We start from the raw sequence: 125928 nt of genomic DNA, 5'->3' as shown, positions 1-125928 counted from the left end.
AAGGTTTGTTATAGAATATCAAAATATGTTTTGCTGTAAGGTATTATTTACTGTAATATTTACTGTACGGCTTCTTGCTCAATCATTTCTTCTCAGCTCACCATCATCTTCCATGTCTTAGCCTAAGCCATTTGTAGCTTCTATTTAGCTGAAGGCTTGTGTGTACTGCCTTAAGAACTTCTCTCAAGAGAACAGTGGCCCGCTGCCAACGTTACATATTGCTGAACACAGGGGACTGGGACTGTGAAAATGGGAGACATGCAGTTTTTCTGTTGAAAGTTATTGAACTATTAGACTGGACTCTTAAAGCATCACTTATGGGTGTCCATACACGTGTGGTGGTCACTTCCTCTGCCATTCTGATGTTTTGGTTTGTTTTGGCTGATTTGGGACATGTACTAGTGTGTTTCCCCAGCCAATGACAGCGCGTAAACTGGTTTAGGAATGGATACAAGTCAGCAATTGGACATGATTCAAACTTGTTTAATGACGGACGTGGAGGTAGTGGCAAAGAAGAGAAAATAATGAAAGTGAGGTGAAATGCAGCTCATTCCAAAACGAAGGTGAACCTTGTCTTGTCTCTTGTTTGACAGATCAGGTGCCAAACAACGGTGGTTAGCTTGTGCTAGCATGTGGTAGCTTAAAGTTTAGGTACAAGCACTAAACGTACAGTACACACTCTGTATTGCAGTGACTGTGCGCTTCTGGAGGTGATGAGCCCAAGAGGAGGGCTCCAGTTTGAATGTCGTGTTTACAAGCTGCAACACACAATGATAAGCTTCCAAATTTTCTAATCCATAAGTAGCATAAATTTAGTTAAATCTTCACATCAACACCATAACTATTGATGAAATATAACAACTTGTGTCGAAGTTAGCCAGAAAACCAGCTAATGTTCACATTTATAGCTCCCATATGTCTGAAAAGTTGAATCTGCCAGGGCAGTATTTGCATTTGTATTTGTTTGTATTTGCATTAAAGAATGGTCTGCCAAAGACTTCTGCATTTTTGTCAGCACACTTCACAGCAAAAGAGACACAGCAGGAAAGTGGCGAGCCAAAGGGATTTTTGACGGAAACATTCTTGCCCCCCTGCTCCCTCGACATTCGCAAGTCATAAACATGATGAAGATTTACTGCTGATGCTGCTGATGGATATATTTAAAGCCATCAGTCTTTCACTGCTAAGTTAGTGAAATCTCTTCCTTAGGGTACAGTTGAGTGCAATGATAGCTGTATCTCATAATTTATCTGGCTGGAGTTGACAATGTGATAATTGATATGAAACCAAGCAGAGAGACGAGAGCTCATTTGTTTCGTCACACATTTTTCTTCTGTTTTAACTTGTGTACTACCTGTCAGACCTCAGGGTCTTCTCTAGGTTGGAATACAGATCTAAGGCTGCATGCTTTCAACCACGATATCAACATTACTTCTTTCATTAAATCACAGTTATAGATGATCATTCATTCACTTGGCTTAGGCCAAAAAAGAGCATTAAAATTACTCTTTAAAAATACTTTTACCTATTTAATGTTCATGTTTAGCATTAATAACGTAAATCAACCCTGCACTCAAAACAACACTTTAATCACAATTATTTAATTGTCTAATAACTGCTTTGGAAACAAATCAGCATTAGTGTTGTTAATGCTGGATTTTGGGTTGACATTTTCTGAACCTTAAAATATGAAAGTCCCTTCAATCGTATAATAAAATACTTACTCATTAATCATTTTGACATGTTAGCTAAGACAAAATACATCAACCATTTAAAGGTGCATTGCCTTACATGAGAAAATGAAAATTATGAAAAAAAAGTCATAATTATTTCTGAACAATGAGTTCCATTATCTCGTTCATAAAGCAAAAAACAGAGTAGATCTTTATTTCCTCGTGTGAATTCTGTATACTTGAATATTTAAGCAAATATTTCCATGTCACACAAAATATATCTTTAGTTCAAATAAGCAATTGAAATGTCTTTGTTCTTGACAGTTGGTGGAGAAGGCTGATGAAATGTAAAATGTCTATTTGGTATTGTAGTTCTGCTATGCATCATTTCATGTAGCATGTTCGCCATTGTTGAGATCACTGGTATAATTGAAATGATATGCTGAAGTTACCTTAAAACAATGATTCTCCTGATTCTCTGGTTTATTTACAATAGATGGGCTATATAAATCAAGTACCCCTTGTCCACTCCTTGTCGTCTTGCAGATTTCACTTAATGAAAATTAAGATGTGAAGTTCAGGCCTTGTTGTCAATTCTTAACTGGGAGCAGTGGTTTCTACTTGGTACGAGTTAACTGTTGACAGAATTATCATTTGATATTTCTCTGGTTCAATGTTTGATTCAAATAAAATGAAATGTATGCATTATTTAATTTGAAAGGTCCTGGTTGGCTGATTCTGTTACATTTTGGACAGAGCCTATGTTATGTGTTTCTATCGTTTCCAGTCTGTATGCTATAAATGTTTATACAATCATCAATTGTCCCAAACTTTAGCCTCGTCCTTATATTTCTAATTCAGTCTGATATTTTCCATGTAAAGTAGAAACAAGTTCTGCTCAAATGTAAAACAATCACAGTAATAAAAAGTTAATATATGAAAATACTTGTCCTGAGCAAGTCATGATATTGCATATGGACTACTGTTCCGTAATGTGCAAAAATCTGATGGTGTGTGTGTGATGAGTAGGCACTTAAACGTGCAAGCATAAGCATGTAGGGAGTGTGCTAACTGAGCAGGACTCATGTCTTTGGTGGGTGCTTGTAAGAAACACAAACCCTTTGCTGCTGGGTGAGGGTGTCTGTGTGGAAGAGGGTGCAGACTGTGACTCATACAACATATGAGACACCTGCATCGTCCAGCCTGTCACATGTCACTGAACCACACCCATCTAACTCCGCTTCTGACGTAAATCCTGCAAATGAGTCCTGCCTGTCAAACCCTGCAGACACAGAGAGACCTTTGAGCCTAACAGGGCTTTTAAGAGCCTTTAACGGCTGCAGTGGTGATGCCTGCATTTCCATTGATTAATTCATCGATTTCCCCACTCGTGTGTTGAACTTAATGAGCACAGCGTTTTTTTCGTGGCAGAATTTTTTTCTCCTCATGTGTGTTGATAGCATGTGGTTCCATTTAATGCAGACCCATAAAGCAACGAGCAGGAAGTATTAAAACCATGTGAGGCTGGCTGTGCTGCTCTGCAAAAGACCCACTTCTCAATCCAGCATGTGTAGTCAAAGCCTGAAACAGGGACACACACACACACACGAGCACGCACACATTCTCACACACACCAACACACAGTATTTACCTGTTCAAACAATTACAAGTGTCTGTCCTCCATATTAGAATAATAAATACTGACTGAGTGGTCCTGCAGAACTGTACCGAGTTAATGCTTCTCTTTCAGCCCTGTGCGTCTCATTAGAATAAACAGAGGGCATTTGCTTGTTTGTGGAAAGTTCAACAGATGAATGAGTTCAGCCATTAACTTTTTTTTTTGTGGTTTGTTTAACAAGTCAAGCCGTTTAATAAACTCAGTACAGTGATGCATTATTCTAAAATGTATCAGTATAAAGAGACGCGCAAATAAAACCATCCTTTAAAAGACATGTTGCTAGTGCAACAGGTTAGACGAGCACTTATTACTCATTCATGTTGCTGTCAGGATCAAATAGAAATGATGCAAATGTCCTTCTCAACATCGCAAAACAGTTTGGTATTTGTACAACTTTTCTAACAAAACAATGTTTTGTTGTTTTGCCACATTTGTTCATTAAAAAAACAACTTACCCTCTTCTAACTCAAAAAAGGTTAAATCTAAACAACATAATTTACTGGTCAAATGTTGGAAATGTAGAAGTTCAGCTTTTGGCCTTTTCCCTTTTCTACTTCAACCCTATTTTAAAGTAAATACGTAGACCTGGTTTAGGCCATAGCTGGGAAAGATAAACGATAAAAGATTTTAAATCTGTAGACACAATAAACCTCACTCATGTGCTTCTCTAAGGATGGGAGATAAATGATTATTTGAACTACTGTTTGACTCAGCTCTGGGGCTTGATATAATTTATTTATGACACCTAAGAGTGTGGAGTGCTCTAAGCAAGATTCCCTCCATGATAAACAGTCATAAAAAGCACAGGATTCAGTTTCACAAACACAAATAGCTGACTATTCATAGCACTAATGAGAGCAGCTAGAGACACCAGCAGGCATTGAAATGCACCGTCGCCCCTTGCAGAGTTATGGCATGACTCAAGGTGTAAACCATGGCTTGGTTAAGGGTTGGAGGTGCAAAGAAATCCTTTTGGAAATTCTCTTTTCCCCTTTATTTTTCTGTATTTGTGTCTGCTCTTGTAATTTTAATTGCTTCAACAGTGAGGATCGCCCTTCTTTTCCTGCTTCTGTTCTCTCTCTGCCATGCTCTCTTTCCTCAAACAAACCCACTCCTCATCTAAACTGCTGTCTATATTTGATCATGATTAAGATTCTTTCCTCAAGCACATTTATAAATCACATTACTCGTCCTTGTGTCTGCTTTTATAAACAGCATTATGCCCTCACATAACCTCATCATGTGAACCATGCTGCACATTGGATTATGAAAGTGTCCGGTCTCTCCCTTGTGGTCAAAAGCAATTTTCTAAGTGAGACATTAACTCGCCATTACCCCCCACCAACCACAACCAAGGGGGGGAGTAATTTTGCAGTGTACTGATTGATTGGTCTGTTTATTTTTTCGTTTGGCCTGACATGAATTTTAGACTTCAACCTTCAAATTCCTTGCAGATGGCCAGCCAGTACTTTGAAGCCCCTCTGTAATTAACCTTTGGAGGAGAATAACAAACTGGTACACGGGGCACTGTGGTCCGGCTCCACTGCTTTGATGTGGCTCCTGTGTTTGCTCTGCTGTTCTTTGGATGGGAGGTGAGCTCTGCTGACATGTTCGGGGCCGCTGAGGGGCACGTCTCGCCCAGAGGACTGTACCCGTTGCAACTCTGCGAGCAGGGAACGAACTGTTATCGCCTTTATGAAACACTGGCCTACAGAAGAGCTTGGCCGTCAGCCACAGTTTAAGAAGTACATATCATACCATGCAGTTCACTCCCCCATTGCCTCAAATGAACCAGTGAAGATGATTTTGTTCTTAAGTTTGGATGACTTGATAATGTTTGAGTGCCTATTGCCTACCTGTAAAAAAATCTTTTCCCTCCTCTGCCTGTGATTGTCTTTGATTATTTACTAAGCATTAGCAATTGCTGCAGCTACATAAAAATACTTAATTACATGAGCCCTAGTGTTATTGTACTTATAATGTACCAAATGCACTTAGATTATTTACATCAGTCGAAATTGTGCCCCAGACGTGTTTCTAAAAAAAAAAAAAAAAAGACGAAAAAGTATAGTTTATTATGTTTCTGTTCAACTCAAAGTAACTTCATTTGTATGTTAGCTCGAGTTGTCTTTTTCTAAGGGTTGTATGTTAGCTATATTTTTTGTTAGAGATTTGAATATTAGCTGATTGTTTCTGAGTTATCATTCTCTGTTAGCAAACTGTGTCTATCCCAGTAATAAGCTTTTTAGTCTTGGAGCTATCTTTGTTTTGAAATTAACTTCCTTTCAAAGCTTTGTCTTCCAAATCAGTTATCTAAGATCAGAAAATGTTCACACACTGAGGGAGTGAATCATTATGACGCACGACCAAAGCGCTTTTTTGTTCTGGCTCAGAATGAACAGTTGGATTTTCAAGCATGACCTTGGTGCTTACTCTATAGCCTACACATCAAAACCTGGGTCATATAACAAAAAAAAGGTCGGGCATGCGTCGAGTTGGCTGTCGTTAAGGTATATCTGAAACATTTTGGCCGATCATACACACACAAACTGCATATTATGACTATAAAATCGCCCCTTTGGAAAACTCCCTCCATGGAGAAGGTTTTCAGAAACTGTTTAAGTTTTTTATGTGTAGATGGTGAAAACTGAGTTTTGGGCCAAAAGCATCTCACTGTGCACAGGTCTCTCCTCTGTTTGTCATGATTTTGCAATGCTGTCACTTTTGCTTACCTGACTTGAGTGCAAATACAGACATAACCAAGCTAGTGCTGGTGTTAACATTGTTAACTGCACCTTTTACATGCTTACACATACTTGACAAAGTTGCTCTTCCACTATGTTGACCAGTAGACATCTGAATGGACAACTTTGTGAATTAAATGGTCATTGAAGAGGAATGGCGAGAAAATATTTGCATGTCAAAGACATCGTTTTTTGACTTGGTATGCTCATGACAGCCATAACAGTGAGATATGTTTTTTTCCTCCTGGCTAAGCACAAAGTACATCTCTGTACTTGAGTGAAAACTCCAGAAGGCAGCCATGTTTGTCTCCATCAAGCAGTTGGGCCTGGAGGCTATTTTTGCTCGGTCCTCCTCAAACTGTGGTGCCTTTTAATTGGCTTAGGCTTCAGTGGGAGTTCAGTAATCAACAGAGCGTGTTGAACACATTTCTGTTTCTCTGCTCATTAGACCTGTAGAGCAGCTTTTCCACTTGGCAGGCTGGATGGTATAGAAAGGCAGGCACCTTATATGTGATCTTTATCATTCCTATATAAAGCGCCATTCACCGTCTGTGCTGCTGTGGCATGAGGCCAGTCATCTGTGTTCCCTCTAAAAATATGTTACAAATTTGTGAGGAGTTAATGCCAAGCAGACCAATGATATCTGGCTTCACATTTTCCCCCTCTGTACTGTAAGCCTCTTGCAAAACTCTGTTAAGTTCAGTAATATGTGAGTATGTTGGAGCTATTTACAAAATGCTGGTGTGTCATCACGTTTAAATTTCCTGTTGATTTGTTTCCCACTACTTTTTTGGTAAATTCCTTGTGCTTTTACTTCAAGACTTTGCTCTGAGGTTGAGGGTGAAATCCAAATATTAAACATGTTGTTTTCTTCCCCAGTTTTCGAGAAAAACAATGCAACAGTGATAGTGTAATTGAGACCAATACCTTGTATATAATAGGTGGGACATTTGTTCACCCACTTCCTAAGATCCTATCTGCCAGTGGCCTAATTTCTCACCCACAGTGCAGCAGTAGGCTTTTTTCCTTTAACGTCTCCATGTACATTTTAACAGGCCCGAGGAACAATGTTGGCCTTGTGAAGGCTTCCCTTGCGTTTTCTGTTGAGGACGTGGCATTTGGAAAGAAACAGATTCCTTTGAGTACTTCACAATAGCGATGGGTTTTTTGTGTCAAAATGTTGGCAAAGTGGGCTCTAGTTCAGTTTTAAGAAGAAAAAAAACACTCCAATGAAAATTTACTTGTAGATTGACGTGTGTGTACTTGGCTGCCAAAGTCCCTTGCGTGTGCATATGTTGTGTCTGTGCTGTGAAGGTTTCCACTGGCCTGGAGTGTCGGTGGTAGGTTGGAGGCGGTGTGGAGCAGTGCAGCGCCTCTAAGCTGTGGACAGATCGGTGCTCCGTCCTATCCGCTGTGTATAGCTGACATTCTGGCTCAATGGGCCGTGTCAACACCTCGACACTCTATCTACACAGGACAGCATGCTCTCTCTCTTTCTCTCTGTGCCTTTCATTACACCTAGTTATCTTCAAATTTCAGAAACCCTGCACTGTAATAAATAATTATGTACATGTCATGTACATTTAACTTAATATATCTGATAAAATGTATTCAAAATAACTGTGTCCTTGCGGCAATTATTTAAGTAACTTTCAAACAAAAATGTTTGAGATAGAATCTGATTATTTTGTTTGCATTAAATATAGTATTTTGGTTTATGTAGTTCTAAATTAAGAGCATTTTTAATGAATCCAACTCAATAGAATTAGCCAGTTTTTATTTGATGAGCAATTCCTGTTATTTTGCACCTATTTTCTGCTTTTGAATTCAGCAGCATCTGGTCAAAAGACATAAAGAAATTGCGGATGATTTAACTCAACAATTTGATTTGGTTGACAAAAGTAAGGACAGTTATTAATGTTCATGAGAACTTGTTGGTGTATTCTACACGTAATATTTACAGTCTATGATGCTACATTACAAAACGAAATTAGCAAGCAACGTAATCCAGAGAAACAAAGACACAGTAGCGGCAGAAAAGTAAATTATGCATGTTATGGTAATGTAGGCTATAGTGTGATAGTATTGCTCCAAAATATCAGAAAGATATCACGAGTATTTGCTACACATCAACGAGACCTGCTTCATCAACGTGTATAGGATTTTCAAACTACAAATTAGACTCATATAGGGGTTTGGAGGAGAGCAGAGACTTCAGAATAGTGGAGGCGTTGCCAGGTGTTGTTTGTTGTGGTTTAGTGGTGGTGCTCAAGGGGGCGACAGCTACAGAATTTAAATGTATGCTTTTAAGTGCAATCACATCAGCTCACTTTGACTTGCTGCGGAAAAAATATTAGGGGTTTGAAGGAGAAACTCCAGATGTGGCCCTTTGCGTTTACACATTCAGCTTCTCTGGCAAATATAAATTTTTCATGAGTTTTTCTGCAAATGTGAAAGCCCTGTATCATGCAACTGCACTGTTAAAACAAGTAAAGTAAAAATTTCTCTGTCTCCTGTTTTTGCACAACAATCAGCAGTTGTGCCTCTCTGTATCAGTCCGGTGTATAACACCAAGAAAGCAGAAGACAGTCCCCTGAAACTATCCTTCATGATACTGTATGTATTAAAACTCTTGTTTTGCCATTATCAATTCTTCTCTCTTGCCGGCCTGGGTTGAGTAGAGCAGAGAAATTCTCAGCTTTTTTTTCATGAAATGTGTTAAAGGGTGGCAGATTGACACCAAAATGACAACTTTTTGTCTTGTATATTGACATCGTAGAGACTTCCCAGGGAAGACTCGAATTCGTGAAAATATCACACGGTCAGTGTCAATCATATTGGGAACAAAGACGGTGGTTATAGGTAACTAGTGGGATATACATTGTGAATTAGAAATTAGAGTGTGGTCACTACGGTCCAAATTCAAAGCCGATCCAGAGGCTCTAAGATTGGAGGGCCCGGACTCTCGAATTAGTTGAGAGCCTAGAAGCTTGGCCTTCACTCCTTGATCGGTCATCCCCTTTCCTGCCCCTGCCCCCATCCCCCCTCCGCCTCCTCCACCCTCTGCCCTCAGTTCTCTACCCTCCTTCATCCCTCTGCCCCCTCTGCCCTCCATCCCCATCACTACTCTCCCTCACCCCTCTGCCCCCTCTGCCCCCCATCCCCCCCCCCCCCCTTCATCCTGCCACAGTCTGCCCCTACAGGACCTGGCATCACCCCCCTCCTCCTCCACCCCCCGCGTGCTCCACTAATTCACGCACCCTAAAAACTCTGCACAGCCGTTTATTGTATTGTATTGACTATGCTATTTGCACTATTGCACACTACCTCACTTTAACTTCGTATTTTTAATCTGCACTCTGTTTATATTGTTAATACTGTAATTTATCTACCTCATAGTAATTTGCTATTTGCACTATTGCACACTACCTCACTTTAACTTCGTATTTTAATCTGCACTCTGTCTATATTGTTAATACTGTAATTTATCTACCTCATAGTAATTTTGCTATTTGCACTATTGCACACTACCTCACTTTAACTTCGTATTTTAATCTGCACTCTGTTTATATTGTTAATACTGTAATTTATCTACCTCATAGTAATTTATCCACATTCTACCTCAAAGCGAAACACTCACAAGTGCCTTGTCTGTCGATTGTCTGTTGTTCGTTATTTGTTGTCCAAATGTCTTTAGTTAAGTTATTTGTTGTACAGTATTGCTAGTTTTTTTTAGTGCTCTTTTATGCACTGCAGGTTTGCACTGGGGGGGGGGGGGGGGGGGGGGGGGGGGGGGGGGGGGGGGGGGGGGGGATGCAATTTCATCTGTGCTGTATGTTTAACATGTGGCATATTTGACAAATAAAGAACCTTGAACCTTGAACCTAATGAATCATCAAACCTATTGGAGAGATGTTATTTGGACTGGATTGATTCACAGGTGTATGATCTGTTTGAAATTCACATAAATTAATTATGGCAGAAAAAGTGATCTAAACGTGGAAGGATGGAAAGCATTATAAATATAAAAAATTATAAATGATTTGGGCTTTTAGACATAGATAAAATGAAGTACTGATCAATTAAAAATGCATGACGCAGAGTACAGTGGTACCAACAACTTTAACCACAATAGTGCACTTTTTTTCATCCATTACCATTTAGCTCTTAACAGAAGGCAGCGTAAAATCCTGTAGTTTCTTTTCAAGGTTAAGTTTGCATTCAACTCATTCGCCAAAGAATTGGTCACTCGTCACTTTAAAATAAAAATGTGTCTTTATAGATAAATTAATAAGGACAACATGGTGAGTTTTAGATGAGTGTTACCGCATGCAAATATCGAAATAACATGCATTACTGTTGGTACTTTTATTTTCAGAGCCGAGTAATGGATGAGTGAGATCTGATGGAGAGATTCAGAGAGAGGAAGTGCCCTTTAGCGTGCTCTTTTTTTAACTCACCAGGGGTTCACGGAGGCTCCTGTGTGGCTACCCACATTCGGTTACCTACAAGAATCTCATGTGTGCAAGCTTACATCAGGGGCCACAGGCTGCAGGAGCATGGCTCTTATGTTGTGACAGTGTGTGTCACTCTTACTGGAAGCTGAATCACAGAGGTACAGTTTTGGAGAGCATGCAGTAAAGCATTTGTGAAGGCTACTAAATTGAGCATTGAGTTACTGTCAGATTTCTTTTCTCTGATTATCGGTGGGTCGGGTATAATTGGTGTGTCAAATGAAGTGCAGGTTTAATGAAACATGCTCACTGATGGGATACCATTGAAATGGCAAGTATTTTTTTTATAATTTATGCATTCATGATTTAATCCCTTAAATATACAGCTGGTGAAAATAGAGTTCACTTAAATTATTATAAACTGCTGAGAAGCTTGTGAATTTTCCTCAAGGCAAATAGCTTCTTATTTTTTATTAAATATTTTTCTTATGCTGAAAATGTTGTATTAATTTGAATCTGAAAAAGAAACGTTGTTGTTATCACAAACACATAAACTTTTGTGTGTCCCTTGTATTTATACACTATTATCAAATTTAGATTTACCCAACCTCCTCTTACCTTTAGCAATGGCTCTAAAAAAAAAAAATATATAACAATACCTGTACAAATGGAAAACTTTTTCTAAAACAGCCTATATTGAGTCATTATTTTCTTAAATACTTTTTTGGGGGGTTAACCCTAACTTACTTGGTAGTATTGTTCTTAGTTCAATTGAGTTACAAGTTGCAATAAATGTAAATCAAATCTTACATTTACTCCATTGCACCATTGATACTTGTTTTGTTTTATATTTAACATTTTTTAAATTGTATTTTATATATTGGTAATTGCTTCTTATATTTTATTGTATAAGTTCCCTTGATAACTGTTTTTGCACCAGTACATCAAGAAAAATCCCTGTATGTGTAAATGTACTTGGAAATAAAAAAATATTCTCAACAACCTCTTAATTGTCTGATCCTAAATTCGGTTAATATAACGCCATCATATGAAAGTATGTTTTTAACAATATGAACAATAATAAAACAAAGACAACTGATTATGGTGGTATGGATTATAAAGCATCATTACTATGATCATTCTCATTAGCCCTACTCAAACTGCCATTTAAGAAACGATACGCCAGGTGACCTCACACATTCACTGTGAATGTCACCGTGGGAAATGGGAAACGAAACGCTTCCACAACGCTGTGATGCAATGTGAATTTACAAACCAGGAAAACAATATTATGCCATTGCAGAACCAAAATGAATGTACAAAGAAATAAAGATGGTGAAGCTTCGTTAAAGTGCTGATGTGAGATTGCATGTGTGAATGTGGTTAAAGACTGTCTTTAAATCTCCTTTGCTGTCTGATAATACCTAGCGGGATTTGGCTCCCAGGTCTGCTAGTGATTTCATATGAATAAAGGAAATAAAGATGGCTAAAAGTCTGTCAATATGACCCAAGTTTTAATGACAATAATGAGGTTTAGAAAGGGGAATGATCAGAGCTTCTAATGGGAATATCTAAGGCCCTCTGACTCTGAGGCCTCCATTTTGGCAGTTTGAAGGCAGTGCAGGTGGTCCAAGCATGTCTCAGGTTCTGAGCTGCTTATGTCCTCTGACAGGGTCAGCAAACACCCTCTGCCCACACATAAATACCAGTCAACCATCCCACAGCCCATAATGACCATCAATCTCCTCATCTTAGGCATCGACACCCAGGAAAACCATCCACCTATCAGCTTCCCCTCTGTCTTCAGTGCCACCTTATCCCTCTATTTAATCCTTTTTGTTTGTCATCTTCTGCAGACACCCTCACTACTTCATTGCAATCATTCCTTTCTCACACACACTGCTTCTCTACTTTACCGCTGCATGTATAACAGGAATCCACGGCTAGGCTACAATGAAACTCAATCCTCTGTGTGGGAGTGGAAGAAGGAGCTGCATGCTTAAGGGAGGTCATACAGGTTTATGGGAGGTCACACTGAAGCCCACCTAACAATCCAGCCCCAGCCCTGATCAAACAGATGGTGAGGTGCTTTGATCATGCGCCCTTAGGTGCTTGCCACATCCTATGTCCTCCAACAAGTTCTGAAGTTATGTAAGTATCTCAAACGGGAGTCCAGGTCCTGGTACAGCACAACAGCTCTGCCCTCCACCCTGACCTCCTGTCCTCACTAAGTCTTGTGACTACAGGGCACGGGGGATGGTGATGGGTATCTGAGCCATGCCTGGAAGGTGACTCCTGGAGCCAGTGTTGGGTTTCAAACTGAGCCTACAAAGTGAGAAGCAGGGGCCATGTACCATCGCTGTCAGGGGATATACAGGGGGATTAGGTAGTAGACATAGAGTCATCGAAAGAGGAGAGAAATAGAAGGAAAGCAGAACAAAACCTGTAATCAAGAAGAGTAAAGAGAAAACAAATATTAGAAAATAACAACAAAGGGAGTATGTGGTCAATATTCTACAGGTGAGGCTGAGAAGGATTTACTCTATTGTTCTACTGGGGGACTTCAACGCTCACGTGGGCAACAACAGTGAGACTTGGAGGGGGGTGATTAGGAGGAACGGCCTCCCTGATCTGAACCATCTGTTATTGGACTTCTGTGTCAGTCAGTTTGTCCATAGAGAACACCATGTTTGAGCACAGGGATGTCCATAAGTGTACGTGGCACCAGGACACCCTAGGCCGGAGGTCGATGATAGACTTTGTGGTCGAGTCTCAGACACTCGGGTGAAGAGAAGGAGTAAGCTGTCAACTGATTACCACCTGGTGGTGAGTTGGATGCGCTGGCAGGGGAGGAAGTCCCTCATACTCGGCAGGCCCAAACATGTAGAGAGGGTCTGCTGGGAACATCTGGCAGAACATTCTGTTAACGAGGTCTTCAACTTCCACATCTGGGCGAGCTTCTCACAGATCCCTGGGGAGGCTGGGGACATTGAGTCCGAGTGGACCATGTTCTCCACCACCATTGTCAAAGCAGCTTCTCTGAGCTGTGGTTGCAGGCCTGTCGTGGTGGCAATCCCCAAACCCGGTGGTGGACACCGGAAGTAAGGGAGGCCTTCAAGCTCCTATCTGGCATTGCTAGTGCATAGGACTCCTGAGGTAGCTGACAGGTACCAGCAGGCCAGCTGTTCCGCAGCCCGGGCTGTTGTGGAGGCAAAAACTCGGGCCTAAGAGGAGTTCAGGGAGGCCATCGAGGAAGACTTTCGGACGGCCTCGAGGAAATTCTGGCAAACCGTCTGTCTCCTCAGGAGGGGGAAGCATTGCTTTACCAATACTGTTTACAGGAGGTGGGGAGCTACTAACCTCAACGAGGGATGTAGTCGGGTGGTGGAAGGGATACTTTGAGGATCTCCTCAATCCACCGTCGCGTCTTTCACTGAGGAAGCAGAGGTTGAGTTCTCAGAGGTAGACTCCTCCATCACCCAATCCGAAGTCACCGACATGGTTGGCAAGCTCCTCGGTTGCAGGGCATCGGGGGTGGGTGAGATTCGCGCTGAGTATCTTAATTCTCTGGATGTGTAGGGGATGTCGTGGTTGACACGTCTCTGTAACATCTTGTGGAGGTCGGAGAAAGGGCCTCTGGACTGGCAGACCAGGGTGGTGTATATGTGGTCCGGGGCCCTTTGCTAAGGGCAGTCCGGTCCCTGTATGACTGGAGCAGGAGTCTGGTTCGCATTGCCGGCAGTAAGTCGGACCTGTTCTCGGTGCACGTTGGCCTCCAGCAGGGCTGCCTTTTGTCACCAGTTGTGTTCATAACTTTTATGCACAGAATTTCTAGGTGCAGCCAGGGGCCAGAGGGGGTCCGGTTCGGGATCACAGGATCTTGTGTCTGCTTTTTGCGGATGATGTGGTTTTGTTGGCTCCATCGAACCTGGACCTCCAGCGCACACTGGGGCGGTTCACTGCCGAGTGTGAGGCGGCCGGGATGAGGATCAGCACCTCTAAATCTGAGGCCATGGTTCTCAACCGGAAAAAGGTGGCTTGCCCTCTCCGGGTCGGTGGGGAGTCCTTGCCCCAGGTGGAGGAGTTCAAGTATCTTGGGATTTTGTTCACAAGCGGGGGAAAGATGGAGCGTGAGATTGACAGACGGATCAGTGCAGCATCCAAAGTCATGCGGCTGCTATATCAGTCCGTCGCTGTGAAGAAGGAGCTTAGCTGAAAGGTGAGGCTCTCGATTTACCAGTCAATCTTTGTTCCTACATTTACTAAGGATGTGAAAAAAAGACGTGTGTTAAAACGCAGCTCAGGTAGAGCTAAGGAGGTGAAAACAGCCTTACAGTCATGAGCTTTGGGTCATGACCGAAAGAACAAGATCCCGGATACAAGCAGCCGAAATGGGCTTCCTCCGTAGGGTGGCTGGGCGCACCCTTAGAGATAAGGTGAGGAGCTCGGTCACCAGGGAGGAGCTCGGAGTAGAGCCGCTGCTCCTTCACATTGAGAGGAGTCAGTTGAGGTGGTTCGGGCATCTGTTCTGGACGCCTCCCTTGGGAGGTGTTCTGGGCATGTCCCTCGGTGAGGGGGCCTCGGGGTAGACCCAGGACACGCTCGAGAGTCTATGTCTCTCGGCTGGCTTGGGAACGCCTCGGCGTCCCACTGGAAGAGCTGGAGGAAGTCTCTGGGGTGAAGGAAGTCTTGGCGTCTCTGCTTAGATTGCTGCCCCTGGCCCCGAAGAAGCGGCAGAAAATAGATGGATGGATGGATGGATGGATGGATGGGTCACAACACTTCATCAAACATATAATTCCTGTTCAAGCTACGTTTGATGAGCAGCACCAACTGAACGTGACAGTCAGTTTATGAATCCAATTCAACAGAATAAATAAATTCATTAGTAATAAAGCTACTTAGTTTAAACTTAGTAGATTATACATTATTTAAAAACATCTGAACCATATCACAGTATGGCTATTTTTATCTGTACGTATGCTGCTTACTGTCTGGCCGGCGAGCTCTTCCATTTGAGGGTCGACAAGCCCCAGTGCATTTTGGGGGAGTTTATATGACCAGTGTGTTCCCATATCATACATTAAAAACAAGGTCAATCAAATCTGGGCATTCCTCACACACAGACTATTTCATACTATGATTTCAGAACATAATAAATACTCATGTGATATCATATTTAGTTTGAATAGTTTTGCAAACACCTCACACCTGCCTCTTTTCCAAATATGGTAACTTATTTAAAAAAAAACAAAAAAAAAAACAACCACAATGCAAAACTTGAGGTCTCAAAAAATGGATGTTGACGAATCAATGCTTCAAGTCAGATTGTCTTCTTTCATTTGCCAAGAACTATGAAAACACAAAAGTATTCAATAACATGCTCGTACATGAAATGAACGCAAGGATGCACGCACGCACGCACGCACGCGCGCACACACACACACACACACACACACACACACACACACACACACACATATTAGTGTAAAATATCAATCTGAATATTATGTTAATGATCCTAAGACTGTTATGTTGCCCTGCCCAAATATTTGGACAAACTGCTTTTCAAGTTGACTACATTCCTCTTGAAACTCTCCTGCCAATGAAACCCTTTGATTGAGTAGAATATTAAATGAGAGAGAAACGACAGCTTCATAAACACCCCTGCGGCCGCTGCAATGCATGCCGGGCAAGAATATGTTTCACCAGAGAGCTTTAGTTCTGACCACAACTGACGGTCCACAGACCCCAACACTGAGGGAACGCTTCATTTTTGGGATTATGATGGTTTCTGGCACTAAATCCGGAGATTTTATATATTTGATTTGATTTTTTATATTATGTTTGGTTCATAACTTGTTATTAAATATTGGCTCTGAGCAAACACTCTGACCACAGGCTCGGATTAGGCGCCTGCAGGGACAATAAAGTTAATGATTAGCACCTTTATCATAAGCCAATACAATATCCCACTAATTTAGAATAAAGTCATTGCACCATGAAGTACTTGGTAGTCTTTCATTTATATTCATTGGAACACAGAAGAAGACTGATGTTTCATGATTTATTGTTCACCCAGATGCACAGCTGTCAGATCTGCTCTGTTTTCACAACAGATAATAAGAGATAATAGATTTAAGTCCCAACAGGTTGATGCAAACACATGAGGTGAATCCACTCCCACTCCAGGCAGGAATGATAGGAATGCACTCCTCACCCACATCCTCGATTGTCATCTTGGGAAGCTGGCGGAGGAGCAAAGTTTTTATGGAAGGAAGACTTATGTAAGTGCCATCTGAGAGATTGGTCCATAATTAAAAACACTTTTTAAACCTCTGTTGTTGTGTAACTTTGAAGTGCAATTTGTGTTCTGGTAAGTATTATCCGTTAATTTTACAGACTATGTTTATCGGTCCAGGAAAGTGCTGTAAGTTATGTAAATATGAAATAAATAAGACTGGAAAAAAGTCCTTTCAGCTAACTGGACATGCTTACCATCTGATTTTAGCGTGTTAGCTTAAATTTGTAACTGTGGGTTCAGAATTCTTACACATGTATGTAAGTAAAACTGAAAATATATCACTTTTAGAAATCCTTCAATCCTACAAATCATTAAGTCTTCATCTGCATTGCAGCAATTTAATGTCTTAAATCTATGGACCTTCTCTTTTTGCTCCAGATAGTACTTTTTATTACGTCATTTACATAAAGTAAAATTAATCCATCATGAGCACAGGACTACACAGTGGTAAAGGAAAACTGACTTTAAGAGGTAAAAACCTCAAGCAGAACCAGACTCATGTTGAAGAGCCATCTGCCGAAACTGCTCACAACAAAACTGAAAATGATAGTATACTTTCATTTGGTGCTTATGTTATGCTCTGTTTTTCTCATATTTGCCTAAACCAATAAAGACAGTTCAGCACAACTCTGAACTCCAGATGATTTTTTTGATCAGCATCAATTAGACGATTATCTGTCAAGGCTTTTACTGTCTTTAATATTGCCAAATGCACGGGGGTGCCAAATGTTATGATACTTGATCTCGTAGTTGTTGAGAGGTTATATTAAAATCACAACTACAAGAAAACAAGACTTCAAGATTTGACAATTTAGCCTCTAAAGACCATGAATTTATAACAATCACAATTTTTAATATTTAAGTCCTTACCAAAGTGCCAAAAACTTAGAGGGAAAAACAGAGCAATGTTGCCACACAGGGAGCTAGGACGCTAGTCTGGCAAGTACAGTAAATAACTGATGCTCCACACCCTCACCTGTGGCCCAGAATGACAAACAAGTTATAATGGATATACGTACTGTATGTGCTAGAGTCTGCATGCATCATTCACATGCTGCACACTCTGTTTCACTGTTGTGTATGTCATTTGAATGTATTTTTGAACTCTACAGAAATAAATCCCGGCTTCAAAGTAAATTATGTGCAGACGCAGAACATTCTGCTCTAATATGTCTCGACAGCAGACGGCAGAAGATGTATTGGTCACATGCAGCATTCATAAAAGAGACAGAGACATGATAGCATGATACAGCAGTGTTGTGGTGTTGATGACAGATTATACGACAAGGCTACATCTCTGTCTCTCAGACAGAGGCATTTCTGGATTGTCCTATCACGCTCCTCCCCAAGCTCCCCGAGCTCCCCCTATACGTTTGTTGCTGGGCCACAAACTTGCAACAATTGGAGCCAGATCAAGTGGGCTAAACTTAACTCCCACGCTACATGAATTTTGGACATTAATCACCACACCCCTCCCTGTCAGTGCCGCCTTCCTCTTGAACACATGCGTCTGTGCCTGCAGCTTAACTAAACTGTAGCAGGCTATAATTGACTAGAAGGCGAAATGATAAGGTAACAAGCTAGTTAAATGTACAACACAAACAAAATACTGAGAGGGTGTTCATCTAAATATATCCGGGAACTGGACCAACTATAGCGCCAGTGGGACCATCCAAAAATACATGGTATTGTTATGGGAGGAGGCAGTAGGCTGGGTGTCTGGGTGGGTTTGGATATAGTATGTGTCTTTTTTTACCTAACAACCCGACTGTTGCCTGGAGAAAACCTGAGGCTTAAAGAGATGATATGCTTGATAACATTTCTACATCTTTTTGAATACGTGAAACAAAGTTGAATTACATTTATCTGTTTCCCAGTGTTTTTTTGTGTAAGAGGTTAAAGGTGAGAGGGGGAGTAAAAGTGTTTACATTTCCCAGACTTCTTATCAACACTGGCAGCTGAGAGGGTAACCTAATCTCACCTTGACCTTGAACCCGGGAGGGCGAGTCCTGCGTAAAATAGCTCCCACCCAACATACAAATGCACACACACCCTTCACACACATCACCTCCCACTAAGCAGATTTTGCACATTTTTTGCAAAGATGTCTTATCTTTAGTTTTCACTTCCCAAAAACTTGCAGAAAAGAATCTGACATTAACTTTTTTGTTTTTTTCAAATGGAAAATCCTGTCAGATCTGTATTTTTATTCAATTTACATACAACTTACAACATTAGAACTACTGACTTGATTTCTGGGCTGATCAGTATTCAAAACTGTTTGCACTAATGGATCTAATTTGTTTTGGAAATTGATTCAATTTATTTTGCGTAAAAAGATTGCTCTTGTGGAAATACTATCATCTAGATGTGCCACTCCTTGTAGCTGAATGACCTGATTAAAGGGAGTTTGTCTGACTGACTTTACTACATGTAATCTATCTCTGTTTAGATTCATGGACAGATCATTTTTCATGCTGGAAATGTTGTGTCTAACATTTCTGGCAGCAGCAACAGCAGCAGCATGATTGCAATTTGTTTAAAGAATAATGAAGAAGAATGGAAGAGTATCATCAATAGTCCAAATTCACTGAGAGAAAAAGACTGAATGTAAATGAGAAACTGAACCTTTAATAAATGATTCACTGTTACTGCCTTTCATATTATTACATACTTACATTGTACACAAATATGCTCAGAATCACACAGGCTGACTAGATTTGCAATTCAGAAAAGTTTTATATCTTCATTAAAGGGGCAGAAAAAAGTGATTGTTTTTCACATCTGCCTTTAACAGTTTTACTTTCAGACTTGCACAAATGGTCTGTCATCAGAGTTTTACTTGGACTAATGTTAAGATATATTGCACAAGCTGGTGGGCGGTAAGAAATCAAGTGCTGCTGACAGTCATGTAGTCAACCAAGACTTACTGCTTTTCTGGGAATCTGAGCCCTTTATTAAATTGGAGGGGGGAAAGCTACTGTGCGTCTAGAGAAGAAGTTCTCAAATTTCTTCATCAACACCAGATCATCCGGTCTGACCGTGAGAGCGGACGTCCGGTGGGCCGGTCAGGTCCTGGTCAACCAGAGGCTCTATTACTTATCTTCCACCACAGAGCAAAAGCGGTGTTACCTGAGGGCTTCTATTATGTTTTAGTTTTATAGAGGGAGAGAACGAAATGGTAGTACATTACAGAGTGAGATTGAGAAAGCAGCAGCTGTGCAAACATGGAGTCCAGCAGGTCTGCTGCAGATAGGGAGCAAGCGTTAAAAGGCCTGCGGACCAGGAAGAGAGACCTTTTCTACTCCATGCAATCTGGAAACCTCCAGGTATATCATGTTATTTCATATAGTTGAAGCTTCCTGTGAATAGGACAGTGGATCAAATCCACTGACCTTTATGGAGGTTGTTAAAGGAAAAAGAAAAATCATTGATTCATTATGGATGTTCCCTTGGGTGAAGGACTGGAACTTTACAAAAAAAAAAAAAATCCTTTCCCTTGATGTTTCCACATTTGAAAGAAAAGAGTATGTTAAAACTGAGATGCATTGTTTGGAAAGTATTGCCATCAAAACCATTATTTTCCTGTATTGCAGCACGATCTCAGGTTGCTGTTTTCAGCTGATGCACGATGAGTTTTCTGGCTTTTTTTGCACATAAAATTTAAACATTTTTCAATTTACAGCTCAAAACATGGAATCACAGCGCTCATCAATGTCACTTTTAGACTAATCAGCCAATCAAATCAAGTAAGGAGGCTTCACCTCCACTTTCTATGATATATTTCCCCCCCACACACACTTGTTTAGGAGCAAATCAATGACAGGAGCTCTACGTTTGCTTGAACCCCACTTTTTTCTTTTGATCAACAGATGTGCATACAGTCCCACTCCATAGTGTGCTCAGGCATTATATGAGGTGTCTGTGTGACCGGCGTGTAGGTAGATGATCTTGAAAAAACATGTTGCTTAAAACATTTGAAACAATGATTTTATTTGACCACCTGACACTTTTTTTGAACCTGTGAAACAGGTATGGAAAAAAAGATATATAGGAACTTAGAAAAATTATACCAAAAAACAAACAAATATCTTTTCATCTGTTTTAAAGTTGTCAACATACTGTAGAAAGAAACAGACCAAAGTGGTAAACATTCAGGAGGTAGAATAAACCTATAAGCCTATTACCATTCATCATGTACAAGTCTGCCGTCAGCAAATTGTCATGTTCTACAAACTCACAGTAAACTTTGATATGAGAGAGGTATGAGGAAGTTAAACTAATAATCCAGACTAAAATCACCACAGCTGCACTAGCTAAACTAAGGAGAACAACTGTGAGCGATACAATCTTAGCATGAATGCACACATTTAGACATCTAAAATCACTTTCCATAATAAGTAGATCACATATGTGACTACCCCGGTGAGAAGTAAAACCATTTTTTTATTACTGAAAACCCAGAGTTAAGCCAGAGTTTCCTCTATAGCTAGTTTAGGCCCCAGGTGCAGTAAAACATAAGCAGGAAAAAATCAAAAAGGCCTAACACCAGCATCTTTTCCTCCTGCTGATTGCATGAGAAACTGTGACAACCACAGTGCACATTCTTCCTTTAATAATTTCCATGCATTTTGCAGGGAATGAGAAAATTGCTGTCATAAGTGGTACACAGACATATGGTGTTTCCTCCATGGTAAAGTACACACAAAGGAAACCCCACCCTCTCCTTTGTTTACCCTACGTTTCCTGCACCCAAACAAACAGCAAGTTGGTCTTAATCAAAACATTGTGTAAGTGCAAATGATTTTTGAATGCAGCCTGCTTGTCTAACTTGAGGAGCAATCCCATTTGAAATATGTGACAGAGAGTAATGTATAGCATCTCCGTGCCCTCTAATTCCTCTGCCCACACAAACTTTTCTCTTTCTCTGCTGCCTATTTTCTCTCTCTGCCTCTCATCTGTGCAGCCTCTCATTTCCCCCGCGGCCATTAATTAGCGCTCGCTTATCGGAAACAGATGACTTTTAATAAATAAGGTTCATGTTTTGAATTGCTTTAATACTTCCATTCCCGGTCCTGAGTAACAACATGAAAGCATTTCTCTGCCAGTTCAACCCAACGGCCAAATATTCACAGAGGTTTGAGAGTGGCAGGACAGCTGGAACGAGAGCTCAAACACACACACACACATACAAAAAAAACACACACAGGTTCTGAGTTATCCTTCTGGCCACCACAGCTCACCATGTTTTTCCCAGGCGCAGTCAATGTTTTGATGGGCAGGCATGGCCGAGATTCATTTACTATAATCACTGCCTCTATCTAGAGCACTTCCTCATAACCATTTCAGCACTAAAGATTAAGCCGGGCAGTATCTTACCTTAGTCCTGCTTTCCCCTGGAGTCGACTGCTTCCAGACATTTTGTGGTTACATCTCAAGTTCTCCACTTCAGGGAGATTTCCCTGATTACTGTCACAGTGCTCGGTGGGCAAAAATGGCTGAGATTAACCCTCCTCATACAGAGTGCCAGGCCTGTACTGCCAGATTCTTGTGTTCTTCCATCTTTTTACATCTACAGGATTTGTCATGCATGCACTGCAGCTCTAATCTTCTTTAAACAAGTCTCTCCCAATGTCACACTGTGTGTCCGCTCACTTTCTTTTAGTTTCATTTAACTGGACTTGTGTGGCCTCCCAAGATTTCTTTTCCTCCCGCTCTTGGCAACTTCAGAGTCACAAGCGTGAAACTCTGTGTAACATCTGAGTTGGACGTCAGCCCGATCACTGCTGAAGGATTAATGTGCATGGATGTTCCTTTCAGTGAGTAACAAAGGCAAACAAACACACACTAGTTCTTGTAAGCTGCTGACCTCCCAACCACTTTTTTTATGCACCTCATAAATCCATGTGGTCATTCTTCCTTAACCACCTTATTTCAAATATATGTTACAGCAACTTCGGAGTCATTACTCCATTTATTTTATTTGTATTCCACTTAATTTTAGCAGTTCAAATTGCTTTAATGATGTCCAACTCTCTTTTTGGCTGCTCACAGCATAACTAATCCTGGTATGGCTGGCGTTCTGCTTCTGCACTGTGTCGCTTTCTCTACTTCTGCATTTTTTCAAGAAGAAAAATGGCTTTCATTAAAGCGGAGAGAAACAGAGCACTGGGGGAACTTGGTCCTCTGAGTTTTCTTGACTGCACTTTGTGAGCAACAAAACCAACTGGAAACTGGTTTTATTCTCCAAATGAGGCGTACGCTTAATATGGGTACTTTTTCTTGTGTCACAGTGGCCACCGTTGGCTTCATGCATTTGGCATTCTATGACACCACAAACCATTGGATTCGATTTTTACTAGATAAGCCGTTGACATTTGACAGTTTACAAAGGACTATAGGAGATGTTCTGTTTCTTTGCTTCTTTGTTCTGTGTGAAACAATAATCTGTCCACTGGAAAGAGTTTCCATGCGTTTTAAGTGACATAGAGAGCAAAAATATTTAAGCCTTTAAGGTTGACCATCTACCAACCAGATTCTGATTCTGAAATGTATCTCTATGTAGACTGCTTTTTATACTGCTATGCCTACAAGTAGAAAGGAGGCAAGAAACTACAACCCTTATTGTTTATCTTAACCTAGAACTGCTTAAAAACACACATTCATGCAGTTCTCTGGATCAAGAGATGCAGATATATGTGTGTATCACCACTCTGATAAGATTCTACAGAGATGAAGAAGTGTTAAGATTATGACAAAAGAAAAGAGAAAATGAAGCCTCCCTCTCTTACCTGTAAAGGGGTCATTTATTGACATTGTCTGGCCATTGGTTCACCATTGCTGGTAATTATGACACACATCCATGTGTTTACAAAGTGTGTGTATTATGAAGTAAGGTGGCCTCAGTCAGAGGTTTGCAATTGTCATCAAAGCCATTGTTGGTGATTTTCCATGGTTTACTGTGTATGCCTTAATTTTGAGTGCACAGGTCCTTCCAGTTTTAAATTAGATTTTTAGGAACCAGAACTTATTTACTTATCTCTGTAATGTACACAGAGAAACTCCCTTTTTATTACATTGATCAGTAACAATATAATAAAACAATAAAATATGTAGTGATGGCAAACAGAAACACTATCATTAACATTAATGTGTTTATCAACACAAAACTTCTGAAAACTCTCAATAATTGTAGGGGTTAGCTGCTGAGTTTATCCAGAAATGTTTAGAACAGCCCCTTTAGTGAAAGTGTGAAGGTATAACAGAATATATTAAGGAAACAAGCAGGCAGGCAGGAGTCATGACATTTTTATCACGCAACCAGTAACTGTACATAGTGAAAGTGCTCTACTCTTTTCTGATTGTAAATTGTTTACCACTCTTTGATGACAGCGTGAGTCTCTTGTAGTAAGTTGGATACTTATATATGTGAGCAGGCATCTCAGGAAGATTTCTGAAGCAGCCTGTCCTGAATTTTCTTTTGAAGAAATGTTCAAGAGTGCGTCTTTAGTGACTTTATTACCAATCCTTAAGAATTCCCTTTTACTGAGGCACTGGACTAAGTATATGCAACAATGCTGTGTTTTGCAGAATCATAATTCTGTTAATTAATGTGAGAAATCAATGTTAGGTGGGGTAAGTTATTGAAGTCTTCAATACTTCAATAGAAATAATACTATAAGGCAAAAATGGTGCTGTTTTATTCACGTCAGAGAGCAGCCTTGCCTCAGTGATGTTACTGCAGGCTGTACAAAATGCATCTTAGATTTTAGAAGTGGACAAAGGACAATAAAATGGCATGTAATTGTATATGTTCACCATATACTTTATGTTGGTGGGAGCTGGCAGCTCCTTAATGCTTTCTCCATAACTTTAACAAGTATTTTTTAACTCGCCTCTGTGTGGATAGGCCACATTCCTGCAGCGTCATGCTCCCTGCTGCTGCACAGGAGAGCAATTTTAACTGCGCTGCATAGCATTGAACAAAAGTGAACACTCACTTTCTGTTGTTAACTTTCCTTTTTATTGCCCTGAAGTAGTCAGAAGACTCTTCATATAGCACCTTTCTCTTCTGAGAAGAGAAAAGTGCTATATGAAGGATTTTTATAGTCTGTCTGCTAACCAGGTTATAGATAATGTGCAAGAATTCTGGGCTTAACTGTAAGAATTGGTGCTGAGAATCCTTTGAAATGAATCATGGACATGAAAAAAACCATCCCTACTCTACCTAACAAGATAATTATGATGAGATGCACAGGGCACAGATGGAGGGACGGGTGTAGTTCTGCACCAATCACCATCCCAGGCCAACCCTCTCCTCACCCTCCTAGTCAAAGTAGTGCTTATTGGCAGCCCCACACCCTACACTAAACAAATATACAACCCAGTCTGGTGCTGTTTAGCTTCCTCTCCTGCAGCCTCCACAGGCTGAGATGCCCTTGACTTTGTCTTTTGTGCTAATTCTCAGAGGTTAGGAGAATAAACACCGCACTGATGGTTCTGAACTCAGGAGAGGCCACGCTTCCTGTCTGCACAAGCTTCTCTGTTGGAGAAAGAACAGAGGACTGACAGGAAAGAAGGTCAGGGAGACAGAGAGAAAAGGTAGATGAGGCAAAAAAAAATAGGCAGTAGTATAGAATATGTTGTTGAATACGTGAAAAGGCACAAATGGGGAAAGATAGTACAGAGGAGAATAATGCAGTGTATTTCTGTAAGTTGTTTGACTTTGGTATTGGAGACTGAACATTCTGGGCAAGTTTCTGTGAACAAACTTGATCTTTTCTTCTTTTTCAGTCTACTTCCTACAAATGCTTTCATGTTTGCTGTACTGCATTTATATAGGCCAAACAACATAAACAGATCTGGCTGCTGATACATTCTCATATGAGCTGTTTGTTTTTTAGAGTTCAAAACTTAATCATATTTTTCCAGAAATTATTAAATTAATTTCCACCAAGTGGCAATCTAGCTAAAAAGAGTAAGCACTGTAGTGCCTTAAGGTGCAGTTCCTTGAGTGGCCACTTGAGGCCTTCCTATTGGGCTTTATTTTAAAATGCTTAACTTTACTGCTGAACATTGTTTATTCATGAAAGAGTATTAGGGCCCCATTATGGAGACTTTTTTTTTAGATTCCACAATAAAAGTTAGAAATTTATGAGAATAGACTCCTTATTTTATGACAATAAAGTCGTAAGAGAAGAAAGTCGTAATTTTATGAGAACAGTGTTGTTATTTATATCAGTAGAGCAGCAGCCGTCTGTTCGAAAATGGGGAACATGGAGCATCTTGTGAAGTTATACTTTAGTAAAACATTAATTAAAGTGTGACAACCATTGCATGGGTGTCAGGATTGTTGGCTCTTAGCTGCAGGGTGTAGTAATTAGAAGTAGGTAAAAAAATTTATGTTGAAGATGAAGATGTGGTCGACCACTTACATATCTTTCTCTCAGTATTTCTGACAGTAAATCAGTTATATGACTAATACAGATGCATCTTTAGTGAGCTTTGATACACGTCTTTTTCTGTGTGACTTTGTTCACGTGATGAGAATGTGAAATTTTACTTTATTCCGATAAAGAGATATAAATGTCAATAAATAGATACGTTTTCTGCACCCTACGTATTTAAGATGATTTTTTATCTATTGATATTTCAGGTTAAAAGACAAACAGGACACCAGCTTTTTGGGGGATAAATGATGAAATTGCATTGACGATTTTTTGAGTTTGAAAAGGAGCTCAACATTTGACGGTTGCCTCTATCACTTCCTTTTTCTTTTTGTCTGTCTTCAAGACATCTGGCTGCAAGCGTCTTTGGATTCCACCAATACCACAATGTGGGGGGAAACCCCACAGCTGAAAAAAGCAGCCTCAGCATTTTGAATGTTGGCCAGCTCATATTGAGTCCAACAAGCTTTCAGTCAACTCACTGCACTTTTTGAGCTACCTGTCTCTGCCAAGAGGAGGGGAGGGTGAGGTGCAAAGAGGGATTTCATATATGTCCCAGTAAAAAACAGGGGGTCAATGGCAAGAAGGAGCCTGTGTGTGTGTGTGTGTGTGTGTGTGTGTAGTTGTATGTGTGTGTGTGTGTGTGTGTGTGTGTGTGTGTGTTTGTGTGTGTGAGCCTGTCTTTGAATGGCAGCAAGGGAGCTCCAGCTGTTGTGTTTCCTCTCAGCAATTAGCTGCAATCAACTCTCTGAGCTTTCTGGGTGTTCTGAGACACTTTCACACGTTGGCGATCCACCGGATATCCCCCATCTCCATCTCCAAAAAAAGTACACACGCGCGCGCGCACACACCCATGCTTGCTTGCATGCATGCATGCATGCATGCACAAACACACACACACACACACACACACACCTCTACACACACACACACACACACACAGACTTCTACCTGGAAACACAACACTAGTGTGAAGCTTTTTTCCCAAAAAAAGCAGATAATGTACCAAACATGGTTTACTTGCACGTCTGTGTGTGTGTGTGTGTGTGTGTGTGTGTGTGTGTGTGTATTGGTGATTGTTTGTAGCCAGGTTTCTGTGGGCCTCTGCAGCCCGTGGCTCTCACTCTGTTCAGACTTCACCATGTGCTGCACACATGTTCCCATCAGCTCTGTGAATCAGTCTTTGTGTAGAACAGCATCCTCCACAACAGTCATTGTATTTCCCCTTGATGCATACGCAGAACTCATCAAATCGTTTCACCAAGGTAAAAGCCCTCTCACCCTAATATGCTATAAACCCATAGGTATGCACACACACATAGTTTAGAAATTCTTGCATGCATACATAAGACATTTTTTTGTGGGCACAGGCACACACAGAACAAATTTAATCCACTACCTTTTTTCCATTATACTGTGACTGATCCCTGTTACCAGGTGGATTAGGGGATAGTCCTGTGAGCTTTCTGCCACCTGTGATCTCCCTGCTGGGTGTGGGTCGAGTTGGCCTGAAGAGACACCGCAGGCAAGCAAGGATGACTGCTGCTCTGCTGCTCTGGGCAACAGCTGCTGAACAAAACAGATCTGAAAATGTCCACTCCCAGCTCGCATAAACAGGACTGAGATTTGATTTACATATTATGGGTATATAAATATGTTGCAAAAGTTTCAGGGTATTTCTGTCACTTAAGTGTGTGTGTAAATGACAATTAACCTCCTCTATCTTATTAACCCAAATCCTTTTGGGGGGTCGTACAGGTATTTAACAACTGTGAGCTTATATGTACACACATCTTGTACACCATGTACACACGAGAACTTGTCTTTAACACTGAGCTTCAACTGTTCTTTTCCATATTTTTTAGTTTAGAAATACACCAAACCCCAGAATACATTCACATAAACTTTTTGTTTTTTCAAGCCCCGTTAAGACTTTCAAGCCTTTATTTATTTAAAGGTCACATATTATGCAGAATACACTTTGTGTTTGTGTCCCTAGCAATAAATTCCCCAATTATGAGAAAAGTCCATCCTCTCCTTCTTTCACCTGCCACACTTTTATGAAAAAGTGTCCTTAAACTGGCCTATTAGAGATGTTCCCTTTGTGATGTCACAAAGGGAACAGTTTGCCTTTCCACCGTAAACAATAGGGCATGGAGTATAATGGGGAAAACAAAAGCCATCCAAGGCCTCCCTGAGGGGCGTGGGCAAACACAGATCACTTGCATGACGCTATAGACACAGAAACGGCCGGTTCTGAGCAGGACTGTAATAGAGGGGTTTATAGGCATGCTCAAATACAGGAGAAAACTTGAAAAGAAAAGAAACTTGGCAGACATGTTTTGTTCGACTGCTGAGACTTATTTAAACCTGTTAAAAACTATTATAAAGTGTAAGATAAGTTAGCCACAACTTGACTCACAGTTAGCCACTTCATAGAGCGATAGAGACTGTGATTGTTTTATCTTAAAACATTTTTTTTAACTAACTGCTTTCTTTGCCTTGGAGAGGAGCAGATTATGAAAAGTCAGCTCTGGTTAAAAACTTATGTGAACCTGAAATAAAGTTTCACTAAAATCCATCTTAGCACTGTCAAACAAGTGTCCAGCAATTCTGCCATAACAATCATAAGTCTGTTTTAAAAGACAGAGATGGCATGAAAGCGCCCCTTTAATGTTAAGTCAAAACATTTGGAGTTCCACCAACTGACTGACTTCAGTGCAAACAGATGGGACATGGCTCAGATATGAAATACAAAATACAAATCAAATTCATTTGTGTGGTACTTGGTTTCTGTTATAGTACAATGTTTTGTATCATTCTGATCTATGTTAAACTGTTTAAGTTAGTTTATTTTATATAAGGGCAAACCTGCAATTATTAACAGCTTTGTTGACAAGTGATCCCCCTTCAGTGCTGTGGCAGGCCGTTACACATTACAACAAATAACCATAGATCGAACCATTTTATTTCTTTAGTGTTTGGAGAACAATGATATGAACAATACAGATCACAACACAGTAAGAGATTTGATTAATCTACAGTACATGCAGAGTCATGACTGTGTAAAACAAACATGGTTAAGGACAGTCAGAGAGAATTTGCAATAGTTTTCTTTCTACTTCTAACTGAGAAAAAAAACCCAACAACAACAACTATTGATAAAGTTGTGTAGATGGAGTGAACCTGGCGTGTAAACTTACAGCATGAACTGGAGATGAGAAAAAATTGAATTGCTGCCATTGCTGTGCTTCCTTCTTCAGTTAGCCTGCTTCCTGAATGGCCATCGTTTTGTTCGTGTGACAATTTACAGAGTGTGCTCTTGGAGATCCCCCCACATAATTGGATCATGAATATTAAAGGAACAATATGTAAGACATCAAATCAAAAATGACCTTAAAGTGCTTGCATCTCTGACAACAAAGTCAGATATGGGACATCATATCGCTGCAAACCAACAGGTGTGGCAGCAATGAAACTTATTTAGATATAAATGTATTCACCTGACCTAAAAGATAGCTCTCTCTCTCATGCTAATGCAGTACCAATCTTAAACGCTACCTATCAGAGTTACACAGCACTGTACTATGTTTAGGATTTAAAAAAAGGGTGGCCTCAAAAATTGATCGATGAAAACGTTGGGACTTTGTGCAACTTGGTTTGCAGCATTCATAGCTGCCATGCACTTGCTACAAAGATGCAGCAAAAAAAAACAGAACATAGTATAGGTATTAGTTGAGATGAGGTTAGTTTATGTACACACTGTTAAAAGAAGAGTTGAACAGGAATGTCCAACGTGTCAATACTTCCCTATATAAAGGCTGTAGACATATTGAATGACTTGAAATCAAAAACATTAATTTATTTGACTTTTGAATCTTGTAGTAGCAACAAAATTAAATTAAAATGTAACTGACTGTACCAGTTATTGGTCAGTGATTCTCCCTCTGGGACAAAAGGACCTCTATCACTTGAGCACTTTTTTTCTATCAGCTCACTCACATATGAACACACACAAACACACACACGGACACACACAGACACGGACTACTACTATTCTGAAACAAACTCATAGGACACATGCTTCAGATTACATCTTTCTATCCAGTGCCTGCACAAAGACAAACGTACTGACGTACTACGGTGAGCGTATTGCGTATTGCATCACTTCCTGTTGTGTCTCGCTCTATCGCTACTACCGATCGATAGCTCGGTAGCTAAAGCTAGATTGTTTATCCTGTGTATTTTCTTACATTTTTGTCTCCATTCACTGCACACTCTGAGTAATCGAAGTAATCACCAAAGCACCCCTGCTAGCTATCTATAGATCTTTTGTTTGCGTTAAACTACGTACTCTCAGGCTAACTTAGCAGTTAGCTTCTCCTACTATGGCTTCTCTCCCTGCCTCTCCCTCTCCTGCTCTCTCTTGTTCTGTGTGCCAGATGTCTAGTTACTCCTCGTCCTCCTTTACTGATAAAGGTATCTGTATTAAATGTAGTTTATTTATAGCTTTGGAGGCGAGGGTGTCTGAGTTAGAGAGCAGGCTCCGCACCTTTGAGTCAGAGTCATCTTACGCAGCAGCAGTTAGCCAGCCTTCTGTAGCCGGTGCGGGCCGACATAGTGTTAAATCTCCCCCGGTAGCTCCCGAGCAGCCGGGAGGCAGTGGCTGGGTTACTGTCCGAGGGAGGCATAGTCACAAAACGAGGCTCACGACTCCCCACCAACCACTTCATGTTTCAAACACATTTTCCCCACTCAGCGACGCACCCGCTGAGACAAAAACTCTGATAATTGGAGACTCCATAGTCAGAAACGTGAAGTTAGCGAAGTCAGCGGGCATAGTTAGGTGTATACCCGGGGCCAGAGCGGGCGACATCATGGCTCACTTAAAGCTGCTGACAAAGGCTAAACGTAGATTTGATAAAATTGTAATTCATGTCGGCACAAATGACTCCCGACTTCGCCAGTCGGAAATTACTAAAGTTAATGTGGAATCGGTGTGTAGTTTTGCTAAGACGATGTCGGACTCCGTAGTTTTCTCTGGTCCTCTCCCTAATTTGACCAGTGATGACATGTATAGCCGCATGTCTTCATTCAACCGCTGGCTATCGAGGTGGTGTCCAGTAAACGATGTGGGCTTCATAGATAACTGGCAGTCCTTTTGGGGAAAGCCTGGTCTGCTAGCTAGAGATGGCATCCATCCTACTCTGGTTGGTGCAGCTCTATTATCTAGAAACGTAGCAGAGTTTATTAGTCCCAAACCCTGACAACTCATCAGAGTTCAGACCAGGATGCAGAGCTGCAGTCTTACACACTTCTCTGCGCTTCCTTTAGATCTGTTTACCTGCCACTATAGCTGTCCTTGTGACTGTAAATCTAACTGTAACTCAGTTAGATCTTCTTATAGCTGTAACCCTACTTATACTATAGATACTGTGTCTGTTCTCCGCCCCACACCTGTCATAGGCAATTCCAGCCTCAATAAAAGAGGCGTAAATCATAACAATTTAGTCAAAATCAAAACTACAAATACGATTTGGCAAAAAAATTTAACAATTAAATGCGGCTTACTAAACATTAGATCCCTAGCATCTAAATCCCTCCTGGTAAATGAGCTAATATCAGAGAATCATATTGATCTACTTTGTTTAACTGAAACCTGGCTTTCTCAGGATGAATATGTTAGTTTAAATGAATCCACCCCTCCCAGTCATTTGAATGCTCATATAGCTCGAGACACTGGTCGAGGTGGTGGAGTAGCAGCTATTTTTAATTCTGGTCTTATAATCAATCCTCGACCAAAGCTGAATTATACCTCTTTTGAAAGTCTTGCACTCAGTCTTTCACATCCAGTCTCTAGAACTTTTCAGCCAGTTCTAGTTGTTATAGTTTACCGCCCTCCTGGCCCATATTCAGAATTTCTATCTGAATTTGCAGAATTTCTATCACACATAGTTCTTAGCAGTGATAGAATAATTGTTGTAGGTGATTTCAATATCCATGTGGATGTTGTTAATGACAGTCTTAGCATGGCTTTCATGTCTCTATTGGACTCTATTGGCTTCACCCAGGGTGTAAACAAACCTACCCATCGATTTGACCACACCCTGGATCTTGTTTTAGCTTATGGTATTGAAATTAACAGTCTGTCGGTTTTTCTGGAAAATTCTCTGATATCAGACCATTTCCTAATAACTTTTGATTTCTTTTTACCAACCTTAACTCCTCTTAATAAAAAAGTGCTCTCTAGAAATTTAAATGATAATGTTGTAGCTAAATTTAAGGATGCTATTTCAGCTGCCTTTGTTTCTGTTCCATCCCCTAACCTAGTTGAAAACTCCTATAATCACTTTAGTCCCTCTCAGCTAGATCAGTTTGTAGATAGTGCGGTGGATTCACTTAGAGTTACTCTGGATTCAATCGCTCCCCTAAAACAGAAGCCAATCAAACGACAGAGATCAGCTCCATGGTACAATTTAGAAACCCGTACTCTAAAACTAACGTCACGTAAATGTGAAAGAATTTGGCGCTCCACCAAAACGATAGAATCTCGTTTAATTTGGCAAGATAGTCATAATCGATATATGAAAGCTCTACGGCAGGCCCGCACTGCCTATTACTCGTCTCTTATTGAAGAAAATAAAAACAACCCTAGATACCTCTTCAGCACTGTAGCCAGGCTGACAGAGAGTCATAGTTCATTTGAGCCATCTATTCCTTTAGCCCTTAGCAGTAATGATTTCATGAGCTTTTTTAATGATAAAATTCTAAACATTAGAGACAAAATTAGCAACTTACTACCTTTACTTAGTGCAGATTCCTCCTATATTTTCGATTCGGCAGAAACGGCTCCAAATTCTGATACTAACCTCGATTGTTTTTTTCCAATTAACCTCTCAGAACTAAATTCAATTATTTCTGCGTCTAAACCGTCCACCTGTCTTTTAGATCCAATCCCAACCAAGTTGTTTAAGGAAGTCTTTCCTCTAGTTAGCAGCTCCATACTAGATATGATCAATATATCTTTAGCGGCAGGTTATGTACCCCAGTCATTTAAAGTAGCTGTAATTAAACCGCTCCTTAAAAAGCCTACTCTTGATTCAGGAACTCTAGCTAACTATAGACCTATATCTAACCTTCCTTTTATCTCCAAGATCTTAGAGAAAGTGGTAGCTAATCAGTTGTGTGATTTTCTCCACAACAACAGCTTGTTTGAGGAGTTCCAGTCGGGATTTAGAGCTTACCATAGCACTGAGACTGCACTTGTTAGAGTAACAAATGATCTTCTGTTAGCCTCAGACAGGGGACTTCTATCTGTGCTTGTCCTGTTAGATCTTAGTGCTGCTTTTGATACAATTGACCATCAGATTCTGTTACAGAGACTAGAACAATTGCTTGGAGTTACAGGGACTGCTTTAAGTTGGTTTAGATCTTATTTGTCAGATAGATCTCAGTTTGTGCATGTTCATGATGAGTCCTCTTTGTACACCAAAGTTAGCCATGGAGTGCCTCAAGGATCAGTGCTTGGTCCGATTTTATTTACATTATATATGCTTCCTCTAGGTAGTATTATGAGAAAACACTCCATGAACTTTCATTGCTATGCAGACGATACTCAGCTCTACATAGCAATGAAGCCAGAAGACACCAACCAGCTTCGTAAACTAGAAGCCTGCGTCAAGGACATCAGGACCTGGATGACCAGAAACTTCTTACTGCTCAACTCAGACAAGACTGAAGTTATAGTGATCGGACCTAAGAACCTTAGAGAGACTTTCTCTGCCGATATGACGGCCCTTAGTAGTATTAGTGTAGCCTCTAGTACCACTGTTAGAAACCTAGGAGTTCTGTTTGATCAGGATATGTCCTTTGATTCCTACATTAAACAAATTTCAAGGACTGCTTATTTTCACCTTCGTAATATCTCTAAGATCAGGCAGATCCTGTCACAAAATGATGCTGAAAAATTAGTTCATGCATTTGTTACCTCCAGGTTGGATTACTGTAATTCTATTTTAGCAGGGTGCTATGGTAAATCTCTAAAGACCCTCCAACTCGTCCAAAATGCTGCAGCTCGTGTTCTTACTAGAACGAGGAAAAGGGACCACATTACTCCTGTATTGGCTTCTCTCCATTGGCTCCCTATAAAATCTAGAATAGAATTTAAAATCCTTCTGCTCACCTACAAAGCTCTAAACGGTCAGGCACCATCGTATCTTAAAGAGTTAATTGTACCGTACTATCCATCAAGAACATTACGTTCCCAGAATGCAGGCCTGCTCGTGGTGCCTATAGTCTCTAAAAGTACTATGGGAGGTAGAGCCTTTAGTTATCAGGCACCGCTCCTTTGGAATCGTCTACCAGTCGGGGTCCGGGAGGCAGACACACTAGGTACTTTTAAGAATAGACTTAAAACTTTTCTTTTTGATAAATCTTATAGTTAGGGCTGGCTTAGGACCAGCTCATAGTTATGCTGCTATAGGCTTAGACTACCGGGGGAACTGGCACCAGGATCTCTTATCTCTCTCTCCCTCTTTCTCTCCCAGCTTTCTTACCTTATAGTAATAAGATATGTCTATAGTGACAAGCAGTAGCTTGTCACTATCTTTGTATTCTAACCTCTCCTTTTGAGCTCTCTTAGGTTCCTTGAGCTCTCTTAGGTTCCTTGGGACTGTTGGTGAGGATGGCCTGCCCAAACAACCCCCCCCCCCTCCCCCTGAGGATGGCCTGCCCAGACCCCCCCCCCCCCCCCCCAACCTATCCCATCCTATTCTTCTTTCTGCATCTTGTCCCATCTCCCCCATCCCATTTTCAAGCCCAGCACAGTTTAGCAGATGGCTGTTCCGTCATGAGCCCGGGTCTGCTGAAGATTTCTGCCTGTTAAAAGGAAGTTTTTTCTTGCCACGCCATGACGGATTAAGCTGGGCTCTTGTAACATAGCCATAAGTAAGGTCCTTTACCTGCTTTTTGTAAACATAACAATGAGCATGGTCTTGTTACCTGCCCTTTTGTTAATGTTAACAGACAAACAGTAAGGTCCTTTACCTGCTTTTGTAAAGTGTCTTGAGATAACGCCTGTTATGAATTGACGCTATATAAATAAAGATTGATTGATTGATTGATTGACATACTGGACTGACCCTTGGCCGGAGTGAAGTCGAGCACATTCTTGCAGGCCCTGTTGACACTCTGGCAGGATCTATGAGGAGGGTCTGGCATTAAGAGCATTTTTGTTATTCCAACGTTTCTGGTCCTGTGAACAGTTCCTCCCCCAACTCAGAGCCACAGACCAAATAAGAATCCAGCCAAGTATTTCATCAGCACCACATGCAACATTAGTGCATTTTGGATCAGTACATGAATGGATATATATTATTACTTTTCTGGCTCAGTCAACTTTACTGCCTGATGTATTTTTATATATTTTTGCTTAAAAAAAGACTTTGGCTGCATTGCAAATCTCTTTGGTGTGCAAACAACTGAAGACGTGGAACTGGGTAAATGGGAAGATAGACACAAAAACAAGCACATACACTCACACCTGCTTCATATCTTTTTAAAACCAAGATAATGTCTAGAGCACAACTATCCTTGACAATAGTGGAAAATTAGCTCCAGATTGCTGTTTCATTGTTCAACCCAAAATGAACAGCTCAAATTAAAAATAATGTCACTCTATTAATGCCATACATTTGCCTTTGTTTTTAAAACTTTATGCCTACAATTCCAGCAATGCACCTCCTAATCTGACAGTTCAGCTGGAGACTCTGGTGATTCTCTCTAGAAGGAGCTAATGTAACCTCAAGCTACTAGCATTAATCAGAGTTAAAGCTCAGACTGAAGAGTATTGTCACAAAATTTGCCATGATTTTAAGAATTCAAAATTGTAGTCTGCAGCTTTATCAAAATGGCCTCAAGTGACATCACAATGAGGCCGAGCTAAATCCCACATGTAGAGATTCCTAATTTGTAGGCAGAATTTGTCAACAGACAACCAGTTTAGCACCAAAACAACAGAGCGATAAGATTTGTGAAGCAAGATGAGTTAGACAGAAAGAGACAGATGATTACCTCAGGAAAGGGTGAAAGCCAAAAAGTGGGCAAATATTGGGCAACAGTTAACAAGGGGGTCAGTAAAATGTCTCCAATTGAAGAGACACCAATATCTGCTTTGATAGATTTCTGTTTGTGCTATTTTCAGATGGAACATTTTGTAAAGCCTGTTATTTCTGACAACATATTAAGATGATAAACACAACCCTGGCAGATTTACAATGTGACACTCTCTTCCATACATGTTTTAAATTTGTTCTTTGAAAAAGTCATAAATATTTGGTCCCACTTTGTTTCACTACACCTAACCTGACTAATTGGTGGAGGCTTGTTGTGACCCAGCTCTATAAATAGGCTTCCTTGTGCCTCGGGCCTCCTTTTAGTCAGCCTCTCTCAGAGGTCTTTGAATGTCTTTACCAATGTGGGGCACAGGACAGCTAATGTCAAACACATGTGCAGAGGAAAAGGGTTTACAGCAAAGGAAAGCAAAGGTGCCTCATCTTTCAAGTGATAATTATTTGATTCCTTCTCTTTGCTTCTCTCAGCATTAGCCTTTGATCCCATACGAGCTGGCAAGCATACTATTACAGAGAGTAATGAGTTAAAAACGCACTATATTTACAGTAACACATGTACTTCAGGAACTTATTTCCCGTCCTCATTGGGCCTGCTTCACAAACATTGCGTGTAAACCGTTCGTATGAATGCTTGACACACAAATCTGGGTTTCATGAATATGTTCTTACTTAAATTTGTTCTTACCCTGCGAACAAAGTTAAAACTTTAAAAAATATGAAGGACCAGCCTTCTCAGAAAATGTCAAATACACCTTTTTACCGAAATACATACAAGCTACATTCAGTACAAAAGAAAGCCTTCAAATTGACAACAAATAAAGGCTTTCTTTAATGGTTGTCAACTGTAGAGGTTTAAAAAGTCAATGGGACTTTATTAAGACCACAGGCCATGTGGTGAGAACACAATGATCATCTTGTAAATTTAAAAGAGCCATGGAAGAGTTCCTGAGGTGGAAAGGCAGCTTCTGAATAACTGTCCCACCCTCTTTGTTGTTTTCAGAGAAGTTATAGTGATAGGAATAGGCCTCGATATGGGTGATAAGGTTTGGTTCCACGCTGTTGCCAAAACAAACTGTATTATTGGAAGCCTCTTTAAGGGCATGCATACATGAAAGTGATGTAGGTACATCAGAGAAAGTACAATAATGACAGATATCCTTGCTGGAAGGGGGTGCCTTTTCAGAGACCGTCAACACAAGTCGGAAGACAGAGATGAATGGTAAGTCAGCCAATACTGCCAAGGCATGTATTGCTGCAACTTATTCCCTCAAAGTATCAAAGCATCAAAGTCCCCACTCACACCACTCTTTTTTGCCTTTGGGGGCCCATCTCTTACAACTTCTACTTGTCTACACCTCACCTATCTAATCTTGATACACCAATCAAACGTCCTTATATTAAGAGATGGGGATGTGGTGGTATGCTAATTGCAGGTTGCGGGCACACACCTGTCAATGTCGAATGATTCTAATTCACTAAGTTACGCAAGGTGGTGAGAGCTAAATTTGCCGATGGGCACAAGTCATGAATCCAAAAGTGATTTTGGGTAAGCACTTATTCTTATGTTCAGAATAAGAACATTTGTATTCATATATAAATGAATCACGCCCAATGTCTCTATTATTTAAATATTTAAATTTTGACACTTGTTTGCTCTGTGTTTGTGTGTGTGGATGTGTTTTTTCTGTGTCTCTTGACACATTCACCACTGACCACGGCGTGACTCAGATGCCAGTGGAACAGGGTGCGTCTCCTCCTGCCAACTGCACATATTTTCGAAGTCAAGATTTGCAAATGTCTTTCAGGGAGCCCCCTCCCTCGTAAATAGAACAAGGGTCTGTGGGAAGGAAACTGGACTCCAATTTGCAGAAGTTCACCATGCTGAATAGTCTATTGTGCTCTCTGAGTATCCCTTTTAGTACAAATCTGAAATGTCAGACTGCGGTTCTGACTTTAAAAGAAGGAAAACAAAAGCACTAAAGCTCTGTCCAAAATTGTAAATCCTTCTCTTGCTTGGTCCAGCTTTTTATAAAGTGTGTGCTCTTGGAGTTCGTGCTGACATGCACTGAGCTCAAGAAACTTAAGAGACCATTCAGCGCTGCGGGGCTCGGTCTCTGGCCTTGTTTGCCTCCTCCCCCTGTCCTGCCTCTACCTCTTTCGATCCCCTGACCACTTCCTGCTGCCTTTGAAGCTCTGCATCCCTCTTAGCTGCTGCCAGACAGGATACCCCACATCCTGTGAGAGGCAGGAAGAATCTCCTGACGCAAAATGTGCACTCCAGCAGCCTCAAGCAACCCCTTCTTCTCTCTGCTCACAGATTTCCAACAACAGAAGTGTAATTCCAGCAAAAAAAATTTGAATCAACAGCTACTGCAGCATGTTTATCCAACTGAAGTAAATCAGCTTCAATCGAAGAAATGTTAAAACAGAAAACTGATCAGAATCAGTTCTCAGAGGTGTACCTCAACTCTGTGAGGATCTCAACAGCTGACACCAATTTGCCTGAGCCTCTTTTGGACAGACTCGCCCATGCTTCAGTGAACACAGGCCAGACCTCCATCTGATGCAGAGTGAGGGGTGGTTTTGGTTGCTGAACTGATAAACCGCATGCAGATCAGGAATTTAAGTTAGCAGTATTATGCAGAGGTTTTCCTTGAACTCATGCAAATGCACAGTCAGATTCTGTCAAAGGATAAGCTTCTGTCTCACAAAATGGGTTTATGGAGGGTAATGGTGCACCATCCGGGCTTTGGAAACAATCTGTGAAGTGAAACTTAAGGAAAAGAAGTTTTCAACTGTTTGAAGTACACCTAAAAGGAGGAAGAGTGTCATTCATTCACTCTCCCTCATCCACTCACCTCCCAGTCTGCTCATGGCCCAGGAAATGCAGCGTCTGCTCTAAGTCAGAAAAAGGAGCTGGCCTGTTTCAAATTGCAGCTTTATTTAAAGGAGACATTATTTTTAATGTTGACATGTATTTAGATTTTACTGCTAAATTTGACATACTGCAGCCTCACCCTCAACCTCCGCCCAGTGTCGCAGTAACTCGGTAAGGCTGTCCCCTGATGTGGAGCTGCCCCTGCTTTCCCATCCGACTGCAGTTCGAGGTCAAAGGGAGTCAACTTCAGGACTCAACATCTCAAAAACCCTGCTCTGACGCTCAACTGTCACTTTTTTTGGGACAGTCAATCAGCATGTCAGAATATTAGTTTTCAGTGCTGTTAATAGGCACACACCCAAAAATCTTGGCCACCTCCCAGCGACTACAGCTTTTTGAAAGACGACTGTTCACAGTCCAGCAGAAATCAGCCTCTCTGCTCCGTCAGCTCTCAGGTGTGGGAACCTTTTCTCTGCCAGGCAGCCATCAAACCCTGTGCTTTAATTTTAGACCATTAAGATGCAGCACAGAGGTCTGAGAGCTGCTGTACGGGAAGTTGGCAGATAGATTCACATACCACTCCCTGCTTGAAACAGCCAAAAAGAGAGATGGCAGAGAGGACGATTTACGAGCCAACTGAACTCCTTCAGTGAGCTAGAACCTCTTTAAGTCACATCAGATGCTTTGAATGTTTTTGTCTGCTTTGCCCATTTATTATTTATTTTGTACATGAGAATTTGGCCCTGATAGTTCGTGAGGTTCCTTTATGCTGCCAGAAGTGTCTCTGTGTGACTGAATTTGTGTCCCAAGGCTCATAAAGTCTGCTCATGGACCCTAAAATAGTCTCCATGTAAACAGCTCCAGCTCACACTGACATACGGCAGAAAAATTAAACTGAAGTCTTAAAATATGAAGCGAAAAAGCCAGAAAAATATGAAGCCATTTTACGCAGGGCCTTGTGCTTTTCTGTTCAATGCAAGGTCATCCAACTTCTACTCCTCTTCAAGCTTTTTTCACACATTTTCTTTATGTGTTAGTGATGACAACCTGTTTCAGTCGAACACATTCACCAGCTCTGTCGTATTCAAAAGCCAACTCTTCAGCTTTAATATATGAGCCGTATGTGGGGATAATGCTGCTGTTTTTGGACACAAGGTGCAATGTTTGGCATGCACTAGTGCTAAAATATGACTGCTAGCTATAACACTGTGCTGCTATGTTTCTGTATCAGTGCAGAGAAAATGAAACTGAGTGTTTGTAAGCAGAGACAGGAGACATCTAGTGGCCTGTTTGGATTTTGGTCCAGAAAAAAAACTGAGCTGGTTATAGTACTAAAATATTTTTTTCTACCAAGGCATTAATTTGGACTGTTTTTAAGTTAATGTGATACCTTTATTGAATTAAACTCACAATTACATGACCCTGATCATACTAAACGTGTGTATATATTTATTTTCTTACATTATTTTCTCAAATGTACACACACAAGAATTGAAAGGGATTTGACCTTGAATGGCCACAACAGTTTTAATGACCACATGCATCATCCACATTTAATTATAGTGTTCAGGGGAGCATGTAGTTTACTCTTCTCCATGGACAGAGGCTATAGTCCTCTCAGCGGGTGGCCTAGGTTTGAATCCTGTCTGTGGTTTCTTTCTTGCATATTATACCCCACCCTCTCTTCTGTCTCTGTCCATGTGTAATATTTTGAAAGGCACAACAAATCTAAATAATAAAGCTTCAGAAAATATCGGTATTTATATCAGTATTGATGTTTTCTTAAGGTTATATTGAGTGTTTGAAGATGTGTTATCCAAGTATGTATTGGACAAGATAGAAATAATAGAAAATCTAACTCAATCTTGTGTCTGCAGGTTCTGTGGTGGTTGATGAATTAATTGTGACATTCAGTAGATTATTATTGTCCAGATGTTTATACTATCTGAGGATTTCACAAATCCCACACTATAGAACCATAACTCTAGGATTTAACTTGATGATCAAATGCAATAATCGTCAGAATGACCATCATCTAAATTCTATCAAGTTCTGGTTGTCTAAGTGATATAGATGTCTTCAGCCTTCTTTATCTACACTAACTCCAACCTCAACAGTCAAGCAGCTCAGCAGCTCAGAGGAGTGGGACCACATGGGGACACACTTGCATGTTGACGCTCCAGATGCTGGATTTGGCTCAGGAGTCCATATAATGCCAGTCTTACAGTTCAGGTTTAATTATGCTCCTGACAGACTATGAGCCCTGATCAGCCATCAGGCCCATTCACCTTGATGCTATCCATGGCGGATGTTTCTGTCACCCATTAATCTGGCTGTGCTTTGACACGTTTCTCGATGTTAAACAGTTAAGTGGGTCAGCAGCCGAGCCAAGGTGTTAATTATAAAAGCAGCAGAACTAAATAACAGTGCAGACATGTCTGAAGTTTGTGTGCAGAGTCTAAACAGTCAATATCATTTACATAAAAAAGTTAGCCGTTCCAGAGAGTGCTAAACTGTCCATTTAGTCACCTGATTTCTTGGCTTGAGTCTGTTGACCAATCAGTGGCTTTTTCCCCAACTCTCCACAAGAAGAGGCTTGTGAAGTTTCAGCACTTATCCCAAAGTGTCACTCTAAAGTGAGATTGGCCTCAAATTGGACCCTGCCCTCTTACACTCCTTCAAATGTTAACTCCATTTGAAGTGACCGTTATTGTTAAGGTGTTGGAATAAAGCAGCAAGCTTGGGGAAAAAACTTCCCTCACTACATAAATATGTTGTTTAACTAGGGTAATATGTCCCACAAGAAAAAGAAAATTCTACTAAATATAACCGTGAGGAAGACTCATTAAAATCCCTTCACATTACAAGAAAACAACTGCCTATTTCATGTGATGTCTTTTCGGTTAACAAAACACGTCAATACTTTCACATTGACTGCTAGATTCTTATTTTTTGCAAGTCCAGAAAGACATGAAGACAGAAAGACACCAAGGTAGTTATAAAACTTAATGATCTTGATCTGCTGAACCTAAATCCTCACCGGGGAAATCACTCGTCCTTCTTTCTTCTAAAATCAATAATACCGTATTTTCTCTCACATGCTCAGTAAAATAACAAAGGTGCAGAATTGTTGTTGGAGGGTCGAACAACCCACTCTATTGTCAGAGGTTTGAACACTCAACGTGGTGCCAAACGAGTGAAACTGCTCAGGGAGAAAGTGTAGGGGTTGATTTGAGAAAGGCCTAGACAAATCTGCAAGTCTCTGATTGATGGTTTCATGCAGCACCTGAAAAAACAACGGAGAAAGTGTAAATGTAATAAATAACACGTAGATTATCCTTTGAGCATTTCATGGAAATTTTCTAAAGTTTCGTTAACTATCAGTCATTTTCGTCTTGGCAACCAGAAGTGATAGCTTTGCTGGACTGTTTTTTTTCCTCAAAGTGGATGTGTTATGATTTACTCGTAAAAAATCCTCAAAACATTAGGACTTGTATTGAAACTTTTCTCAACATCTGCAGCCAAATCGGGGAATTTCAGGTCGCAATAATGCAATAAAAGGCTGCCAAATCCTGTGGGGACTGACAAGTTAATACACTCAAAACATATGTGTGAACATTGAATTCAGAAATCTATGATACAAAGTTAATCATAGAGCCCTATCGGTGAGTGTGTGGAATTTAAAATACTTCTGCATTGCCTTTTCGCAGCGCTATAGAGTTGTTTGTTGCTCGGCCTCATGTTGGAGGTGGGTCAGCGCTCAGTCACACAGTGGCTGTAACACATACATCACATGTGCACCTGTACAAACATACAGAGGGAGGGAATGTGGCGTCACCATCCACGCTTGAATTTGAACTGGAGTAGGCCACTTTTTGTGCACAAAAAAAGCTCTGTAGCCAGAGTTTGTTTCTGCTTGGAGCCTCAGCCATGGGTGTAGGTTAATGCCATGTATAGGCGAGCCGATTTAGGCCTAGATCTAAAAAACTACTCTATGAGTAAGGCGTGTTCATTTTTTTTAGGTTTTTTTTTTATATTAAACTTGTTCCACTTTGTGGTTAATCTCAGAACAGGGACTCTGGCCTGTGACAAAGCCAAAACCGCAGAGGGAATATATATTTTACTGCCTTATTTGCATGCAGCAGCACAACAGCTCAGGCTCTTTATAGGTCAGAGCCTATAGCTTTGTGTTACTCAGCAGTCTAACCACTCACACAGATGAATGCAGTCAAGCCGATGCCAAAGCCTGTGTGGTTTATAAGTGTATGTTTAGGCATGTCTGGAAGCAGCAGGGTGTTATTTTATGTCAAAGGTCTGCATTCACAAAAGCCAAATGTTCCTCTGAGGAAAATGCTTCTTTTACAATGAATCCAAAACAACACACAGGATACAGATCATTCACTTTTTTAATTCCAGTCAGAAAAGAGTGAGGTAAAACTAGTGTTTCATTGTAAAGATAGACTGTTATAAAGAAAGAAGTGACAGAGCTTCTTTGAAGTGGAGTTAACATTTCAACATAATATGAAAAACTCTAAAAATGTTAGCAGCTCTGCTTGGCTTCATATTGGCACAGTGGTGCTGGGAACCAAATGTTGTCGACAGCACGCTAACAGGCTCACAAAAACATGCTTTTGTATGAAATATACAACCTACTCTACTTTTGCCATCTCAGTTTCCTAAAAAGTTGGGATGTTGAATTTGAGGATTTGGAAAACATCCATAGTTTGACATTTCAGTGTTTTTTGGAAAACATTATACAGATTTTATGCTATTTGTCTAACAAAATAGGATAGTGTCCTGTTTTTGAGCACATGCAGTGATTTCCTTGTCTGTTTTAAAAGCAGGGCAGTCTGAGGATCCAAAGATCACATCCATACAATGTTATTCTGTCGTGTTGGTGACGCAAGCCTTCAGCTGATGACCTTCTTCTTATTGGCTGTCCTCAATGCTACTTCTGAACATAGTTGTTAGCGAGGCTGTCCTCATGCTGACCTCTAATGATGTTATCATGTTAATAATAAAATAAGCAAACAAATTAGGTCAGTGGAAATGATCTTGGGCCTAAGTCCAATTTTTTTTTTTCATAAACTGAAATGTTAACTTGGATACAATAATAGACTTAAAATTACTATAACATTTTGAAAATATTCCAAAATCATAAAAGTATGAGTTAATAGTCATGCTAGCAGCTTTGTAAGCTCGTACTATAGTAATGTTTCTTTAAGCTAAACACCAATGCTAAAAAAAAAAAAGAAAGACTTATTCTCAAAAGCATATGGGTTCCCTCATTTCAAATGCCAACACTAAATGCTAACAACAGAATGCCAATACTTGCAACAACATGGCTAACATGCTTATGTTTATGAGGTATAATATTTAGCCTTTTACTAATATTTACATTGCTACTAATATTATTTTTTGACATGCTACAGTTAGCTTACAAATGCTTTGTCCTTTGAGCATATGCTTATGAATCAGGGTCAAAGTCAGTCTGAATCCTGTGTTTAAGGAGGAAACTTAGTCACTCTGCGGTCAGTCTGACAATGTATGCTAGTGCCTTGACTGACACTAGCTTGTCGGGAATTTAACAACTTTACTCACATTGTCTGAGAGTTTGTGATCTCTCATGCGTAAAGGTGTCTGTCCCACTGTCTCTCCCCCATGTCTGTCTCACTCTTACATATGGGCTGTCATGTATGACCTCAAGTAAACAACCTCTTCAAAGTTGTGCACTTTGAAAGTATGAATAAATTGCTGCTGGCCTGTAAACTTTAACAGCTGTTTTGTTGCTCATTTGCACTTTCCTGTGTGACTGTTTTGCGTGGAAAATGTCCCTGACAGCTCGCCTGTTTTGAATCTGCGTGTTCCCGTAAAACATGTCTTTATTTCTGCAGACAGTTTTTTTCCTGCATTTGGGCTTTTAGCTCAGTCAAGACTTTTTTATTCATTGAGGGAAACTTGTAAAGACAAACTCCTGTAAAGTGGTTTGTTAAAATAGCTTATAACTTTTAGTTGATTAAGGAGGTTTAATTTAGAATTACAAATCATTATAGTGCATGAACAAAAGATACAATGAAATACAACAGATTTGCATTCTGATTTTAGGTTGTATAGTGACTTTGACCATCTTCTTCTACATTGCATCTTGGGTTTAACTTGTAGGGACTGTTTTATGTGGGTTGTTAACTGTGAATCATACCTTTTAAAGGATGATGGTTTTATAATCTTCCCAGTATTCCTCTGAATAAGCTTTAATTAGGGCTGGTACACCTGAGCAAACAGCTGCTGAAAACGCTGTTGGTGTTGGATATTGGCCTCCCCTTTCCAAAGTTTTATTTTTCAGCATCTGAATCAGGATGTTCTGCCATATATATCTGAATATACTAAAAGTAACAGCTGTCTATACAAGTAACATCACATTAAAATACACAGTTTCTGTAGCTCAACAGATCCTGATTATGGTGTTCTGTTTGAGTATTTACGCCTTATTTATCAGAAAGGTTGACACCAGTGTGTGGTGTGTACGCTGCTAAAACATTGTTGTCCGTGTTGGCAGCAGCAGCCCATCATTTTCAGAAGAGTAATAAGCAAGGTTACTTGCAGTTATAATCAGCAGTGCGTCTGCATGGCTGCAGCAGATGTGCCCTCTCCGCCCCTCAAGGTTCAGAGAAGACAGACTTACTGTGGGAAACTTGTCTGAGGAGAAGAAAAGGTTTGAGTCTTTATTAGACCAGGGTCTACTGAAGTTTATCAAATTGATCTTTACACTCCCAGTGATGTTGGAGTTGGGTTTTTTTGTCAACTTCTCCGTAGCTTTCTTGTCCTCTCGGTGGGAGGTTCCATATCGAGACGTCACACGAAAAGAATTACCTGTTTTAAGTTCAAAAGTATAAGTAAAAGAGCTTTCCTATATAAAGAATAAATAGAAACAATAACATAAGTTTTTAAATGAGCTTATGCTCTGTCTTACTGGGAGAGAGGTAATACCGGAATAACACGTTATGATAAGACGAAGTCGTAGGACATGGCTTGCCCAGCAGCTCTTTCAAGGACACGCCCACCCAAAAGTTCTCTCAGATTTCCCTGCGGCTGGAAACAGAGCTTGGTCAATCGAATGACAGTGGTCATAGGGAGCGTTAAAGAGACAGCAACTGGAATTAACCATTTTAGGCAGAGGCTGAAACGAGGGATTTTAATGACACCGGTATAAAATAAATAAGGAGGTTTCTGAGTTACATATCTCAAAACAATACTCAATAGTTGTCCCAGATAACATAATTCATGGTGATAGTGATAGATCTCTTTTGATTTCACACGTTTGGCTATCAGTAAGTGTTCATCTAACTTGATTGATGTAGCAGAGCACTCTGTGGTTTGGTTGGTTGTGTAGTTTACACCTTCCCGTCAAGTTGTGGCCAGAGTGTTGGGTCCCTGTTTATTTATGTATGAGAAATGCAGGAATATATGTGGGCTGAATTAGAGAGTTGGAGGCCCTGCAGACCTACTCGGAGCCCACCACCAGAAACCCTCCATTACACCACAAGTTTATTTTTAGCACACTTTTTTTTAACCTTACAAAGAAGTTATTCAAGTTAATCAAGGAACAACAAAAGTATAAATTAATAAGAGTTATATATAACATATATTATATAAAAGCATGGCATTTATTTATGCCCCTGTGCGGCCTTACATTTGGTTGTGCTGTGTGAATACACAAGATATTAAATCCGGACTGAAATATTTGGTTGGGATTATGGGGAAAAGTTTTTGCGGAGTATAGCCTCTTCATAAAGTGTCAGCTGGAAGAAAAAACAACAATCCTGCTCATTGGGTTCGACTGCTCCACTTCTTCAATAACATTTGTACATTCTTCAGTGGCATTAGAAAATATTTTGAGAGGAAGGGAGAAGGAGAGAAACCAAAGACATAAACACGTGGAGCTGGAAGAGCGAACAGGCACTAGAGGACGACCTGCCAACAGGCGCTGCGCTTCAAGGAATGTGCACAACACACCGCCTTTCTGTTACCCTCAAAGCTCATCTGTGCTCCCATTTTTCTTTCTGTCTCACATGCTACTAGCATACCTTTTTCGAAAGTTACATTTTTTTTTTAACTCAAAACCGATAAATGCAAATATTTTATTTCAATACAGTAAACTTTTTTCAACTTTATTTCGTAAAAAAAACCTTAAAAGAACAAATAGTTCTTATTTGCATTTTGCGAATTAAGAATTAATTTCAGGGCCTCTATATGGGCCAATCACAAAGTGTGTTGGTGAGAAAACTTCCGCTACAGTTAAACCAGGGGAAAGTGGCAAGTCCTGCTTCATGAAATGATTAAGAAATCCACCTGTAGAAGCTCTAAAGCTCTTTAATGTGTGTATATTTGTTATCCATAATAGAAAAGAGTAGCAGCAAAGGCTCCACTATTTGGAAATTATATTGTACCTTTTACACACACACACACACACACACACACACACACACACACACACACACACACACACACACACACACACACACACACACACACACACACACAGTGGACATCACAAAGTTAGTCAGCTATCAGTGGTTAGCATTTTGACTAATGTTTGGTACTTAAACTGTTGCTTTTTCTTTAAGGCCAGACGTGAATGGATTCAAACATCCTGTTGGTTATCAGGAAGGTCAAGTTCAGTGGCTTGAAATACAGCTAAGCTAATAAATGAGCTTTCGAGACCTAAACAAGATGTTAACATGTTCAATTCTAGGCAAAGTCAGTGCTATGAAGCCATTTTACGTATCCTGTCTTGTTGTCCTTGCAGCATGTGTCAGCCTGACCTTTTTGGACTCATACCTCTCAGTATGACTGTGCAACATTGTAATGCAGGTGAATTCTTATTATGCATTTATAACATTACTGCAAAGTATTTAGAAGTGCAAGTCAGAACACTGTGTCATCTGATGTTGTGATTAAACACTGCCAAGACTTGATTTACTGCACAAAAACCAAAGAGGTTTCAGAGGAATGATTTATGTGAGGGTGTGTTTATCAGTTTTACTTATATTGATGCAGGGAATAAAATGTTATTTGAAAATTACAGTCTGATGGGTCTTTGCCATGTGCAGAAGGGCAGATTTACAATAGCGCAGCAGTTCGATTTAAATGCAAAAGAAAGTGAGAAAGGCCGCACAAGAAAAGTCTATATATTTTTGGCAGTCAAGCAGGTGAATACACCCTCTGTTCATATTGTTGATTCTTTGTTTGATTAATAATGACTAATTGTGTCACTAAAGGTGTCATTCGTGGTGATGAGTTTGAGTGTGTTCAGTCAAAACTGAGTGAGAGGAGATGCTGTACCAACTCCAGTCCAGCTGTTGGGGACAAGGAGCGGGATGACAGCTCTAAGTGAGACCAGCAAGCAATTGGATAATCAGGGAGTCTTGAACACCTGTTTGGACCTTCCATGGCCAGACACACAGAGGTGAAGGCATGTGTAAAAGCCTTTGTTTGTGTGGATGGTTATAGCATTTCTTGAAAATCAGAACAAAGGCACTCCAATTTAGAGAAGAGAAACAACAAAGAAACATGCAATAAGTCCATTAAATCAGGGTTGTTGATAAATCAATAAGAACATGCTCTTTAATTTAATCAAAACATGTACTTTCTTCAGAGTAGAAGTCCAGATGGAGAGTCAGCCAAGGACAACTTTGGTGTTAGTGAAGATGGTGTAGCAGTGGAGACCGTAATCCATGGCTTTCCTGTGCTGACTTGTCTCACAGTGCCCAGTTGGTGTTGGGTTTCCATCCAAGCAGCTGTGCTTTGGTGTCTTGTGGTCCTGCTCAGTCCTCTTTGAAAAAGGATAGTCAAGTCGAGTCCCTCCATGAGGCCCTGAGGACCCTGACACTGCAGCTACAGACGCGAAGAGGAAACCTGTCCCTGAATCAGACATCTAACAGGATGACAGGCCAGCAAAGAGCAGTTGGAAGACTCTGAGATGTTGGCAACAGGTGAGCACAGCACCAATGTGAAGGAGAATATCTGGCAAGTAATTTGGAAGGTCTTAGTGGGAAGTCAGGGTGCTGTCAATATGGATAAAATGTGTCTTTCTCAAATAGTAAGGACAAATAAAGTCACTGGTTTAAAAAGATTTTTTGTTAAATATTGTTTCTCAGCAGGTTGGGGTGAGCAGAGTGTGAAGTATCTCTCCTGCTGGGAGAGGCGCATGGTTGGGTGAAGTTATAACGTACCCCCACAGAGGGAGTGGACAACTTTAGGAAAGGCCTTGACAGTGTGTTGACTGGGCCTTTTCGTCAATCTGTCTGATCTAGAGTTTCTTGATCTGAGAAGGCCTTGGGGTTGAAATGGTTTCCTTGTATTTTGCCTGGCCACACAGATGGTGGAAAACAGCTCTGTAGTTGGTTTTGCTTGGCAAGGCAGCTCTGTTTTATTTGGATCCCTGCACCTAAGGATGAGTCGCCCAGTTTGACTGGAGAACACCCAAGGCCTTTGGAGATCACACAAGCACTAAAATCCATATGTGAGACATACAAACAGCCGCCAGGGTTTATTTACAGCATTTGATCCTTCATCATGTACAAAGTGCAAGCTAGCTGCACATGCTGAAAATAGGAGCTAAAGTCTAACATTCATGGGTTGAAAAAGGGTGATCATTTTCTAGAACACAAACTGAAATGACTTTGATAAACATGTTTTTTCAATGGAATTTGAGAGACCTTGTAAATTTATTCTTAATTTCCTTTTAATATTAAAGCAACCAAAGACTTCAAGAGGACTGTATGCTTTATCCAGCAGCTGGTTATCTCAGCCTAGCAAACATATAGCAGAGACTTATATACAGTTTACCTGGCTCCTTCAAAAGTGACAAAATCCACATAACCCGGTTTTTATGCATTTTCCAGTACAGCAGAAATGAGGAGATGTTGCAAAAAAGCAGGATGTGCATTTCTCAATGTGTCAGATAAAGTGTTGCGGATGTGTAAGAATATTGGCTTTCTCTACCTTGACCACTGGAGTTTAAAGATGTGTGTCAATGGTTGGTGAGGGTCTTCCATCACCCACAGTAATGAACTTTGATTCCATTGGGGACATGACGTAGGGAAAAAAAGGAAAATTCCAAATTTTAAAGTGGACATATTATACCCCTTTTTTCACCTTTTCAAACAGTCCCCTGTGGTCTACATGAAACATATGTGCTGTACTTTGGTCAAAATATAACCAGAGGAGGTTGGTGTTTTGTAAATGCAATGACCCCCCCTGAGTTTTACTGGTAGACATCAATCCTCTGTAGAGACAACAAAAATGGCAGACCTGCGCAAATTTTTGCTCAAGGCTGGAGGTAGAGTCCATGGGTGAGGATATCAGGGGAGGGGAGGGGATTTTCTTACCAGAATCCAACTTGTGCACAAACTGAGAAAATTTGAAACGGAGCATTTTACAAGTCCTTCAGAGCCTCTTTAACATTTCCATGGAGAATATTTGACTTATTTGAAAGGTAGATTCTCTATACACATGCATACTCACTTAGTGGTTTTGATGTATAAACATGCATAGGCAAATTAAAAAAAGATGTCAGCAAAAGTCTCATCCTTATTGTGAACAGAGGGGAATATTTATATTGAAAACAGGGAATATCTACATCCAGTCTCCCCTTTCTCTGGAAAACAGAGACTTTGGACTGTTTCTGAGATCAGTGATTATGATTGTGCACGGTGGATGGCTGAGGTGGTTGAAATAGGAGCCTGGAGGATTTTATGACGGCTGTGAGTCCAGGAAAAGAATGTCTGCTTCTGCTTCTTTCTGGTTGTCAACCTAGCTGTGATAATCAGGGAGAAGAGGTTCAACCACAAACCACACACTGTTGTGCACAAACTGTATCACACAAGTTAGTCCAAAACATGACTTAATTTAGAATTATTCTGTGACTCAATAGAATGAAACAGTAACTTCATAGATAATTGCACAAGCCAATACTGATAAAGTTAATTGCTATTTTGGAACAATAATAACTAATTGCTAAATGTTGTATATGCTTTAACTACTCTTTTATTCGTTGTCTCACAGTGTATTATTATTGTAAAGGAGAAGAAGTAGGTGCTCATTGTTTATGTATATACAAAATAAACAGTTGCTCATATTTCTAAATTTAAAGCACAGACATCTTAAAAATCAGCATGAAGTGTGATAAACTTCCGCTTGCACTTTCCAGTCCTTTAAAGGCGTACCTCAGGGATCAGTTTTAAAACTCCTAAATTAGTCCACAAACTGTATGAATGATAAAACCAACAAGGACTATTGAAACAATTACACAATTTGTCTAAAATGTAGGCACATTTTAAGGGGAATATCTAAACCCAAAGATGCTATTAATTAATGAATAAAATGGTACAATTCTTATATTTACAGGCGATGTAACATAATTAGTCCTACTTGATTGATTTATTGATTTTGCTTGATGTTTTGTTTTGGCAAAAAACACATATTTTCTAAATTAATTATGCATTTCAATCAATATTTTTTTTCAAGTACATCTTACTTTAGCCTCTGTAATGGCAGGGATTTGTTTTGCTTTATATGTCTATGTATTCTATAACTTAATTGATTTTACTTGGTAAAAATGTAGGCTTCAGGAAACAATACTTAAGTCTTAAACCAATACTTTTGGAGGGATCACACTATTGCGCACATTTTTCCTGCTGAAGTTGGCAGTGCAAGCAATCTGAGTTACAGCTACTTCAAAGTTTGATGTTAGTGGTCCATTAACCGCTAGTAATTAAAATGTCACTTTAAATGGCAACAAGCTCACTGCTCTCACTGGACTGTAAAAAAAAAACTGTAAAAGAAAAAAAAAAGTTTTATAGAAAGCATGGTTTCCTGCAGTCCACCCTCATTACTAGATTAAAGGCAGAAACATGTTGGCAGTGGCTGTGCATTGATTCCAGAGCAAGGCTTTCCATGTGGGCTTGATGTGACATGTTGGCTACAATTACCTTTCTGTTTTCACCTATGTTTTGTCAGCTTGTACATTTGTGAGGACTTAATTGGCAGTTACACAACTGTGTCAGTGAAGCTGATTGCTGTTGAAATAACCTTTTCTTTAAATGCTTGTCACACATATACTGGCTGTTCTATATTACAGCTCCTGTTAGGAGTTTTTATGTGGATATGAAACAGACTGAAATGGATACTGATGTCTCTTTAAGAGCTACAAAAGCAAAGAGGACCATCAGGGAGAAGAGTTATTGTTTCTATTAAGTTATCCTTATTGTCTGTAAACGCTACTTCAGGGTAGGTGTCAGACAAGGAGTCTAGCAGGACACTACAAAAACTGACTACATTTCACAATAATTCATGGCGAGTAGTCTGACTTTAAGAATAAAGCAAGATGAGATCAGAAAACTCAACTTAGGTAAATACAGGAAAAGATCAAGAGAGAGATAAGATGTATGGCTTTGTCCATAGGGGGTGCCAAAATTGACAGAAACAAAAAGTTCATCACAGGACCTTTAAAATGGCCTCATAAAGTACAGATGCTACTGATGCTCGAGCTAAATACTGTGTCAGGACCTGTAAGGAGGGAAAAATACTCTAAAACACACACAACAGAGCAATAAGTACTAAAGAAAGTCACTGTAGCAATTAACAGAGAGAAGATGTGGTTGTTTGTTAAAGACTTACATGTGGGTCAAACATGGCTCCCACTGTACCGGCACAGCTACTTATGCTGTCAAGAAATTGAAACATTTGTACAATGTCATATCAAAACATGTGCATATTCCTTGTTTCTTTTTCTGACACTGTTTACCCAGGAAGAAATACTATAAAATAAAGTAGAAATAAGTTAATGCCAATTTGCTGTCTCTGACTTACTTTGAAGTTTTCAAATAAACGACACATTCAGTTCAACAATCAAAAGATTCTTGACTTTCCTTCGACTAGCATATTAAAAAAATAGTCTAGGAAAATTAAATTAGGTTTTCATAGTTTTAGAGCCATTTTCCCCTGCCAAACTCAACATAATAACTGTAAAACTATTACAACCTGAGAAGTGTTGGTATTGGCTGCCGGTCAGAGCAGGGGCAGTAAAACAGTAACACAGTTAGGCTGCCGTGTGCTTGGATTAAATTTTTTTATTGCAATGAAAATGACAAGGACCCTCACTATCTGCTCCCAACCAAGTAATTAAACCAGTGAGACTCATTCCAATATGCTTTAAGAGATATATTTTTTACAGTCCTTGATGCAGTAGTTGTTACAAAAGCTTAATAGTTCACTCATTGCTTTTCCAGCAGTGTGCCCAGCAGACTCACCACCATCTGTATGGCACCACTTGGAACATTTCTGAGTGCATGGCGGGCTTTAAAAGAAAGAGTGCATTTCCTTGCTTTCTTTACAAAAAAAAAAAAAAAAGGTGTAAACCTACAGACACACTTAACTGTAAATCTCAGACACATTTATGAGGGCTGCTAGATTGTTAAAGGAAATCCCACTGGACACTTCAGCCAGGAGAGAAGCTTTGGACAGTTTGTATGTTGGACACTTCTGATCTGGATCTTTTCCAGCTCTGGATCACCTGCAGGCAAAGGCCCTAAAAAACGACGACTGTTGGGGCGTTAGAGCCATAGAAGGTGGTCGCAGTCAGGCAGACTTGTTTTATTGCTCGATTTCTCTCATTGAGCTCCTGCTTTAGTACCTGTTATGATATATTGAGATCTCTTGCAGCGTTTAAGTTGAGGGAGTCACACAGAAAGTAGGGGTCTCTATTGGGGAATTTTATTTCACCTCACTGTTGCAGGGGCGAGGATAACTTATCCTCTGCTTAACTGGGTCCTTTCTGAGGGCAGCTGGGAAGTGTGCCAGAATCACTAAAAAATCAGAAATGAGAAGAATTTAATCCCTATCACAAACATGCCGAAGCCAGTGAAGGATTAAAGGCTGCTTCCAAAAAATAACATTTCTGAACGGTGGACAATAATTCCATTTATTCCACTAGATATTTTCTTTTCACATATGAGATTCTTTTCTTGGGTCAGGAATAAAAATGGGTGCTTTTGTTTTTGGTTTGTATCATTTTACGCAGTAGCTTTGTCGCTGAGGAATTTCTCTTGCCAGGAATAATTTAAGGTGATATTATAGGTCAGTATTAAAAGGCTACTGTTTCTCAAGTAATCTTCACCTTAGACCAGGAAACCCAGAGGCAATGGTGCTCATATCACTTACAATTACATAAAGTTTAATTATTCCTCTGGAAAATGGTTTTATTCTTTATCTTCTATTTCTCAAAGTTAAGACTACGGAAACTTGCATTTTTTTCAAGTGTAGATCTCACTGGGATTCTTGCTCTTATAAAAACAAAACAAAAAGGGGGTGAGAAGGGGAAGATGTTAAGGATAAAAACACACAAACAGCCTGAGAAGAAAGTAACATTGCTGGAGCAAATTGATAGAAATTTAGATTAATTAATCAATTGTTGTTTCATTGACAGTACTCTGTAAAGACCTATTAAATGGTATCTGAAAAAAAACCCAACAATCATGAAGCAATTCTCTAAAATAAATATAGGGTCACATACCAGTTTTATCACTTGAAAGATTTACAGCGAATCTAAATAAACAAAAGTGTTGCCAATTCTAATAGATTCTTAACACCATTTGATGTGCACAAAAGGGGTTTGTCCACCTAGAAATCTGATCGACCACCCCAAAAAATCCTGGGATTGGCTCTTTGCCTTGTAAGAAGCAGGGCTTTTTTTCAAAACCAACTATTAGGTGTTTAAATAAATAAAGAATACTTATCTGTGTGTGTTTGAACACACATTACAATACAGGCCACCCTTGCATAAGTCAGGGACCCAGTTGGCCATCAAGGTCAAAACAGTCTGGACACGCCACTAGTGCAAAAGTAATAGAAAAGGGGAGGACTAGAATTGGTACATAAGAAATAGAAAAGGGGAGGGCTAGAATTTCAAATTGTGCATTTATATTTGGTTTGTTTATTTATTTATTTTTGCTATGATGAGAGACACACATCACGTGTCATGCCCATGTTTGACATTGACCACATTAGTTCAAAGTTTTACTTAAAGCCATTAAAACTAAAGACCAAAAACCCCGTGTTGAACAGATTTAAGAAAAGTCATCTAATCCAGTCATCACAGTATGCTGCTGTAACCAAATTCCCCAATCTGCCACTGAAGGACAACAACCCCCTCTGCTGTCAACCAGCTGTAGCCTACTTTGTCCAAAAGCTCTCATCTGTTTTAATTAATAAAATGACCTCATCAGTTTGACATACAACGGACATTAAAACCCAACACTCAAATACAGAGCTGTTAGAAGAAGCGTTAATTGTTATCACATTTCTCTCATTTGTAGTAAGACTATTTTCCAGTGCTATCACTAGGTGGCGTGAAGGCATCACTAAAACTGAAACAGGTGACACACTCAGTTGCTATGGTGATGACGCTAGTGACAAAAAAAAAAAACCGGAGCACGTATCTGACAATATTTACTACAATGTTTTATTACACACAGTCAATAAAACACCAATCGTTTACTGTTAATTTTCTTGTTAAGACTGTACTTGTAATTTCCACTCTTTGACTGAATGATTAAATTGCTCTAGGCTAGCTATAATTTCCTCTGGTATCCCACAATGCATCGCTTTATTTTGTCTTGTAGCTCAGGGAGATGATAGGAGACTGACACAGCCGCCCTCCCCTCTCACCCGGCCGAGCCGAGCCCACTGACCTGACAGCATCACCGACATGCCCCGCAAGGCTGCGCACACTTAGTCGGTGCTGCTGGTTGGCTCAACCACAAAACACAACATTGTACAAGATATTCGACGACCGCTTTGTTATTAGGCACAAGGTAAGCTCTCTACCTGATAATGTGCTGGTGCTAGCCTCGTTAGCTTTTCAGCTAGGTTAGCATCATTAAAGCCTCATACGTGCTTCCTCTGGATGGAGAAATTGTTTTCATTGAATGGCATTTTAAACGTTACAGCTGTGTCGCTTTGCGTGTGTGAAGCCGCAATAAAGCGTATTTTTGAGGACTTTGAAAAACATTTTCGGCACTAATTCATGCAGGCTGATTTAGTTGTCATTTTCTCCAGGACATTACTGCTTTTTTGTAAGAAATATTGTACTTGAAAAAAATGTTTGCAGATAACCTTAGTCAAGACCCATCTGGTGGATTAATCACAGGCCGTATGTATCAGTATGTATGAATGTATCTTCTGCAGTCATATATTTCCTTATGTAAAGCAGGTTGTTATTTGGTTGACGGATTGTAAATAGTGTCCCCCATTCAACGGTATATAGGAGGGTTTTTAAAAACTTGACAGCAGCTGTTCATAGCATTAGCAGGCTTTTGTTTTGATGACCGGGAGGAAATACAGTGATGGCATCCAAGCAGGTCATAAAACAAACAGTGTGGCAAGCCCTGGGTTTGTGACCACGTATGCTCGGCTTGAAAACGACAGACAGGGTCAAGTCCTGAAAGATAACGATGTCGGAAGCTTGCCTTTTTTTAGGTTTTGTGTGGTGGCTATCCTCTGGCAGCAAGCAGCAGCAAGTTTCATGTGAGCTGCGGGTTTGAGGCTGCTGTCCGCAATGCAGGTGCTGAAATAGAAAGTAACAAGCGTTACCTTCGTAAACGTAGTTTATGCCCTCGTAAAAAATGAATGCGGTGTTATTGCTTGTTTTTTTATTCGTTTAGCTTTAATTTAAAACCTGCGTTTATCTCCCCTTTAACCAAATTATGTTATTATTGTCGCAGTGGTAGGAGTTTAGATGTTGAAGATTTTTATTACATAAATACACACATGTGCAAGCAAGAATATGGATTATTTTACCAGTAAACATAGTTGCCCGAAATAATAAAGAAAACAACAGTGCATTTTGTTGAAAGCAATGGTTAATAAAGGACAGGTGTTATGAAGATACAGCTTCTTCACAGGGAGAGTAGAGACTGCTAAGCCTTGTTGTGGCTAAGGATGGAGCTAATGTTTCATGCTGCTGCAGTTCATTGATTATTTATGTTCCCTGTTTGAGGTATGCTGGTTTGTTTATAAAGAAAAATAAGTCCATGCATGAGTCGTGCTTTTTTGTATTAATCTCTGTCTTTTAAAACAGCCACAGTTTGCATTTACCCCCCACTGTGTCCCTGAACAAAGAAAGGTAAACTTTGTCTTTGTCTGTTCAATGCACTGATCGTATGTCCACCTTTGTACCACTGTCACCTTCATGCTTTGGCGTTAGCCGTGTAGCCAAGCTGACTGAGGTCATGTTTTTGTAAATGGAAAGCTATTCTAGGAAGAAGCTAGGGTGAGAGATACGCCTGCAGCCCAGGGTTTACCGGAAGGACTCCACATTACTCATCAATAATAGATGATCTCCTCTGACTGTATGACACACTGCTTGCTCTATCTGTGATACTAGTCTTTGTTTTGGTTTCCTTTTTCTTATCTTTTCTTCAGGTGGTAATGACAAAAAAAAAAGTCTCACAGACAATTACTGAAACTAGGGAGTGTGTCCAGCAAGGTGTCATGGGATTTATTATTTATGTAAGTGAGCTGATGATGTCAGAGCGAGAGGCTGTGGGATGTTTTATTGAAGCACACTTATGTATGCAGGGAGAGGCTTTCTCTGCACTCAGGAGGGCTGTTGCAGGGATCAATGTGCTCTCAACTCTCAGCACAGCACAGTTGTCTGGCAGAGGGTGGAGTTGTCGGAGCTGAGTGATTGTTTCTCTGCCTCTGGTTCATGAAACAAGGAAGAAAAAGGGGAGGGGGAGGTGGGGCAATCTAGGGAAACAAGGAAAAAGCATGCCTCCATGCCACACCCAGTAGTTTTCTGATTACTATCAAGAGGTCTGATTTATTTTTAACTTCTTCATTACTTTAGAGTAAAAAGGGACATAAATCAACATTGAACCGACAGATTTAAAGACACAAAGCCTACCTTAAAGGCTGTTTGTTGTTTGTCTGATGTTGCTCTGCATCTTGAAAAAAAAATAGGACATTACAGTAAAAAACATATACATGAACACAGTCAAACAACATCATGTGGAGATGCACTTAGAGAGATGCAGCCTTGTGTTTTTATCTGTTCTTTTCTGTGCTGTGGATTGAACACAGTCACACACGTGTTTTATAGCAGTGAGAGATGTCCGTTTTATTTATTGTAGGAACCAATGGAGGACAAACTGTGCTGAAGTGTTCCACATATCAGAAAAAGAGTCCTTCCTAGTTTCTTTTTGTCTGTACTAACAAGCCAAGATGTGGTAGGAAGAGTATTCCCACTGTTTGTCCTGATAACATTACAACATGGACACACGTTGCAGATTAGATTAGTGTGTATTAGGTTAGGGTTACCTTACCTTTCAGATGCCACCCTTCTCACTCTAAGGTTTTATATCAACAATTACATTTACTGCAGAGAAACTGCGGCTGTAAATGAGTGTGCCTTTTCATGGCCACCAAGCCTTTCTCTTGCTGCTTTGTTCACTTAACAGCATTGACCTGGCCTTATAAATGACAGCCTACACACACCTCCTCTGCATATTCAGAAAGTCCTTCCCTTCCTTGTCTCAGTATGTTTGCTGCTGTTTTTATCAACTTCTAGTGGCACAGGTTTTACACTTGCACGTGTTGGCTTGAGCGCATTGCAAATGCATTTTATAGTACTACATTAACAATGATCCGCTCAAGCTGTCATACAAATCAGAACGTCTGGCCTCGCCAGATGTTTATGTGAGAAACTGTAATATTTGACATTTTTACTGAATGTGTTGACTTTTTACTTCTCCTCTCTCTTTTGTCTCCGCCTCTCCCGTGACTGGAGGTTGCAAAGGCCGGTGTGTCTGTGAACATTATCAGCCATGGCGTCAGCAAATGTTACACTGGAAAATCAGCTGCACAGCGCACAGAAGAACCTGCTGTTCCTCCAGCAGGACCACGCCAACACGTTGAAGGGGCTTCACGCAGAGATCCGCAGGTTACAACAGCAATGCACAGGTGAGCGCGGCCACCTGCAGCCGCCGCCTTTCTCTTTCAAACACTCCCATTAAAAGAACTTCTCAGAGGCCCTTCTCTCTTTGTCGTGGAGGCAGAAGGCTTGCTTGAAAACAAACAACTCATGTCAATAAAGATCCCATTAGTATCATCCAATTCAAAACAATGCAAATGTGATACCTAAATGGATGTTTGAGACACAAAGAAAAAAAGATGCAGTGGAGCCAATGTTAAACCTTTTAAAAGGAAATTGAATGTCTTATTGGAAATGCACTCAATCGTAAGTGAATACACCGCTCACACAGCAAAATCCTTGTTCAGCTCATCAGCGCTGATAAATGTTCTTGTTGATGGTGACCCAGGGAAACAGAGCACTGTATGCACTCGCCCTGATTTAACCTGTATAATCTTATTAAAAGAATGCGCTGCCATTTTGAAAGCACTGACATGCATCGCCTGCTGTTTGCTCAGCGTGAGGATCATGCTGTTTGATAGCTGGACTGTTGCAACATCATGTGATGAGGACATGTAATTAACCCTCCTCCTCTTCTTTTTTTTTTCTTTTTTTTTTTTTTTTTTAGACCTGACATACGAGCTCACTGTGAGAAGCTCTGATCCCTCAGGTAAGTACTCTATAACACCAATCAGCACACACACACATCTGTTCGAACTCTGATGTCCAATTTCTAGGTTCATACGTTACCATTAAGTGATTAAAATGATAGAAAGTCATTAAACGATGAGATTATTTTAATCTGTGATTTTGTCAGGGTAAAGCCCCATGATTGTTGTTTCATTAGGAAGCAGTGATCTACTGTGTGATACACAGTAAACTAAGAAATACACTGACCAGGAAACACTTCAAATACTTAAATCAGGTTCTTATTTCTTCAATCTGCTTTATTAATGACATTTATTCTAGTAAAACAGCAGTAAAGTGCACATCGGCAGCAGCAGCAGACCAGACTTGACAAAAGTCGGGGCTTTAAATCAGTGGATGGGCCTGTGAGCGGAGCTCTGCCCGTTTCCTGGTAACACACATTCCCACCCAGGAAGCGTTGCATTGTGGGACTCCCTACAGTTCATCAGAGATCCCACTGCTGCGCCCCTCCCCCGACGTTACCATGGCTGTGACACGGAGTCACAACCAGGTCCACTGTCTTTGTATTGGCTTGAAAAAAAACCCAGCCCAGTACAGCCAGGGAGGTCTGTGGTAGACTGCACACAGTCAAATGTACTTACAGGCTGCTGCTCATCGCACTCATGTGTGTTTTTAGAAACATGTTTCAAGCTCACCCAGGATCACAACACCTAACCCAGATGTCTAACCCAGATCTGACCAGTATTGTTTGGACCTCCAGCTCGAGGCACGATCATGTTAATGTGGGGCATCTCAGAGATTGGAGTGCAGGAAATCAGATTATCTGTCACAGCGCTAATGCACAGGCTCCATCCTGCTTAGTGCAGCCCGACTCAGCTCCTCCAACTAGGTTGAAAATTCACCAGATGAAGGGAAAACAACAGTTAAACGCACAGCTTAAGAAACAATACACACAACTTTCTGACATTGTGTTGTATTATATACAGCTGTGTCAGTTCCATGAATGTATAGGCTCCAAGTGGGTGGGGCAGGTGAAGGTCGAAAGAGAGCCGTGTGCTTATTGTCTGGCAGAGCTGTAATGTGAAACTGGAGCTCTCTGTTCACTGAAGATGAGTCTCTTCAGGATCAAACTGTCTCTGTCTGCTGACAGACTGCCCATATTCAGCTCTTAATGTATTAACGATTTGTCCAGTCTGCGTATAAGTGTATCACTGTTTGTGTGTACCTAATGGTGTTTACTTGTGTTCTAAAACTTTTTTTTTTCTAAATTGTGTATGCAGACAGCAGCGAAGTCCGATGCAAGGAGCTGCAGAGAAGATGTGAGGAGCTGGAGGCCCAGCTGAAGAAGAAGGAGGAGGAGAACACTGAGCTCCTTAGAGACCTTGAGCAAAAAAATGCGATGATCTCTGTTCTGGAGAACACTATCAAGGAGAGGGAGAAGAAGTATCTCGAGGAGCTCAAGATGAAGAGCCACAAACTGGCTGTGTTGTCTGGGGAGCTGGAGCAGAGAGCGAGCACTATAGCTTACCTGACCTCTCAGCTTCACGCCACCAAGAAGAAGCTGTTAGCAGGGAGCTCGTCTGAGGCCAGCCCCAACGTTAGTCCAGTCACCTCCTACAAGCCCTCTCCTCCCCCTGCCAAGGACAGGCAGCCTGAAACCCCACGACGTCGCATGAAGAAGAGTCTCTCTCAGCCTCTTCACCCCGAGTTAACAGAAGTGTATCGGCTGGGCCCGGATGGTAGACGGCTGGTTCTGCGGGAGACGGTAGAAGCCATGCCCGACCCAACACCTTTCCTACAGGCTGGTAGGGACTCTCCTGAACCACAGGTAGTGAGAGAACGTCCTGCTGTTATCCCCCCTATTGCCTCCGAGCGCCCCCCTGTAGCTCCCCTCGGCGCCACAGCCAGCCCGCGTCACAGCCCAGCTCGGGACCGCCAGTACAGGGCTCATGTGGGTGTCGCACACCGCATCCCACATGGCACCCCTCCATTGGCTCCCCCGCAGGCGGAGCTGGAGACATTGGCGGTGGACCAGGTCAAGGAGGAGAAGGTTGTTCGGAAGCGCTCAGGAGCTGACAGGACAGTTTAACACTGTAATGCTGACGCAAATAAACGCACACACACACACACATCTACTGTAAAACACACAACACTGCAAGAGCAGGACGGAGCCTGACCCACTGTGTAGCCTGCTTTCTACGCAACACTGCAATATGGAAAAAAACTTAATCATCCTTTTTTTTTTTTTATGGTATTCCATAAAAACTTGTTTTTTTCTTAATATAAAAAGGACGACTGCAAAGCATGCCAAATGTTTCTATATCAACACCAATTGAGATCTTATATTAGACACAGCTTGACTTTTTTTGCTTAGACTTTTGTCATTCTGTCTCATGTGGTGTGAACAACAAACCTTCAGCCAAATATTTGCATCAGTGCCTGCTCCGCCTGTTCAACATACACACGCTGTGTAGTGTAGTTAAGGCTTACACTTAGCATTACAGGTCTCTATCTGCTTCATCTTAAACAATAGTCTGGACATATCAACACATATAACCAGACTTCTGCAGCTGCGTAGGGTAGAACTGATACTATTAAACACATACTCTCGATATCATCATCTTGTCATATCGGTATAATAACTGTAGGTCAATGTTACTGTAGCTATGAGCTGCAAAATGTGCAAGAAGCCCTGGTGGTGCACAGGTGTAAATGCAGTATGAAACGCTGGTGAACAAGCAGTGTTGTTTGTGTCGGAGAGAGCGAGGGGGAGGGTGTGTGTACAAAGTGAGACACTGAAGGCCTTTGAGAGAAGTACGTTTGGACTTATACGATATCTCTTGATGTTATTTGTGATACATGGGGAATTTTTCAAACACTGCTGTAATAGGATTTTGTGATATAACCTCCTGTTCTTTATAAAGGCTGCACATTTGTAAGGAATTCTTTTTTTAATTTATTGTTTCATAGAGAACACAAAAGCACCTCAGATATTGACAGAAACCACTGCAACAACGACATGACGGTAATTATACTCTATTAATAACCTGCTTTTCACAGTAGTATCACCTGTCCTTGAAGTATACGTGTAATTCAATACAATAAAGAAATGCTTTTTTGGTATGGGGACTGGATTTTTTGTTTGGACTGATGGATAGAAAAAAAAGAAAATATATGTATTTTAATAAGGGGCCATTACAGTCCTACATATCTCATCTGCTTACTGTCTCCTAAGATCAACGATGAGTGCTCCATTTATTTGATATCGGTTTATAAAGTCCAGAGCTTATTGTTCACATCCTGTTCTGGCACATTGAACAGTCAAGTGCCCACTTGTGCCTTATAAGCCTTCGATGTAATAAGAAATGTGAAGGCAAAGTCCTGTGAGCACTCAACTCTTCTGCTGGATTAACTGGAAATGAAGTGTATTAAGTGTTCTTTGAAACTGAGGAAAGAGGAAGGTGAGTGTATGCATAAAGGATTAATCGTCTGCACCAGTAACATCACCTCATGTTAAACTGACTCAGAAGAGAGTGCTCATCTCTCATCACTGAGCTGAGATGAGGCGTGTTTCCAAGAATACAAACATGAATGCAGTTCAAACAATTGGCCACCAGGTGTACTCGTTTACAGTGACAAAATGGACATACCATCAGTATCTATACCAAGTCCACAGGACTGCTGGATTTTAGAGTTTCACACTAAATTCACTCCTCTGTTTGAATAGCAGGACAAGAATCTCATCAGTGACATGTATCAAAACAGTTCATAAACTTTCCTCAACAGTTTTTCATGAACACAATATCTTAGAAAGAGGCCATAACTGGTTTAAAGAAAAAGCAATCTGAGTGTTTTTAAGATACGACACAATTTCTTACCTTTATCATTTGAAAGTATGGAAGCCCGAAGCATACATCCGTACAAGTTCTCAATGTTCCTTTAAAACGAGTGAAATAGGCTTCACTTGTCTTATTAGTGTGGGCAATGGGAACACAGCGTGTCATGGTCTGGTCTTTCACAGTCATTAGCCTAATGCTTTACAATGCTTGTCCGGAAAATTATCCTGATATCACGAGAAAACAAGCTGTGATGTGAACATTCATCTCTTACAGAAGGGAAATCAGCAGGGTTATTCAGAGGTAAATATCTTGAGAAACAACTGAAATGAATGAATTATCAAGCAATAATATGTGTACGAGTATCACAGCAGCTAATGCAATGTTGTTCTGATTGTCGGTTATGTGAAACAATGATTAAAGTTTCTACATAGCTAATTCATTCAAAGCAGAATATCAAAAATATCCATTTGATGGAGACAGTGACCCCTGGTGGCCAAAGCGCTGAACACGTGAATATAAAGCATGTAGAGGCTACTGTAAATAATGGTAGAGACTCTGCATTGTCTTCAGTCTTTAACAAGAATATTCAGTAAAATAAGTTTAAACAGACTTATTTTAACCGGGCTACCAAGCATGAGTTTCATGAACCAAGAACTGAATGATCAATTCACCTTAACATGTTTGTGTGCAAGTTAAAGCCTATAAAAAGAATTGCAAACTGACCACTCCAGCAGTTTATTAGGGGACTGTTTTTCTTTATCGTAACACTAAGATGGTAAAACACACAAATCACATTTGCTCGCTCCAGGTGGAAATTGTCTTCATCTTTAATGTGAACATTAAAGCTTAATGGCACAAGTTGAACTGGATTCAAATACTCACAATGACCGTCAACATTGATGAACGAGTGTAGTTCAGGTGTTTCAGTCACAGATACTGACACTCCAGGCATATATTTGATTAAAATAAATTTTTATTTTCAGAAACTTATTTGGTTAAACTCACTTAAGGAAGGCTTTTCTGTCCTCACACATACAGTATGTTTCAGTGGGACTAAATATGTGGTTCAGATAATTTATCATTCGTTCATTTGGCAAAGCACTCTCTTTACTTTCATATTTACAGATTAAAAGGCCAATGAATACACTTGACAGCACATTTAAAAACACTAACACACAGACACAGTTATTCACTCACTGTCAATAATGGCAAAAAAAAAAAAAGCTTCACTTATGATGGCATGCCAAAGAGAATATTTTACACTAATTAAATGTTTTTTTCCCCACCCGAGATCTTTTGAATCTTGATAGCAGAGTAAAGGCCTTAAATCTAAAGACTTGAAGTTGATGATATAAGCAAGAAAAAGAATTTTATAATATATATATATATATATATATATATATATATATATATATATATATATATATATATATATATATATATATACATATATATACATACATAAACGTTTTGGTAAGCCACAACAGTGAAGATTTTGTGGTTGTTTTTAACAGAAAGTGCTTCTTTTTTTTATCCTAAAATAGATTTTACAACCATTACGTCACTATAGAAGTCACTGATTAGTTTAGTGCTTGATTTGAAACTTCTATGAACTTTGGCTCACAGAAACGCTTCAGTAGAGTTTGATATGTTGATGCAGAGCTTCAAACTTGCCATGATGTGCTTGTGCATTCAGTGTGCCGGCTCAAGTCTCTTGGATGGCGCTGTTGTTGTCTTCTGTTCAAAGCCTGGACGCAGAGGTCGAGGTTGTGTTACTTTAAAACATTTATATTACAGTGAATAGAGACGAAAAAGAGAAGAAACCTGAAAGTGCCAACCTGAATCTGTAAGTGTTAACTTGTTCAGCTCTTCCTCCAGCTGCTCATCGGTTATATCCATGGTGCTGTAAGGTACAGCAGGCAGAGAGCTCAGCAGGTCCATACCTGCAAGACCCGCCTCTCGGGAAGGTCGCAGATCGTTTCTTGGAACCTCAGGTAAGTCTGAGATTGAATCCGGTTTGGATTCGTCCATCAAAGATTTCAGCTCCTGCTCCAACTCATCCACATCTTCATCTACAAAACACAACAAGCTTAGACCTCCTTGATATTCACACCTGAAATCAATTAAAGGCTGAGATGCGAACAGTTTGACCGTACCTGCACTGGCCACGCTGGATATGGTTCGGTTCACTTCGTCCTGAGTGTCACATAGCTGGTAAAATCAAAGAAAAGACCAACGATGATGTTAAACAGGGGGATTGCATTTAAATGATTGTATGTAAAACATGTTAAAGAATCACCTCCTGTATCTGATCCACAAGGTTCTCAGCACGTTCCACAGTCACGTCCTTCAGAGAAAGTCTCAGAGCGGCCACTCCGGCCTGATACGTCTGCATAACCTACAAACACATTCAGAGAGCGCATATTTCAAACATCCTAACTGCAGATATCTGCTGCAGAGAGTGTTTATGTCTGCTCTCTCACCATCTTGTCCGTCTGTGACTGGGCTATTCTGTCAAGGATTCCTCTGATGGACTCCAGCTGAGTGCACAAGTTGTCTGCTCTCTTTTCTACCCTTTTGCGGCCTCTCAAACACCTCAGTGCCTGTTGGAAAGGAGGAGATTATCAATAAATCAATGATGTGTAGTAACATAGATTTAAATCAAAGGTTGATAGTACCTGTGATTTCTTTCCTTCCCGAAGCAGCATCCTGGCTTCCTCTTTACACCTGCACTTGGAAAACGCATTGCAGCTTTAGCAAAGCCGTTTAATGGTTCGTACTTTACACTTCATGCCAAAATAAATCCAATCACAAACATTCATAAACACAAGCAGAAGTTGGCAATGCAAAGTCCCACTCCTGCTCATCAGGATCTAAAGGCACGCTCACACAAGGCGAGCATGTTTGACCCCCAGAGGTTCGTTTGACTGGTGCGAGTGCTCTGTTCTGTGGTGAGGCATCGGGGTACTTCCTTGGCCCTGACACAGTTGGAGATGGTGGGCTTCAGCACGGTACGCAATGCACAGGAACAAGCACAGGAACGCAACGTGGACATGTCATCTCCTCCGAGAAGCATCCAGGAAGGTTATAAGGTCGCGTCTCACCAAAATTGGCAATTGTGCTTCAGCACGGTACGTGGGAACTGTGCCTAACACTCTAAGAAATGGACTGAATAACCAAAGGAAGCAATAACGGGTATATGTTCTTACAGGTGTGGAGGCTGGGATGGAAGCACCAATGTTCAAATTAGCTTATGGATGTAAATCCTTAGCTCCAGCTGTCAGCTGTTTATACTTCACTTACATACAGTTATAATTGAATTTCTACTTATATAATAGTTTGTATTTGAGTTAGTTTACTTGTCTGCCTCGAGGCCGAGTTTCTCCACCCGCTCTCCCAGCAGCTTCTCACTGCGCTGCAGCTGGTAGATGCCCATATCCACATCACTGACCTGGGAAACACGATCCTGGCCCGGCTGACAGAACTTAACAATCTGTAATGAAGTCACACAAACGTGAAACATGAGGATGGCTTCTCCTGGTACACAATCTGCACCAAATGCCTTTAATGTCGTCTAATCTTTACCTTTTCACCTTCATGCAATGAAACGGTCACTTGTTTGTCCCTCTGTAGCTGCAGGAGAGCCATGCAGAGGGTGCTCTCGTCAGCGCACACATCAGAGGAGAGAGTGCAGAGCTCTTGAAAAGAAAGGACGGAGCTGCTGGCGAATTCACTGCTCCTGTACACCCCGAGTAACTCTGCAGCTTTGTCCTGCAAACAAAAGGAAGACACATCAGTATCTAGTCGCTGCTAATGTCACATCAGTCTAATTTTGTTGCCACAGAAACTGAAAGAGAAACCATTCAGCAAGGCTGCATTTGGACTTTGACTCATTCGAAATACATGTTAAGTTTCAGTTTACTTTTAAAAATGTCAGACAAATTAAGTCATTAACTTGTTTCAAAATCATGAAACTCTCAGCTAGACAGACCTTGACAAGTTCAATGATAACGAAGGACTCCTCTAAAGCCACCCCGCTGCTTCCCAGAAGAGTGGAGAAGGTCCATTTCAGAGGCTTTACCAGCAGCAGGCCAACACCCCAGGACACCCAGCCACAGTCCACATTGGCAGCAAACTCAGACTCCCTCTGGATCTTACCACACCTAGCAGAAGACAGGCAGTGTAAATCAAATCAAATCAAATCAAATGAACTTTATTTATCCGTTAGGAACTTCATTGCAGGGAAAGCGCCAGTACAGAACACAAGACACATCACACACAACATTCACACTTTAAAAATTAAAAATTCTGATTGGTCATGAAGTCCCTAAAATAAATAGCTTAAAAGCAACAATAGATTAAAAGCAGTGGTAAATCACGTAAGCTTTTATTATGATCCTATTAGGATGAGACAGCAGGGACAGACTGGTCACCCACCTAGCCATAGACTGGATGACAGTGCCCAAGCCCAGCGGGGATCTCTCTCTCCTCCTGAAGCCCTTGTTCAGCTCCTGCAGGCTGACACACACGGTGCCTCGGTCCCTGCAGCTTTTAATGATCAGAGCCGTCCAGAAGTCCATCTTACTGTCCCAGTCCTTCGTGTTGACTTCTCGGTTCTCCTTGAAGTCGGAGAACATGAAGTTCATCCTTTCGTCGTCGTCCCAATCAGGTGGCAGTGACATGTTGGTGGAGTTGGACATTTGAGTGCCTCAGTCTGAAGGAGATCTTCACCTTTATTAACGTGATGTTAGATTACGAAGACAAACACTCACACAGCTAACGCTAGCTTTGATAGCAGCAGCCTCGAGCTCCCCTCAAACAATGATCACCACTAAAAGTGACGTTAAAGCTGGACTGTCGTCTGATAGGGGAGAAGTCCTGCATCTCCCTGACCCTACCATGATGTGTTGTAATTTGGCAGAGACGAGCTAAAGGGCTCAGATATCAACAACAACACATGGCGGCGCGTGCTTTACTCTCAAGAAACACTGGGAAAAGGCGGTGACACCGGACGTGAAGAGAAAATGCCTTAACTCCGCCCGTGCGAGCACCATAGACATTAAAACAGGCTTATCCGGAAGTTGCTCTGCCGTCTTTTTTTTTTTATTGCAAATTTATTGAAATGAGGTCTTAAAGGTGCACTATGTAGGTTCCCCCCCCCCCCAATAAACACCAACTTTATTGAAAATTTCAACATACACAAAATGACAAAACAAACTCTTAAAAGGATGAGCAACAATAGCTAAATATACAGAACAAGTACATTCAAAACTTGAGTCAAGCCTAGGGGGGATTTAATACAAATAAATTAAGAGAGCAGACAACAAAACTGGAGCAATGTAAAAAAGGAAAACAAACGAAAAACAGCAACAACGAGGGGGGCCAGGAATCAAAACAATAGCATTCCTGCTAGATGTAACTTTTTTCAGGGATAAGTAGAACTATTTGAAATCATTTATAAACCAGTCAAAGGAGGGTTTGCTATTACTCCACTTACTACAGTGAATATGATATTTGCACATGAGTAAAAATAACGTTTACCATGTCAGTAATAGAAGGCTTTAAATTATCCATTAAATAAACAATACTGGAAAAAATCAAAAGAAGGAATATCTTCAATTTTTAATGATAACCAACTTCTAATGTTGACCCAAAATATTTGAGACACAGGACAGAGTACATACAAGTGTTCTTAAGTCTCTTCAGATTCACCAAGTTGCTCTGCCGTCTGCTCTGCAATGATTGTGTGTGTGTGTACTGTTTAAAAAAAAACAGGGAACACTTAAACAACCACTTAGGAAGCAACACTGATTGACAATCAATGTCACATGCTGTTGTGCAAATGGAATAGACAACAGGTGGAAATTATAGGCAATTAGCAAGACACCCGCAATAAAGGAGTGGTTCTGCAGGTGGTGACTCCAGACCACCTCTCAGCTCCGATGCTTTCTGGCTGATGTTTTGGTCACTTTCGAATGCTAGTGGTGCTTTCAGTCTCGTGGTAGCATGAGACGGAGTCTAAAACCAACACAAGTGGCTCAGGTAGCTCAGCTCATCCAGGAGACAGGCCAGTACATCAGGAGACATGGAGGAGGCCGTAGGAGGGCAACATCCCAGCAGCAGGACCGCTACCTCCGCCTTGTGCAAGGAGGAACAGGAGGAGCACTGCCAGAGCCCTGCAAAATGACCTCCAGCAGGCCACAAATGTGCATGTGTCTGCTCAAACAGTCAGAAACAGACTCCTTGAGCGTGGTATGAGGGCCTGACATCCACAGGTGGGGGTTGTGCTTACAGCCCAATACCGTGCAAGACGTTTGGCATTTGCCAGAGAACACCAAGACTGGCAAATTCGCCACTGGTGCCCTGTGCTCTTCACAGATGAAAGCAGGTTCACAGTGAGCACATGTGACAGCCATGACAGAGTTTGGAGACGCCGTGGAGAACGGTCTGCTGCCTGCAACATCCTCCAGAATGACCGGTTTGACGGTGGGTCAGTAATGGTGTGGGGTGGCATTTCTTTGGAGGGCCTGACTGCCATTAGGTACCGAGACGAGATCCTTAGACCCCATGTGAGACGATATGCTGGTGCGGTTGGCCCTGAGTTACTCCTGATGCAAGACAATGCTGGACCTCATGTGGCTGCTGTGTGTTAGCGGTTCCTGCAAGATGAAGGTATTAATGCTATGGACTGACCCGCCCGTTCCCCAGACCTGAATCCAATTGAGCACATCTGGGACATCATGTCTCGCTCCATCCACCAACGCCACAATGCACCACAGACTGTCCAGGAGTGGGTGGATGCTTTCGCTCAGGTCTGGAAGGAGATAACTCAGGAGACCATCTGCCACCTTATCAGGAGCAAGCCTTGTAGGGAGGGAGATAGATAGATAGATTGCTACTGGGGGTTTGATATGGAAGTTGCAATCACATGAAGAAAGAAACATGACATTTTAGGGACCATAAACTACATTTAATCATTCCCTCTTCCCACCAGACTCTCCATATGCAAATATACACACAACATAAATAAAAACACAGTACAGAAAAAAAAACACATACAACTGAAATAATACTCCGATCTTGTTATAGCTCCCACAAACCCCCTCATCATCCACACTTTTTTGTCAAGATCCAAAATTAATGCTATGTTGCAGCATAATTTTCTACCCATTAGTTTTACAGTAGGTCCGAATACCCAGTCCTGTTAAGTGAATAAATAAGTAGATGAACATGCATATCCTTTTCACAGTAAGGTACATTTTACAAGATCCACGCCAACGTCAAGAAGTTTGGTGACATTTTTGGATTTGGTCATTATAACATAATCAGATTATAAATCTTTAGAATAGAAAGTCATATGGGAAGAAAAATAGATAAATATTCAGTTCATTACAAGGCTTCATGTTGCTCTCTCCTCATGTTGGCTCTGATCTCCTGTTATTATTGCAGAATGAATGTTAAATGCGTTAAATCCAAAACAGATTCCGAGGTACCTCCTTTATAAAGATAAAAATAATTTAAGGATCTAAAGTATTGTGATGGTTAGTATTGCTTGTTTTACAGAGTTTTATGATTTGAACCATCACATGCAATATTCTACACGATGTAACCTACGAACCTCTGAAGTATTAGTCAGTTGAAATATCCTGTCTCATCCAGTGAATAATTCAGATGCGCATGCACATCATTTACACATTATCAAAGCACAATATACAAGACATTTCTTTCAAAAATATTGGCCTAGATATATTTTATTCAATACAGAAGCGGTGATGCGGCAGTGACAAGACACTTGTGTTGGCATGTAGCTGATGCAGCGTGTTATCACATCACTTCATTCAGATGTTACAGGATAGTGCATATAATAGTTAAAGTATTTAATTAGTAGCCTCGCTGTAACATGGGTGAAACAGCAGACCTTTAGTTACATGGCTTAAACATCTTGCAGTCTTTCATTTATTTGGCACATGTTGAAATATACTCAGAAACACATTTTTCCACACGTCTATTGTACATGTCTACTTTGCACTGAGATCCACCACCAGGTGCTGGTAGGCCAGGGTGTTGCCTTTGAAGCTTGCAGCCAGCAGGATGTCCTTGTTGTCAACAGAGACCAGGCTGAATGCCCGCGGCGCCCTCATGTTGAGCTCCTGGAATGGCTGAAAGCGCTGAGTGAGGTCATCCCACAGGTAAACTCTGGAGAAAGAGAAGTCACTTCCCAGGATGAGGTACTGGCGGAGGCCTACTGTGAAAGGATATACAGCCATCGAGCCACGAGATGGAAGAGTCTGGATCTCCACAAAGCGCTGCCCCTCCCAGCGCAGAATCTTGGAGTCGCCTATGAAGCGCGTCAGGCATAGGTAGAGAACCTTCCTCACCCAGAAGTGCTTCACCATCTGCACATCAGCCAGCTCTGTTATCTGGGAGAAGAAAGCGAACTGCTTCTGGTTTCGGTTCCACTGGTAAACCACCGGAGGCTGAGAGGCACTGGAGAGGATCAGGTGAGGCTTTCCTCCAACATCAAGGAACTCCACATGGGTGTCCCGATGCCAGGGGTGGAGGGACTGGTGGGAGTAGAAGCCGTTGCTGTTCCAGCGGTAAATGCTGGTTGAGCCTGCTTTGGAGCTGTCTGCTACCACAAAGTACCACTCCCCGTCGATCTGGAAGGTGTCCACGAAGTTTGGCTTCCTTACACGGGTGGTGTCAATGTCTTGGATCTTAACAAAGCGTTGTGGGTCCTCTTCCCACCTGTGGTAACACAAAGGTTGTTATTGTTTTCTGAAGTTATTTCATGATTAAAGTAATTATTAGCATCTGAGGATCTTAGTTATTTACTTGTGTAGGTTACCAGTTCTCATCACAGAAAATTATATCACGACACAGCAAAATGCTGATTAGCTAAGCTTAATATTACACTGAAAACAAGGGGAATTGCTTGGCTCTATCCACCTACCAATCCATACTGCGTAAAACCCGGAAGTTAGAATCCATGCTGCAATGTTCAGTATGCCGAGGTGGACCCAAAAAGTGCCTACTGAATGACCACGAGGGTTCAGTCTACTGAAACTTCCTCCTAAAAAGTCTGTACTGCATTCTGAAGTGTGGCTAGTCGGAAAGGGCCCTGGAGAGCTGGATGAGGTGGTTGTTAAGGAGTAGCTGCTTTTGAAATGTTTTTGTGAGCAAGCAAAAGGTTTTTGAATGAGATGCAAGCAGAGGAATTAATCAGGTTAAAAGGTAAACCTTACTTGTAGATATGAGATCCACCAAAAAGTTGAGCCACGACCATATAAAGACCGTCTGTGATCACCACAGGTTTGCAGTACACAGCCGAGCGAGCTGCAGAGAGAAAAAAACAACCAAAATGCAGTTTAGAGACATGTAATGGTAACATAGTTATGCTTTTTTTCAGCAGAAACTTACAGGTTATGTTATGAAACTGCCTGAAGACCATTTCCACATGATCCCAAACGTACAGCGTGCAGAACCCTGAATCAGGCTGAGCAAAGGCAACAAACTGATCCCCATTGAACTCATAGGACTCCACTGACACAGAGTGGAAAGGGAAGGTTTCATAAACAGCGAAATCTATAAGAAACAAAGCACAATCACAATTCCCATTAACCAAGAAGATCTGCCGTGTTAACAACTTTGGCAAATAGTTTGAAAGAGACATGGTGAGACCTGCGCTAATGCAGTTGAAGTCTCGTGGTGCAAGGTCATGGATCCTTCGACCCTGAAATTCAAACGGGCTGGCACAGTAGATCGCAGGAACTGAGGTGTTTGTCTTCTCCATCCAGTCCACCAGCCACTTGATTTTACAGTCACAGCGGAAAGAGTTCCCTCGCAGGTCCCTGAGTAACAGAAGGGCAAGTGAAAAATATATCAGCGTATATCTAAAGAGCTCAAACATAAATCTTCTAAAACCTAACAAAAAAACACAGGAGACAAAATTGTGACAGTAGGGACTGGCAGTTTGGCAGAGTTCGGGACTCTCTTCAATCCCAGAGGAGTCTCAGCCAGTGTTTTGTTGTGTGGCGTGAAAGCCCCTGGGATGGGAAGATGCTGCTTTGTTTTCAGAGAGGGCGCACTTACAAATCTGTGAGGATGTCAAGGTGTTTGAAGAGATCTCTTGGCAGCTGCTGCAGGTTGTTGTTTGACAGAGATCTGGGAAAAAAATACAAATAAGTTTCTTTTAATGTTATTCATCATCTTTCCAGCTTGATTGAAAAGCATCAACTAATCGTACAGTAGAAGTCTGTTGCGCAAATGAGAGGTGGGAATCGCAGAGTTACTCACTACTATCTGATTCACAATTTGTTACGTTGCCCACGATAATGATAATATCATGTTTGAAGGATTCTCCAAAATGTAATATACTGCAAAACAATCTTACAGAGATGCCTCAATGGCTGAATAAATGAATAAATAAAATGCCCCTAAAAAGGTTAAATTCAGGATAAATGTATTTATTAACTGCCCTTTTGAGTCACCCCTTATCACAATTCATGCTTTTTAAAGATCACATATTATACTCCCTTTCTACCAGTTTATATAAGTCTCAAAGCTTTCCAAAACATCTGTAAAGTTGTTTGCCAAAACTAAACTTGATCCTGTATTTGATCATGCCTATAGACCTCTCTGTTTCAGCTCTGCTGAAGGGATTGGGTGGCTCTGGCTTTCTCGCTCCATGCCCGAGTGTTTACGGTAAGAGGATAGAACAAACACCTAGCTGTGGGAGTTTCACCCATGGGGGAGGGTTTTACTTCCCTTTGTGATGTCACAAAGGGAACTTGTCCAAACAGCCTGTTTGAGCGCACATTTTGGAGCTGGTAAGAGAGAGAATGGGCTTTCTCATAATTGAGGGGCTTGTTGACAGAGTAGGGACGTATATGGAAAACATTGTAAGGTGTATTTTGTGAAATATGTGAATGTTAATTATCTTTTAACCTCTGTATAATATTATCCTGCTGTCTTCTTCTTTTATCCCACTGTCAAATTCTTACCCCATTACACGAGTCAGAAGGACACTATATTGCTGTATCGATATTTTTTTTCCAACCCTTGTGCAGCTAAAAATATTATACTCAGGTTCTCTTATTAGTAAAACAGAACACTTACAGGTGAGTCAGGGATTTGAGTCCTCTGAAGGTGTACTTAGAGAGAGCCTGGATGTCGTTATTCTCAATGAACCTGTGAAAAAGAACAAACGCCTCAGATGTCACACAGTCATGACAGACGCTGGAACTCAGCCTGTTTTATATAATCTTGTCCTTGTTTTGCAAGATGCTTGTGCTGTAAATGCATAATACGAAAGGAGCATGAATACAAGCAGAAACAATTTCTGCAACTGCACAGCCTGCATCTGACGGATGACTGAGGAGAAAATGAAAAGCATAAAGAAGAACATGAGAACAAATGAGGATGTACAGTGCAAATTCAAATTGTTTAAACTGAATTGATCCTATTGACCCATTAAATCCTGTGAGAAAGAAGTAAAAATAAAGAAACTGACTCCTTACATGAAAAGCGAGTTTCCTGCTTTTGATTACTGTGTTAAAAATAAGGTTGCTCAAGTGAGTTTTACAAATGTGTCAGCAGCATTTGATCCTGTGTCTGTTTTGTCTATTGATACATGAGAACATCCTGCACTTGCATTCCCTAGAGGTGTCTGGATATGAAAACATGACTTTATTAGTATGCACAGTGGGTAGCAACAGTATGCAGAGAGGCTTGATGGCTGGTCTGCAGCCAAGAGCCACACAGCGAGCTGCCTGGGGTCGCTGCCATCATCGAGAGAGAGAGAGCTGCACAAGCAATCAGCTAACTAGTTTCTAAAGCCCATCAATTCTCAGAATGGCAGAATCAGCTTTATCACACTATAGAGGCAATATGCTTGCTGTCAAAGGAGGATTTATTTTTAGTTTTTCTTCTGATGTTCTTTGCCATAGTGCAGCCTCGAGTTAGGTGTATTTTAATAAGTAAAGTTGATTTACATAGCGCCTTTCAAGAGCATCACAAAGTACTTTACAATAAAGATAAAAAGATGACTCACTGTTAAAGAAATAAACTCACTGACATGACAGTTTTCATCCACAATAGTAAATGGTTGCAGAATGCACACAGAGGTGGGAAAATTTAATGCCAGATCTAGCAATCAAATACATTGATTAATACTATAATATAATGTACAATCAGCAGACGCTAAAAGAAAAAGGGAGTTCACACATCCACTAAATAAAATCAGACAAGCAGTGTTTTGTATCATTTCCCACACAGTAAGCCCCCATACTCTACTGCTCATACACGTAATGAATCCTTTTCTATTTGTAATAAAAGATTTTTATTTTATTTTTTTGGAGAAAAAAAAGAGTGGAGAAAGATATTTCAAATTCTGCTAACGCTCAAATTCGTGTTGTACATGCATCAAAGTCCATAAAGTGTTTTTCATTTATAGTTTTGTGAATAGCTTACACAAAAGGCAGTGACTTCGAGCGTCATAAAACATTGTGCGTCAGTATCTCATGATAAGGTGGTACACTTACAGGTACTGCAGGTGAGACAGACCAGCAAAGGCATCATCAGTAATCATGGTGAATGTGTTGGAGTTCAATAACCTGCAATGAAGAGGATAAAAACATTCAAGTCAAACGCCCCTTTTCCACCAAAGACACACCAAACACAGCACTTGTCTCCTTTTTATTGCTAATCAGTGAATCCATTTTCAATGCAATACAGTCTGGTTTACACTATCCTCCTTGGACTTCAGGCAGTGGTAGTAATGCTGACAACAATGCTCCACAGGAACCATTCGTTTCAAGACAAGAACCCCCTTGAGCCAAAAGTTCTGGGGACCTTTGGTTGAAAAGAGACTTTAAAAAGTGCAACAGAGTCTTTTTTTAAGAGGCGGGACATCATGCACTTTGTTCCTTAAAAGGTCCCTTGTTCCAGTGGAAAGTTCTACAGTCAAAAAGGAGCCATATAAAGTGAAACATCAAACAACTGACGTGAATATCTTTAAAAAAATAAAAAGGGTCCACGTGTCTCTGGGAAAATGTAGACATTTTCTTTTGAAGAAGCGAATACTGTGTTGTAGTTGCAACCGTATTAAACATTGAGAATGAAATTCAGCTGATCTTATGTAGATGAGCACATTTGTCTTTTTAAGTCATACACAGACAAACAAAACACTTGCTGGGACATGAGCACATGCTCTTGATTGCATCTGAGGAGATAAACGTCTCTTTGTCCTGCAGAGCTGAACTGAAGGGATTCAGTGATCAGCTATGACACTGATACAGAGACACTCAACTCTTCTTACTGCTATGTCACCACTGTTTTCAGTAACCATTCACTTCTAGTAGCTGAAGTCACTTTTATTGTCATTGCAAAACAAAAGATGTTTGCAGCCTCAGGTCCGTGAAAACACAAAGTGTGAGACCATTTTTTCTAAATCTACATTTATTTATTTATGTTTTTACCTAGAGATCATTGTGAACCTGTTTTGATGGAGAAGTAAGAGTTTATGATGTTGTAAAAAAAAAAATGGTGTGTCGTGCGTGGGCACACTTACAGGAACTGCAGCAGGTGAAGATGTGAGAAAGCTCCCTCTGGGATTGTCGTGAAGGCTGCGTTCACCATCGTCCTGTAAAGAAAAACGAACTTCACATATCATCCCACATAGCCATGCTGAAAGACCAGGCCATAGCTGAAACATACATGATATCATGTGTTTCATGTGTCATTCACAGCATTGTTAAGTCATCCTGTAGTCTCGTGTGGCCCTCCCTCTCTCAGGACAGGGCTTGCAGTTTCAATACAAGGGAGGTGAAATCTTTTAGAAACTGGGACACAAAAGTTTCTTCTTCGAACCTCTCTATTCTCTATCGAGGGCACCTCAACCAGGCTGTGCTCTTTTACTCCCTTGACTGTTCAACTCTAAATTCAATCCAACATCAGATGTAAAGGAGCACTCTGTAACCTTCTCGGCAAAAGGTAACCTCCCCTGTTTTTAATCCTTAGTGCTCACTTGATTGAATGTATATCTTTGTAATCTCTCAGAGGAGAAGCAGGTCTTCTGCAATGTGAGAATCTATTGTTAGTGTCCCTCCCTGGAGCTCGACAGCATCATACTGCTGCGATCCCTCAAATAAGTTCAACAAATGGAATAGGAAAGGCGCATCCTTTTTATACTTTTTATGGAATGAGGTCTGGAATAACTCCCTGCAACTACTAAGAAAGGATGCTTGAAGAAAACCTCAGCCAAAAGAACTACCCTGTCTTTAGTTTAGCTATGAAAAGACAAGCAGGGATTCATGCATCATTACATAATGTAGGGTGACATCAGTGATGTAGCCATCTGTACCAGCCTGCACACTGCTAAGACCTCATACAGGTTAGGAAAAGATGCTTGCGGTGAGCACACAGGCACAAACGTTGCACTCACAGAGAGATGATTCCTGGTGGGAAGCTCTTAGGGATGGCCTTGGTGTCCACACAGAAGGCACTGTCTTTGGTGCAGGAGCAGGTCGCAGGACAGCGGGGGATCTTAGGAGCTCTCCTGGCGTCCGAGTCCCTCGGCAGCCAGAGACACAGACATAGGAACGAAATGCAGATCAGTCTGATCCATCTCTGTTTGGGATCCAGCATCCTTTAGCTTCTTAAAGTTTCTCCTGTGTGAAAAGTGGCTTGTTTGGAGGCAATGATCAGCCTGCCTACAACAGCAGCAGCTCTGATAATGCTGAGCGCAGCGCTAGAAGAGACAGCATAAGAGAGAAAGCAGGGGAGGGGGAGTAAGGCTAGTCCTGTGTGTCCTCGGTGTGCAGCTTCCTTGAATCTGTGCAAGCTTTCTCTGTATCTCTCTCAGGAGCTGCTGCTATAGTGCATACTGCAGGAATGACGAGCAGAGCTGCTTTCTCTGCACCAGGACCTGTAGGCAGCATCGCTGACTATAAATTATTGCACAAGAAGAAAAGCCTAAAACAAGGGGGAGAGAGAGGTTGAGGAGTAACAGGGTTAAAGGCTCACATCAGAGCTGATGGAAGATTACATTGCCGAGTTCTGCAGCGCTCTTATCAGGTGTGAAGTCTTGTCAGACTGCTGCAGTCATGAGAGCAACCGAGGAAGAATCAGGGAAAAGATGTGTCCTTTGCATTTACAGTATGTGTTAGAGGCCATGTTTGTGTGGGAGGTGTTTATGTTTTGGCCGTTTCTTAACAGAAAAAAATGCTGAGGCATTCTCCAAAGAGAAACACTACTACAAAATGATATTTGTATGAATACAACATATTTGAATGCAAAAAGCTTAACAACATATCAAAGTAAGAAACCAGAGATAGGTGGATGAAGTTGGTTGAAGTTCAATATTGGGTTTTTTTCACCTTCTTGGCACAGATTTATGATTTATAAGGAACGGTCTGAGTCAGTACAACAAAAGAAAAACACATCTTAACTTTTAGTTTTTAGTATTACCATCTTCTCTAGACCTTAAAGTTCCTATAATGCAATTCAGCAGAATGTTGACCCCTGCTTACTAGAAACCCTGCACCTCTTAAACATGTGCATTATAAAATGATCTTTTGTTTTATAGCAAGAAAGACCACATTGAATTATAGATAACCCAGATTACATTAACATGTTTAATTTCTAAGGCTCAGGCCGTGTAACAAAAATCTACATGTGTGCAATTGGTGATGTTGTCAATAAATCTAACTTTTGATTAAAACAAATTTAAATATCTGCATCGAGATAATGTAAAATATCTCGATGCAATAACTCTTTTTTTACACTACCTGTTTTGTACTTGAAGAAAAATGGTATTTCATCAACTTAATTCCAGCTAGTTTAGTTTTCGTTGTCTTGCATTGAATTATTACATTTTAAAACATCGAATAAGGAACACATTTACCACAGGGCACGCAAAAAAAATAATGTACACAGTGACTCATGTTACTGCCACCAGAGGGCGCCAGACTACAAAACAAAGGAGGACAGCGCACTGAGTGGGAATGAGAGGCCACTGGCAAGGCTGCAGCCTCAGTGCCAGGCATTACCAGCCTGCACTCACAAAAAACCTGTTGTTGTAAAAGAGAGACGCTGAAACTTACTGTCTGTCCACTTTTTAGACCATAGTTCCCACCCAGACATGCACAGACATACATCATAGCTATATGTGTGATCCACAGTGGGAGACATTTTGCAACTTAAAAGCAGACAACTACTACAGACAATGTTTAATTTTGTTTTACCCTGAAATGTTCTTGCTTTCTTTCTCTTTTTTTCCCCTTTCAAGTCATAGGCCCATTTTCGGTGATTTACGCCTACTGCAAGCTATGAAATTAAATAAAAAGCATTATCTCCATGGGTGAAAGATGGAAAAAGGCTCAGAATGTCTTCAGGGAATTCATTTGATGTCTGTTGGATGTTTTCTTAGCCCGGGGATCAGCATGATGTTTATCTCTGAAAGGGTTCCAAGAGTTGTGTATGTCTGAACAAAAATCTGTAAGGCCTTACTGAACTCAACAGTCATTTTTCATTTCTCACGTGAATCAGTGACAGAATTATGGGTGGTGTCTCTTTTTTTTGCTTTATCCAGTTATCCTGCAATGCCTTTTCCTGTGCAGCAGTTAGTTTTATGGTTTATTTTCTTTTGTGCTTCAATGCACTCTGTTTGCATGCGACTTTGCTTTTTTTCTTCAAACTGTATTCGTGAGTTATGCCCAGTGAGGAGCAGATAATGCCTCAGCTAACTCCTTGTTGAGCTCCACCCAATACTAACCTCCGGTGGGAACCAGAATAATTGCATGGCATAGAAAAGAGAGCATGAGACAGCAGCTGGGAGCCTGAACATGCCCTGTGTGAGGCCAGGAATCTGAAATGCTACCAGGATTAATCCTCCAAATTCTCTGCATACAAGCATACAAACTAAATCATAGGTTTCCGTCTAAATACTGTTTTGGGAAACGTGCTTAGTGACATAAACTAGTTATCACGTTAGATATTCCCTGATTCCATCTTGAGAAGTAACTAAGGACAAAGGGTGCAACTCAGAAATACTTGGCATTTTGCTTTTACACTCTTGCACAAAATTAAATAAGATAATGGATAGTCCAAAATTATAGCCTAACTCTAAAAAGGAAATAGTAACACAGAGTGGGAAATACAGTATGCTTGCTTTTCTTTTTTTTTTCCTAGCAGATGGTTTGATTTCACATTTCTCATTTCTGTATGTTAACTGGAGCCAGCAGACAGTTAGCTAGCTTGGTAAACAAACAGAAACTGCAAGCCCTGCACTGATTAAACAAAAAAAAAAAACATTTGAAAACTCACTGAAAACATTTATATTATTCCTAAGTGCTAACAGCTGAAGGTCAAAAAAAGTTTTTTAACAGAGCTAAGTTGTTTTAAACTTGTTGTTGTTTCTTTGCTAAACTAAGACAATCGTCTGCTACCCATAGCTTCACAATTAGCCTGGTTCACACGGCAGGATAATTACGTTTATTATTTATTCAGTTAGCTATGAGAAAAATGAGAGGGACAGAGCATAATTGCCAAATTATCAAACTATACTTGATTTAACTATTTTATATACTTTGTTTACATCTAACCATTGCAGGTTAAAATGTATGTACATTGTTTCTTTGTTTCTTTTATTTTGTTTGTTGCATTTAAAACAAACAAACAAAATATTACAAATTAAAATAGACCATACAATTAGTTAACACAAAAAAAGGATATCTTTTGAAAGAAATTTGCTGGAGAAACTAATTAAGTCGAGTGGCTCTCCTAACAGGTAACATGTAACACAAAAACAAGTTATTAAAGTAGTCCAAGTAAATATAAACAATATACTCAAAATGTAAAAGAAAGCAAAACAAGAGTCAAACAAGTCTATTTCTATAAATGCTACACTGAGTTTGTGTTTGAAAGAGGTTACTAAGTCGAGGCACTTTCATTGCAACATTAACAGTAAGTTTTGACAAAAGTGTGTCCAATACATACTTTCTTGTAGCGCTGCCTTTGGTCTCTGTCTTGTTGTGTTTTTTAGGGGAATGTCTGCCCTTTTATCAAGTTATCTCCATCATGCTAAACCAGCTGATGACTTGATGGGTGGGCTTCCTTTTTGAAGGATAGAGCAGTAGTTTGTTTGAGATGGAAACAGCTTCCTAAACTGAATACAACTCTATGTGAGTATTGAAAATATAAAGTCAAGTATCTCCATAAAGCTGAGGTGAGCTGCAGACTATACAGTTCTAAAAGGTAAATTACTATGAGGGGCACTTTAACAATGTCACATTAATTTCACATTGCCTTTAATACATTGTAGTACCCATTATACAAGGTTCAAGGCCAGTAAATACCCTACTCAAGTCATGTGTGTTTAAATGTTTGATTGATGATTGATTTATATAATATGGGGGAAACACTTTTTTATTGCATTTCATCATACAGTGCAGCCTCAGCACATCTTACAGTCAGCTGTACCTTTTAAGCTGCCTTGTTTCATATAAACTTTTCAGTAATAAAAACAAGTTCAGCCAAGTTAGCACTCACTCTGAGAGCTTAACATTTAGAGGAGCAGTTTGGCAGAAATTAGTCATCAAAAATCACATAGTGTCTTTTTCTGTGCGAGACTCTCATTGGAGACTCTGCTTTCTTGTGTTTTTTCTGATATCAGATTCTTTCAGTTCTTCATTGACCAGCCCTGCTTTAACAGGAATCTACGGTCTTTGGAGAAGTTTAACGCGACGTCAGAAGCAGGTTTAATCCTGACTCTGTTCACTTCAGTTTCAAACCTATATCCCATTATGATTATGGGCCGGAGAGCCTGAAAAGACCTCTCTGTCTGTTTGTCTCTCTGTTTCCATTTCTCTTTGGTTTTCATGGTTTAGCCTTCTGGCTGCACAGGAAGTAGGAAAAACAAAATAAGAAAAAAGAAGAAATGTGTTTCACCTCAGTTCTTTTCAGGGAAAAACCCAGCTGCTTCAAGCAACATGCCCCATACAGGAGCCACAAAGGTGCAGAGACTTCACACAGACATGTGCGTACACGTTAAGGTGCGGATTTTGTACTGTGGGAGACATGAATGCAACATGTCTGCACCTTGTCTGAAATTCCTCAGACACAGTGATCAACGGAGGTGGAGGGGGCAAAATAAATAGGTGATTCTGACGCATTAAATCATGGACTTAATCTTCATGTGTCGGCACAGGGCCACTGTCTGATAGATGTTAGTAATTCTGTTGGTCAAGACTGACGACAAACTGACGTCAGATTGCCTCCTCTGTGTGTTCAGGAGAATAAAATGCATTCACACGAAATGGAGAAATCCAATAATGTGAGTGTTGCTTACGACAAGCTCTGTTGAGTGTGTTTCCATCATGTTTGATGAGTCTGTCATTACCAAGCAATCCAAAGGTTGCAAACATGCCCATAAAATTCTCAATTATTTCTTATTGGACAATAAAGGTTAAAGCCATGTACAAGGCTATTAACTGCAAAGAAACCTTGGAAGTAAAAGATGAAATGTAGGATGTCTTTAAGATTTTAAACTAAAGTGTGCCAAGAAAACAACCCAGCTCAGTGACTGGAAGGTATGTCAGCCAATCTCATCCCAGCCTCAATTCAATTAAAGAGAGTACAAAGACATATGGCTAAGGGGGGAGTGATATGATTAGAGTCCTGTGCACGACGACACTGCTGCTGCTGTGATTCATACCCACTCTTATCTGGTCCCTCACACACAAGAGCTGAAGACGGAGAGGGCTCCCTGAAGTGGGCTGCAGTTTCCTCAAAGGCCTCCTCAACTAACCTACCACAATCATCGGATCATCTATGACTTATTTTTCTTACAGTGAAGCCCGACTACAAGCAGGAAACATTAAAATCTTCTTTTTTTTTTAGAGGGTTTTTCTGTTGATCAGCATTCTGACATTTGGAGACTCATGGGATCAAAAAAAAATCCTCTAATTCGAGGGCCATGTTGCTATCTTAGTTTTCAATCGGAACAATGCAGAGGAGCAACTGTATCCTAACCCTCCCCCCTTCATCCTTAAAGCGAGCTGCCATAAAAGACAGGTGATACGCCTCCTGGGACAGGGATGTGTCGGAGGAATGTGTGTGCAGGTATCCCGCTGCCTGTGGGGACTGTGGAGAAAGGCCCAGTGCACCAGTTGATCCTGTTTGATAAAGGCCCTGACAGGCCCAGATTATATGTCCCAGCCTGGAGGAGGTGTCTGCGTCTCATTCCTGCACTGAAGAAAGTCGATCTGGTGGGAAAGAGGAGGGGCCGTGCCTGCAGGCTTCAGGTTTTGTATGGACGCCAGCACACACCTTGTCAAGCAGACACCTCTACCCTCTCCACGAGCTCTCTTCACCAAACAAACACCCTCACCCATCTCATTTCTGACCACACCCGGGCCTCCAGACGCCATAAATACTCTCCACAAATCAGGACACAAGTTCATTCTGTGTCCAGACACTGTGCAAGAAGTTTAGCCCCAAAATGCCCTATTTTCTGTCTTGTCTGCGCCATTTTTGTAGCCTTTAATTGGTAACGCTCAACATTACAGACCACAAATTATAGTGTCATTGTTAAACATACAGGTAAAAATACTTGCTGGGTACTTCTCTTAAGTTAGAATAGGAAAGTACAGAGAATAAGGGGTGGTGTTAAGGGAGAACTTTATAATGAATGTTTCTTTAAGTACTTTTTAATCCATGACAAAGTTGAAGCTCTCATGTCCACTTTTCATAAGTAATGTTGAACAACAAACCTTGAGTGAACGACATAATGTATAGTTCACATTCTTAGTCAAAGCATTTCTCTGCAGCGACTGTTTTTTGTGTTTTTTTATTTGTTGCATGTTCATTTTTAAGGTATATTCGGATAAGTGTGGGTGACTTTAAGGCTTTTGATGTAGAGCGAAGAAGGAAAGGGGCAGTGACTCAAAAACAACAGTGAGAAACACAGTGAGTGGCAGGCCGTGCCCCAAGCTCACCCCTTCTCTCACGTCTCTCCCACAGAGAAGTCGGGGCGCCGGGGACCTGTCACACAGACATCCGTCCCACAAACGGGTGGGGAGTAGGGGGTGGAGTACATCAACAACCAAAGAGCACATCAACTGCCTACTTCTGACATTTTCTTCTGCTTGGGTTCAACAGACAGTTCCCACAACAAATGATCGTAAATAAGAATTAAAGAATTAGATATTTGTTCTGCAGCTAAACACATCCTGAAGACTGAACTACACCCTGAACCGCAGCCGCCACATTTTGAACAAAACAGTTGTTCATCATCTTAACTATTGTTAACGAGGGCGTGATAAGTGTCACTGCGAGCAAACAACAGAAAATATTTGTCTGTTTTGAAATCAACAATCTTTGGTGCAGCAGCCTGTCTGCGGTTACGCCCACACACGCACGCAAGCACGCACGCACGCACGCACGCACATACACACACACACACACACACAGGTAACACTGAACTGTCTGAGGTCTGATTTTTTATGTACTTTGCTACAGGGAGCATTGCCAGGATAGGAGACATGTCTCCTTCACCTTGTAGATGGATGCTGGCCAGAATGCAATTCATGACTCCCATTATTGCTCTGCGCTGTACACCTCTTCTCCTCTTCTCTCTTATGAGCATCGAAGGCTCTCCTCCACTTAACTCGCCTCCCGCCATAAATAATCAGTTCATGTGTGAGGAGACAGGGGTGCACAAAAACAGGCTGATGTCACCGCTCCTTTTTTTCTACAGCACACACACACACATACACACATACACACACACGCAGCAGTACCATCATCACCACTGGCGTCACCCTCCCAGGACCCCCTGTCCACTAACTGTGGCTAAGAAATGATCTCTGATTGATGACGTGTCTCTCGCTCTGGGTGTCACAGAGTTGAAGGGCAGGTTGTCTGTCAGTGCTGACAGGAAATGCACGTGGTGGAGATTAATGTTGTTGCGGTTCAGGGCTTTTCTGGAGACATGGAGATGATAATCCTAAACTGGAATAAATCAAACCCCCGCTAGTAAACAAGAACAAAAAGCTATTCATCAAACAGGCCACCAAGGAGATAAGCCCGGGTCTCATCTTGCTCGTATTACAGACACAGAAAAGATGTGAAGACTGAAAGTTGTCTTATTTTTAGTCATTTATGTCTTCAAGATGTGATGATGTATTTATGACCAAAGAATGATGATTAACTGAAATATTTCAATGAAAAACATTTAAAATTCAGATGATTCATTCAGCATAAGAAGATAAAACCTTAACTGCTGTGTCAGCCTGATTCTAACAGCTATGTAGTATATTGTAATCTATACCATAAACAGTGAAAAGGTTTACTCCAGCTGTAGAATCCTAAAGACATTTCTAACAGTACGGTGAACCATCATAGACACTAAACTTTGGAGCTGTACAGTGGAAGGGCAGCTTTGAGGCAAATCTCCTTTGAACAGGCAGAAACTTCGAGCCTTGGTAGGTTTACTTGAGAGTTGGGATGTTAGTTAAATAATAGTTATTTTAAATATAATTACATCTAAAGTATTTCTCAACAATCCACAAAGAACTGCAAGATGATAGGAGTACAATCCTTTTAGAGAAAACCAAACCAGTGTATGAAGGCCCCTGCAGTCTAAGCCTATAGCAGCACAACTACAGGCCGGTCCAAGCCCGAGCCAACCCTAACTATAGGCTTTATCATAAGAAAAGTTTTAAGTTTTATTTAAAAAAAAAAAAAATGGTGTCTGTCTTTAAGATACTGATAGGTATGCATTGTGTTTATTGGCTGTCTTCTGACATCCCTCGCTCCAGGACCGCAGCAAATACAAAATAATTCTGTTAAACAGGATGAGTTACACGTTTACAATGTTACCTCTCCTAGTTCAGTTTGCTAGCACACTTAGATTTACATTATACCTTGTACTGATGTGGCTGGACAAATCATACTCAAACCAGATGTCGATCCAAAGTCCTCCCCGTTGTATTGAGTTTTGTATTGAGTCACACATTACTTGAAGATCAGTGGTTAACATATGAGAATTACTCGTATCTATTTTTTTGCTCTAAGATAAGTTTTAAACTTCCAAAAGAGTTTTATTTTGGTATTTTTACACTCAGTCAGATGCAGAAATTCTGATGCATATTATATAAATGTCTGACGTAAATGTAAAAAAAGGTCATGAATTGCTGACAAGATCCCACAATAATGTAAACATTAAGATTCTTGTTTAAACATGTTAAAGGATCCTTTTTCAATTAGACATTATATTAGGCTAACCAGAATTAAAGCAGGGATGTTGCAGAGCTTCAAATATCCGTTTGAAAGTAAAGAGGGCTGAATTTCTAGTATAAATTGGTCTGTATTCCCCAAACAGTCGTAAATTATATGAGGCCTAAAGGAAAGTAATTTCCTCTTTTCCCTGTGATTAGATTTCATTTACCGGTAATTCGAAATCATGACTTCGAAGAATTAACACCATCAGAGCAAAGTTGTTATAGAGTTACAGCAGATGAATACAAAACTCTTATTGTGCCATCTGTCAGAAGTGATAAGACCCTCCACCTAATAGCACCTCTGCTCCTCTCTCTGCACCATTAACAGGTTATAAAGCAAGGCCTCTGGCTTTCTTTCTACTCTTAAAAAGAACTCTTCATCATCACCTCAACCACGGCACAGATGATACTTTTTATTACAACCCGTTTCCAGGAGTTGATAATATTTCTCCCAAGACATTACGCTCAGTTGTTTGTTTCAATCCTGGTCAGAGCTGGAACTGGATCCTTGTGTCTTTGAGGGCCATGACATGTTGCCGGTGTTCATTTACAAATCCACGCAGATTGGACTCACTTAACATTTGGGATCAAAGTAACAAGGATTGTTTTCTTTATCAACATAAACGGTTTCCTCTGCAGTAATACAGTATGCACAGCAGGCTAACTGCATTGATGCAAACTGTAAGAGCTGGCTTTTAAATAAAGGTTGTGAGCCAGTAGTGCGGCTCAATTTAGCCTGTTGCGTGGAGACTGCAATCCAGGTGACGCATCAGCCAATGGCAGGAAGCCAGAGTCAGACACCAAGGTTGGTGATGCTGATGGATGGAAGTGTAGAACCAGCACTTGCCAAGCCATTCCCACAACCATAAATCACATGTTTACTGCTGCCGGTGGCTCTCTGTTCCCGCCAACATTTCTTCTGATGTCAGCAGCACATTATCATATCTAATAAGCCCCCAGCAACCTGTGTTTAACTGGGAGGGGATTGAAGTAGCCATCGCTCCACGTCTTTAAACATGATTTACATCACAAACATGAAAATCTCGATATTTATAGAGCGGTTTATGGAGTTAAGATCAAGCTCTGAAAGCTTTAGCAGTTTGATTTTCAATAGCATTTTATTTAATGTAATCCTTTTTACGATGACATACGTGTTCTGCAAACCTTCATCAGAAGTTATATGGCAGCAAGTGTAACTCCTGTTAAAGCATTTACAGCATAAGATAAAGTTCATCACATGGGAGGCTTGCACAGTGGAAGTGCATGTTGTTGACTTAAGGTTGTTATTCCACGGCGTACAGCAGGGCATACCACCTGGAACACTTACATCTGCGACCATCTTTGATGTAAGTGGACTATCTTGAATGAAACCAGATCAAGTTTTCCACAAACACACGCCTGTCATACACAAGTAGAAACAAACAGTCAGCCACACACGCAGACATACAGCCAACACATGTTTTTTATAAATCTGATTTCATCTGATGGAGAGGATATCCAAACTCGGAGTCACGCTCTTTTGAAGTTTGTGTCATGAAAATCTCATACAGTTTAAAAATAGAAAACCCAATATATATACTTTTCCACTGATGATTATGCAGTAAGTTTAGGGAAGCAAAAACAAACTGTCCATTTCATCCTCATCATTTTGTAAGATATTCTCATGTAACAACTGCCCCTACAGACTATATTAAAAATAGTTCAAACAAAAGCATCCTTGTACAAAAGAAAAATAAATCAATTATGGTAATAAAAATAAGAGTACAATGTAAATATATATTCATATTTATAATTTTCTAACTGTATTTACAAGATTGTAGCAGTGGAGCACATTGCTGCATGTTCGTTGGGAATATTTTCTCTGGATATGGTCTGAATGGCAGAACATTGTCCGTCTCTACTGACAAAACAACCGTGGAGGGAAAAATAAAATAAAAAACATAAACCTGACACAATCACAGGCAGTCCTTTTGATTCTCCGGACCCTATCGTTTGCCTCTCGTGTGGAGAAATGCCCAAAGTGGAGAGAGAGGAGTTGAAGTGTTTTTTTTCTGACACCCTGACAAACCGCCACTCCTGTAAATACAAAGTGCCCCATAAAAACATCCGCACCGCCAAGAACCGGGAATCTGCTCCTTTATGTCAAACCATGTGATCCGACAAGTTCTTCGAGGTGTCCTCCGAGCTCGTTTCTCACAGATCACCAGTGTTTTTTTTTTAGCTTCATCTCTGGGAATGTGGGGAAGAGTCTGACCCTGTGAGGCAGGGAGCGGAGAAGTGTACTTTTTTTTTTTTTCTTTTTCTGCATGGAGATGAGGTATCAACGTTTCTTAATAGCCGCTCCGTTAGAGTGAGGGGGAAACTTTGGCAGGCAGGGCTCCTCTGCTCCGGCATCGTGGGAGAAGACAGAGTCCTCGCCCGAGGAGCAGGTGGAGCTGCGTGTGTCCGGGTAACTTGGAGAGTATTGGTCCAAAGGCGTGGAAAGCTCCAAATACTCCTGTAGGCGACAGAGAGGAACAAAAATAAATATTTCATTTCTAACCAAGTAGCGACATCCAGGGAGAAATTAAGCTAATGCGGAAGTGCAAAAAACTGCAGTTCCTTGAGGTTGGCGGCAAATGTCATGGAAATTACTTTTACCTATTAAAGCCTCACTCCAGCCTCAGCTCATTCACCAACATATAAGCCAGACTGTTACACTTTAATAACTTAGTGTTTACCACTAAGTTTACCCTCCATCAACACACTCTCCTCTAAATAAAGCCGCTTCTGGCACCAGACACTAAAACGCTAAATTTGAAGCCTCATTTATTTAGTTAACAAACCAATGGATGACGACGATACAGTCTGGAAGTATAAATACAAGTTACTACTTCTATTTTCCATCTAACAGAGAGAAGGACTCACCTGGTTGGATGTCATGGCCAAGCAGCGGTCTAAGTCCTCCACCAGCTGTTTAAATATTGGTCTATGAGACGGAACAGCATGCCAGCAGTCTCTCATCATCATGTACCTGCACAGAGCAAGAGATTCACAATTGAGTTGTTATTATAATCAAGCTTAAAAAAAAAAACAACCTTATTGAATTCTTGTGGCTCATCTGCGAGAAGTGACAGAAAATCGGAACATTATGTGCCCGCTGGGGATCACTTAACCTTCGAATATCTTGTTTTATTAGCTGTCACACAAACATTGCCAGGGACTGTTATTATGTTGCTAAGCACTGCTGCTGATATACAGCAGCAGTAATATAAATATTAATGCCAACTGCTTGGGCAGAGTTTGAGACACAGCAGTGACTGACACTCATTTTAGAGCCTTGTACATCATCATGACTTTTAACCTATTTACTAAATGGCACAAATGCTTTCAGGGTGGAAACTTAATTCTGTTGTGAACACAAAACAGTAAAACAGAGACTAAACTTTTATTCAGTTAATGTCAATGTGGGATAAATATTTGTAAGATTGTGATCAGCACATGCTGGAAAATAATCCTTTTGACGTCTTGGCCAAAATCACAACAAACTATTTTTTAACGACATGAGAAAATGCTCAAGTGTTTCCTTACAGCTCATGAGTGCACGTTGAGGGCTTGTCCATACGGTGTCCTTCCTTAAGCAGCTTGAACAGCTCCTCCACTGGGACTCCGGGATATGGAGAGCCTCCCAGAGTGAAGATCTCCCAAAGCAGCACCCCGAATGACCAGCTGCAGACAGAGACAGAGCGGAGCATCTTATATTTCTGAACGAGAAAATGCTCTCTTCACATTCAGTCAAGACTGGAATGAAAAAAAGTTGAAGACGCGTGGTACTCACACATCACTCTGGTGCGTGTATATCCGGTCAAACAGAGCCTCAGGAGCCATCCACTTGACTGGTAAGCGACCCTGTAGAGGAAGGTATACAGGTTCTCAATGGCCTAACAGCATCTCCCAGGTTTATTATGAAGAAGTTACATAGTTCATCAACCAGATGTGGATATATTCTCGGCTAACTGTTATTTAGGTTAGTTTAAATAAAACAAACAGAAACGTCCACACAGAGCACAAAATGGGCCACAGGAGATAAGTTAATACTGTGATTGGTGATAATTCATTGAGAAGAATACTAACATTGGTGGTCTTCTTGTAGTAATCGATGTGGTGGATATCTCTTGCCAGGCCGAAGTCAGCGATTTTCATCACGCTGTCCTCGGTTACCAAAACATTGCGAGCAGCAAGATCTCTGTGGATGCACTGAACAGATAACAGAAACAGACCTTATTTGAACTGGAATCCGGGAATCAGTGTGAAGATTTACCATCCAACGTTATGTACTCTAGCTTTAAGTGAGGGGATCTGTTTTTACCTTTTTGGAGGCCAAATACTCCATGCCCCGGGCCACTTGGTAAGCACAGGACACCAGGTCTTTGATGGACATGTTCTCCACAGGAACCTGGTCTGGGTTGTAGCAGTACTCCATGCCGGGTGGGCGACGAGCTCGCAGATACTCCCGCAAGTTTCCCTTGGAGGCGTACTCCACTATCACGTAAAGAGGACCTGCAGACAATTGCAAGAAATACAAACATTAATCTTCATAGGAGGACATGAATAAAGTAATGTTATATCAAAGGGTTCCTTCATTGCAATGATCCTACAATGCTCTGGATTTAAGGCTAGTAGATAACCTGTACTTATTAGCTGAGAATAAATCAGTGGTTGAAATTAAAAAAAGTCAAGTTTGATACAGTTGGTAGATAAACTGAAGTGAACAAAGAGCTTTGTGTTTCAGTGTGGAGGCAGCAGAGCGATGGGCTTTGTGGGGTCATGAGGGGTTAGTTTATACAGTTTTTCATCAAGGACGGGATGGGAGAGAAATGGCAGCAGCTGTGGTCGATTCAAACTGAGAACACGGAAGCTGGTGTCAGAATCGTTTAATCATGCACTCCTACACTTTTCTAAAAGAAATGTTCATGCTCGTCTGAGGGAAAACCGTGTGTGTGTTGGCCCAAAGAGACCAGGTCAGTATCAGAGTTCTGAGAGAGATCCGTCTGGTCTTACCATCCTGTGTGCATGCTCCCAGCAGATTAATGATGTTCTTGTGCTTCCCGATGATCTTCATCATCTCCATCTCTGAAATCAGGTCTGACAGGTCTTTCTCTGTGGCGTCAGCTGCAGGGGAAATAAAGAAAAGAAGAAAAAAAAATCACATCAGGATTAGCGTAATTAGTGGATTAGCGCTGTTAAAAAGGCCTCACAATGATGATCTTAGAAAGCAACTTTGCACTACTTGCAGTGTTTGTTTTGGGTAATGCTCCCTAGGGAAAAGCACTCAAAGTACTGGACAATAAATGCTACGTTCCCCTCCATCCTCATCCCATATAAAACAGTGTTCATTTAAGTGCACGGAGGAGTGTCAAGGGTTCTCATAAATTTTTACTCTGCTCTCCCATTTGCACAGTGGCTGCGATCCAATGGCAGATGTCTCTTAGTATCTGTTCATTACAGCTGTGGTGTTAGAAGTTTACTAGTCCCCGGAGTCTGGACTCGAGGTTCTGTCACATCTATTACTCTGAAGAGCATAACTCAGCAGATCCAAGTCTAAAGGCCCTGACCCCCATCAAGCAGACGGCAAAGAACGAGTGGCGACGAAGGCTGCCTATGGCGTCTGCGCGTAACACCTTTTGTCTTGGTAAAAAAGTTGCACACGAACACACCACAAAGACTAAAGACGATGGCCAACCACTACGTTCTGCTCATGTGAGAGGCACGATCTCTCCGAGCCAGCAGGTGGCGGTAGTCCGTAATCGTCGTTCCAAAAAAAGTGAAACCAGAAGAGAACGAAGAAGAATGGCGGATAAATAAAACATTATGATGCGAGAATGCCATTTTCAAACCGCAGTCGCTAACCACTCGTAAAAAGTGGCCTACTTCAAATCGAAGATGTCTGATAAAATGTTTAAAATGGCACAGGCGTTATCAGCCCGTTTTTCTTACTTATCTGAACAGCCAATCTGATAGATTCCTCACACCAACCATGCCAGGGACTGCCAACGCTGATTCAACATGTGGAATCGGCAAAAAAAAAAAGGCCAACTGGGGCCAACGGGTAGCGACGGAGCTGGTCACACAACAACACTAGGACGACAACCACTCACCGACCAACTGATGGTCTCCTTGATGAGTCAGGGCCCCAAGATAAACTCTCAGGACTAAAAAGAAAGGACTTACATTTCAACATTTTGACTGCAACCTTGGTCACACGGTTTGGCTTCTCTTTGTCAAGGCCCAGAGCCTCACCCATCACCACCTGACCGAAGCAGCCTTCACCCAGAGGCTTACCAAGAACAAGTCTGGAAGAAATAAAAGACACACAAGACATTAACGGGTAGTTTAACACAAAATACATTTAAATTAAAAAAATAAAAGGTATGGCTGATTTCCAATGTATGCCTACATCTCACTGCAGCTCTGTACAAGCACAAGGTCAGCACTTTTTGTTTCTGAGGCTCTTTAACTGTTTACAAGTCTCTTTTAACCAGCACACGTTTTTCTCTCCTTCACAGGTTATTTACATTTATGCTATATAAGTTTAAGTCTAATGCTAATGCTAACTGCACAGACTTAACCTGTAATTATGTGTACTCTTAGTCACATAGGGGCTGCTAAATCTTGTTTGGGGATTATTGTATACAGAGGGGAGGGGGACAGCGGGTGTGTATTGTAACTACGTAATGTCTTGTGTCCTGCCTGTCTGTATACTGCTACTGGATGCCTTGAATTTCCCTCGGGATCAAGAAAGTATCTATCTATCTATGGTAGTGCAGTTAAAGGGGACCAAAGACAGGGAACCTCAGCATCAGCTTATTGGGTCAGAATGAAAAAAAAAAAAAAATCTCTTTTCTTACAGGATGGCTTCTGTCCCATCAAACTCCATATTTTAAATTATGAAACCTCTCTCTTGGATAGCCACTGTTCTTGTCCCTTGACTTTTAATAAGGTTTTGTCCAGCACGTACCTGTCTCGAGGAAGCTCCCAGCGAGGGTCCTGGGGTAGTTCATACTCAGACACCCCAGACAGCATTGGAGATCCGCTGGAGGAGAGGCGGGAGGGACGGACAAGCATCACTCCAGAGTGGATGGAGGAGCTAGAGTCCACAGATACCTGTATTGGAAAAAACCCTGACATTACTCCCCTGATAGTGGAACAAAAACAGATTTAAGAGCTCATTAAGAAAAGTGTGAACAAAAGAGAACAGCTACAATATGACCATGTATATCATACCCATGGAGACCAAAGACTTCAGGATTTGGTACTTACCCGATGCCCAACACCTCAAGGTAAATGCTAAAATGAATCTGAAATGTCTTTAAATGCATGCTTTTAGTTTTCTGTTAGACGATTAAAACTGCAGAGATGTTAACACATTAAAAATGCCCCAAAGTAATAAAAGTCAAATATGTCATGCAGAGAGAATAAGAGGAGATGGAAAGGTGTAAAATATTCCGAACCCCCTATCTACTTTCTGTTACCTGTCTGCGTAGTGGGATGCTCTTTGCCAGCTTGTGGACGGCCAGCTGACTTTTGAAGTCGCTCTTCTTGGATGAGGTGCGAATCTTAACGATGATCACGATGGCGATCATGACGGCGATGAAAAAAAAGCCCACGCAGTAGATGACCACCTCCAGGTAGGTGTGGTTGGCTGGAGGGTTGTGTGGCATAGCTAGATGGAGGGAGGAGGGGGGCGGCGGGGCAGGGAGGGTTGAGGTCAGCTGTCATCAATGAAAATCAAACTAACACAGAAGGTGTGATTTTCATACTCAAACACACGCATGCTTCACAGGCACACAGAAACGCACACAAACAACAAAACGCACACTTAACACATTAACTCACACTGCTGCATAAAAACCAGAGCCTTTGACACGATAAACATAAGGAAGGTTTGTTTCTTTTCTTTGAGACAAATATGATCATTGACTATAAAGTTTCTTATTATGGAAATGATGGAGGGCCACTTAATATGACAAAAAGCACTCGAAACTGTTTGTCAATGGAGAGTTCAATGGTGCTCAAAGGGTCGGATTTTTATACAGTTACATGTCAAAATTTCACACGGCACATCACTTCCGCTTTACCTAACAATATCAAGTCACACTTCAAGTCTACGAAAAAGTCTGAAAGCAGCGGACAATAAAGCTTAAGCTCAATAAACGTACTTTAACTGCTTGACTTAAATAATGTGTTATCCCATTTTCACTTCAATCAAAACCTGTGTTGGTGGTGTTTTTTTAATCTATTCCATTCATGTGGTAGGTGGTGAAACAGCTAAAGCAAGAAAAGCAGTCCAAATCAGATCTTGTTTTTTTCCTCCCTTTTAGTGAAAACCCCAAATGTTTAGACCAATTCTAGGGATGTAATGGACACCATGTTTATGTTTATGAGTACATAGTTCAGTGCATTCCTTGGTTTGGGATGTGGCTTTGTGCAGAAGATTGACACACTCACACATTTCAGGTCATCAATGACGCAGTTCTTCTTAATACAACGTCTAATGTTGCGATGCTAAACACACAAACAGTGTGCAGTGCTAAAAGTGTTCCTCTGAGTCGTGTTGTAGTTCTCCAAAATCTGTCCTGGTCTCAAGACTACTTTGTGAAGGCCTCTGTCTCGGCCTGGGAAAAAAAGCATTTCTGGGCAGACTCTGGATTTTAAATGAAGACCACCACTGAGAGGTTATTTTCTTGTCATTATTGCGATTAGAAGGAAAAATAACCCCTTCTAAGAGAACTACTAACTTCGATTCATTTGTCGCTTGATTTTTATTCCCTCGCTGTTACAGTCTAATTAAGTGACACGCCCCTGCACATAAGATGATGATGATGATGATGATGATGATGATGATTCTTCATTAAGATTTATGGCCTTGTCGCGGTCCTGTCTTGGAGCACTAGGATGACGTTTTTACAATTCAAAATCCTTGTTGAACAGAGACGCAGCTTTTCCTTTCAATACATTCGTTTTTTTGTGTAAGTTGCCTTTTCTTCCATTTAAATTTTTTTTTTAAACAAGTTTTTCTATTTAATTGTCGAACAACATTTGCACTGATAAACAGTTCGAAATGTATGACTTTATGTTGGTTAAGCAGGAAAACTATTTATAGAACAATGCATCCCAAACCAAGGGGGCCATACCGACTGTGGTACCTCATTACACCCCTAACCAACACCAGGCAGCACAAGTGAACTGCACTTGTGTGAGGCTGACTGACAAGCCGCCTGATAATTGGACAAATGCCTATTCCAACCCTCAGGAATGAGACACATCCACCACAGAGAGCCAATTATCAGAGCCAGCCGCTGTGCTCACAGCAGGAAATGACATCAGGGATACATGTCATTTGCGGTGTTTGTCAAAGAAAATCAGCTTTACACCATATCAATAGCAAACACCAGTTAAAGAGCAGAGCGGTGGAGACAGTTCAAAGTGAAATCTGATCAGAGCTGCCAAGCAACTTGTCTCTAAATTAGAACTACCTCGCTGAAACCATTAAGCGTGCTCATTTTTAACACTACTGCTCTGTTTTTTTTTTTCAAGTTAGATTTGTGTTGTCATGGTTTCAGAGGTAGCAGACAGTTACTAGGTTGTTTGGCATTTTCTGATTTCATTTGAGAAACATCAGAGCATGGTCCAAACTCCTCCATCTAAAGAGTTTAGATAGAGCAGGAGCCATGCTGAGGACAGAGAGAGGACGAGCTGTAGTACTTTGGAGTTTGCCCTGCCTTCCTTGCACATTTTCAACACAAATAGAGTCTTAAAAACAAGACCCATTTCTGCAAAATGTGAATAAGGAGAATCAGGCTGGAGTTAGTAAAAGAAAATAATGGAAACATAGGAGAGAGACAGAACCACTGATACCTTCAAAAACGGTCAACCATGCAGAGTGATGAGAGAACCCGATAGAATTGCCCGCCAAGCAGGTATACTCCCCAGCGTCATCAAAAGACACATTTCTCAGTTGGAGGACTTCCATTTCCTTGTCCGTGGTGTTAAGGCCAGCGGTCTAGAAAATAACAAAGGAAGTAGACCCGATAAGAGGCCCAAGAAGGGGAAAGGGAACCATGAGTTAAAGGATTCTGAAAGAGAAAAGGGAATGGAGGAGCGTTCTCCTCCGCCATCCAACACCACCTAGAGCCCCCTGCAGAGGACTCTATCAGAGAGAGCCCCCCTGCTTCCCCGGTATCTGTTAGTTGAGGAGCTGGTTAGGTTGAGTCTGCGCTGCTGGACCCCAAACTGGGCCAAACCCATCACCACATCAAATACCTCAGTCTCATCTCTACATGCAAGAGATGGGCAACATGGAAAACTCCACAGCAGAACAGGACACACTCGCACACACAATCATACTCCTGCAAATGATGTGGGCATTAGAGAAAGAACAGGAGGTCTGAGATAGGTGAGCAGAGGAGGACAGCTGGAAAAAAACAAAAATGGAGGAGGGGGTGATGGAGGAGGGGGTGGGGGGGGGAGGGGGGGCTGTGAGGCGTGAGGAGGACTTTGAAGGGCAAGGGAGCGAAAGTAATAGAAGAAGATGGCAAGAGAGGCCCTTATTAGGAGGGCAGAGCACAGGCATGGGGCAGGAATGAGAGCGAGTCCAACATAAACCTGAGACTAAACACTTTCAACTGTTCTGCTGGGAATTTTCCATAGCGTCATTTACAGTCAGGAGCACTGAGGCAGGAGAGAGGGAGGGAGAGACGGAGAGAGGGAGGAGAGAAACAGCTGAGGTTGTCTCAAGTTAAATGGCCCTAGTTTTTTCCAGGCGGAGCTGGAAGCGTCTCCGCTGTGTCGTCCCTGTGCGGCAGCGTGTCGGTTACCTGTGGGCTCATATCTGGTGACAATCAGCCAGGCCGACTGATTGGCCTCTCCTATATAATTGGACACTTTACATATATACTCTCCGCTCTCCTCCTCAGTCACATTGTAGAGGGTCAGCACCTGAGCGTCCGAGCTATTGACCCCAGAATGCTGGAAATAAAAACATTGCATGTGCATCATGGGAAAATATGACAGACAGGATGAAAACAAGGAGTAGCTTTCCAATTATATAAGATATAAATTTAAGTCAGAGGAACTGCAAAATAAAGTTCACATTTTTAAAAGAATACCTTTTTTTTTTTTTTTTTTTTTACAAACAATAGATTTAATCTTAATTGCATTCTTAAGCATCATTCATCGGATTTTATCTGTAACTTGGCAGGATTAGTCCCAGTCAGGCCCTACCTTGAGCACGCGGACGTACGGCAACCCATCAGCACCAACTCTGCTTCCGTTGACCTCGATGTGCTTCAGCCACTGGATATGAGGCTGGGGGTCACTGAACACTTTACACTCAAACTCCACGTCGCTGCCCACCACGGCAGTGCGATTAGCGGGGAGGCCAGCCTGCAGGATTGGCCTGTGGGGAGAGCGCTCTGCAAGAACAACAAGAACAAAGAAGAGTAGAAGTTTAGCAATGGAGCAAATATGACATCAGACACATGCACGATGATTTTAAAGAACATGCCGCTCACTGACTTTTAAAAACAAGCCGAATAAAACCAAAAAGAGTTCTGTAGCTGTTTCTCCTGATAAACCTGTAAACCATGCTGTTCTATAATTAACATGCTACTATCTGTAAATAACCCATACCATACACGGGCCATCTTACCTCAATCAGTTACTTTTTCTTTGTTGTTTTTATAGCTGTGTGCACTTTAAGGTGAAGCCTTAAGATTTTGCTGTACAATTGTATAATGACAATAAAGGCTCTATTTTAAAATGAAACATTCTTGTGCTTCACTCATAAGAGTGGGAAAAGGGAACATTTAGGGATCTTGCAAAAAGTCCACCGTCCATTACTGTCTGACCGAGCAGTCTCTGTGGAGTCTAAGCAATTAAATACTGTCCCCTCAGTGGAGCTGCTCCCGACTCATCAGGGTCTAACCCCTCTGCTGAGGTCAGAGGAAGCCAAGGGGACATCAGGGAAAGAGGGAGCAGGACGGTGATTTATAAAAACGGATGGTGTAGAGTGTGACAGGGCACTTTGTCTTCCATGCAATATTTTCTCTCGTCGTGTTACTTCATCAATAAAGGAAAAAAAATCATCACGAGCAAAAACTTCCTAGTAAGGTATTCTCATTCCAACAACGTGAATAAAGTCCACACTCACCGACGACATCGAGCTGGTAGGTGTGGTTAATGGTGCCGTACTGATTTTCCACCACACAGGTGTAGTTTCCCTTGTCAGAGGGGACTACAGACTCCATGATGATGGTCCACACGTGATCACGAACCTTGAAGTTTGGGAGGGATGGAAAGAAAAGTTAACTTGATTAAAGGCCAAAAAGCAAATAGCAAATAACAGTCAAAAATGACCATAGCACAGTAAAACGTGACATAGGTTTACAAAACTTTTTTGACAGAGTTTGCCTACATTGTATGGTGACACAAAACATAATACCTCTTCATACTCACAGTGCCAGTTCTGAAGGTTCAAGCTAAACTGTTATCAGTAAAACTGCAGATAATAAAGGCCAGAAGAGAGACTTTTGCAATCCTGCAAAAACTTCTAATAAGTCCTTTTTCTCCGTCGGCTTTCTTCCGGTATAAATTGCCGTAAATTAAATTTTACTCAATTTAAATGCCTGCCTAACAAGGTCAATGAAGTTGATGTGTTGATAACAAGATAAGGCACTACTCCCCTCTTCCTGTGACACCACCCGGCGTTTTAAACAGCGGATCTTTGTCCCCCCACACAAAGGCCAGAGGGGGAAAAAAAAATCAGAACATGTTTTATATAAATCTGCCCCAACCCGTCTTATTAGCACCGACTGATGTTTATTACCACCGACTGATGTCTGGCTTTTTTTTTCCTGAGACATGTTATAGTTTTTTTTTTCTATAAATCTGCCAAGACCGGCAGTGTGTGATTAACCGACAGACCTTTAAGGCAATGGCAACATCAAACATGCATATACAGAGAGCGAGCCATACAGTTTCCCTCATTTAGCTCAAAAACGTGATGAAGGAGTCCAGCTGCCTGCTGCCAGATGTGTTGTGCTTGGCTTCATATACATGTGGTGTACATTATTCCCTCCCTCCTGCACGTCTCCCATGCAGACCTTACGAACAATAGAAGCCCGGCCATAAAAGCAAAAGTGTGGGAGGGATGAGATACATCCACTGCCGTTGATGCAGACCTCTGCACCTTGACTGAAAAAAGCAGCAGCCAGATGGTGAAGTATGTTGCCTGGCTGGCTGGGGGGTGGGCATCTCAGGTGTGTGTGTGTGTGTGTGTGTGTGTGTGGGGGGGGGAGGCAGAGAGGAAACTCCTAAATGTGTCCCAGCTGGAGTGAAAGATGTGCAGGGGAAACACAAGACAAGGCCAGACTGGCCTACACCTTGATGGGAAGAGCAGATGCGGGGGGGGGGGGGGGACTATCTGTACACTCATTGCACACCTGTTGGCCAACTGAGACTGATCTATTCAGAGACATCCAATACAGAGGTGCCATTACTTGAGTTATATTTGTGGTTTTACCGTTTTATGATTTCTATGTGGAGAACACAGACAGAGACTCTCTCAGTTTGAAGATGATAAACTGTAACTTGAGGAATTTCTAGCAGTTTTGTAAAAATGTGGATTTTTTTCTTCTTCAACTACTTCCCAAAGCATTTCACCTGAACAGAAGGGGAGGGGGGAGGGGACTATGCAGCACTGTTTGGATGTAATTTACGGACACTCTGCTTCTGTCCTTTGCAATGTGCTGAAGTTTTTACTACTCCGCTACAGACAGTGGACTGAGAGACTCAACCAAACATAGTGTTACAAAAGGAAAGAAGACAAAACTGAAACTGAAAAAGCAGCAGTTGAGAAAAAAGGGGAAAGCAAAGGGTGTATGTACGCGATAAGAAGACACGGGATGTAAAAGGTGTGTGTGAGGTCATGAGAACTGAAAGAGTTAAAAAGTTGGAAAAATAGGTCTTAGTGAAAATAATGTACACCTTCTGACATTTCCTATTGAATTGCTGATATCCAAGTCATCCACCAGATTATTTCCAATGCCAAGTAGTGACTGAATTCATCTCAATGATCAAGTACAACAGATCTTAAAAGAGTGTGCATGTTGGTTGTTTACGTCATAGACTGTAACAACGGCTTTCTTTTAGATCGTCTATCGTCGTTGATTGATTGCGCTCATGTCTAGGTGGAAAACGACGCTTTGTGGAATACGCGTTGATGACTGAAACTGGTTCAGAAGAGATCCGGTGCACAGCTCTGCTAAGTCAATCCAGGAGAGCAATAAAACGTCTCTATCAACTATTACAAGCTCACAGTTTTATCAGCATTTACGGTCACACTGGAAGCAAGACGACGTTTACAAAGAGTAATCACACACCATGCATCACAGAGCAGACACAGCAGGTATCAGAGCTGTGTGGATATATCACTTAACAATCAAATGGTCCAGCGATACTCAAAATGAGGACAGCCAATGTTATCTTCACCCAAAGAGGAAGGCTAAGGTTGCCCACCTGGAGGTGTTAGTTTTATGACACTATGTTCCTTTTTGTGGCTTTGAGATGGAGCTGGCTTTGTTTCGAGGGTCAGACATGAAACTTGCCTCTGCTTCTCACTTACAGGAAGCGTTTCTTACTCCTGGAGAGGAGGAGGAGGAGGAGGCTGGTGATCTAACGTTTGGATGAGATCACGGACACATCTTTACTTTTAGTGATTGAATAGGAAACACTAAGGAGGGTCTCTTGTCATAAAGACGAATCTAACTTTTTTTTTTTTTTTTTTTAAAGTAGTGTTTGTATTGTTTACCTTAAAGCCTCCAATGCGATGGTCCCTCTTGAACTCCTTTCCATTTTTGTACCATTTCAGAGTAGGAATGGGGTTGCCGCTCGCCTGGCATCGAAACTTCACAGTCTTACTGGCTGGAACAGCGTGAAGCTTTTTCTCCATTTTTTCTGGATGAGCCCATTGTGGAGCCATTGCTAAACAAACAGAAGAGAGAGAACTAGTTATACAAGGGCAGGTAATAGAACCATACCTTTGATATAAATAACTGAACATTTTGAGCAATATCTGAAACACTAAAATGTAAAAACGCTTTTAAAATACCTACAACTTTGTTTCTTAAGGACGTTAGTCAGTACCCTCTGTAAGAATAGATAACTGACTGAAAGTCTGCACAAATCATTCAATTATATTTTGTTAAAACACTGACATGTCTTCCTATTTGTACATTTCTACACGTCACTACATGGTGAATGGTAAATGCACTCTTCTAGTCTTCTGAATACTCAAAGCAGTCCACACCTACTCATCACACCACACTCACACCCTGAAGGCAAAGGCTGCTTTGTATGTTGACTAACACCAAAAACATTAATGCACCACCGACGTAGCAGTGGGAGGAGCTTGGGGGTTAAGTGTCTTGCACAAGGATACATTGGACATCTGGCTGCAGGAGCCGGGGATCGAACGCCCGACCTCTCGGTTGAGAGACGACTCAACACTGCGTTCCTTTCAAAAGTTCTTTCTTAGTGTCACAGAGAAATAAAGCCCTGAGTGTTTGAGAGCAAAAGTCTCTGTTCGGGTTTTGTGGGCAGCGTGGGCAGCAGTAGCCAGATGATGAAGCCCGAGTGTTTTAATTGCTCGATAGACAAATTGGAAGACATCTAAGGTTAACCACGGCGAGTCACCGCAGGGCATTCCTCATGTCGGAGCTGTCACTGAGGTAGTGAAAAAACCTCTGATTCAGAGTGAAATCATTCACCCAAAGGTGACCCGCACACACAAGGCAGACCCATAATTGAATCATAAAGCTCTCAAATCACTGAGCGTGACAATTACTCATCACCCAGTGACACGGGGCGAGCGGGTAATGACCATTTGTTGCAGGAGCATTAGTAACAGGAGGAGATCGGCACACTTACGCTGCAGCTTCTGACTCCCCAACAGTTTAGCTTCCTCCGAAGAGGACTCTTCATCTTCGTCATCATCCTCACTGGAGGCCAGGGTGTCAACTAGGGGAAAACAAAGTTATAGAGAGGTCAAATACAGATCCGTTTTTATGTACAACAATGAGCCCTACACATTCTGCGCACTTTAAACTCACGTTTTACTAACAACACTTCAAATGAAGACTTTTGACTAACTCAAATCTGTCCCGTTTCTACGCCTTTACCTGTGACGTTGAAGAAGATGCTGTGGTTGCCGAAGGTGGTGCAGGCGTACAGGCCAGAGTCGGTCAGCTCCACTGCCTCAATCTCCAGCTGTCCATTGCGAATGTGTGTGTGTTCTCCGTCCACTACTGCCACATGGTCCTTTGTCCAGTTGACGGCATGGAGGGAGTCTTTGGCAGGGCATTCTAACTCGAGGCGATCCCCGGGGTAGAGCGTGAACAGCTCCGGCTGCGTTTCCACTGACACTGCCAAGGAAAATAACAGGATACGGTTTCATTTCAACGGCTAAGACATTTTTGTAATTGTTAGCACAAAAAAGGAAATGTGAACATGTAAAAAAAAAAAAAAAAAAAAAAAAAAAAAAAAAAAGGTCTAATGTTTGAACTTGCTTTATCAAAAATACTACGAGTCAGTCATTGTATATAACAACAGGATAACAGGATGACTAGCAACCTAATGGGCTGCACAAATTCTGTGACAGCGGACAGGGGAACAGAGTGTCTGAATTGTTCAAAAAACTCTCTCTCTCGTGTATATATATATAAAAACAAGCTGCGTCTATTCTGTAGAAAATTCAAAGGGCGCTTGAATCATAAAACAGGGTACAGCAAACAGCCCGCCTTACCTCTCCCACAAATTAAATCATCTACCAAATTAGTTAAGGCCCCATCGTCAGGCAGGCAGGGAGCTACTTTAGAAAGGAAGGTGAAATTCAATTAGAGGATTGAAGAAAGGGAAGGTGTTGCAGAGCCAGACACCTGAGCCCCCCTGTTCTAAATGACTACAGAGTCTGCAAGGGGGGAGGGGTTAACCTGATTACGCTGACACGCTGTCCATCACAATGGTGTTGTTTGTCTCAGTAACAAAGGTTAAGATCAGCACCGGACAACTTGCTTGACATTCTTGCTTTAGGATCACACAGCCACACAGACTGCTTGCACTGCTCTGATGAGCAAAAACAGTTTGTGGAGAGCTGCAACCATCTGACAGTGAGCTAGTCTCTGGGAACAGCAGCTAGCATGTTAGGGCTGCTGCTGTAAGCTAACTATAGTTATACAACATCCTTTCCAAGCCCTGATGGTCATGTATTTTATACTACTTTTTGTTGTGGGTTTAGGTCCAGGGAAGATTCCTGCACAATGTCACAGATATTTGTACAATCCCTCGCACAACAGATGCAAACAAGAGCACTTGCAGTACAAATGTCTCCCTTCAGCAGATTGTGCATCTATATTCAGATAGCTGCCATGAATTAGGGCTACAAGCATTCATAGCTTTCAGTCTCTTCTTATACTGTACTCGACAAAACATTAGAGTCCAATGTGGCGTCTTCAAAGACTGGCTTTGGGCTCTGAAGGAGGGGGGTTATAAGCATGTCATGTAGTTGCTTGACATTTATAAAAAAAATAAAAATAAAAAAAGAGTGGCAAGAACAAAAAGACAAGTTTCATTGTTTCTCAGAGCTAGAAAAAGGTCAATTATGCCAAGGAGTTGTCCAAGCGGTTTTTAATCAATCAAATTAAAATATAATTGTTCACCTTTGAAAAAAAATAAAACTGTAATTGTAAATTAGTTTTCAAACAGTTGACTTCAACTTTTTGTTGCCTCACAAAAGCAGTCATGGACTTGTTGTTTAAGCTCTGGTTGCAGTTGTTTTGTTCCAGAAGCATCACACAGTTACCACCTGCTGCACAAGTGTAACATGATGTGTAACATTTCTCTCATGCAGCCCATTTTAAACTAGCTAACCAGACGGCTCGAAGCTCGAAGCGATGTCCCCAGATGAGATCATTCGGAGCTGCATTCAAAGCCAACGGTGCACAGTGTGTTTGTACACGCACATCCTCACAACAGGAAGCATATCTACACAGCATAACCCTCAGGACAACATCAGCAGACCTGACTAATCCCTCCCTCCATCACAACAAAGACCTCCTAACAATAAAAGGGAAGCGGGAGCAGTGAGCATGTGCAGAAAAGCGAGAGCCGGCCAGGGCCTGCAGCGGCAGGTTCTAGTGCCAGTTGCCATGGTGACCCCACTTGGGCCTAGTAAAGGTATTTCCTGGATCACATATGTCTGACAGGCCCTTAATCCCGGCAGGAAAAGGGGCCAGGGGGTAGGATCAACTTTCTCCTCCAAAACAAAACCGAAAGGGGAGGGGGAGGGCAGAAGAGGCACGTAGAGAGACTGACAGTGTGTTTCTGTCCCTGCCCTCTAAATGGAGATGCCACTGATAAGACTGTGTCAACATCCCAGCTGTTAATCTGGCTGCAGACATCATAAAACACCCATAAAAGCTGTTAGATTTACTTGTTGCTTCACTGTAGGCCACAGTCGGGACTATTTGTGCTTCTGTGACAACCTACTTATAAAAAAAAGAGACATCAATAAGTCAACTCAACCTTACTACTGTGTAAAAAAGAAGGACAAAGCCCCCTTATTTCTGCTCAAGTCACTGTGAAAATATTACGCAACAAGTAGCAGCAGACTTGTATAACTCAAAGTACATTTTCTTTTCAACTTCTCATGCTGATTGCTGAGGTTAGTGTTACATCTCAACGTCTTTCCTTTGAATCGGAGGATGTTTCATCTTAATTCATCCTCCTGCTGCTATGATTGGATTAAAATGGATTAAGGGGCATATTTTCAGAAAGCGACCCATCTGGAACGTCTCTCATGTGTTCTTCCGTCCACTTGGAAACATTGACTGACGTAGCTCAAAATCAGCCTAATTACAAGGAGTCATGAGAGGAATTCAGTGCAGAAGAAAGCACAGAGAGGTGAAACACGGGGAGGAAAGCTCACTAGTCTGTAAATCCAGGACCAACAAAAGGGAAAAGTTGGCGCCAGTCTCAGGAACCTTCTCTGGCTACAAGATAGGAAGCAATATGCCGCGTGAATGACTTCTGGGATTTCCTGCTCTCGTAGGAGTGATGGTTGAATGCAGTGAAGTCCGGCTGGTTGAGGCACTGCGTTACAAACGGGGGGTAACCGGCTTTGGCTAGTTCTCTGTGCTGATTTCAGCACAGTAGAGTGAGGGGTGGGTGATGCGTGGGGGATTGATAAGAGACAAAAGACAGAACTAGCAGGAAGAATAGGACAATGCCTGTTAGCAAGCCCCAAAATTTCCTCCCAAATGAGTGCGTGTCCCTCCGTCCCCCTCACCCCCCCCACCCCGACCAAAAGCTCTCCAGTGGAGGAGCTTTTCATTCCTAAATGAGCCGCTGACAATCAGCATGGATTAACACTCAGGAGCTACAAGGGTTACTGTGCACAGCAAAGACATGCCAGTGTCATTCAAATGACTTCAGCTACATTTAAGCTCACATTAGGGCTCTAATGGACAAACAGGACAGCCAGGACCTCCTTAAACAAATGATTACTCTCGTATTTTTTTTACCCAAAAGATTTGAAAGTTGACCTACACATCAGAGGATTCAGACTCACACAAGAGAAAACTTGACACATGAACAACATAATTATAAAGTCAAGACGCCCATGTTTGCAGAACAAGGCAAGCTGGTTGTGATAAAACTCTCAGCATACAAAGTGAACTGTTGGCCAGTTATAAAGTACAGTGTTTTTGGTTCGCTGGTCTTAAGTCATTTTCAGACTCCACAACCAAACTCAGCGATCATCATGTATTTGTATGGTCATATTAATCCTGTGTCGACTTACTATTCGTGTCCGCTCTGTGAATTCACATCGCCTTTCAACACACACACACCTTGCTTCATTGTGCCTATATTACCTCCGAAGATAGTACGGCTCAACAGCATGGAAGATGGCCTTAGCTTAGTGATGGTAGTAACAGTGCAGCTTCTCTGTGAGCTGAATTCAATTCTGGCAGGTAAAAACTTTAATGCATCAGCTGATGTCCTGAGAGTCAGTTCAATGGTTTGTTTGTTTTTTTCCTGATTTCAGAGCGTCGGCTTCTGGACCTCCATCACTGTCTAAAAGGAGTCTTTCTTATGGACGAGGGAGCTCCACTGAAGGGTCTACTTTGACTGACAGCAGAGCATCGAGTCAAGAAAATCCCCGGAGAACAACGTATAAATAACTTCCTGACTTGTCACAACTCAAAAAAAAAAAAAATCAACACTGAAATGTAAAAAAAAAAAAAAAAAGTGTGTTTGTCTGAATGAGCAGAGGTTAGGAAAATGAAGGGCTGTTGTCATTAAAACAGGAGTGGGCAGTCTGTATGTGACCCCCGGGGACACTCAATTAATTGAATTTGTCTGGTGAATATTCTTTTCTTATGTGAACAACACATAACAAAAAAAGAGTCCTAAGACAAACAAAGAAGCTTGCATAAAACATGACCACTTCCATACAAGCATTTTGTTTCTCTAACCAAGACAAAGGGAATGCAACCAAATGCTTCTGCTGTGATTGTTTGTCGACAGCTGAAGCCATCCGTCACCCAGCAGGGGAGCGGGGGAAAGTGAAGCATTCCCAAGCACAAGTTAGTGGGGGAGAGAAGAGTGAAAAAGCACACAGACACAGAGGAGCAGCAGATAGTACCTGGCCATTTGGTGATTAAGAACAGGGAGGAGTGTAAAGGCATCAGACTTCCCCCACCCTGGGGGAAATTTATGGCTCGCCTTAGAAGACAAACGTTCCCTACAGAAATCCAATCCTTGGGATAAGGAGCTAATTTATAGTTTCCCTGGCAGTTAACTCCCCTCTCAGTGACAACAAATACCTTTTCATTACAAAGGGGGAGAGGAGCAGGGCCTGCGAGGTAGTGGAGCTGCCCCCGGGCTACAGATGGGAGCCATTTACTCCTCCCTGCTTCACTCTGGGCTTAAACACAGCCACACCAAGTTTATTTTAGGGCTTACAGGCCAAGAGAGACCCTGCTTGCTTAATGACTCTAATTATAATGCTGTGCTTTATCATATTCTTTCTCTGCTCTCCACTTCCGACTGAAGAGTGTAAACATCCAAACTCATCTACCCACAAGTCCAGGCAGCTATTACACTGCTGGACTGTTTCCAAGGGACACATTTTTAAGGATTCGATTTCAGTGCCTCTTTTTCCCCCCTTTTTTTTCCAGAACTTTACTTGTGCAACAGCCAGACGTGTTTAAATTCTTCACCGAAAACCTTAAAGGTCGTACTCCTCAGCGTGCCGTCTCAATCAAATCATCAGACCAGAAAGTCCAGGGAGTAAAGAAGCTTGCCCTAAGGATTGTTTTAGTCAGCCTGGAAAAACATGCAAAGGTGATGAAACAAAGTTGTGCCACATCTGACACAGAAAAGTGCACTCAAGCAACATCAGACTGAAACAGAGGTGGTGAAGGGAACACCGACGCTACAAAGGACTCCACCAAAGCCTGGACTTTGTTAGGGTTCATTCCTGCACAAAGAACAAAGCTTTGATTATCAGGAAGGGAGTCAAGATAAGTCAGGCTTAATAAGTGTATGGGCTCCAACAGTTATGTGATATCTACTTACAGAGCAACCAGATTTAGGAGGGGAAAAAAGCAGCTTACTAATAAAGCATAAGAAGCTTTAAGCTATGAAGCCCTCTTACCTTCATCAGTGCTGGCAGGCCGGCACTGTGTCCTTAAAACTTGGGCGAATAAAGCCAGAAACAAAAGTAAAGTTGGCCTCATCAGCATCCTGCTGAGGGAGCTACAACCGCTGGCTTTTTTGCGACAGGAACTCCATTCAGGCCGGTGTGGCATCAGCAGCAGGGCATTCACAGAGCTGGACTGAAACACATAGAAAATAAGAAAAACAAATAAATCAACATGACCTTGTGGATACATCACATCCCTTTATAAAGGTCAGTTTGAAGTAGTAGAAACATTAAGACAATGTATTCATTAAAGACTTGTGAACAGGGAGGTTTCATTTCAGATTGCCTGATGAAAATGAAAGTTGTGATGTGGTCTTCAAAGCAGAACCAGAGAGGTAAACGTTCAGGAGACGAAGAATTCCTCACTCCTTAATGAAGAAGAAGAGAATATTCTGTCCGTCCATAATGTTCAAGGTGGGAACTTTCTGTTTTCAACCTTCTTGTACAAAAACAGAGATAAGAAAAGTGCGGCGCAACAGGAACGCTTGGATAAACAAACAGAGAGATGTCCTGCTCCCTCCTGAGGAATTAAATGTTTGGCTTTGGATACTTCAAAGTAACTCCGACATAATGAGGCTCATGACCTCTTAAAAAAAAAAAAAAAAAAAAAAAAACACTCATAGGGGCTAAAGCGGTGATTCTTAACTGGTGGGTCGGGACCCAAAAGTGGGTTACAGATGCTTTGAATGGGTCGCAAAGGTTGAAAAAAAAAAAGTAATTTAAAAATGTGTTCCGTCACATGGTTGGTAAGATCCACACAAAAAGGATAAGAATCGGGGTCCTTAGAGTAGGCTCCTTAGGCTAGACCAGTAGAGAACCACGGGTCTAAAAGGATTTACAGTGACCTCTGGTAGTAGTACCAGTGTGCAACCCTAACACGCACATCTGCTTGCATCATCACCTCTGCAGCATCTGGCCGCAGAGATTAAAACATGGCCCTAACCCCCCTTGAGGAATTTGTCTAAGACCAAAAAACTACAGCCGGTTATGTGACACCCTTGAGGAGAGAGGCTGCCAGGCCATCATTTCCACACTGACAGATCTATCACCAAACAGTTGGTTTTTGGAGCCTAAAATGACCCCCCCCCCCCCTCCCAACACACACACACGGGTTGTCAACCCAGGTCCAACAAAAGCTGGTTTCTTTTCACTCAACAGGTCAATGAAGACTCAAAATATCAACAACAATAATAACCGTATCACATCTGGGTCAAACACACCCCGGCATGGTTTATGTGTTCACACACAGTCGTGTTCAGAGATGCAGCTGCGGTTCCCTTTAAGAGCTCTCTTCACTTGTGTGAGTGTTTGTCACAGAAACGGTCATTGTATTCTCCTCAAAACCAATTCAATTTCACTTTCCAAGAATGGTCCAGTGTTCCAGCAGCTGAGCTGTGTCAGGGGGGTCCAAGGGGGATAAAGAAGCTTGGTCATCGCAGCTCTGTAAGCAGTGAGTCAGTGTTTGGGAGGAATCCAAGAAAGTGCTTTTGCTGCCAGACAGAAGGAGCCATGGTGGAGAACGGACAACCACATTCCCTTGACCCTCGTCACAGCGACAAGCGTCGATAATTGAAAGAGCAGGAAGTAGATGCTTCAAAGTTATGACACAACGTTTAGTCACTCTCTCCCCGGGGAGCAGGAGCTAAAGATGCGGTATTTTTTACTATCCTCACACACACTGCTACACGGAGGATGACCAATATATTAGCATGTGGATACTTTGGGTCATCAGAAATGGGAACGGAAGCAAACAAACTCATCATCTCTAAAAGCAACACAGCTGAAACTCGATGCGTCATGTTGCTTTACTAAAGAGATTTCAAACTCCATAATGATTATTAAGAAAATTACTCTATCATCTGCCTTTTGCTAAACTTGGATTGACACACAAAGATCAAATATTACGGTCACTTAAAAACCTGTTGGTGATCATTAAGTTTATAATTTGATACAAACTATAAATGTGCAGAACTCTGATGAAAAATATTTGACAGCAGGAGATTATCACTTAAGTAAGGAAATGACAATACGAGTCAACATGTCCTTTATTGGACATCAACAATCCGGGTGGTGTAACCTTGCTTACACACGGTTTAAAATCAGCGATAAATAGGGGGAAGGGAACTTTGTATTTAGACTCAACATTGAGACAAAACATGTTTTTTTACCCTCAGCCAAATGATTAAAGGAAAATGTCAACAGAACGAACAACTAAAAGAACAGAACCGAGGTTGCACAAGAACACCAACGTCCTCCATTATGACCACTGCACAACACTACTGGTGATCCAACCATCGTCAGAAAACAAAACAAGGCTTGAGTAATGACTGACTGGTTGACTAAAAGTGAAAGAAAAACTAGCCCGGGATCGACTGTTGTTGCTTCTTCTGGTGTTCGTAAGAACATTTACAAGGTGTCATTTCAGGGGGAAATGTTGCTCAGTAACGTACAATGAGTCGAGAAAAAAGTCCCAAAACACTTGATGCCGATAGAAAATATCAATTTAAGAAGATTAGGATGGAATGCTTACAATAATCACGGGTTTGGAAAAATCCAACCTTTTTTAGGAATCCTTCAGAACTGGTAACACGAGTGAAATCAGGCAAATAGAGGTGAAACTAAATGGATAAGAGTCACATTTAGCTTGTCTCATTATACAAAGACAAAGGTTGCAGGCCTAACCCATAACACTGCCTGCACCATAATTACTGTTCACTGCCATCCATGCATAAAATTCCTCAGGTCCCAAATTCTGCAGCCCCCACACTCCCCACCCCACCCCTCCCTCCCCGTTTCACTTTGCACTCCCAGCCAGCAACAGGCCGGTCTACACACAGTTCAGCGGACACAAGAGCATCAGACCGTTCCCTTAAGGCTTCTGTTTTCACAAAAACACACACACACAGCCTCACTCTTGGAGCTCATGGTTTGCCACTAGGGTGCTACAGGGGGCTCCGGTGTCAAAGAGATTACACCAAAATGTAAAGACAATTAATGCAGGGGCCAGCCGACACTTCACCATTTGGTTGACACTTCCAAACTAAATGTGACTTCTCTGTTTATCGTTCACTCTGCAGCATGGATGTGTAGGTTTTCTTAAAAGTCAGCTGAGACAAGAAAATGTGACTTTTGTTGTTACATTGAACCACACATAAAGCTTGCAAACATTTATTCCACCACACATTTCTAAATGGATTTATAACAAATCCTTTTCAAAGCTACAGGAGCAGCCGGGTAAATTAATAGGCAGCACTGTTCCTCACTTCCCATTATAGGTTTTAGGATAACACTGTTTTCCCTCCTGGTGAACTCCCTGTGGACACACTGCTTCCCTCAACCATCCATCTTCTCTCTCTTCCTTTATATCATAACATTTAGAGCTTTACATAACATCAGGCTGGCCTCTCCAGAGCCACGCTTCATGACAGATGTATTTATAATGGCCGTCCTCGGAGAATTTGAAGATGTGGTTTAACCTCAGTGCATTTCTGCACATGTAATTTGGGCCATGGTTTTTAAGGAAAGAGACATGTTGTGGAGTCAACTCTTTATGTCTGAGCTGTTTTTTCCGGGCTGTTGTGTGACATTGATAACACAAAGCTGGTTACATTTAAAATTGCAGCCTGCTTGTCCCTTCTCTGTAACTCTCACTGTTTTGATTTCCCTCTTTTTTTCCCCCAGATGTCTGTCTTTCTCCACATGTGGCCATACACACTCCATTTGCCAGATCCTTCAAAATTGACATTAGTTCAAGTTCCATTCAATTGAAAGCCATTTTGCACTTTCCCTGTGGCGACTTTTTGAACAATAACATTAAACCAAGCGACCTTTTGCATTGGCCCATTCCTGCAGTGAATGTAAAAAAGAAAATGTGAGAAAACATTTTTTTATTTTCTCAACAACTGATAAGTCTCAAATGCTATCAGTTCCTGCATTTACAAAGTTCAACAAAGTCCAGTCTTCAACATTTGTTTTTTTAAGCTTCAGCCTTGATGTGCCTTGAAGTACTTCCCCCCACCCCAAAATGCACAGACCTAATCTGATTAGAGGCGCCTGCTGTGACCTGAGATAGAAAACCATGAAGTCGTTTTTTAACAGGACTGCAGGCAACATTGGGCCTTCTGCTTTAATGTTTGTATTTATACCGTTTTCGTTTACACACATGGAGGAGACGGAAAAAGAAACATCATCCAGACAGCACACACACACACATCCCATCTTCATTTTACGTTTCCAGAACACAAACACCATTTTCCTCAGAAAAAAAAAAAACATGTGGCTGCACGTCTCAAGTGAAACGTTCAATTTAGGAAAGCCAAGAGGTGTGCAACCATTGGAGTAAAGTTATTACAGTGGCTTAGCACTTTCAGCACGTATACAGGCATTTAAGTGAAGCTAAATCAAAGAGTAAATGACCATAGTAAAAGATAAACTCACCTTTCTGGCGGTGGGCTGAGGAACAGCCAGTGTTGGTCAGATGAGGAAGAGTGCCGAGCTGAGATTAGATGTAGAAAAAAAAAACTTCCCGAAAAAACTGTAGGTCCAGTTATACAAACGTGAAGCTCACCTACTCCAAACTATTGACGTTTTGCTGGTGAGTTTGCTCATATTTCAGCCAAACTTGTGCGACAGGAGAAAAGAATGTGCGTCCCCCCACTCCAAAAAAAAAAAAAAACAATCACCGGAGCGGAAAAAAACTTCCTACACAGTGTTTGATTTAGGAGAAAAAAACGGAGGCTGGATTTTGTTTCCACTTTCAACAAATGCTGTTTTTTTTAACCTCACCTGGCTAAACTGGACAGATCCAGGAGGAGTACCTCGAGTGCAGCCTGAGCGCTGCTTTTTGTAGTCCCTTTATCCCAAAACGACTCGCTCGCCACGAAGTCTCCTCACCTCCGAAAACTGACTCTCAAAAGTTGTTCAACTATCTCCGTCCAAATAACGCCTACCGACACAATATATTTCCTCTCGTTATGTTCTGACGCGAAAGTCGTAATTAACTGAATCCTAGAAAGTGTTTGGACCATTCCTGGCGGAGAAATGCTGTTTAACAACGAGAGTCCGGGATACTCCAAATCCTCCCCCCTTAAATCTGAGAGTATGCGCATCCCCCGGACTCAAGTCAAGACCGGGACGGTGGCAGATGACTTCCGATCTCTTCTTTAGTACAAAATAAAAGCCGAAATTAACAATCAGAGACTATCTGAAGCTACTAGAACTGTCTGGAAAACCTTACTTCACTATTATAAATAAATGATGCATAATATATGCAATGCTGTTATCGAGCTGACAATTATGCCAGATTGATAAGAAAGGGTCACAGCTTTTATTCTATAGCATTTAATAACTGTATTTATGTAGGCCTATAACGATTTAAAAACAAGTTACAATGCGCTTTACGGTTAAAACAAAACACATGCAGAAATGGACAAATAATAGGGATTATCAACAGTTGTTGTACATTAAAAAAACCTGTGCCCAAACACAGGACAATGAAAGAGTAAAGAAATCCCCCCATCGTCATCACTTAATTGTGCAAGCTTGTAATGTTGAACCTTTCTAAACATTGGGAATTTTTCAATAAATAGGTAGAAAATGGCTGAGGAATATAACTGAATAGCAGGCACTGTGACTGTTTTCCACAAATACATTGAAATAAAACATTAACATTGCATTTGCTTCTTATTTAACGTTCACATTTTATGTCATAAGCTTGCCTGTCGTAAAAAGGCCTAATTGTTCATCATCTTGTTTACACATTAAATCCACTGCTTTCCATTTAATCATGTATATGAGTTGTTTGTTGAAGGGCTCCATGATTTTGTTTTATTACTGGGACGAAAATAGGTCTTTTATTTTTTTAAGTCAAGCATCCGGTATCCAGCCATGAATACTGGCTGTGAGTTTTCAACTTGACGCAGATTTGCAGGGGCTGAAAGAAACCTTGCTCCCCCTGCCATCCGTAGCACCCCACCTTCAGACCTCCACTAACTCTTGTCAAAGACCTCTTTGCATACTGGGATTATAAACTAATACTGGGATTACAAATAATTATAGAGCTCCATAAACTGTTAACTAAACCCACTTCAAATGTAGTTAATGCCAAAAAAAAAAAACTGTACGAAATGCTTAAAAATGAATATCGAATGATCATTATAATGTAGGCTATCAATACAGTTTAGCTGATTACCGTAACGTCATAGGGATAGGCTACAGACTTTGTTTTGTATTGTATATATATACTGCCACTTTTGGAAGGACACAAAACGTTACATAAAGAACTGAATGTACAATTATACCAATATTTTTTATTTTTACAGAGTTTGAGCTCTTCGTTAAAACTTCACTCCCCAAATGAATTCGAAATTAAATACAGTTGTATTATACTGTAACTCCAAAGGAGCACTAGTCGATGACAGAAAAGGTCTGTCTTTGTCAACAGATTTCTGCAGCATGTCAGAAAGCCAACAGAAATGTAAATTCATTGACAGAAGGTGAGCACTTTCATCAAGTTTAAGCTAACTATAAAACAGCTTTATGAGCCGGATTAAAGATCATATGCTTTGGCAACATTTCAAAGAGAGTCAAGATTTCAAAAGTATCTGTCAACTCAGCACAAACACAAGATTGCTTTGCCTGATCAAACACATAGTTCATATATGAAGCGCTCACATGGTCTTTGATTTCATGTCACATTTAATTGACGACTGAAGCTGCAGAGACACATGAAGCCCAGCTTGGTAGACAGATTAAAGAATAGGATGACAATGACTGATTTGTGTTTCAACATATGTCCGCCTTTCATCTCCCATGCAATGTAAACCTTTATTAGTTTATTTTGTTTTACCTTTCCTATAAATTACCCTAAAATCATTTTTTTAATTTGTAAAACATGAACTCACCTTGCTGGTGATGGCCTGAGGAACAGGTCGCCAGTGTTGGTCAGATGAGCAAGACTGTCGAGCTGAGCTAAAGCTGAGGTATCTACTCCACTGTCCTCTAGTTAGGAAGCAACCATTACATTATTGCTTTAAGTTACAACACAAGCCCTAAACTGAACTCCTGTGCAAACAAAGGATATCTGCATGTTGTAACAGGATGTGCTTCAGATTAGATAAAGGGCTGATACTGTAATTGATTCATCTTTAGTGCAAACCTCACACCATGAAATTAAAGTTTAAAAAGAGATCATGACAGAAAAACAAATGGCCTTAAACATCAAGATGATAAAGTTAGAAACCCTGACTAACTTTGACTTCCGAGTTAATAAGACACAAGTAAATGCTTTCAAATGTGTGAGGGTTAATATCACACACTTAGGGAAAGCAAAGTCATCAAAATGCTCATCACATGAAGGTGTAAATTGAAGTTGTCACATACTGGTGGTGATAACTCTTTCTCACTTTTGTTATCTTCGAACCTCCTTTCAGTTTAATTTCTGTTACTTGAAGCATAACTCCCCTCCATCTTTCACATTAAAGTCTACTTTTAAAAATGTGAAAGAATAGTAAGCCTATCAAGCCATGAGTGGAGCTGTGTGAAGTGTAATGAATGACTTAAAATGCATAATTTATCAAAATTGATGAAACCTCTGCATCCTGATGACTGAAAGCTTGAAAATAAAAATAATTTAAAAAATCAGGTTAACTAATAAAGAAGACAGGTAACTAGATCTCTGGCAAGCTACTCAGCTCTCGAAGCAACGAAAGCTACAATAGCAGAACACAAACCAAACAAGAAAACAGTTGAAGTTGTGTTAGGGACCTGAATGAAAATGGTTTGAATAAAAAGGACAAGACAACATCTCTGGTTATCGTTGAATTTTTTTTTTTTGTTATCTGTGACTGTGAGTCAGAAATTGTCCAGTAAGAAGCTAAATTGGTAATATTAGATGCTATTCTTAAGTCTGCACTAGGAAGCTAACCCCGACATTCACTTAGCTTAGCACAACTGTTTGATATTGGGGCTGTAAGCTTTGACAGAGTTATCAACAAGAGTCAACCTCTGGTGTTAAAAAATAAGGCCAATGCAGAAGTGCATTTTGGTTCATTTAGGTTTGGTACGGTAATAGTTTATTAGCGTCTCCACTGTCAAAAGTTGAGAATGGTACCAAAATAACCATTCACTACCATCCTATGTTTTTGCTACCCTTCTGTTGGGGTGCCATGTGCCAAGCATACCGATCCGACCCTAAAGGCTGGGGTTAGACAAACTACAGTCCATACATGGGTCGAATGGTTCCTCTCTTCATTTGTGAAAGAAGTATAAAGGACAAGCACACTTTGTGCTGTATGTTTAAATATCCTGTGTTGCTATGATAATTACAAAGCTGACGCTGCAATCGCCATCAAGCTTGCACTCAGTTTACTAAGTAAGAGTACGTCTGTGGAAAAGCAAGATTGGGTTTACTGTACCAAAATGTATTGAAACAATCTGGACGGCTTGGTGGAAACGAGGCATTACTCAGCATATTCAGATATGCTAAAAAAATTCCAGTTTTTACAGCAGAAACGAACGAGTTTACATCCTAGTACAAAGAAGGATTTTTGTCTGATAAGGTCATTGTCCTCATGTGCAGACACACTGTACGGGTGGATACATTCTTTTATAACTCTGTGTTGATTTTATGAACAAAGGGAGTTATGCAGAATTAGGTGCAAGGCTGACCTGACCTGTCTGTGGGCGCGGTTTAGCGGTTTGTCAGGAGGCTTAAAACCGGCCTCAGCTCCAGCTCTTAGCAGGTCGTTAGGTTGAATGAGCAATTCCAGCATGACGACTGCCGGAGATGAGCCTCCATAGCCCCCTGCAGTAACAGATAGGCGACATCACTCAGGCTTCGTCCATTGATGTTAACAATCTAGGGTTATCAGTACAGTAGTTACATTGAATTCTTGAAAATGTTCATCAATGTGAACTTAAAAGGTAACTAGCAGACTGCAGAAACTGATTTGGTCCTGAAAAGGAAATACACAGCACAAAAAGTTTCAATGACTACAATTGGTTTCCATTCCATGGTTTTTACATGAATTCAAATATGAGATGTTCATTGTTAATCAGTGAGCTGTAAAGCTGATGGTGGGCTGATGTTCTGTGGAGAAAGCCAGGCTAGCTGCTTTTCTGCTGAGCTAACCATGCAGCTAACAGCTTTAGTTTAATATTTACAAGAATGTATAATCCATCGATTATATGAGCAAGAAAATAACACAGATTACCCTAAAGTCCTTGAAGTTGTATAGACTGACTGGAAGAGAACATACTGGCTTCATATCCTGCTTTTTGATTGCTGTATTGTGGTAAGGCTCCCACTTTTAACAATTCTTAACTGCCATTTTTGTTGAATGCACTTCAGGTTCAAATGAACTTGCTTTCTTCAAACAGAGCTGCTTACTGCTTAGCCAGATGGAGTGTGCCTCTGACAACCGCTTACATACCAGAGCAAAAGCACGCATGTTCATAAAGTTAACTAATAGTGAGAGTTAAAACGTGCGTGTGCTGCCATCAGCCACATCTTACAGTTTCAGAGCATCAAAACACGGCGACAGAGATCTTTGATGCAGCAGCAGTCTGGAACCAGACATTTTACAGACTTTTCTTTTTTTCTGTTTATGTCTCTGATAAAAGGTTCCCTCGAGATGTGCTATAAGCTGTTAATTAAAAAAAGCTCTCCACAAGACTCAAAAGCTTTGGCAGCACTCCGAAACATATGGTGACTGTTTACTCATTTGGTTTTTTTTTTTTATATTGTTTTCTTCTTATGATAAGAGATGAGTCATATATCTGGAACTCTGCAAATCTCCCCCTCAGTGTGAAAAGTGAAAGCTGAGGGTGGTAAAATGTGTGCGCAACAGATGAGACATAATAAAAGAAAAAGGAATTGGATACCAATAAAAGATGGCATTCTGTGGTATAGTATAAAGCAGCAAAAAGGAGAGCCGTTTACTGTCAGACATGGGAATAAGAGCAGAATGTATATAATGTATACTTCAAAAAATATTGGTGATTATTATACATTAAGGCTGTATAAGATATTATACATAAACACTGTACAATTATACATAAGGTTAAGTTAGTTTGAAAAAGCTTTGATAATTTATCATGAAGCTGTCCCTGTGACGTCAGCATGCCATGGTAGCTAAAGACGCATATAGGCAGGGTCATGGATACTGAAAGGCTATAAAATGACGGCATAGAGTTTATGATTTGTATTAATAATTACACAGTACAGTGTACATTATCTGGGGTAGGATCAGGACTTCATAGCCACTAAAGTCAGTTGAACATTTACTCAGATGCAGCAGACGAAAGTTCATCCTGAACACCGTCTGCTTTAGGATAAGGTGTGGCAGAGCTGATCACTCCACACTTCCTTTCAGCGTAAGGAAATGTGCCGGACACTGTTGAAGCCGGGGATATACCTTATGCAAAAGCAAACTGAAGGCAGCCAAAGCCACACATCAGCATAAGAACAAACATGGAGTCATGCAATCCTCAGAGTGAACAATACCCCCCCATCCCCGGGATGCTTTGCATAATGATTTCCCTAGCAGTTTCTTTGTCGCCCCAAAGTGCTGTTTTATTGTCCCATCTTTTTACTGTTTGCGTTCCATTGTTACCGGGCAAGTACAAATATCCTCCTTTTATGCACAAAAACTTTTAGACAGGCCTTCCCCAGCCCAGCCCTCATCCATCCATCAGCAGCGCCCCTGCTTTGCACAGAGCCCCCCAAGCTCTGCTCACCACCCCCCAGTCCTCTTTTTGACGGGACGCTGTTGTGGCTTTCCGGGCCTTTATGCGGCCTGTTGTCTGAGGCAGATTGAAGACCCTTTGTGTGCGTCAGGCTCTGTCCTGAGTGGCCTGGGAGGAACCTGCTGGGCTGCGAGAGGAGAGACAGGAATGCGCATATGAATGGGGCTGTGTGTGCCGGGCACCTGCTGACAGAGGGACTGCGTGCCTCTATGAGTCTTAGTTCATCAGCGTAACCATCTTGTTCAATTACACGTGCAAACCGGTGTAATGTTCCTCTGTTCAATCGCGATCAATGGGAGGATTGTCACTGCAGTTGTGGAGCTTTTGGTGATTGTGGAGGGAGTCTTGACTAATGTGGCGTAAGCTGCATTGTTTCAGTTGCGCAGCTTTTTTGTTACACCCTATAACAAAATGTGTACACCCAAAATGTCCCATGTGTAAAAGCTGTGTGGATAATTTATCTGATCAGAATTTTACAAAATAAGGGCTTACAGGATTTCTTTCCAGGAAATCTGCCTTTCATGCTCCACTTATACACTAGTCAGCCTTAAACAAAACTCCAACCTGCTTTCCAAAGTCTTTGCTCCACAAGCTACTATTATTTGAAAGCATGCAGCACCACAGAATTTTACACATCTTTTTTTTAACCTGTTTTGAGGATTGTGAACCTTTTGGTAAAAGAAGAAACACCACTGCGTGAAAACATTCTGCTTGATCTGAACTTTAACCTTTTGAAATACAAAAATACTAAAAAAAAAATACTTAGCTCAATACTTTTTAAAGATTGTATTTGATTACAATTCTTTGTATAAAAACTAAGAAGCATTATAAGATTCAACTGAATGAGGTGGAGCTCATTCTACTTTGTTGATATAAAGCAACAATTGAAGTTAGAAAAATGTTGCTGAAACAATAGGAGAATATTGCCTTCTGAAATGCACTCGAGTAGAGATGAATGTAAAAATATTGCTGCTTTGTACTTGAGTAAATTCACTAAGAAACTTCGCTAAGTTACATGCAATAATATGCAGAACTTCCTTGGTGCAATAACATGTTTAACTTTTGTGTGCACTGTGTGCATGACGATGTTTTTTCCAAACAGCTGTGAATGTTCAGACTACATTTGTAACAACTGCAGCTCTGTTTTTGGCTCCTCAATTCTTTTATTGTGCTGTGTGCTCTCTTTTTTTAGGCTATCCTTTTTCTTTGCTGCTGTAACCCTGTAAATGTCTCCTCTGTGGGACAAATGATCTGATTTTATCTTATCTTACTGTAACTTCTCACTGTTGCTCAGTGTGGTGCTCGTGATGGATTAACGTTGGGTCTTTGTAATATAACATTAAGTAAGGTCTTGTACCAGCTCGTTTGTAATATTAATAAAACATATGTAAGGTCTTCTTACCTGCTTTTTGGAAAGTGTCTTGTGAAAACATTTCTTATGAATCTGCGCTGCATGTTATGTGTCTGTTGCTTTTACACAAATCCTGGTAAAGCAAAGCTGCCTGACACTGAATCACGTTGGTAGCCAGCACTGGTGTGGCTAACGGACTGTAACCACACATCAGCATGTCTGTTCACAAAGCTTTGTTTGGCCTCTGTGGGGGCAGCGGAAACGTGTGCTAATGGAGCACTGACATAATTATGATGAAAGACATTGTGGAAAACAAAAGTTCATGCCAAAAGTTGCCTATTTATTCTTAAAGGAGCAGAATTACTATCTGACTTGTCTGAGAGATTGCAATATTGACTGCCGTCTTCTGAAAAAAGGAAATATTTGTGTCTTTAGCTACCAAATACAGAAAGATAGGCACTAAACTATGTCTGTTGTTTGGTGTTGAGGATGTAGAGTGGAGTGGATTTTTATTGGTTAAGAAAAAGAGAAATGTGAGAAACTTGTATCGTAACAATTAGGCTGAAAAACTAAAAAGAGAATGGCTTCTCTAACATAACACAAGTTCATTTGACCAGTTGTTATGGCGTACTAATTGGTGGCTTTAAAGGCAGAGTTGGTAATTTCCTCCAGATATACTTTTTCAGATTTGGGTGAAATGGTCTTTAGATCCTGATAGAAATTAATAACTCATGAAGAAAATCCATCATCTGTAGCAGTTGTTGCCTGTAAAAACATTCGACCAATAACTGCCACGACTAGGTAATTTGATGAACCAATCATGCCTCCTTGCTCGTTCCCTAACCCCTGTGTGGACTTGTGGAGGTTGTCATAGCCAGCAGTAGTAAAATAGTCATGTTTATAAAAAAACATGTATTATTTTAAAGTTTACCTACAGCTGAATGAGACATGAGATTCAGTTTTTACACCATGCAAGCGATGAGCTGAGGTCGCTTCCGTGTTTCTGGAGCGACGGTGCTCGTGCATGTTAGTGAGAGGCATGACTTTTGAAGGAGCACAAAGGGGATGGTGGGGGTGTAGATGGAGGAACGCTACTTCGATAATTACCAACCCTGCCTTAAAGATTGTACCCTCACGATCATTAGGTAAGTGTCATTGTGCGTTCTATCAGAGAACTTTCGAACTCTCCATCTTTAAGTAGAACTTATCTCACTGAGCGATGATGGGCCTGTGGTGCCTGTGTAGTATATTGTTCAAAATATGTGTGTAGTTTAACAGCATTAAACACATGAACCATGAAGACTCGCAGGTTAAAACTCCATATTGTGAAATCAAAGTCAAACTGTGCACAACATGCTGCAACAATATGCACATTCAGCGGATTTACAAAGTTACAGTGCAGATTTGGTCAAAGATACTTATTAATCTAATTTTCTACAACAGTCAGGTATGATGGGACCTCGATATATGACCCCGAAAGCTTCATTAATTGTCCTCTGACTCATATGGTAAAGCTTATGGGTTGTTTGTCTGGCCCTGCTTTTGAGAAGATTACATCTCCATAATCAATATAAAGAAGCTTAACCAGCCATCACAGAATCTGGAGGAAAAAAAACATCTGGGAAAATAATTGTTCCCTCTGATAAAAACCCAGAATAAGAGCAAATTCACAGCGTGCGCCCAGGGCACAATTTCCTGGGGAAACTTTTACGTGATTATGATTGCTGGGAGAGATGTTTTGACATCATCCAGATGTTTTTGATGCATTTTAGCCCAAGTGTGGCCACAAATTGGACTGAAGTGGCCTCCATATCTGATATTAAAATAACAAAAAGATCTTAATTTATTTATTTTTTTTAAGTCCTGGAAAAAAACATGAATCACATTTCTGGATCACCTGATAATCCTGACAGTCTCAGTGCTGATTGCTGGGAAGAGCTGAACTGCAGCCTTCTGGACTCATGGCTTTTATCACCCTCTGACCTGGAAAGCTGAAGCTTAAGATCTGCAACATCAGTTCAAGCAGCAGACAACATGCAGCTTTGAAGTGGGAGTGGACCTAAATTGGATTATGCATCATCTCTGAGCAGCAGCTATTGAAAAATATGATTACACACGCCGCGCCCCCCCCCCCCCCCCCATCAACTGACACTTACACGCCTGCTTCCCTTTCGATGCAGATGAGATGATACAGGGCGGTCCTCCATGGCAGACTCTGGTACTCCACTTCTTAACATGTGCCCATCTGCCAGCCATTTACCTGATTACTTGTGGAGAGCTCAGACAGGTCGGGCTCTGTCGGGGCAGCTGGGAACCCAGACAGTGGCATTAATTTTGTACAGGTGGACACAAGAAAGATAAGGACCAGGAATAATCATCATCAATAGAAGGGGGAAAAAGAAACTAAAAATGGTTTCTACATGTTTTAAAGAATTGAACTGGAACACTTTTGTAGATGGGGTACAAACTGTTCTCCTTCATTCACGCTCCATCCAAAGTGCTGTTTAAAATAAAGTCCAAGCACCGACTTCAAATGCTCCGTTCAAGCATGGCACACAGACCACCTTCTATTCCTGAAGAAAATAACATCCAGTCCTTGTTTAACTCGGGCTCATTATGGTGGAAGTGGGTTCCTGGGCCAGGAAGTTTCATTGCTTTCCAAATAAATCTCACTAAACAGAGCTGTGATCCGAATTCCTCGTCTTGTGGAGTCGTCACTTGAAGGAAAAGCTCTCAAGGCTGAGCCTAAAAAAAAAATCACACCTTAACCCTCATCTCTCACACACCGGAGAGTTTTTACTGAAGAAACTGAGTCAAGTTAGCATTTACTTGAAAGTCATTTCCAAAAAATGCATTCAAAGTCTTTTTTTTTCCACTCTCGATGTTAGGAGGCCAGTTTCTGATTGTTTCCACATTAAGGGGGGAAAAACAGCTCTCAAATTCAAACCAGCTCATGAACATTTATCACAAAAAAGAACGAGGCCCTTTAATATTCCTGCTCTTTTACGGAGTGACACAGAGGGTTTTCATTACCCAAACTCACTGCTTGCAAATCTGAGACATCAACTTTGATAGTGCTACACAGAACCTGGCAGGGGAACAATCGGGAGGTGCTGTGGGCGGCTGTGATCATCTGTGTGCCAGTCAGACTTACTGCTCTCATACAGAGTAACATCTTTAATTTAGAAGTATTACAGGGGTGTCTTTTCTTCAGTGACCAGTGAAAAAGGCAGAGCACACTACTATTACAGCCATGTGGCACTCAAAATGGGTGATCCTCGTTACAGCTGCTCAGCTGTGTAGAAGGAGGAAACTTGTCACTGAGCGTAAACAGCTCTCTTGGCTTAGTTCTCCTAGCTTAAATACCCCCATCCCACCCCATCTAACCCCCCCTTCTCCAACACCCCATCTCCTTGTGCTGTGTGGCGTCAGCTGCAATGAGCTCCAGATGTGGCCTGGCACCCCTCCAGTTACAGCACTGGATGTGGTTTGAAGGTAGTTTGGAAACACCACCCACCAGTGGACCCAATGAAAGTTCCTCAGACTGCAGAGAGAGGTTTCCTGCCGCTGGTTTGTGTTTGCGCTGAGCACAGGAGAAGTTCAGCAACTGTGCTGTATCTGCCTCCTGTATGTACATGTGTTACTTGTTGAACATGCTTTGAATAAGTATATTAGACAAAAGATTAAACAATTTCCATCTGTTTCTATAGACATGGAAATATCAACATCCTCTATTCACTCACAGGCTTCCGCTCTTTTGTTCCTTGAAATAAAAATACTGGTTTCAGCACATAATTTCATTAACGTGCTTTTGATAACTATAGAAAGGATTAGTCCTCCTAAAGACTCATATTTGCTAATCCTTTTTTACAAAGTCATTTGTATTTCTTTAAGAAAGACGTTTAAACAATATGATGGTGAATATATATTTATCTACTGTTCTATTTTAGGTCACAGTTGCTGTATACTACTTATACTATACTTACCTGGCAGGGGAGATTCCATGATCAAGAAGGTGGCTCACCCATGGCGAGGCCTGACCATTGCACTTTGGCTGGGCTGACCTATGCGAATTCCCCAAATGTGAGAATCTCGACTGCATAATTTGTGGTAGTGGGGGACTGCGTTCGCGCTCTCCCCTGATTTTCCCCCCCCCCTAAATTTCCTTGAGGGAGTCATCCCAAAAGGATCAATAACGTTCAGTCTAAGTATAGTCTACTCAGTGGTGAAGTTTAGGGTATACAGAGTATACTTACTTATTTTTCATTCTTCATAGGATATACTCACTTCTTAATCTGCTCTCATTCACACCTTTTATCGACTGACAATATTATCTGTAGTTTGCTGTAATTTATTCCTCAGGTAATAAATAAATGAAGTCCCTGCTCGGTCTCTGATTGATTAGTATGTACTGAATGTGCATAGGTAGTCTTACATGTCACTGTTTATAAATGACAGTGTAACATATCACTTGATGTCACTGTGTCTGTTTTTCCTCAGCTCGACAGGTCACTCCTAAAACATCAGGGGGGGAATAAGAGTATACCCACTTCTTAAGCCACACTGACACCACTGTGCCTACAGTACTTTTTTTTTTTTTTTTTTAAGTTTGGAGAACAGTTGAGTGGCTTGTCAAAGTCATCTTTATTTTTCAACATGTGCTGGACATACAGAAGAATCGAAAAAAATGTTTCTTTCTGAACCACAGAGTAAACTAACTCTGAAAAGATTTTACAAAATATAAAGGATAAAAATACAGCTATACAAACATTTTGAGGTTTGAGGTTTTTACTTTGAAAAAAAGGAGGCCGGCAGTGAAAATCAGCAGACTGAAGAAGAAAGAGGCCCACTTTGATGAAAATACGACAATAAGACAGTGTCTGCTTTCAATGTGGAAAAGTCTACATGCTTTAAGCCACGAGCATTAGGGTTTGCTCAAATACTCAAAGAAAGCAGTTGAGACTTTTGTTTTGCAAAAGAA

At 41.1% G+C, this 125928-nt stretch overlaps 4 protein-coding genes across 6 annotated transcripts; 1 reads left to right on the top strand and 3 right to left on the bottom strand.

The window, feature by feature from the left end:
• Positions 1–59156: 59156 nt before the first annotated feature.
• Positions 59157–63050, top strand: ccdc92 (coiled-coil domain containing 92). Its single transcript, XM_079341618.1, has 3 exons — positions 59157–59329; positions 59908–59949; positions 61208–63050. Exons 1-3 carry the CDS (start codon positions 59194–59196, stop codon positions 62014–62016), a joined length of 987 nt encoding a protein of 328 aa, XP_079197744.1. The 5' UTR covers positions 59157–59193; the 3' UTR covers positions 62017–63050.
• A 2237-nt stretch (positions 63051–65287) lies between these two features.
• Positions 65288–68766, bottom strand: chmp7 (charged multivesicular body protein 7). The gene is made up of 10 exons (XM_079344415.1): positions 68204–68766; positions 67758–67929; positions 67352–67537; positions 67126–67259; positions 66445–66493; positions 66250–66369; positions 66066–66164; positions 65923–65977; positions 65605–65838; positions 65288–65514 (listed from the first exon to the last, which is right to left on the bottom strand). The coding sequence occupies exons 1-10, from the start codon at positions 68464–68466 to the stop codon at positions 65459–65461; spliced, it is 1368 nt and encodes a 455-aa protein (XP_079200541.1). The 5' UTR covers positions 68467–68766; the 3' UTR covers positions 65288–65458.
• A 1957-nt stretch (positions 68767–70723) lies between these two features.
• lgi3 (leucine-rich repeat LGI family, member 3) lies at positions 70724–78644 on the bottom strand. The gene is made up of 9 exons (XM_079369763.1): positions 78210–78644; positions 77337–77408; positions 76309–76380; positions 74885–74956; positions 73859–73930; positions 73448–73617; positions 73187–73351; positions 73012–73102; positions 70724–72514 (listed from the first exon to the last, which is right to left on the bottom strand). Exons 1-9 carry the CDS (start codon positions 78410–78412, stop codon positions 71785–71787), a joined length of 1647 nt encoding a protein of 548 aa, XP_079225889.1. The 5' UTR covers positions 78413–78644; the 3' UTR covers positions 70724–71784.
• A 9503-nt stretch (positions 78645–88147) lies between these two features.
• Positions 88148–113972, bottom strand: fgfr1a (fibroblast growth factor receptor 1a). 3 transcript variants are annotated; one of them, XM_079353967.1, is made up of 18 exons: positions 113288–113972; positions 108803–108983; positions 103266–103508; positions 103015–103104; positions 101897–102069; positions 99239–99362; positions 98311–98501; positions 97905–98055; positions 94560–94750; positions 94046–94191; positions 93259–93380; positions 92089–92199; positions 91397–91587; positions 91162–91284; positions 90866–90936; positions 90619–90756; positions 89956–90061; positions 88148–89545 (listed from the first exon to the last, which is right to left on the bottom strand). In XM_079353967.1, the coding sequence occupies exons 2-18, from the start codon at positions 108954–108956 to the stop codon at positions 89369–89371; spliced, it is 2502 nt and encodes an 833-aa protein (XP_079210093.1). In that variant the 5' UTR covers positions 108957–108983; positions 113288–113972; the 3' UTR covers positions 88148–89368. The 3 variants fall into 3 exon arrangements, with proteins under 3 accessions (XP_079210093.1, XP_079210091.1, XP_079210092.1); XM_079353965.1 differs by lacking the exon at positions 97905–98055 and adding an exon at positions 96946–97090 and having other exon boundaries at positions 94554–94750; positions 113288–113971; XM_079353966.1 differs by lacking the exon at positions 97905–98055 and adding an exon at positions 96946–97090 and having other exon boundaries at positions 113288–113971.
• Positions 113973–125928: the final 11956 nt, after the last annotated feature.

The sequence above is a fragment of the Symphodus melops genome (genome assembly GCF_947650265.1).
Source record: "Symphodus melops genome assembly, chromosome: 1".
NCBI classification, from domain to species: Eukaryota; Metazoa; Chordata; class Actinopteri; order Labriformes; family Labridae; genus Symphodus; species Symphodus melops.
The sequence above is the reverse complement of the archived record's forward strand: the minus strand, read 5'-3'. Positions and strand labels throughout refer to the sequence as shown.

Bases quoted from the DNA above. Each gene is read 5' to 3' on its own strand.
- ccdc92 (XM_079341618.1), top strand. From the start codon at position 59,194: ATGGCGTCAGCAAATGTTACACTGGAAAATCAGCTGCACAGCGCACAG. The intron at 59,330-59,907 runs GTGAGCGCGGCC...TTTTTTTTTTAG, and splicing joins GTTACAACAGCAATGCACAG to ACCTGACATACGAGCTCACT. The intron at 59,950-61,207 runs GTAAGTACTCTA...TTGTGTATGCAG, and splicing joins GAGAAGCTCTGATCCCTCAG to ACAGCAGCGAAGTCCGATGC.
- chmp7 (XM_079344415.1), bottom strand. From the start codon at position 68,466: ATGTCCAACTCCACCAACATGTCACTGCCACCTGATTGGGACGACGAC. The intron at 67,538-67,757 runs GTCTGTCTAGCT...TTTTGTTTGCAG, and splicing joins TTATCATTGAACTTGTCAAG to GACAAAGCTGCAGAGTTACT. The intron at 66,370-66,444 runs GTACTATCAACC...CCTTTCCAACAG, and splicing joins GGGAAGGAAAGAAATCACAG to GCACTGAGGTGTTTGAGAGG.
- lgi3 (XM_079369763.1), bottom strand. From the start codon at position 78,412: ATGCTGGATCCCAAACAGAGATGGATCAGACTGATCTGCATTTCGTTC. The intron at 76,381-77,336 runs GTAAGTGTGCCC...TCTTCATTGCAG, and splicing joins CTTCACCTGCTGCAGTTCCT to GTTATTGAACTCCAACACAT. The intron at 73,931-74,884 runs GTAAGTGTTCTG...TTTTTTTCCCAG, and splicing joins CTCAAATCCCTGACTCACCT to ATCTCTGTCAAACAACAACC.
- fgfr1a (XM_079353967.1), bottom strand. From the start codon at position 108,956: ATGCCACACCGGCCTGAATGGAGTTCCTGTCGCAAAAAAGCCAGCGGT. The intron at 103,509-108,802 runs GTAAGAGGGCTT...TTTCCTTGGCAG, and splicing joins GCCTGCCAGCACTGATGAAG to TGTCAGTGGAAACGCAGCCG. The intron at 89,546-89,955 runs GTGAGTCCTTCT...TGTCGCCTACAG, and splicing joins TGGCCATGACATCCAACCAG to GAGTATTTGGAGCTTTCCAC.